Source organism: Rattus norvegicus, chromosome X (assembly GCF_021556685.1).
Source record: "Rattus norvegicus strain SHRSP/BbbUtx chromosome X, alternate assembly SHRSP_T2T, whole genome shotgun sequence".
In the NCBI taxonomy this organism is placed as follows: domain Eukaryota; kingdom Metazoa; phylum Chordata; class Mammalia; order Rodentia; family Muridae; genus Rattus; species Rattus norvegicus.
The window spans coordinates 95,326,322-95,470,500 of NC_141554.1; the positions used below are offsets into that span (position 1 = coordinate 95,326,322).

Sequence of the window (144,179 nt, forward strand, 5' to 3'; positions counted from 1 at the left end):
TCTAGAAGCTTTTTCCGTTTTACATTATCTTTGACAGTTGTGTCGATGATTTCTATGGAATCTTCTGTTCCTGAGATTCTCTCTTCTATCTCTTGTATTCGGTTGGTGATGCTTGTATCTTCAGCTCATTGTCTCTTCCTTTGGCTTTCTATATCCAGAGTTATCGCCCTTTGTGCTTTCTTTATTGTTTCTATTTCCATTTTCAATTCCTTCACCTCTTTGGTTTTGTTTTCCTATAATTCTTTCAGGGATTTTTGTGTTTCCTATCTAAGGGTTTCTACTTGTTTACTTTTCTTTTCTGCATTTCTCTAAGGGAGTTCTTTATGACTTTCTTAAAGTCCTCCATCATCATGATCAAATGGGGTTTTAAATCTAGATCTTGCTTTTCTGGTGTGTTTGTATATTCCGTGTTTGCCTTGGTGAGAGAATTGGGCTCTGATGATGCCATGTAGTCTTGTTTTCTGTTGCTTGAGTTCCTGTGCTTGCCTCTTGCCATCATGCTGTCTCTGGTGTTACCTTGTTTTGCTATTTCTGACAGTGACTTGACCTTCTTATAGGCCCATGTGTCAGGAGTGCTGTAGTCCTGTTTTCCTGTTTTCTTTCAGCCAGTTATGGCCACAGAGTGTTCTGCTCTCAGGCATGTAGTTTTTTCTATCCACTGGCTTTCAGCTGTCCCTGTGGGCAAGAACCATATGGACCTGTCCCTAGTTCTCCTAGATCCCTGTGCGTAGGGTCCCAGACTGTGCTTAGTGTTTTTCTCTAGAGTCAGAAACGCGGGCACAGAGTAGTCTCCTCTGGTTTCCCAGGCATGTCTGCCCTTCTGAAGTTCTAGCTCTCCCTCCCTTGGGATTTGGGGGCAGGGAGCTGTTTGACCAGGTCCTTTCAGATCTGGACACAGTCTGCACAGCAAGGCTCCTGCAACTTGACAGCTTTTATCTTCCTGCTCCCAGAGGCACTATAGAGTTTCCTTTTGGGTCAGGAATGTGGGCAAAGGTGGGCAGAAGTGGCCGTCTTTGCTACCATGCAGTCTCAGGATTGCCCACACTTCTGGGCAATCAGCTCTTTCTCCCTCGGTGTTTAGGATCAGAAAGTTTTGGGTGAGATCAGTGAGGTTCAGGCACCAGTTAGAAACTGGAAGTTTCAGGTCCCAGAGGAATTTTGTCTTTGTGTGTCCTGAGTTCAATAGGCAGGTCACTTGGAGCAGAAAAGTTGGTCTTACCTCTGGTCTCAGGCCTGAAGTTGCGCCTTGGTCTTAACTTTCATCTCTCTGTGAGGGCAGCAACCAGAAGGGCCTGCCCCCACTTCTCCAATTTCTGAGATCTTCTTTGTTTTCTTTCTTCAGAGACTTGAATTTCTTGTCAAACAGATTTTTTACTTGCTTGGATAGAGTCACATCAAAGTGTTTTATATCATTTTTGACTATTGTGAATGGTGCCATTTTTTCTAATTTATTTCTCAGCCCCTTTATACATTGAGTAGAAGAAGTATACTGATTTGTTTGAGGTAATTTTATACCCAGCCACTTTGCTGAAGTTGTTTATCTGCTGTGGGACTTCTTTGGTGGAATTTTTGGGGTCACATAAATATACTATCAAATCTTCTGCAAATAGTGATATTTTGACATTTTCTTTCCAATTTTTATCTCTTAAATATTCTTGTGTTGTCTAATTGCTCTGACTAGGATTTCAAAGTACTATATTTAAGAGGTAGGGAGAAAGTGGGCAGCCTTGTCTAGTTCCTATTTTTAGTGGGATTGTTTCAAGTTTCTCTCCATTTAGTTTGATGTTGGCTACTGGTTTGCTGTATATTGCTTTTAAGATGTTTAGGTCTGGGTATGAATTCTTGATCTTTTCAAGACTTTTATCATGAAGAGGTATTGAATTTTTCAAATGCTTTCTTACCATCTAATGAGATGATCTTGTTTTTTTCCTTCCAGTTTGTTTATTTAGTGGATTATATTGATGGATATCCTTATGTTGAACCATGCCTGCATCCTTGCATCACTGGGTTGAAGCCTGCTTGATAATGACAGATGATCATTTTGATGAGTTCTTGTATTTGGTGAGCAAGAATTTTATTGAATATTTTTGTCTTGATATTCATAAGGGAAATTTTTTCTGAAGTTCTCTTTCTTTGTACGCTCTTTGTATGGTTTAGGGATAAGTGTAAATGCCACTTCATAGAAGGAAAGGGGAAGTTTTCCCTCTGTTTCTATTTTGTGGTATAGTTTGAAAAGTATTGGTATTAGTTCTTTTTTGAAGCTATGATAGATTTCTGCACAAAACCCATCTGGTTCTGGGTTTTGTTTGTTTGTTTGTTTGTTTGTTTGCTTGCTTGCTTCTTTGTTTTATGGTTGGGAGTTTTAATGACTGTTTCTATTTCTTTAGGTGCTACGGGAGTGTTTAAATGGTTTATCTGATCCTAATTTAATGTTGGTACCTGGAATCTGTCGGGAAAACTGTCCATTTAATTTGGATTTTCCTTTTTTTTTTGAGTATAGGCTTTGGTAGTATGATCTGATAATTTTTTAAATTTCCTCAGTTTCTATTGATATATCTCCCTTTTCATTTCAAATTTTGTTAATTTTGATACTCCCTCTGTGCCCTCTGGTTAGTCTGGCTAAGGATTTATCTATCTTGTTGATTTTCTCAAAGAACCGGCAGTTGGTTTTGTTGATTCTTTGTATAGTCTTATTTTGTTCTACTTCATTGAGTTCAGCCCTGAATTTGATTATTTCCTTCTTTCTACTTCTCTTAGGTGTAGTTGTTTCTTTTTGCTCTAGAGCGTTCACATGTTATGTCAAGCTGCTAGTGTATGTTCTCTTCAGTTTCTTTTTGGAGGCACTCAGAACTATGTGTTTTTCTTTCAACACTGCTTACATTGTGTGCCATAAGTTCTGGTATGTTGTGCTTTAATTTGCATTAAATTCTAAAAAGTCTTTAATTTCTTTATTTCTTCCTTGACCAAGTTATCATTGAGTAGTGCATCGTTTAGATTACAAATGTGTGTGGTTTCTGTATTTTTTTTGTTGTCTTTGTTTTTGTTGTTGTTATTGAAGACCAGTCTTATTCAGTGGTGATTTGAGAAAATGCAAGGGATGATTTCAATTTTCTTTTATTTGTTGAGGACTGTTTTGTGACCAGTTATACGGTCAGTTTTGGAGAAAGTACCATGAGGGGCTGAGAAGAAGATATATTCTTTAGTTTTAGAATGAAATGTGCTATAGATATCCATTAAATTAAACTGGTTCATGACATCTGTTATTTTCACTGTGCCTCTATTTAGTTTCTTTTTCCATGGTCTATTCATTGATGATAATGGGGAGTTGAAGTCTCCTCTTATTATTGTGTGAGGTACAATGTGTGCTTTGAACATAAAAGTAAAATTACTTTTATGAATGTGGTTGCCCTGTCCTTGCATTTGAAGCACAGTTGTTCAGAATTGAGTGTTCATTTTTGTAGATTTTTCCTTTGATGAATATAAAGTGTCATTTTTTCTCTTTTTGATAACTGTTGATTGAAAGTCAATTATATTCGATATTAGAATGGATACTTCACCTTATTTCTTGGGACCATTTGCTTGGAAAAATTTTTTTCCAGCATTTTACTCTGAGGTAGCATCTGTCTGTGTCACAGAGGTATAATTAGTGTATGCAGCAAAGTCCTGGGTCCTGTTTGCATGTCAAGTTAGTTAGTTCTTCTATGTCTTTTTATTGGGGAATTAAGTCCATTGATATTAAGAGATATTAAGGAATAGTGATTGTTCTTTCCTGTTATTTTTGTTGTTAGAGGTGGAGTTATGTTTGTGTGGCTCTCTTCTTTTGGGCTTGTTGAAAGAAGATTACTTTCTTTCTTTTTCTAGGGTATAATTTTCTTCCTCGTGTTGGAGTTTTCCATTCAATTATACTTTGTAGGGTGGAATTTGTGTGAAGATATTGTATAAATTTGCTTTTGTCATGGAATATATTGGATTCTCCATCTACGAAAATCGAGAGATTTGCTGGGTATAGTAGCCTGGCTGGCATTTGTGTTTTCTTAGGGTCTGTATGACATCTGCCCAGGATCTTCTGGCTTTCATAGTCTCTGGTGAGAAATCTGGTATAATTCTGAAAGTTCTGCCTTTATATATTACTTGACCTTTTTCCCTTACTGCTTTTAATATTCTTTTTTGTTGTTGTTATTTTATGCATTTGTGTTTTTGATTATTATCTGGCTGGAGGATATTTTTTTCTGGTCACGTCTATATGGTGCTTTGTAGGCTTCATCTATGTTCATGATCATTTCTTTTTTGGTTAGGGAAGTTTTCTTCTATAATTTTCTTGATATTTACTGGATGTTTAAGTTGGGAATCTTCGCTCTCTTCTATATGTATTTTCTGTAGGTTTTGTCTTCTCCTTGTGTCCTGGATTTCCTGGATGTTTTGGGTTAGGGATTTCTGCATTTTGCATTTTCTTTGACTGTTGTGTCACTAATTTCTTTGGTATCTTCTGCACCTGAGATTCTCTTTTCTATCTCTTGTATTCTGTTGGTGTTATTTGCATCTGTGACTCCTGATCTCTTTCCTAAGTTTTGTATCTCCAGGGTTGTCTCTCTTTGTGATTTCTTTATTGTTTCTCTTTCTATTTTGAGATCCTGCATTGTTTTGTTCAATTTCTTTACCTGTTTGGTTGTGTTTTCCTTTAATTCCTTAAGAGATGTTTTTGTTTCCTCTTTAAGGCCTTCTAATTTTTTACCTGTGTTGTCCTATATTTCTTTAAAGGAGTTATATATTTCCTTCCTAATGTCCTCTATTATTATTTGAGATGTGGTTTTAAATCAAAATCTTGCTTTTCCAGTGTTATGGGGTATCCAGGACATGTTGTAGTTGGCGAATTGTGTTCTAATGATGCCAAGTAGCTTTGGTTTCTGTTGCTTATGTTCTGATGCTCGGCTCTTGCCATTTGGTTACCTCTAGTGTTACCTGCCCTTTCTGTCTCTTACTGGAGCCTCTCTGGTGATCCTGGTTGTGTCAGTACTCCTCAAAGTCCAGCTGTCTCTGTGATCCTATGATTCTATGATCCTGTTATTCTGAGATCTTGGGTGTGTCAGAACTCCTGGGAGTCAAGCTTTATCAGCGTGTTGCAGGAGTTGGTGGGCAGCCAGAGCCCTGGGTCTGCTCCAGGCACAGGTTCAAGTTTGAAGGTATGAGAGCCTCTTGTTGGGCAGCGTTTGGTTTCCCTGGTTCCTGTGGGGGTCCCAGTTATGCTGGGTGCTGAGGAAGAAATTGTGGTCTCAAATATGATCTTGGCTGTGTCAGAGATTCAGTGCTTCTGGTTGTGTCTGATCCCCTGGCAATCTAGCTTTCTCTGTGATCCTGTGATTCTGGTTGTCTCAGAGCAACTCTGATCCTGGGCATGTTAAAGTGCCTGGGAGTTGGCTTCCTCTGGGTGTTGTCGGAGTAATTGCAGAGTCAGTGCCCAAGGTCTGCTCAAGACTCTGTCTGAGACCAGAAGAAACCCATTCTCTGGCCGGGATGGGGTTCCTGAGTTCCTGGGGACCCAGTTACACTGAGTGTTGGGTCAGGCGTTGGAGCAGATGCTGTGGCCCCTCCTGTAATCTTGGGTGCCCCAGAGCATCTGAGAGTCGGGTGCCCTTTTGGTGTTGTAGGGGTGGGTGCAGAGACAGTGCCCAATGTCTGTTCAAGGCACTGGTTCCGACCAGAAAGGACTTGTGCCACTTGCTGGATGGGGGTTACTGAGTACCTGGATCTCAGGGGTCCCAGTTACGTCAGGTGTTGGGGCAATTTTTGTGGCCTCCTCTCCTCTGATCCTGGGAGTGTTCGAGCATCTGGGAGTCAGGCTTCATCTGGATGATATGGGAGTAGGTGAGAAGCCAGTGCCCAAGGTCCGGTGAAGGCACTGGTTAAGACTTGAAGGACCACAGTCTCCTTTTCTCTTTGGAAATAAAATTTTGTCCAAATTATGACAAGGCAATTTATAGGCACCAAACTGCTTAAATTAAAATGACATTAGTACATGGATCTAACAGGAATTTTCCTAAACTTGTTTCATTAGGTATACTCGTCCATCTCTCTTCAAAAATGTTTTGCATGTATATATTTTGAAGCCTTCCAGCAATGAAATTAAAGCTCTAAGACTCAAAAAATCTTTTTCAGTTTTTTGTTATTTCATTTCACAAAATTAAAAACAACTGATTGTTTTACTTTAAGTAAAAATAAATCTATACTATGTCATTTTGATAGTAACTATGGATCAGACTCATTTTCAATAAATAATATTATTCAAATTCCTATAACTTTATTTTAATTTTAAGAAAATATTTGTACATTTTAAAGAGGTAAATGAGGGGATAGAATGCCAAATTTCTTTCTTTATTAATCATATTTAACCCTTGTGAATATTCACATAGAAAACAAAGACACTTTTAATTCAAGCATTTTAATATTACTTAAGATTCCCTAAAATGCATTACAGGATTTAATTATTGTTGTAGTTAATGCATGACTTAAAAGAAAAGAGATTTCAAAAACATTTGCTGGATTGAAGAACAAACCTCTAAAATAAACGTTCAAATTTAATTTATATTTACTTAAACCTGAGAAAATAATGGCTTATAATCAAATTAGGAAATGAAAGAGGACTGCCTGACTCAGTTCTTACACATTGTAATAACGAAATCTGGCTCTTTCCTATGTCCTCATATTGTATATGAAATTAATTTATGAGTCTTACAATGTCACATGACTTACAACAACCTGTTTGTACCTACTTTGTATTCTGTTATTTATTTGCATATATATTCCTATTACTTACAGTAGTTTTCAGATCTTTGCTTATTATATTAAATTTCCACTTGCTTTGAAGTTCTGAGTTATATAATAAAAATCATGGTGCTTGTTATTATATGCAGTTGCAAATGTTGCAACAACACATAGAATATTCAAATATTTATTGAATAAATAACCAAGAATGCCAAACTGAACAATTAAAGTTAGCATGCTATTTATAGAACATAGGCACATTTCTTTCAAAGATTGGTATGAACAGTTCAAATACATTAATATTAAAAAGAATTTGCTTATAGCCATGAATTTTACTAATCTTTTGATACATAATTTTGTAATTCTATATATTATTTTTTTATAAATATAACTTTACCTGTGATGAGTAAGTCTGTTTGCTGAGATAATCTAGTTCTCAACAATGCTAAATATTTTAAGTGCATTCTAAACTTTTCATTTCATTCATGTTTATTTTGTTTCTTATTTATAAGTATGAATACTTAAACATTGTTTTATTTCATCTTCTTATAGAATAGAAAGGTTAAAAAATTCTTGATTAGTGTAAAAGCAAATGATCTAGTTTTACTTTCAATCTATTTGATGTCAATTTTTAAACCAGTTATGTATGAAACTATTCTGCATGTCATTCTTAGTCTCTTCAGCATCTTTCCTGAATCTTTCATGAGCTGTGATAAAAAGAGGCTCATCAGTAATGAAAATGTACAATATATATTTGTCCACTAACTCTGTATTAAAGCATTTGATTCTATAGCATAGATCACAAGGTAAGGAATAGAAGTAATTCATTTCTGGTGTTTCAATGTGGAAAACCATTGCAAGCAACAGGAAAAAAATCAAGAATAACAGAAAATAATATATCTGTAATAAATGCATGGGTCTTGTATGTTAACTTTTAAAATTACACACTTGAAAGATGCAATTCAAGGGGCAGGAAGAATACTATTGCTAAAAGGAGGCTAATGTTTGAAATTCCATAATTTACCTCTTGGCATCACACTTTGATTTATATTAACATGCAGAGGCCCCGAGGTTGGTAACACTTCAAGTAGTTATGAATAAATTTGTCTTAGTGTGAGTTAAAAAAAAAACAAAAAAAAAGCATATTTTTCAGGGATAGAAAAATAGGTCAATGTGAGATTTGCATAATAATGACACTGATGAGTAAGACATTTGCAGTAAAAGTACAAAGAAGCCAAATTCACCCTTTAAATGTCTTTTGTAAATTTTCTGTTTCCAGGTACAACAATAAATGTCTTCTTTACACTCTTGAATTATTATTTCTTCATTGATTCCTAAGTAAGACAAAAGACCAATAGTTTAATAACTTAGTTCATATGTGTATATATATATAAATAAGTATAATTGGGATATGGTGGGACCTTCAGGAAGAATATTAGAAGAAACTGTTAGCCAATTAGGCAGAAGCTTAAAGTAGATTTTGGAACCCTGGATAGTTCCTTTTGTTTGTATGTTTGTTTGTTTATTTTGCTTTCTGGATATGTCATGTTCTTCATGTGTTCAAAGTTATTGCAAGCTAATGATTCCTAGATGTAATAGAAAAAATAATATGTGCATATTTAACAATGACATGCTTGTTTCCATTCTTAATTTTGGTACATTAAGCTATTTGATTTGGGTCATGCTTCATAACCTCATTATCTTAATCTCCTTTTCAAAAGACTTCTCTAAGAAATAAATGAAATAATTTGCATATGTACAAATTGTGTCTGTATGTCAGTTAAATTCAATCAATGGTATCAGTAATCATGTCAATTATATCAATGATCATAATAATAAAATGACAATGTAACTTTTTCAGCAAAAGCTTTGGCAAAAATAAGAATTATTGTGAATTAGTATGATATATATCATTAATAATTCCATGGTGATTTTAAAAATTAAAGCATAAAATAAGGCAATAACCAATAAACAATTCCTCCAAGTTTAAGGGCCTTACATATCATATCATTAAGTAAGACTGTTCTCATATAATTTTCCTTATATATAAAAATGTTCTTTCAGCTTGTTTTATTTTGAACATTGATATTTATACATATGTATAAACCTATGAACATATAAAGGCAGATGTTAATCCAGGATAAGAAATAATGAAGACATTTCTCTTAAAATTCAATTAGAAAATCACTAATTAATCCAGTTTCTTCATATGTCTTTAAATAACTACAACTTCAATGAAATGATTCTTTCAACTAAACATAGAGAGCATCCACTTATATGGTTAAATAATCAGTAGTCAGAATCTCTTACTGGACCTTCTTGTTGAAGAGAGTGGCAATTAATGGTGTTTTCTTTTAAATAGACATGAGAAATCTATTATATCAACACCCCTAATCTAAATGGTAATTAGAGTGAACAACTGTTTAAATAACTACTTCTACCAAACATGGTACTTGAAAAGAAAACTAGGCTGCCGCAGAGAGCTCATAGGCAGCACCCTATGCGCAAACTTGAGCCTCGGGACCACAGGTAAGACCAACTTTCTGCTGCAAGAGATCTGGCTGAAGAACTTAGGACACACAGAGACAAAATTCCTCTAGGACCGGGCACTTCCTGTGTTTACGTGGAGTCCCAAACCCGCAGATCCCTGCCCGCAGCAGCTCTCTGCTCCCAGACACTGTGGGAGAGAGATCTCACCGCCTGGTCAGGTGGGCACTCCTGAGGCTGCAGAGCAGAAGAGACCACCAACACTGCCCACCCCTGTCCATATCCCTGGCCCAAGAGGAAATTGTATACGGCCTCTGGGTTCCAGTGGGGGAGGGCCCAGGAGCAGCAGGACCCCTGCGCATGAGACACCGCCGGAACCTGAAAGGACAGACCGGATAAACAGTTCTCTGCACCCAAATCACGTGGGAGGGAGAGCTAAACCTACAGAGAGGCAGACACGCCTGGGAAACCAGAAGAGACTGCACTCTGCACACATCTCTGACGCCAGAGGGAAACACCCCACAAGCAAACTTGAGCCTCAGGACCACAGGTAAGACCAACATTTCTGTTGCAAGTGAGCTGTCTGGTGAACTCCAGACACAGGCACACAGGAACAGCTGAAGTCCTGTAGATAGGAAAAATTACACGCCCGAAAGCAGAACACTCTGTCCCCATAACTGGCTGAAAGAAAACAGGAAAACAGGTCTACAGCACTCCTGACACACAGGCTTATAGGACAGTCTAGCCACTGTCAGAAATAGCAGAACAAAGTAACACTAGAGATAATCTGATGGCGAGAGGCAAGCGCAGGAACCCAAGCAACAGAAACCAAGACTACATGGCATCATCGTAGCCCAATTCTCCCAACAAAGCAAACACGGAATATCCAAACACACCAGAAAAGCAAAATCTAGTTTGAAAATCATATTTGATCATGATGCTAGAAGATTTCAAGAAAGACGTGAAGAACTCCCTTAGAGAAACAAAGGAAAACATTAATAAACAAGTAGAAGCCTACACAGAGGAATCGCAAAAATTCCTGAAAGAATTCCAGGAAAACATAAATAAACAAATAGAAGCCCATAGAGAGGAGTCACAAAAATCCCTGAAAGAATTCCAGGAAAACACAATCAAACAGAAGAAGGAATTAAAAATGGAAATAGAAGCAATCAAGAAAGAACATATGGAAACAACCCTGGATATAGAAAACCCAAAAGAAGAGACAAGGAGCTGTAGATATGAGCTTTACCAACAGAATACAAGAGATGGAAGAGAGAATCTCAGGAGCAGAAGATTCCATAGAAATCATTGACACAACTGTCAAAGATAATGTAAAGCGGAAAAAGCTACTGGTCCAAAACATACAGGAAATCCAGGATTCAATGAGAAGATCAAACCTAAAGATAATAGGTATAGAAGAGAGTGAAGACTCCCAGCTTAAAGGCCAGTAAATATCTTCAAAAAATCATAGAAGAAAACTTCCCTAACCTAAAAAAAGAGATATCTATAGGCATAAAAGAAGCCTACAGAACTCCAAATAGATTGGACCAGAAAAGAAACACCTCCCGTCGCTTCCTGGTTGCTGCCGCTGCAGAGAGCCCCTGGGCAGCACCCCACGAGCGAACATGAGCCTCGGGACCACAGGTAAGACCAAATTTTCTGCTGCAAGAAAGCTGCCTGGTGAGCTTGGGACACACGGAAGCAGAATTTCTCTAGAACCGGGCACGTTCTGTGTTTACCGGAAGTCCCACACCCGCGGATCCCGGCCCGCAGCAGCTCTCTGCTCCCAGACCCGGTGAGAGAGAGACCCAACCGCCTGGTCAGGTGGGCACTCCTGAGGCTGCAGAGCGGAAGAGACCACCAACACTGCTCACCCCTGCCCACATCAATGGCCCAAGAGGAAACTGTATAAGGCCTCTGGGCTCCCGTGAGGGAGGGCCCAGGAGCGGCAGGACCCCTGCCAGAGACACCGCCGGACCCTGAAGGAAACAGACCGGATAAACAGTTCTCTGCACCCAAATCCCGTGGGAGGGAGAGCTAAACCTTCAGAGAGGCAGACAAGCCTGGGAAACCAGAAGAGACTGCTCCCTGCACACACATCTCGGACGCCAGAGGAAAAAGCCAAAGACCATCTGGAACCCTGGTGCACTGAAGCTCCCGGAAGGGGCGGCACAGGTCTTCCTGGTTGCTGCCGCTGCAGAGAGCCCCTGGGCAGCACCCCACGAGCGAACTTGAGCCTCGGGACCACAGGTAAGACCAAATTTTCTGCTGCAAGAAAGCTGCCTGGTGAGCTTGGGACACACGGAAGCAGAATTTCTCTAGAACCGGGCACGTTCTGTGTTTACCGGAAGTCCCACACCCGCGGATCCTGGCCCGCAGCAGCTCTCTGCTCCCAGACCCGGTGAGAGAGAGACCCAACCGCCTGGTCAGGTGGGCACTCCTGAGGCTGCAGAGCGGAAGAGACCACCAACACTGCTCACCCCTGCCCACATCCCTGGCCCAAGAGGAAACTGTATAAGGCCTCTGGGCTCCCGTGGGGGAGGGCCCAGGAGCGGCATGACCCCTGCCAGAGACACCGCCGGACCCTGAAGGAAACAGACCGGATAAACAGTTCTCTGCACCCAAATCCCGTGGGAGGGAGAGCTAAACCTTCAGAGAGGCAGACAAGCCTGGGAAACCAGAAGAGACTGCTCCCTGCACACACATCTCGGACGCCAGAGGAAAAAGCCAAAGACCATCTGGAACCCTGGTGCACTGAAGCTCCCGGAAGGGGCGGCACAGGTCTTCCTGGTTGCTGCAGCTGCAGAGAGCCCCTGGACAGCACCCCACGAGCAAACCTGAGCCTCAGGACCACAGGTAAGACCAAATTTTCTGCTGCAAGAAAGCTGCCTGGTGAACTCAAGACACAGGCCCACAGGAACAGCTGAAGACCTGTAGAGAGGAAAAACTACACGCCCGAAAGCAGAACACTCTGTCCCCATAACTGACTGAAAGAGAGGAAAACAGGTCTACAGCACTCCTGACACACAGGCTTATAGGACAGTCTAGCCACTGTCAGAAATAGCAGAACAAAGTAACACTAGAGATAATCTGATGGCGAGAGGCAAGCGCAGGAAGCCAAGCAACAGAAACCAAGACTACATGCCATCATCGGAGCCCAATTCTCCCACCAAAACAAACATGGAATATCCAAACACACCAGAAAAGCAAGATCTAGTTTCAAAATCATATTTGATCATGATGCTGGAGGACTTCAGGAAAGACCTGAACACACTTAGGGAAGCACAGGAAAACATTAATAAACAAGTAAAAGCCTACAGAGAGGAATCGCAAAAATCCCTGAAAGAATTCCAGGAAAACACAATCAAACAGTTGAAGGAATTAAAAATGGAAATAGAAGCAATCAAGAAAGAACACATGGAAACAACCCTGGATATAGAAAACCAAAAGAAGAGACAAGGAGCTGTAGATACAAGCTTCACTAACAGAATACAAGAGATGGAAGAGAGAATCTCAGGAGCAGAAGATTCCATAGAAATCATTGACTCAACTGTCAAAGATAATGTAAAGCGGAAAAAGCTACTGGTCCAAAACATACAGGAAATCCAGGACTCAATGAGAAGATCAAACCTAAGGATAATAGGTATAGAAGAGAGTGAAGACTCCCAGCTCAAAGGACCAGTAAATATCTTCAACAAAATCATAGAAGAAAACTTCCCTAACCTAAAAACAGAGAAACCCATAGACATACAGGAAGCCTACAGAACTCCAAATAGATTGGACCAGAAAAGAAACACCTCCCGTCACATAATTGTCAAAACACCAAACGCACAAAATAAAGAAAGAATATTAAAAGCAGTAAGGGAAAAAGGTCAAGTAACATATAAAGGGAGACCTATCAGAATCACACCAGACTCTCGCCAGAAACTATGAAGGCCAGAAGATCCTGGACTGATGTTATACAGACCCTAAGAGAACACAAATGCCAGCCCAGATTACTGTATCCAGCAAAACTCTCAATTAACATTGATGGAGAAACCAAGATATTCCATGACAAAACCAAATTTACACAATATCTTTCTACAAATCCAGCACTACAAAGGATAATAAATGGTAAAGCCCAACATAAGGAGGCAAGCTATACCCTAGAAGAAGCAAGAAACTAATCGTCTTGGCAACAAAACAAAGAGAATGAAAGCACACAAACATAACCTCACATCAAATATGAATATAACGGGAAGCAATAATCACTATTCCTTAATATCTCTCAATATCAATGGCCTCAACTCCCCAATAAAAAGACATAGATTAACAAACTGGATACGCAACGAGGACCCTGCATTCTGCTGCCTACAGGAAACACACCTCAGAGACAAAGACAGACACTACCTCAGAGTGAAAGGCTGGAAAACAACTTTCCAAGCAAATGGTCAGAAGAAGCAAGCAGGAGTAGCCATTCTAATATCAAATAAAATCAATTTCCAACTAAAAGTCATCAAAAAAGATAAGGAAGGACACTTCATATTCATCAAAGGAAAAATCAACCAAGATGAACTCTCAATCCTAAATATCTATGCCCCAAATACAAGGGCACCTACATACGTAAAAGAAACCTTACTAAAGCTCAAAACACACATTGCACCTCACACAATAATAGTGGGAGATTTCAACACCCCACTCTCATCAATGGACAGATCATGGAAACAGAAATTAAACAGTGATGTAGACAGACTAAGAGAAGTCATGAGCCAAATGGACTTAACGGATATTTATAGAACATTCTATCCTAAAGCAAAAGGATATACCTTCTTCTCAGCTCCTCATGGTACTTTCTCCAAAATTGACCATATACTTGGTCAAAAAACGGGCCTCAACAGGTACAGAAAGATAGAAATAATCCCATGCGTGCTATCGGACCACCACGGCCTAAAACTGGTCTTCAATAACAATAAGGGAAGAATGCCCACATATACGTGGAAATTGAACAATGCTCTACTCAATGATAACCTGGTCAGGGAAGAAATAAAGAAAGAAATTAAAAACTTTTTAGAATTTAATGAAAATGAAGATACAACATACTCAAACTTATGGGACACAATGAAAGCTGTGCTAAGAGGAAAACTCATAGCGCTGAGTGCCTGCAGAAAGAAACAGGAAAGAGCATATGTCAGCAGCTTGACAGCACACCTAAAAGCTCTAGAACAAAAAGAAGCAAATACACCCAGGAGGAGTAGAAGGCAGGAAATAATCAAACTCAGAGCTGAAATCAACCAAGTAGAAACAAAAAGGACCATAGAAAGAATCAACAGAACCAAAAGTTGGTTCTTTGAGAAAATCAACAAGATAGATAAACCCTTAGCCAGACTAACGAGAGGACACAGAGAGTGTGTCCAAATTAACAAAATCAGAAATGAAAAGGGAGACATAACTACAGATTCGGAGGAAATTCAAAAAATCATCAGATCTTACTATAAAAACCTATATTCAACAAAATTTGAAAATCTTCAGGAAATGGACAATTTCCTAGACAGATACCAGGTATCGAAGTTAAGTCAGGAACAGATAAACCAGTTAAACAACCCCATAACTCCTAAGGAAATAGAAGCAGTCATTAAAGGTCTCCCAACCAAAAAGAGCCCAGGTCCAGACGGGTTTAGTGCAGAATTCTATCAAACCTTCATAGAAGACCTCATACCAATATTATCCAAACTATTCCACAAAATTGAAACAGATGGAGCCCTACCGAATTCCTTCTACGAAGCCACAATTACTCTTATACCTAAACCACACAAAGACACAACAAAGAAAGAGAACTTCAGACCAATTTCCCTTATGAATATCGACGCAAAAATACTCAATAAAATTCTGGCAAACCGAATCCAAGAGCACATCAAAACAATCATCCACCATGATCAAGTAGGCTTCATCCCAGGCATGCAGGGATGGTTTAATATACGGAAAACCATCAACGTGATCCATTATATAAACAAACTGAAAGAACAGAACCACATGATCATTTCATTAGATGCTGAGAAAGCATTTGACAAAATTCAACACCCCTTCATGATAAAAGTCCTGGAAAGAATAGGAATTCAAGGCCCATACCTAAACATAGTAAAAGCCATATACAGCAAACCAGTTGCTAACATTAAACTAAATGGAGAGAAACTTGAAGCAATCCCACTAAAATCAGGGACTAGACAAGGCTGCCCACTCTCTCCCTACTTATTCAATATAGTTCTTGAAGTTCTAGCCAGAGCAATCAGACAACAAAAGGAGATCAAAGGGATACAGATCGGAAAAGAAGAGGTCGAAATATCACTATTTGCAGATGACATGATAGTATATTTAAGTGATCCCAAAAGTTCCACCAGAGAACTACTAAAGCTGACAAACAACTTCAGCAAAGTGGCTGGGTATAAAATTAACTCAAATAAATCAGTTGCCTTCCTCTATACAAAAGAGAAACAAGCCGAGAAAGAAATTAGGGAAACGACACCCTTCATAATAGACCCAAATAATATAAAGTACCTCGGTGTGACTTTAACCAAGCAAGTAAAAGATCTGTACAATAAGAACTTCAAGACACTGAGGAAAGAAATTGAAGAAGACCTCAGAAGATGGAAAGATCTCCCATGCTCATGGATTGGCAGGATTAATATGGTAAAAATGGCCATTTTACCAAAAGCAATCTACAGATTCAATGCAATCCCCATCAAAATACCAATCCAATTCTTCAAAGAGTTAGACAGAACAATTTGCAAATTCATCTGGAATAACAAAAAACCCAGGATAGCTAAAGCTATCCTCAACAATAAAAGGACTTCAGGGGGAATCACTATCCCTGAACTCAAGCAGTATTACAGAGCAATAGTGATAAAAACTGCATGGTATTGGTACAGAGACAGACAGATAGACCAATGGAATAGAATTGAAGACCCAGAAATGAACCCACACACCTATGGTCACTTGATTTTTGACAAAGGAGCCAAAACCATCCAATGGAAAAAAGATAGCATTTTCAGCAAATGGTGCTGGTTCAACTGGAGGGCAACATGTAGAAGAATGCAGATCGATCCATGCTTATCACCCTGTACAAAGCTTAAGTCCAAGTGGATCAAGGACCTCCACATCAAACCAGACACACTCAAACTAATAGAAGAAAAACTAGGGAAGCATCTGGAACACATGGGCACTGGAAAAAATTTCCTGAACAAAACACCAATGGCTTATGCTCTAAGATCAAGAATCGACAAATGGGATCTCATAAAACTGCAAAGCTTCTGTAAGGCAAAGGACACTGTGGTTAGGACAAAACGGCAACCAACAGATTGGGAAAAGATCTTTACCAATCCTACAACAGATAGAGGCCTTATTTCCAAAATATACAAAGAACTCAAGAAGTTAGACCGCAGGGAAACAAATAACCCTATTAAAAAATGGGGTTCAGAGCTAAACAAAGAATTCACAGCTGAGGAATGCCGAATGGCGGAGAAACACCTAAAGAAATGTTCAACATCTTTAGTCATAAGGGAAATGCAAATCAAAACAACCCTGAGATTTCACCTCACACCAGTGCGATTGGCTAAGATCAAAAACTCAGGTGACAGCAGATGCTGGCGAGGATGTGGAGAAAGAGGAACACTCCTCCATTGTTGGTGGGATTGCAGACTGGTAAAACCATTCTGGAAATCAGTCTGGAGGTTCCTCAGAAAATTGGACATTGAACTGCCTGAGGATCCAGCTATACCTCTCTTGGGCATATACCCAAAAGATGCCTCAACATATAAAAGAGACACTTGCTCCACTATGTTCATCGCAGCCTTATTTATAATAGCCAGAAAATGGAAAGAACCCAGATGCCCTTCAACAGAGGAATGGATACAGAAAATGTGGTACATCTACACAATGGAATATTACTCAGCTATCAAAAACAACGAGTTTATGAAATTCGTAGGCAAATGGTTGGAACTGGAAAATATCATCCTGAGTGAGCTAACCCAATCACAGAAAGACATACATGGTATGCACTCATTGATAAGTGGCTATTAGCCCAAATGCTTGAATTACCCTAGATCCCTAGAACAAACGAAACTCAAGACGGATGATCAAAATGTGAATGCTTCACTCCTTCTTTAAATGAGGAAAAAGAATACCCTTGGCAGGGAAGGGAGAGGCAAAGATTAAAACAGAGACTAAAGGAACACCCATTCAGAGCCTGCCCCACATGTGGCCCATACATATACAGCCACCCAATTAGACAAGATGGATGAAGCAAAGAAGTGCAGACCGACAGGAGCGGGATGTAGATCGCTCCTGAGAGACACAGCCAGAATACAGCAAATATAGAGGCGAATGCCAGCAGCAAACCACTGAACTGAGAATAGGTCCCCTATTGAAGGAATCAGAGAAAGAACTGGAAGAGCTTGAAGGGGCTCGAGACCCCAAAAGTACAACAATGCCAAGCAACCAGAGCTTCCAGGGACTAAGCCACTACCTAAAGACTATACATGGACTGACCCTGGACTCTGACCCCATAGGTAGCAATGAATATCCTAGTAAGAGCACCAGTGGAAGGGGAAGCCCTGGGTCCTGCTAAGACTGAACCCCCAGTGAACTAGTCTATGGGGGGAGGGCGGCAATGGGGGGAGGGTTGGGAGGGGAACTCCCATAAGGAAGGGGAGGGGGGAGGGGGATGTTTGCCCGGAAACCGGGAAAGGGAATAACACTCGAAATGTATATAAGAAATACTCAAGTTAATAAAAAAAAAAAAAACAAAAAACAAAAAACAAAAAAAAAAAGAAAATATCTTTTGAAACTGCTACAATGTATAATAAAATTATAGTAAAGCAAAAAAAAAAAAAAAAAAAAAAAAGAAACACCTCCCGTCACATAATAGTCAAAACACCAAATGCACAAAATAAAAAAAGAATATTAAAAGCAGTAAGGGAAAAAGGTCAAGTAACATATGAAGGCAGACCTATCAGAATCACACCAGACTTTTCGCCAGAAACTATGAAAGCCAGGAGATCCTGGACAGATGTCATACAGACCCTAAGAGAACACAAACACCACCCAGGTTACTGTATCCTGCAAAACTCTCAATTAACATAGATGGAGAAACCAAGATATTCCATGACAAAACCAAATTTACACAATATCTTTCTACAAATCCAGCACTACAAAGGATAATAAATGGTAAAGCCCAACATAAGGAGGCAAGCTATACCCTAGAAGAAGCAAGAAACTAATCGTCTTGGCAACAAAACAAAGATAAGAAAAGCACACAAACATAACCTTACATCCAAATATGAATATAACAGGAAGCAATAATCACTATTCCTTAATATCTCTCAACATCAATGACCTCAACTCTCCAATAAAAAGATATAGATTAACAAACAGGATACGCAACAAGGACCCTGAATTCTGCTGCCTACAGGAAACACACCTCAGAGACAAAGACAGAGACTACCTCAGAGTGAAAGGCTGGAAAACAACTTTCCAAGCAAATGGTCAGAAGAAGCAAGCTGGAGTAGCCATTCTAATATCAAATAAAATCAATTTTCAACTAAAATTCATCAAAAAAGATAAGAAGGACACTTCATATTCATCAAAGAAAAAATCCACCAAGATGAACTCTCAATTCTAAATAACTATGCCCCAAATACGAGGGCACCTACATATGTAAAAGAAAACTTACTAATGCTCAAAACACACATTGCACCTCACACAATGATAGTAGGAGACTTCAACACTCCACTCTCATCAATGGACAGATCATGGAAACAGAAATTAAACAAAGACGTAGACAGACTAAGAGAAGTCATGAGCCAAATGGACTTAACAGATATTTATAGAACATTCTACCCTAAAGCAAAAGGATATACCTTCTTCTCAGCTCCTCATTGTACTTTCTCCAAAATTGACCATATAATTGGTCAAAAAACGGGTCTCAACAGGTACAGAAAGATAGAAATAATCCCATGTGTGCTATCGGACCACCACGGCCTAAAACTGGTCTTCAATAACAATAAGGGAAGAATGCCCACATATACGTGGAAATTGAACAATGCTCTACTCAATGATAACCCGGTCAAGGAAGAAATAAAGAAAGAAATTAAAGACTTTTATAATTTAATGAAAATGAAGGTACAACATACCCAAACTTATGGGACACAATGAAAGCTGGGCTAAGAGGAAAACTCATAGCGCTGAGTTCCTGTAGAAAGAAACAGGAAAGAGCATATGTCAGCAGCTTGACAACACACCTAAAATCTCTAGGACAAAAAGAAGCAAACAAACCCAGGAGGAGTAGAAGGCAGAAAATAATCAAACTCAGAGCTGAAATCAACCAAGTAGAAACAAAAAGGACCATAGAAAGAATCAAGAGAACCAAAGGTTGGTTCTTTGAGAAAATCAACAAGATAGATAAACCCTTAGCCAGACTAACAAGAGGACACAGAGAGTGTATCCAAATTAACAAAATCATAAATGAAAAGGGAGACATAATTACAGATTCAGAGTAAATCCAAAAAATCATCAGATCTTACTACAAAAGCCTATATTCAACGAAACTTGAAAATCTCCAGGAAATGGATAATTTCCTAGACAGATACCAGGTATGGAATTTAAATCAGGAACAGATAAAGCAGTTAAACAACCCCATAACTCCTAAGGAAATAGAAGCAGTCATTAAAGTTCTCCCAACCAAAAAGAGCCCAGGCAGGACAGGTTTAGTGCAGAATTCTATCAGACCTTCATAGAAGACCTCATACCAATATTATCCAAACTATTCCACAAAATTGAAACAGATGGAGCACTACCGAATTCCTTCTATGAAGCCACAATTACTCTTATACCTAAACCACACAAAGACCCAATAAAGAAAGAGTACTTCAGACCAATTTCCCTTATGAATATCGACGCAAAATGCTCAATAAAATTCTGGCAAACCGAATCCAAGAGCACATCAAAACAATCATCCACCATGATATAGTAGGCTTCATCCCAGGCATGCAGGGATGGTTTAATGTACGGAAAACCATCAACGTGATCCATTATGTATACAAACTGAAAGCACAACACCACATGATCATTTCATTATATGCTGAGAAAGCATTTGACAAAATTCAACACCCCTTCATGATAAAAGTCATGGAAAGAATAGGAATTCAAGGCCCATACCTAAACATAGTAAAAGCCATATACAGCAAACCAGTTGCTAACATTAAACTAAATGGAGAGAAACTTGAAGCAATCCCACTAAAATCAGGGACTAGACAAGGCTGCCCACTCTCTCCCTACTTATTCAATATATTTCTTGAAGTTCTAGCCAGAGGAATCAGACAACAAAAGGAGGTCAAGGGGATACAATTCGGAAAAGAAGAAGTCAAAATATCACTATTTGCAGATGATATGATAGTATATTTAAGTGATCCCAAAAGTTCCACCAGAGAACTACTAAAGCTGATAAACAACTTCAGCAAAGTGGCTGGGTATAAAATTAACTCAAATAAATCTGTAGCCTTCCTCTACACAAAAGAGAAAGAAGCCGAGAAAGAAATTAGGGAAACAGCACCCTTCATAATAGACCCAAATAATATAAAGTACCTCGGTGTGACTTTAACCAAGCAAGTAAAAGATCTGTACAATAAGAACTTCAAGACTCTGAAGAAAGAAATTGAAGAAGACCTCAGAAGATGGAAAGATCTCCCATGCTCATGGATTGGCAGGATTAATATAGTAAAAATGGACATTTTACCAAAAGCGATCTACAGATTCAATGCAATCCCCATCAAAATACCAATCCAATTCTTCAAAGAGTTAGACAGAACAATTTCCAAATTCATCTGGATTAACAAAATACCCAGGATAGCTAAAAGTATCCTCAACAATAAAAGGACTTCAGGGGAATCACTATTCCTGAACTCAAACAGTATTACAGAGCAATAGTGATAAAAACTGCATGGTATTGGTACAGAGACAGACAGATAGACCAATGGAACAGAATTGAAGACCCAGAAATGAAGCCACACACCTATGGGCATTTGATTTTTGACAAAGGAGCCAAAACCATCAAATGGAAAAAAGATAGCATTTTCAGCAAATAGTGCTGTTTCAACTGGAGGTCAACATGTAGAAGAATGCAGATCAATCCATGCTTATCACCCTGTACAAAGCTTAAGTCCAAATCGATCAAGGACCTCCACATCAAACCAGATACACTCAAACTAATAGAAGGAAAATGTCATAACTTAGATGAGTAGATATGAATTTTTGCCAGAGTCTTAGTGGAAAGTTACAAAAAATAGGTACCTATGAGTCATAGGTCATAGAATTGTATCTTTTACTTACAAAATTACAAAGTTAAAACTATAATTTTTGATATATAAAAGGCAGTATTCCTGAATAGAACACCAATTGTTCAGGTTCTAAGAAAATCAATTGACAAATGAGACCTCATGAAACCAAAAAGCTTCCATAAGGCAAAGGTTATAATCAATAGGACAAATCAGCCACCTAAAAATTGTATAAAGTTTTTCACCAACACTACATCCAATAGCAAACCAATGTGGATTGTTGTCTATATGCAGGTGAGGGAAGGCACAAAGTAAAGCAAGACCTTTAATCGGGGAGTGAAAGAGTAAGCTGGGCACAGAGTTTTGAAGATGAGAGAGAGAGAAAGAGGAGAAGAGGAGAAGAACCAAGATGGAGGCAGAGAAGGGCAACCCAGATCTGCGTAGCCTTAAAGGGCCACAGATAGTTAAGATTTTTTTCATAAGTGATAGATTTTTATAGGACAATTTGTCTTTTCTAGGAGGGCAATTTATATCAATATTAATTGGTCAGAGTTTAGTTTGTGGGCATTTTATGGGGTGAGTATTTACTGATATAAATCTGATTGATAAATTACAAGCTTATTGAGTTTTGATTTTAACTGGTTACTGAGAGTTGTGACTATAACCACAGTGGGACAGATGCAGGGAGTGTGAACAGAGTCTGCAGCAAGAGAGTTGAGAGATAGGTGGTCTCTGTATAGAACTGGCATGTCAGTGACCCACCTTGGAAACTAGACGGATTTACCTAGTGGGGTGGAGATGATTTGAGAGCTCTGGGCCAGAGAGTCTGCCAAATCTGGCTAACTGAGATAAAAATACCCCCACAGATGCCATATGGCCCTACAGTGCCAGTTACAGCATGGGATGATATATCCATTTTTATTTGTATTATTTACTAAAACAGACCTACAACTAAATATTGGGACTTGGAATTGAGCAGGCCAGAGGGGTCAAGAACATGACAAGAAGAACTAGAGTCAACTAAACTAGGCCCATGAGAGTCACAGACCAGGGACCATGTAGTGGCTGGAACTAGGTCTTTATATATTTCCAGAAGATATTCAACTTGGTCTTCTTGTAAAATACATACCAAATGGAACTGGGGCTGCCTTGGTCTCTGGTCCCTGCCATCAGACTCCCTTCCTCCTTTCTGGACTGCCTAGTTGGGTTATAGCCAGAGAGGATGTGCCTAGTCCTGCTGGAACACTATGTCCCAGAGAGTGGTGGTACCTTAGGGGTTCCCCATTCTCTGATGAGAAGATAAGGGGCAATGGGTTGAGGTATTTTTAAGGGGAGGAGGTAGAGGAAAGGAGGAAGAGTGAATGATTGTAATGTAATGTAAATTAAAAGTAAATTATTGGGGAAAATAATCCAGACATAAGTAATATTAACCAGACAAGGGCAATCAGTGTATTTAAAAGCAACTTCAGAATGGAAACACATTAGAACTTGCACTTTGTTAAAAATATGCAGGGCTAACAAAAATAAGGCTTGTCATTTCATGCCTCCTATCATTAAGAATTGTCTGGCTTTTTGATTTTTTTTCATGTTATGAACTTTGGGGTCAGAGTAATATTGGAAGAGTGGCAAAGAGTGCTGTAAAATACTGCCTTCTGTCCATGAAATTATTACTACACTAGTACAGTAAGAGAAGCTGTGATTACCTACTAAATATCAATTGACCCAAAAGTACAGCATGGCATGGGAACAGGTCTCATGAATCTCAACTCCAAAGTAGGGAACAATTTGTAATTGACAGCTGCTGGAGAAAGAATACTAGTTTTCTTCAGTAATGTGATTCTTGGAAGGTTCTCATGCTCTAACATGTGGCACTATATAGTTGTTCTAATTAAATTTAATCCCCAAGGTAACATAAAATATGATACAGGTTATAATGAATATCTTGACCAAATACATGTGTAGAGAAAATATTGTTACCTATGTCTGCTGTGGATGAAACAATTGGAGACAGAGATCTAAACTGACTTTTGCTTTTATAAAGGATGATGGAAATATGAATATTAGTAGTTTTACAAAATCTGACACTACTAAAAGCCATTTAATTATATACTCTAGATAGATAAATTGTATGGCATGCTAATAAAAACATTAAATTTAAGAACACAAAACATGATCTAAAGAACCAAAAAAGAGAAGTACAGTTTTTAGAAGTGAAATATATATATCACCAAATGTTTACTTATTTTCTCAATTAACTAATCAAGAGTATTTAATTTAGGACACAACATATAGGGACAGATTATGAAATTTTAAATAGAAAATGCTACAGAAGAGTTCATAAAATAAAATCTTTAAACAATAAGTTTAACTATAATATCAAATATACTTTATTGAGTAACTACTAAAATTTGTTTTAAACTGCTGTACCAAAAGAGTGTGGTATTTCTGTGAAAATAAGGCCATTTAAAAATCATAAATATATTTGAAGTATAGTCTAAATTTCTGAGAGTGTTAATTTTTTGAAAATGTCTGAATTAAGCAACATAAACATAAGGGAAGTCTACCTTCCCTCATAATTTTTATTTATCTTCATCTTTACCATTTCAGTTCTATTACTCATATCGTAGGTAGGAAGTGGGCAATGTGTTGGGTTGGGGTACAGGATATCAGTATCCCACAAAAAGGTACACTCAGTGACCTCATTTGTTTCCTATAATTTCTCATAAAGGGTCCACAAATTCCCAATTGCATCACACTCTAACAATGCCATATTTTGGAAGGAAATTTAAGATATAAGTAAAAAAAAATGTGATCATTATAATATGTCAGCTGTCCAGTTTCCACTTGTGCCTGGAGCTGACATGGTCTATATCCAGATTCCATGGGGGAGAAAGCTACACTCTCAGAAGTGTGGACAATCATGATAGCAAAGGGGAGACCACCACTAATGCTCACATAGCTGGCTGAAGAGGAACCTACCTGGAGCCTTCTGGACAAAGGAACTGAGAAGAAGCCTGGGACAGGATCCATCTGGATTCTGCCTGAACACGCAACTGAAGTGGTCTCTCGGCTCTCTATACCCAGACTCAGCTGTAAGGAAACAGGTCTAAAGTAGTGCTGACACACAGACTTACAGGAGGGTCAAGCCATTGTCAGAGACAGCAAGACCAGCTAACCAATATAAAGGGGTGGCAAGAGGTAAGAGCAGGAACCTACGCAACACAAACCAAGACTACTTACCAAGTTCTACCACCAAAGCAAATACTGGATATCACAACACACGGAAAGAGCACAAATTATTTTTAAAATCATATCTCATAATGATGATAGAGGACATTACGAAGGACATAAATAACTCCCGTAAAGAAATGCAGAAGAACGCAGGTAAAAAAGTATAAGGCCTTAAAGAGGAAACCAAAAAAAAAATCCCTTAAAGAATTAAAGGAAAACACAACCAAACAGGTAAAGGAATTGAACAAAATAACACACGATATAAAAATGGAAATAGAAACAATAAAGAAATCACAAAGGGAGAAAACCGTCCAGATAGAACACATAGGATAGAAATCAGGAATCTTTGATGGAAGCATCACCAACACAATATGAGATGGAAGAGAGAATCCCAGAGGCAGAAGATACCATACAAAACATTGACATAACCACAAAAGAAATTGTAAAATGCAAAAAATTCCTAACAAAAACATCCAAGAAATCCAGGACAAAATGAAAAGATCAAACCTAAGGATAATAGGTATGGAAGAGAGCCAAGATTCCCAACTTAAAGGACCAGTAAATATCTTTAATGAAATTATACCAGAAAACAGGGATCCCACAGTCCCCTGGACCCAAATCCCATGGGGGAGAAAGCTAAACACCAAGAAGTGTAGAACATCTTGAGACTGCAGGACAAATTGCCACTTCTGCTCCCTTCTGCCCACATCCCTGGTCCAAGAGGAAGATGCATAGTGCCTCTGGACTCAGGAATATAGGAACAGTCAGCTGCATGTACATGCTGTACTGGTCTATGCCCAGAACTGAACTGAATTGAACTGAACTGAATCAGTCAACCAGCTCCCTGCTCCAAAATCCCGTGGGGTAGAGTATTGAACCCTCAGAAGTGCAGACACTCCTGAGAAGTCAGAGGAGACTACCCTCTGCCCACATTCCTGATCCAAGATGGAATCCCTAGTGCCAGCTATGCCCCCTGGGTGCAAGGACCTAAGAGCAGTCAGGGGACCTATCTGATTCCTAACTGTACCAAGAGCTGAAAGACAGTCACCAGGAGTGCCACCACACCTGAGAGCACAGTACCTGTTCCCAGAAACAGCTGAAAGCAAATGGGAAAACAGTTCTACAGAAGTGCTCACCCAGAGGCCTATGGGAGGTAAAAGCCACGGTCAGAAACAGGAAGACAAGATAACACCAGAGACAACCCAATGGCAAGAGGCAAGCACAGGAACCTAAGCAACAGAAACCAAGATAATGTGGCATCATCAGAGACCAAAGAAAATACTGGATATCTAAACACACTGGAAAAGCAAGATTTAGATTTGAAATCAAATTTTATGATAATGATGGAGGACTTGAAGAAGGAGAGAAAACACTCCCTTAAAGAAATGCAGGACAACACAAGTAAACAAGTAGAAACAGTTAAAGAGGAAACACAAAAATCCTCTAAAGAAACACCCAAACAGGTGAAGGAATTGATCAAAACCATCAAAGATTTAAAAATGGAAAGAGAAACAATAAATAAAACAAAGGGAAAAACCGTGAAGAAAGAAAACCTAAGGAAGAGACCAGTAGTCATAGATACAAGGATCACCAACAGAATACAAGAGATAGAAGAGAAAATCTCAGGAGAAGAAGATACCATAGAAAACATTTCCACAGCCATCAAAGATAATGTAAAACATAAAAAGATCCTAGCCCAAAACATCCAAGAAATGCAGGACAAAATGAGAAGATCAAACCTAAGAATAATAGGTATAGAGGAGAGAAAAGACCCACAACTTCCATGGCCAGTAAATGTATTTAACAAAATTATAGAAGAAAACTTCCCTAACCTAAAGAAAGTGATGCCCATAAACACACAAGAGGCATACAGAACTCAAAATAGATGGGAACAGAAAAGAAACTCCTCCCATCACATAATAGTCAAAACACCAAATGCACAAAACAAAGAAAGAATATTAACAAAGAGTAAGGGAAATAGGTCAAATGTCATATAAAGGCAGACCTATAAGAATTTCACCAGACTTCTCACCAGAGAATATGAAAGCCATAAGATCCTGGACAGATGTCATACAGACCCTAAGAGAACACAAATGCCAGCCCAGGCTACTGTATCCAGCAAAACTCTCAATTAACATAGATGAAAAAAACCAAGATATTCCATGACAAAACAAAATTTACACAATGTCTTTCTACAAATCCAGCATTAAAAAGGGTAATACATAGAAAACTCCAATATAACAAAACTATTCTGTACAAAAAGCAAGAATGTAATCTCCTTGTAATGAAACCCAAAGTGAGACACAGAAACATAATTCCACCTCTAAAAAAGAAAATAATGGGAAGCAACAATCACTATTTCTTAATATCTCTCAATGTCAATGGACTCAATTCCCCAATAAAAAAGATATAGATTAATAGACTGGATATTTAAGGAGGACCCAGCATGTTGCTTCATACAGGAAACATACCTCAGAGACAAAGACAGACATTACCTCAGAGTAAAAGGCTGGAAAACAACTTTCCAGGCAACTTATCTGAAGAAACAAACTGGAGTTGCCATTCTAATATCGAATAAAATTGACTTTCAAATAAAAGTCATAAAAGAAGATAAGAAAGGACACTTCATATTCATTAAAGGAAAAAATCCACCAAAATGAACTCTCAATCCTACATATCTATGCTTCAAATGCAAGGGCACCTAAATTCATTAAAGAAACTTTACTAAAACTCAAATCACAGATTGCATTTCACAAAATAATAGTAGGAGTATTCAACACTCCACTCTTATCAGTGGACAGATCATGAAAACAGAAATTAAACAGAGACATAGAGAAATTAGCAGAAGTTATGAAATAAATGGATTTAACAAATGTTTATAGCATATTCCATCCTAAATCAAAAAGATATACTTTTTTTCAGCACCTCATTATACCTTCTCTAAAATTGACCATATATTCGGTCACAAAACAGGCTTCAATGGATACAGGAAGATAGAAATAATCCAATGCATCCTATCAGATCAACATGGAGTAAGCCTGGTCTTCAATAACAGCAATAACGACAGAAAGCTCACATATACATGGAAGTTGAACAAAGTTCTACTGAATGACAACTTGGTAAGGAAGAAATAATAAAAGAAATTAAAGACTTCTTAGAATTTAATGAAAATGAAGATATACCATATCCAAACTTATGGGACACAATGAAAGCAGTTCTAAGAGGAAAACTGATAGCTCTGAGTGCCTGCAAAAAGAAATAGAAGAGATTATATGTCAGCAGATTGATAGCACACCTAAAAGCTGTAAAAGAAAAAGAAACAAATACACCCAAGAGGAGGAAAAAGGAAATAGTCAAACTCAGGGCTGAAATCAACTAAATAGAAACAAAAAGGATTATACAATGGATCAACAAAACCAAAAGCTGGTTCTTTGAGAAAATCAGCAAGATAGATAAACACTTAGCCATACTAACCAGAGGTCACAGAGAGTTTATTCAAAGTAACAAAATCAGAAATGAAAAGAAAGAGATAACAACAAAATCCAAGGAAATTTAAAAAAAATCATTAGATCCTACTTCAAGAGCCTATATTCAACAAAACTGAAAAATCTGGAGGAAATGAACTATTTTTCTAGACAGATACCAGGTACCAAATTAAATCAGGAACAAATAAGCCATCTAAAAAACCCCATAAATCCTAAAGAAATAGAAGCTATCATTAAATGTCTTCCAACCAAACAGAACCCAGGATGAGATGGGTTTAGTGCAGAATTTGATCAGACCTTTATAGAAGACCTCATACCAATACTGTCCAAACTATTCCACAAAATAGAAACATAAGGAGAACTACCAAATTCCTTCTATGAAGCCACAATGACTCTTATACATAAACCACACAAAGACCCAAACAAAGAATGAGTACTTCAGGCCAATTTCCCTTATGAATATTTACTCAAAAATACCCAATAAAATTCTTGCAAACCGAATCCAAGAACACATCAAAACAATCATCCAACACGATCAAGTAGGCTTCATCTCAGGTATGCAGGTATGGTTCAGTATATGGAAATCCATCAACATAATCCTCTATAGAAACAAACCCAAAGATAAAAACCACATAATCATTTCACAAGATGCTTAGAAAGCATTTGACAAAGTTTAACACTTCTTCATAATAAAAGTCCTGGAAAGAATAGGAATTCAAGGTCCATATCTAAACAGTAAAAGCCACATACAGCAAACCAGTAGCTAACCTTAAACTAAATGGAGAGAAAATTGAAGCCATCCCACTAAAATCAGGGACTAGACAAGTCTGCCCACTTTCTCTCTACTTATTCAATGTAGTTCTTGATGTCCTAGCCAGAGCAATCAGACAACAAAAGGAGGTCAAAGGGATACATATTGGAAAGGAAGAAGTCAAAATATCATTATTTGCATGTGATATGATAGTATAGTTTAGTGACCACAAAAGTTCCACCAGACAACTACTCAGGCTGATGAACAACTTCAGCAAAATGTCTGGGTATAAAATTATCTAAATCTAATCAGTAGCCTTCCTATACTCAAAGGATAAACAGGCTGAGAAAGAATTTAGGGAAATGAAACCCTTCATTACTGCCCCAAATAATATAAAATACCTTGGTGTGATTTTAACCAAGCAAGAGAAAGATCTGTATGACAAGAACTTCAAGTCTCTGAAGAAAGAAATTAGAAAAGATCTCAGAAGATGGAAAGATCTTCCATGCTCATGGATTGGCAGGATTAATATAGTAAAAATGGCCATTTTACCAAAAGCAATCTACAGATTCAATGCAATACCCATAAAAATTCCAATTCACTTCTTCATAGAGTTAGAAAGAACAATTTGCAAATTCATTTGGAATAACAAATATCCCAAGATTGCTAAATCTATCCTCTAGAATAAAAGAACTTCTGTGGGAAGTCACAATCCATGACCTTAAGCAGTATTGCAGCGAAATAGAGATAAAAAACGGTATGCTATTGGTACAGAGACGGGAAGATATATCCGTGGAGTAGAATTGAAGACCCAGAAATGAATCCACTCACCTATGGTCACTTGATCTTTTACAATGGAGCCAAAACTTGGCATCCAATGGATAAAAGACAGCATTTTCAACAAGTGGTGCTGGTTCAAATGTTGCTCAGCATTAGAAGAATGCAGATCGATCCATTCTTATCACCTTGTACAAAGTTTAAGTCCAAGTGGATCAAGGACCTCCACATCAAACCAGATACACTCAAAGTAATAGAAGAAAAAGTGTGGCCACTGAACACTGGAGAAAATTTCCTGAACAAAACACCAATGGCTTATGCTCTAAGATCAAGAATCAACAAATGGGACCTCATAAAACTGCAAAGCCTCTGAAAGATAAATGGTACTGTCATTAGGACAAAATAGTAAAAAACAGATTGTGAAAAGATCTTTACCAATCCTACATCTGATAGAGAACTAATATCCAAAATATACAAAGAACTCACAAAGACTCCTGAGAGCCAAATAAACAAATTAAAATTGTGGTACAGAGCTAAACAAGGAATTCTCAACTGAGGAATACTGAATGACTGAAAAACACCTAAAAAAATGTTCAACATCCTTAGTCATCAGGGGGAATGAAAATCAAAACAACCCTGAGATTCCATCTCACACCAGTCAGAATGGCTAAGATAAAAAACTCAGGTGACAGCAGATATGGAGAAAGAGGATCAGTTCTCCATTGTTGGTGGTATTGCAAACTGACACAACCTCTCTTGAAATAAGTCTTGAGTTTCATCAGAAAATGGACATTCCACTACCTGAGGACCCAACAATACCTCTCCTGGGCATATACCCAAAAGATGCTCCAACATGCAACAAAGATACATGTTCCTCTATGTTCTTAGTTGTCTTATTTATATTATCCAGAAGCTGGAAACAACCCATTGGCCTTTCAACAGAGTAATGGATACAGAAAATATGGTACATCTACACAATAGAGTTCTTCTCAGCTATTAAAAACAATGACTTCATGATATTCATAGAAAATTGATGGAACTAGAAAATATCATCTTGAGTGAGGTAACACAATCACAGAAAAACACATATGGTATGCACTCATTGATAAGTGGATATTAGCTCAAATGCTCAAAATATCCAAGATGCAATGCATAGACCACACGAAACTCAAGAAGGAAGACCGAAATGTGGATTCTTCACTCCTTTTTTTAACGGTAAGAAAACTATCCATAAAAGGGTATAAAGAGGCAAAATTTAGAGCAAAGACTGAAGGAATGGCCATTCAGAGCCTACCCTACATGTGGCCCGTACATATACAGCCACCAAACTAGATAAGAAGGATGAATCTAAGAAGTTCATGCTGACTGGAACCGGATATAGATCTCTCTTGAGAGACACAGTCAGAGCATGTCAAATGCAGAGGCAAATGCTAGCACCAAACCACTGATCTGAGAATGGGACCCCCACTGGAGGAATTAGAGAAAGGACTGAAAGAGCTGAAAGGGCTTGCAATCCTGTAAGAACAACAATGCCAACTAACCAGTGTTCCAGGGACTAAACCACTATCCAAAGACTATATATACATGGACTGACCCTGGGTTCCAACTGCATATGTAACAGTGAATAGCATTGTTGGGGCAACAGTGGAAGGAGAAGCACTTGGTCCTGCTAACGTCGGACCCCCAGTCTGAGGAATTAGAGGATTGTTGTGGAGGTGTAGAGGTGGATAGGGAGGGGAAGAACCTTATAGAAGGGGAGGAGGATGAGCTATGGGACAGATGGACAGGAAACTCAGAAAGGGAACAACTTTTGAAATGTAAATAATGATTACTCCATTTAAAAAAATGGAAAAATAAATAAATAAATAAATGCCATAAAGCTTTGACATTTTATTATTATATGCATGCCAATTAAAAATTATAAAAAAGTAAGTTAAACTCTAGTGAATCAAATAACCCTATTAAATAATGTGGTACAGAGCTAAAGAAAGAATTCTCAGCTGAGGAATATCAAATTGCTGAGAAGTATGTAAAGAAATCTTGAACATCCTTAGTCATAAGGGAAATGCAAATCAAAACAACCCTGAGATTCCACCTCGCACAAATCAGAATAGCTAAGATAAAAAACTCAAGTGACGACAGAGTCTGGTGAGGATATGGAGAAAGAGGATCACTCTTCTATTGTTGGTGGGATAACAAGCTAATACAACCACTCTGGAAATCAATCCATAGGTTCCTCAGAAATTTGGACATAGTACTACTTGAGGACCCAGCTATACTACTCCTGGGCACATACCCAAAAGATGCTTCAACATATAACAAGGACACATGCTCCCCTATGCTCATAGCAGCCCTATTTATAATAGCCAAAAGCTGGAAAGATCCCAGATATCTGTCAATGGAGGAATAGATACAGAAATTGTGGAATATTTACACAATGCAGTACTACTTGGCTATTAAAAACAATGACTTTATGGAAATCATAGGTAAATGGATGAACCTACAATATTTCATCTTGAGTAAGTTAACCCAATCACAAAAAAACATACATGGTATACACTCACTGATTTGGGTTAAATCTCGGATTACCCAATGATACAATCCACAGACCACATGAAGCTCAAGAAAAAGGATGTCGAAAGTGAGGATGCTTCAGTCCTTCTTGAAAGGGGGAACAAAAATATTCATAGGAGGAGATACAGAGACAAAGTTGGAGCAGAGAGAGAAGGAATGGCCATTCAAAGACTGCCCCACCTGGGATCTAGCCTATATACATACAGCCACCAAACCCAGACATGATTGCTGATGCCAATAAGTGCATGCTGACAGGAGACTGATATAGCAGTCTCCTGAGGGTATCTGCCAGAGCATTACAAATACAGATGCGAATGCTAGCAGCAAAACCATTGATTTGAGAACAGGGCCCCAATTGGAGGAGGTAAATGAAGGACTGAAGGAACTGAAGGTGTTTGCAAACCCATAAGAACAACAATATCAATCAACCAGAGCTCCCAGGGACTAAACAACCATCAAAAGAGTACACATGGACAGACCCGTGGCTCCAGGTGCATATGTAGTAGAAGATGACCTTATTGGGTACAAATGGGTAGAGAAGTAGTTGGTCTTGCCAATCCTGGAAACCTCCCTCCACCCTCTGCCAACAGTAATAGAATGTCATGGGGCTGAGGCAGGAAGGGGTGCGTGGATATGTGGGGGAACACCCTCATAGACAAAGGAGGAGGGGGGATCAGATAGGTATTTTATGGACTGGAAATCAGGAAAGAGGATAACATTTGAAATGTAAATAAAAAATATCCAAAAACAACAAAAAACATGTCAGCTGTTTATACAATATTTCAAGTTAATATTATTTCCTTTGTGAAGCTATATAAAATATTTTGTATAAATTACATTACTATGTGCAAATCATGAGCTTTTGGGGAATTTTGTAGAAAATATTGTTAGCATAATAGCATATAGCATTGACCCAATTTCCTTAAAACCCAGAGATGACAATTTGGGGATAAAAAGATTTCACTGTGTTTTGAAGCCATTTTTAGAAGTAGTATTAATACTATGACAGAACTCATTCCTGGTAGGATTAATTGCCCCAAACCTGTAACTGGCTGGATGATATGCCATGAGAGAAATTGTAATAATATATTGTGTTGAAAGTAAATAGTAAATTACCCCCTAATTTCTTATCATTATACACATAGTGTAATACTCTTTCAATTCTCATCAAAGAAATTTCAAGTAGAGAGTTAATACAGAGATCAATAATTGGCCAACATGCAGAGAATAAAATACTACAGTTGCTAAGCTACAAATATGACATTGATGTTATACTCCTTTTCCCCAGTGCATAAATAGCATTTTTATTTCTTAAGATAAACGGATGACACATTCAAGCTTTACAAATACGTAGTTTGGGCAGAGCTCAGTGTTTCTCTTAAAAAAAAATCCCTATGCCTATTGCTGAAAAATTCTAACTTCCTTACCATCTAATCTTTTGAGTGTCTGGACCTTGAAGGCTTCAGCTTTCCATGAACTTTTGCTAACATATGTCTAGTATGTTTCAGCCTCCCATAAGTGTATCTGAATAAAGTCACCCTTTCTAGTTCTTTCTGAACTCAGGCTGCCTGATTCAACCCAGGTGTTTTTGCTCAAAACTCCTCTCCAAGATGATGGATTCAAACTGGCTTCTCTTGGCTTCACACTGACTTGCTCTACTTATAAAAAACTGTCTCTGAATTCCATGAGCTGAACTGAAATGAATTCAATTACATTCAACAGAGTTGTACTTAACTACAAAGAATTAAACTAAATGGAACATCACTGCACTGCCTGAATTGAAATGAACTGTTATCATTGAACTCCTTAATCACTCTGTGCTGTTATTCGGTATCATCTATTTCTTTTTTGTTCTCATGAGAGTTAGTCTTATGCAATTTCTGACTAATTCTTTCAAATCCTTCTCTGATTTTTCACTTTGTCTGTCCCTTAATTAGATTTTTCTTTAAAAATGGCTGCTCCTGGGAAGGGAGAGGCAAAGATTAAAACAGAGACTGAAGGAACACCCATTCAGAGCCTGCCCCACATGTGGCCCATACATATACAGCCACCCAATTAGACAAGATGGATGAAGCAAAGAAGTGCAGACTGACAGGAGCCGGATGTAGATCGCTCCTGAGAGACACAGCCAGAATACAGCAAATACAGAGGCGAATGCCAGCAGCAAACCACTGAACTGAGAATAGGACCCCCGTTGAAGGAATCAGAGAAAGAACTGGAAGAGCTTGAAGGGGCTCGAGACCCCATATGTACAACAAAGCCAAGCAACCAGAGCTTCCAGGGACTAAGCCACTACCTAAAGACTATACATGGACTGACCCTGGACTCTGACCTCATAGGTAGCAATGAATATCCTAGTAAGAGCACCAGTGGAAGTGGAAGCCCTGGGTCCTGCTAAGACTGAACCCCCAGTGAACTAGACTGTTGGGGGGAGGGCGGCAATGGGGGGAGGGTTGGGAGGGGAACACCCATAAGAAAGGGGAGGGGGGAGGGGGATGTTTGCCCGGAAACTGGGAAAGGGAATAACACTTGAAATGTATATAAGAAATACTCAAGTTAATAAAAAAAATGGCTGCTCCTTTTACAAACTGACTTTACAATCGTTGTTTGGTATTGACAGTGTTTACTAAGGACATGTCTGTATTCTAGCTACAGAGATTAAATATCTGACAATCTAGACAGCTCACACAGACCTAGAAATTTGTTGGATATGATCTTTTGCAAAAGCAGCCACACTTCTGGGTAAAAATTACACTAATATCAGAGATCCTCATGAATGAATGATGGATTGAATAGGTGGGCCTACTCCCACAGACATACAGGCAGCACTAACTAGACTCAGTATGCTTCTAAAAATTCAGTACATGTGTTTGGAAAGGAAAAGCAATGGGAAAGGGAAATTTTGAAATGAGAGAACGGGGAGTACACAAAATAAGTTGTATGAATCTAGAAAACCCTAGAAACCCTAAGAATAACAATAATAAAGAAATAAATATAACTGCATATAAAATCACTGCATTTTTTACTAAGTTTTAAGTGACTTCAACTCTTCTCTATAACATAAAGTTTAAATTAGAAAGAAAAGCAGTAAAAGAAAGATTATATGCTGAATTCTGGAAGAAAAATATTCTGCCCACATATGAGGAATAGAGAACAGCCTAGTAGTTCCTCCTGCTGAAGATCTAAATTTGTTTCCTAGAACCCATATTAGGTGGCTCACAACTACCTATAGCTCCATTTCCAGAGCATTGAATGCTCTTTTCTTGCTTCACTGGACACTTGCGTATGTGTGGTAAACGTAAACTCATACACACAGACACGTAGATAAATAAAAAAGAATATTTAAAACATTATAATCTATCCATTAAAATGTTGCAATTAATTAAAAATAGAATGCAATATTGAAACAGTGAGGAAGAGTTACCACATGGATTTGGAAGTCATTTCAAAGAGATGACTTACACACTATGGAGATAAATGAAATACCACGATTTTTTGAAAGGAAGAAGAGGAGCTAATGGAAGCTAGCGTGGAAAATTGTAGGTAGTTTACTGTGATTTTTTTTTGTTGGGGAAAGGGAGAGGCATTGTTTAACTTTTATAGTTTTAGTGACAAGGATCAACTTTAGCACTTTTAATTCCCTACATAAATCTTCTACAATTGTGCCACATCTCCAGCAAAAGAACATACCTAAATGCATAAAATAGTAGACAGTCAAAGAAGGACTGGTTGAAAAAGAGGAAAGGAGTAGTAAGAATCTTAAAGGAAATGCTGTGTCTAAGGCTTTAAAATAAGTCTAACATAAGTCTGACAAGAAAGGATTGATCAAAAGCATGAAAGACTGCAAAGACTTGACAGTTTTACTTGCTGTTTTGGAAAACTTGAAATTTTGTTTTTGTTTTTGTTTTTCTTTGTTTTGTTTTTTCCCACGTAGTATAATTTCCTCTGGAGATTTTACTTAACTTAATAATAGAATTTATCAGAATTACCCTTCCATTAAGCCAGTTGTGAAGAAAGAGTTTTCCTTCTACAAAAGATGTGGTAAAACCAGGGGGCCCTTGGACAAATGTAACCAAGATCACTAATCACTTAAAGAAATGAAAAGGAAAACCATTATATTGGATATTAATTGTATTGTGCAAATATGAAGCTATGATTACATTTATTGAAATTGGCTCATATAGTCTAAAAGGTCACTTGATCTTTCTCCTTGATTTTAAAGAATAGACAGGGAAGACATCATACTCACAGAGGTATTCCAAAGAATGACAAGAAAAAAATTATGAATGTTTATGGAAAAGATCAAATTAAAACTTATACCAAAGGTCAAAGTAAAAGCCTGTTTTTCAGTACCACAATTTTTGGTGTCTCCTTAGGAGTTGGGCCTGAGAAGTAAAGAGTATTTTAGAGTAGCCAAATATACCATAGGAAATTCTTAGTATAAACAAGTTCATTAAGATTTCAGGGGGCTTTAACACCTCAATAACAACTTGCCTGAAGGTTAACATTTATTGTTTTGAACTGCCAGCATCTTGTTTTTATGGGACACATTTATATGCTAAATTGCCTATTATGTTAAGATGTACATTTTCATTTAGCAGCATCAGAAATAAGATTTGACTATAAGTGTTTGTATTTTATTAGTGCTATGCCAGACTTCCTAATAGCTCAAGATTCCTAAAGGCTGAAACTCATTGCATCTCCTTCAGAAGGTGCTTGCCTAATATAATTTGTTATAAATAGTGCATTTGCATAGATTTGAAGTTTTCAGACTTGGGTCATCAGGAAAACTGGAAACTTCATTTGATCTTACCCTTAAGCAAATCTTAAGTGACACATTTAAGCAATTATATGGAGAAAATAAAAGTACAATCTAACTAATGACTACTCTTCTCTTAATGATTTCAGAGTAAATCAGTAGAAAACTTCAGGGAAATGGATGTTGAGTGATGATGTGGTGTTATAGCATTCTTACAAGTATATAAATTTCCCTAGCATTTCTATAGTCCATTAGTGAGTTCACAACTTTATTGACTACAGCACAATATTTAAAAAGTGAACAAATACCAAATTTTCCTTTAATGCAGTTAGGTAGAAGAGACATTGGTTAAAGTCACTGATTTATAAAACAAATGGCAAACTTCTGCTCCAAATTTTTCTCATTGCTGGTGGATAGTAGATAAACAGAGAAAAAGACATGTGGCATTTGGGAAATACTAAAGCACCCAGTATATTTTATGCTTCTTTAAACATATTTTATGTTTATTTTTGAGATATACATTATTTTAACATTATTTATATGCATAGCTGCCTCTGTGAGTACATCTGGTCAACTGAATGCTGGTACCTGACGAGGCCAGAAGAGGCTGTCCAATCAACCTATTGGACCTGCAGTTAAAGGAGTTTGTAGACCACCTGGTGTAGGTGAAGGAAACCTAACTCAACCCCCCTGCAACTGCAGTAGAACAGCACCGATTCTAAGCTGCTGAGCCATCTCACCAGCCTTAATCTATTTACCTCATATTGATAATTACATATATGGATGTTTGTGTGATGGTGGATATGAGCATGCTACAGAGATTGTATGGAGGTCAGTTGGTTTGATCTTTCCACTATATGTGTTCTGGAAATGAAAAATCAGGTCCTCAGGTTTGATGTTGACTACCTTTAGGTTATGAAATCCCTCTCTCATCAGCCAAAATCTTTTCCTTCTTCAGTTGGCATATTTTGATTTTATAATGGTACCCCATTATGCTAGATTTGTAAAGTCAAAGATGGTTAAGTAATATTTTGTAAACATAACATTTAAATATTAGATTTTGTTACACTAATGATCATTTTATTCCTGAATCAAAACCCCTATCTAGTATGATTTTGCTTGTGAGTTTTGTTGTTTTTGGTGCATGCCGTGTTTGCCCGTGTATGTGCACCACTTTTTTCAGTAGTTGTGGAGTTGAGAAGAAGTCAGATCTCTTGGAACTAGAATTACAGAACATTGTGAACATTCCTATGAATTTCAGAAATAAAATCAGGGCCCTTTGTAAGAACACCTAGTTCTCCTAAGTACTGAGCCATCTCTCAAGTCATTCCCTTAATATTTAAACCATGAGATACCTGAGACAGATTAAATAAAGCCATTATATGTTGAATATATAATATGTGTCACATACTATACCAGCCTATGTTGGTCAGATTCATGACTGCCATAGTATCTATTGACTCTTTTCAATTTTGTCCCACATAGTTAATTGAAGTGTGCTTTACCTACATTTAGTCCCAACCATAGGATAGGTCCTGATCTTGTCTAAAATAATTTGCTTTGCTATTATGTTTGCAGTATGGACTAACAAGAGAGAAAAATCAAGTAAAGGGAAAATCCTATCTTTGGTAGATAGACACTCATTTCCTATTTCATTTGAATAAGGAAGTACATTGTCTGGGGAAGTACTCAGATACGTAGCTGCAATGAGAACAGCCAGCTTGAGAAGAAAATCTACATAAGAAAAAAATTAACTGACATTGTTTTAAAAAACTAGTTAAAATACGTGGTGGCATCACTAATTTTCATTTAGAAATAATTTTGAAACCCTTGTCCTCTATATGCTATTTGTTTTTATTTAGTTTAAACATAAGTACACTGTTTTATCCTACATCCAATTCCTTCAATGTTTCCTTAAATTCACAGCAACCTTTTCACTGATACATATTTTTAAAAATTAAAATGAAATATAAAATATTGTTTCAGAAACTTATCAAAATGCATGATTTTGTTAATTCGTCCTTTTGTAAGCTGAATACCATGGTAAAACAGGGAGTCTATCTTACTCAGATAGTTCTCGGGTATCTACATTCTCCTTGTAAAGTGCTTTCATTCTTCTAACCATTCAAATCTATGTTCTATGTATACTATCTGGAGGTGCATTATGCTTGATTTTAGAAACATAAAGCAAACTAAGAATGATTTTACTTTAAGAAAGGCATAGCTCAAAGAATTTAAATGATTAAATGATAGAAAAGAAATGATACTAGTATTACTGGAGAAAAGAAGGGAAGAAAAGCTATACATTTTACATATTTGGCTGTGTGTATCTCATTGCATGTGTCTATTCTGGGAGTTTGTTTTAGTGATGGACTTGAAAATGCTGGATACATGTCTTGAATCGATTAAAAAATACCTGAGATATTGTAGTTAATTTACTTCATAATTTTTTTATTTCAGTACGTTTTTTCCCTTCTATTTACTTGCTGCTATCAAATGATCTTCCACAGGACCGAATTTAGGGTCCTGGGAACCACATGGAATCTCAGAACCTTCTGTAATTCCTGTTCTAAGAGATCCAACTACTTTTTCTGGCTTCTACAAATATCAAGGAATATATTAGTGCAGACACACTTCTACACAAAAAATAGAAAGACCTAATATCTCAATAAATAATTTTATTTTAACCACTGAAAGAAAAGTACCTAATAGAAAATTTGAGTTATAAAAGAGATCTTTCATGCAAAATTAAAAAAAAAGGTAATGATAATTTGGAATAAAGAATATATTTGCAGATTTATTTGTTGCATTTTAATTTATCTTTGATAGATAATCAACATTACATTTTGTAATATAGCTTACAATATATGGTACTACAGAAATGTAATGATTACTAGAATAAACATTCTCCTCAAATTAAATGTTACATTTCTAAGATATCTTGTTTTATGATTTAATAGTACTGTGATTTTGGTATGTTTTCTTGTTTAATCTCTATGATTTCTGTCCTTTATTTAGAGAATATACAACTTAAGACAAATAATTTACAAAACAATATTTCTATACTTGAATGTGTAATGATTAATTTCTGTTGAAAATTTAATTACTTTCAATTTTTCCTTATCATGAATCAATCAATCTGATAAACAATCATATCAGATAACATAGTTCAATATTTTGGATTATTTCATGAGGCCAGTGATACTAAAAGTGACATTATATTGAACTTTAAAGCATTTTTACAATTCTCAATATATGTTATTCCAAAATATTCTAGTGGCTTTTGGTGACATTTGGTATATATGAAAATCACTACACTGATGCACAGTCCAGTAAATTAAATTCTCATGTATATATGTAAGCTATGAACAAAATCAGAAAAAGAGATTAGCGTTTTGTTCTTCATTACTTTTTCTCTTATGTAAGGTTATATATTTTCACATACTTTCTCTTTGTTAGAAAATCTTTGTCCTTTGAAATTGGCATTGTTAATGACTTAGTGATTAATTTTTTTAAGAACAGCCTGTGATGCCAAAAGAACTTACCAACAAACATAACAGAAGATTAGCTTAGAAATTTTGAAGCCCAAACTAGCAGAGGTTTATGGGTCCCATACTGATAAAGAATTGCTAGGAGCCATATTAGGACAAGATAATAACTAGAAGGTAATCTTCCTGATATGGTCTACCTTGGATTATAATAAAATCTGTGACAGATTCGCTTTTATGAGTCAAGGACTTAAGAGAATTAATTTTAGGAAAGATTCTGGCTATTATTATGCTTTTCCTGTTATTATTAAACACACATAACAATAGGTAGATTTTAGCCCACCCCTTTGGAGCAGGTCTCTGCAGATCTATGAAGATGTACTGTTTTGTGGTGATGCTATATGGCAAATAGATGACTTCTTTTTTTTTTTTTTTTGTTCTTTTTTTCGGAGCTGGGGACCGAACCCAGGGCCTTGTGCTTCCTAGGTAAGCACTCTACCACTGAGCTAAATCCCCAACCCCAAATAGAAGACTTCTTAAGTCTTAATGATGATCCTATAAGAAATCCTAAAATTATATGAGTGATTATTAAGACCTTTTTGTAGTGGAACTGCTATTAGGTCCTTTTCTGATAGTCAAAACTGCAATGAAAACTCTTGTCAGTCTCCCATGTGTCACCAGTTAATTGCTCTTAGATAGTAACCAGACTTTCTCCTGATACTCAGAGCACATTCCAAGAGGTTTTAAAACAATTAACCAAAGGTCATAAAAAGAAAACTAAAGATTCATTATAGGTACTAGGAGAGAAGATATAATATTGATTGGATTTATCCATACAAAACTTCACTTATAACTTAGTTATGGTTTTCAACTTACAATGAACTTGTGGAGCTGTGACAGGTGATGAATGTTTAGCCAGATAATTACTCCTAATGAATACATATGCATGTAAACATTATCTGTTGTAAACTTCTATTTCAATTTATGATTTCAATTTTTTATGTGAACTTGTGATGAGCTTTTTAACATGTGATTGTGTATTTTGAAAGATGTAGAAGTACAGCGGACAAAGAGATGAGACGAGAGAAAGGTTGTTTCCCCCTTTCCCCACTTAGAAATTTTTCCCCTTTCCCCACTTAGTATCTTTTTTTTCCTTTTAGTTAGCTTTCATAGGAGACTTTTTACAAATTAGTAATATGCTATAATCACTTTTCAAACTGTCCCTTTTCTTCCTGGGACTTCTAAGTCTGAAAGTTAGAGCCCTGCACTTCCTGCTGAGATGGAACAAAGGCCACATTACTTAATTCCCTGCAATTGGCTATTAGGCTACAGGTGTCAATTGCCTAAGCCAGCCTTTTACTCTCAGAAAGAGTAAGAAAATTTTTAGGATTGTTTAGACATTAGCATTAACATTTCAGTACAGTTAGAGAACTAGAACATCTTCAGACCCTCAGAGTATAAAGCCATCACCAGTCCTATTCTGTGTCTCCACCACTATCCTTTCTGAGCAGGGAGGCACCTGGCAAAGAATAACACTAACAGAAGTACCATGTTCCTCTTTTGTTCCTTGAAGTCTACACAACTCTCTCCTAAAATTTGCATTCTAAATTTCCCTGTGAGATTGGAATAAGGTCAAACTCAGTTATGAATTACTTCCTTACAAATTGTTGGCCAAAGAGGGTCAGAAAGACCCTAAATGACATAACCTCTTGGTTTGTATCTTGCTTTTCTAATACAGGCCAAAGATAAGACCCCATTGCTAAAGAAAGAACACACTATTACAACAGAATATGTTGAAATGGTTTAGAAGAAATCCAGAAGATTCCTTCCTTCTGGTTAGCTTTCATAGTGTTAGAAAGTCCTTTCTGACTGGACCGGGGAGAAAAGGCATCAAGGACTTTACCCATTTTTGAACCCAGTGATCTGTAATACTATCTCCTTAAGAAAGGTTTACCTACTACTACAATCATGACCCAAATATTATGGGAGTTACCAAACATTGTTTAGCTATATCCGCAGAACTGAAACATTGTTTCTAGGAAGAAAGCTACTTAAAACTTAGAAAGTTCCAAAGGGAGGCTCACAAGTTTCAGTAAGTATCTAAAACTTCATGGTATTCACAAAGCCACTCTCTCCCTTAGGTTCTAGAAGCAGTTAGGACTAATGAGAAAATAATCTTTTACTTACCACACATCTTGAAAGTCCTTCACAATCCTAATATCCTAGCTTTCTTCATGACTTGTAATGCTTTGAACTTGGTGATGCACATGCTTTTGAGTAACCCATGCTACACGAGACCCTCACTCATACTTCTGTATCTTACCCCGATAGATTGACTAATCTACAAAATTTAACTTTATCTTTTTAAGTGGTCTGTAGTCTATTTGAAGTGAGTATCTCCGAGAATTGGGTCACACAACATTAATCACTCTCTGTTTCGGTTGTGGACTATTTTATAGGATGGAACTCATATTTGGCACAGAAATCCAGTTAACAACTCATAGATTATGATGTCTTTTGAAAATAATACCATCGATTGACTGAGAAGCACCTAAAGAAATGTTCAACATCCTTAGTCATCAGGGAAATGCAAATCAAAACAACCCTGAGATACCACCTCACACCAGTCAGAATGGCTAAGATCAAAAACTCACGTGACAGCAGATGCTGGGGAGAATGCAGAGAAAGAGGAACACTACTCCATTTTTGGTGGGATTGCAAAGTGGTACAAGCTCTCTGAAAATCAGTCTGGAGGTTCCTCAGAAAATTGGACATTGTAGTATTTGAGGACCCAGCTATATCTCTTTTGGGCATATACCCAAAAGATGCCCCAACATATAACAAAGACACATGCTCCACTATGTTCATAGCAGCCTTATTTGTAATAGCCAGAAGCTGGAAGGAACCCAGATGCCCTTCAACAGAGGAATGGATACAGAAAATGTGGTGCATCTACACAATGGAATATTACTCAGCTATCAGAAACAATGACTTCATGATATTCATAGACAAATAGATGGAACTGGAAAATATCATCCTGTGTGAAGTAACCAAATCACAGAAAAACACATGGCATGTGCTCATTAATAAGTGGATATTAGCCCAAATGTTCGAATTACCCAAGATGCACAGAACTCATGAAATTCAAGGATCACCAAAATGTGGATGCTTCACTTCTTCTTTAAAAGGGGAACAAGAATACAATTGGGAGGGGATAGGGAGGCAAAGTTTAGAACAGAGCCTGAAGGAACACCCATTCAGAGCCTGCCCCACATGTGGCCCATACATATACAGCCACCAAACTAGATAAGATGGATGAAGCAAAGAAGTGCAGGCCGACAAGAACCGGATGTAGGTCTCTCCTGAGAGACACAGCCAGAATATAGCAAATTCACAGGCAAATGCTAGAAGCAAACCACTGAACTGAGAACGGGATCCCTTTTGAAGGAATCACAGAAAGGACTGACAGAGGTGAAGAGGCTTGGGACCCCATATGAACAACAATGCCAAGCAACCAGAGCTTCCAGGGACTAAGCCACTACCCAAAGACTATACATGGACTGACCCTGGGCTCCAACTGCATAGGTAGCAGTAGTGAATAGCCTTGCTGGAGCACCAGTTGAAGGGGAAGCCCTTGGTAGGGGATTGTTGGCGGGGGAAAGTAATAGGGGATGGATGGGGAGGGGAACACCCATGTAGTAGGGGAAACGGAGGGAAGAAGACCTTGCAGGAAGTAGGTTAAGTGATAGAGATGGGAGAAAGATTAGAGAACAATTATAATAATCAGAATGCTTGTTAGTCCTATATATGAAAATGTGAAAAATCAATAATATTTGTTTGTTTGTCTTTTAAATTTTGTATGTAGCCATGTCTTCTTTTATTATTTATACCCTTCTTTACCTTTTTACCTCCCTATGAGAGTTTTTAGGATATATTATCCTAATAAAACATAACCAATTTCATGGAGATATATATAATATGTGTGTGTGTGTGTGTGTGTTTAGAGGATTTTTGCATATATTAGTATTGTACCCTTAGTGAACATTCTTTTTTTGCTTTTTAATGTTCATTTTCTTTTTTTTCTAAAGTTTATCTTTCGTTTGACTTTTCATTGCATCATAAAACTTGGTAGAATTATGTTCTTCTACAACATTGCAATAAAAGAAAAGATTCACATGATTCTTTTATGTTCCTTGAATACAAAGTGAAGTATTTTAAAATCCTTTTATTTGTATAAACATAAAGAAAATTAATACTGAAAAAATTTATAAATATTTTTGATGAGTGATATGACTATCCAGTACTATAATACTCTACTCTGAACTAAGATTTAAAACCTTACCTATTTTGACCAATGTTTACCACAGAAAACTGCAGCAAATAAACCATGAGCTAAAGCCAAATTTTACTGCCATTTTTGTACTTTAAAACTGCCCAATCTCTGTCATTCTTTACAATGCACAGTGCATGGTCTTTCATCAATAAACCATTTTTTTCTTTGACAATTTGTCTGCCATATGATCAGCTCTCAATGAATTCTGTTTTCTTATAGAATACATTTTCTTATAGAATAACCTATCTTCTTATATATCACACCCACAATGACTTCTGATTATAAAAGCCAGTGAAATTGCAGTAAACCGTGCTATCCTCTATGTCTAATTGTTCTTCAACGTGTACTGGACTTTATATTTCCCTTTCTACATCCTCAAAATTAAATGATCATGTCAAAAGGAATATCAATTGCAAATTACATACTCTAAAGTGATCAAATAAGTAATAACATAAAAATCTAATGACTGGTATGTGCTTGAAGAATCTTTTTCCCATTGTTATAGGAACTAGTACTGTTCAGTATGTGTATCAATGTAGGAAAATTCTGAGTAGTTCTTAGGAATGCAGATGAACCATGGCTTTAGAAAACAGAGATTGAGTGTTGCAACACTGTAACACATGATTAATTATTACAGTATTTATTTGAAGATGTGATTCAGATCATATCATGATTGAAAAACTTCTTGTATAGATTTGAGGCCATGTTCCTTTCTGAACTTGTCAGTTCCTTCAACTTATTCAAGTTTTCCAAGTGTAAAGCCTTTTGAGCATAATAGGGACACTGCTGCCGTGGCATTTCTAACTTATACTCTTTCTTGCTGAAATTGATTTCCTTTCAGACAGTGCTTCTTTCTTTATAAGGCCTTGCATGATGGGTCTACTTTTTAAATGCATGTTCAGGAACAAATTACCTATTATTTTTCTCATTTATTTTTTTGTATTCATTTTGAAATCACTAATTGAAAAATATAAATTATAAAGTAAATGTATATATGTAATGATTTTGTACAACACATTATATACTTTTTAACATGATCAAATTGAAATACACATAATTACCCTTTGCATATCTTTCCATTAGAGCCGATGTATATACATGTGCATACTGAGAAACCTTGATACTTGTATTCATATAAAATTTGGTAGAGTTGATTACAGCTATGTATTGAGTCCCAATATCATACTCACACTTTAACATACTTTCTTATTTCTCATTTTCCTTCAATGTTCTCCACAAGACAAGGTATTGGGGTAATGAATATGATCACAGAAAATTATTCATCTCTTATGAAAGGACGTAATGACATCCATAATTTTGTACAATGAATATATGTTTACCACAATTTAAAAGATAAGAAGTTTGAAGAGTTTTTATTTTCTTTTTTATTCTTTAATTTTGCTTTACAATCTAGTCTTTATCCCACTCTTGGTCTGCCCTCTGACTGTTTCACATTCCATACCTCCTTCTCCCCATCTCCAAGAGATGTTCCCACCCACCAACCCCCCACCCCCACCACACCAAACCTTTCAACTCTCTGGAGCTTCACTTCTCTTGAGGTTTAGGTGCATCTTTTCTCACTGACTCAAGATCTCAGAAGTCCTCTGCTCTATATGTGTTGAGGGCCTCATATCAGTGGGTGTATGCTGCTTAGTTGGTGTTTCACTGTCTAAGCAATCTCGGGGGTCCTGATTAATTGAGACTGCTGGTTTACCTATAGGGTTGTCCTCCTCCTCAGCTTCCAGCTTTTTGCTAGTTCAAGCACAAGGGTTTACCATCTTCTGTCCTTTGTTTTGGTGTAAATATATGCAACTGACTCTTTCTCTGCTTGTTGGGCCTTTCAAAGGGCAGTCACACTAGGCGCTGCTTTACAAGCACACCATAATATCAGTAATAGTGTCAAGCCTTGAGGCCTTCCCTTGAGCTGGATCCAAATTTGAGCCTGTCACTGGACCTCCTTTCTCTCAGGCTCTTCTCCATTTTTGACCCTGCAATTCTTTCAGAAGGTAACAATTCTGTATCAGTATGTTTGACTGTGGAGTGACAAGCCAATCATTCCATATGGTGCTCTGTCTTTCTACTGGAGGTGGCCTCTACAAGTTCCCTCTTCACACTCTAGGGCATTTTATCTAAGGTTTCGCCCTTTGAGTCCTGTGTCTCTATCTCCTCCCAGGTCTCTTGTACCTTCTAGAGGGTCCCACCACATCTTACCTCCCAGTGTGAATAAAATTAAGGGAATACAAAGAGAAAAAGTAGTCAACATATCCTTTATTTACAGATAGTATAATTTTCTATCAGAAAAGTCCTACCTACATGTAATAAATACATTTATCCCAGTAACAAGATACAAAGTTAATGAACAAAAACAAATGAGAATAATAGTAAAAAATGAAACTGGGACATTTCACAATAGGCTCAAAATATCATACTAGTTTATAAAAATGGTATAAAAATGGTAGTAGTTGATGCACCTCTTGAGTCTAAGATTACGTCTATAATTAGCTAGGATCCCAGTTTCGAACACTAAACTCCACTTACTGAACTGGCTTTAAGTCAAATTAGACAGCTATTGCCTAGCCACAAAACGTAAGTGCTACTCTTTTTTGCACCCTATGAATATCTTACCTTACCAGTGATTGTACTTCACAGGCCTTGCAGCTGATAAAGCCTGTTGTTGGCTCCTCTCCATTGGAAGATTTTATAGAATCATTTTGTGGCACAGGAGATTTAAGGATTTCTCCTAACTTTTGTTTTAAAACTGTGAATATTCAAATTATATTCATATATTTATGTTATTCAGTGGAAGATTAAGTTTGAATTTTAATAAGAAAATGATTTTATTGACTCATTTCTTTATTTTATATATATATATATATATATATATATATGAATAAACTCCATTTGACACATAAAGATTTTGGTATTTGTTAGCTGAATCTTGTAAGTAACCCAGGTGAATGGAAAAAAAACGAGCAACAGAATATATTATTAAACTAGAAATCCCTTTGTATAGTGACAAAGGATTTGATTATATACCTACCTACTTTATGTTAGGAAGTTCACTCTGTTACCACTGAGATCATAGAATAAGGAAGTATAATAAATATTCATGGTGTTTACATATGCTGGCTTCTTTCTTGCTATTTACAACATAGACTTTTGTTGATGTAGATGAACTAAGACTAGAGGTAGCAATCCTGAGTGCTCTGTAAAAAGTGAAGTTCTCTCAAAGGTGTAACTATTGCTGAAGTATGTGATGTAAGTTGAAAAAGACTCTCATCATTTGAAAGAATACAAAATTACATTTCCTGCTTGTGCTTATGCCACAACCAAAAAGGCTTCAAAATAATGATTGCCAAAGAGCAACATTAGCACTAGATATTAAATTGATTTTGTCCATCACTGAAACACCATTTCCTCAGGCTCTTCTCCATTTTGACCCTGAAGTTGTTTCAGTTGGGTGAGAGTTTTTGACTGCGGAATGGCAACCTCATTCTTCCACTTGATGCCCTGTCTTTCTACTGGAGTTGGTCTCTACAAGTTCCCTCTCCACATTGTAGGACATTTCATCTGAGGTCCCTCCCTTTGAGTCCTGAAAGTCTCTCATGACTCAGTCTCTGGTAAACTCTAGAGGGTCAACCCACCTCCTAGCTCCTGAGGTTGCCTGTTTCTATTTTTCTGTTGGCCCTCAGGTTTTCTGTTCTGTTTTCCCTCAACCCCCAATGCCTGATCATGTTCTCCTCTTCTCCTCTCTCTTCCCTTTCTTACCCAGGTCCCAACCAACTCCCATGATTGATTTCTTCTTCCTCCCAAGTGTGTTTGAGGCAACCTCATTTGGGCCCTTCAACTTTTTTACCTTTTTGAATACTGTGGATTGTATCCTGGGTATTCTGTATTTTTTTGACTAATGTCCACTTATTAGTGAGAATATACCATGCATGTCCTTTTGGATCTGAGTTACCACACTTAGGATGATATTTTCTAGTTCTATCCATTTGCCTGCAAAAGACATAAGATCCTCATTCTTTTTTTTTTTTTTTTTTTTTTTTTTTTTTTTTTTTGATTTTTTTTTTTTATTAACTTGAGTATTTCTTATATACATTTCGAGTGTTATTCCCTTTCCCGGTTTCCGGGCAAACATCCCCCTCCCCCCCCTTCCTTATGGGTGTTCCCCTCCCAACCCTCCCCCCATTGCCGCCCTCCCCCCATAGACTAGTTCACTGGGGGTTCAGTCTTAGCAGGACCCAGGGCTTCCCCTTCCACTGGTGCTCTTACTAGGATATTCATTGCTACCTATGGGGTCAGAGTCCAGGGTCAGTCCATGTATAGTCTTTAGGTAGTGGCTTAGTCCCTGGAAGCTCTGGTTGCTTGGCATTGTTGTACTTTTGGGGTCTCGAGCCCCTTCAAGCTCTTCCAGTTCTTTCTCTGATTCCTTCAATAGGGGACCTATTCTCAGTTCAGTGGTTTGCTGCTGGCATTCGCCTCTATATTTGCTGTATTCTGGCTGTGTCTCTCAGGAGCGATCTACATCCGGCTCCTGTCGGTCTGCACTTCTTTGCTTCATCCATCTTGTGTAATTGGGTGGCTGTATATGTATGGGCCACATGTGGGGCAGGCTCTGAATGGGTGTTCCTTCAGTCTCTGTTTTAATCTTTGCCTCTCCCTTCCCTGCCAAGAGTATTCTTTTTCCTCATTTAAAGAAGGAGTGAAGCATTCACATTTTGATCATCCGTCTTGAGTTTCGTTTGTTCTAGGGATCTAGGGTAATTCAAGCATTTGGGCTAATAGCCACTTATCAATGAGTGCATACCATGTATGTCTTTCTGTGATTGGGTTAGCTCACTCAGGATGATATTTTCCAGTTCCAACCATTTGCCTACGAATTTCATAAACTCGTTGTTTTTGATAGCTGAGTAATATTCCATTGTGTAGATGTACCACATTTTCTGTATCCATTCCTCTGTTGAAGGGCATCTGGGTTCTTTCCATTTTCTGGCTATTATAAATAAGGCTGCGATGAACATAGTGGAGCACGTGTCTCTTTTATATGTTGAGGCATCTTTTGGGTATATGCCCAAGAGAGGTATAGCTGGATCCTCAGGCAGTTCAATGTCCAATTTTCTGAGGAACCTCCAGACTGATTTCCAGAATGGTTTTACCAGTCTGCAATCCCACCAACAATGGAGGAGTGTTCCTCTTTCTCCACATCCTCGCCAGCATCTGCTGTCACCTGAGTTTTTGATCTTAGCCAATCGCACTGGTGTGAGGTGAAATCTCAGGGTTGTTTTGATTTGCATTTCCCTTATGACTAAAGATGTTGAACATTTCTTTAGGTGTTTCTCCGCCATTCGGCATTCCTCAGCTGTGAATTCTTTGTTTAGCTCTGAACCCCATTTTTTAATAGGGTTATTTGTTTCCCTGCGGTCTAACTTCTTGAGTTCTTTGTATATTTTGGAAATAAGGCCTCTATCTGTTGTAGGATTGGTAAAGATCTTTTCCCAATCTGTTGGTTGCCGTTTTGTCCTAACCACAGTGTCCTTTGCCTTACAGAAGCTTTGCAGTTTTATGAGATCCCATTTGTCGATTCTTGATCTTAGAGCATAAGCCATTGGTGTTTTGTTCAGGAAATTTTTTCCAGTGCCCATGTGTTCCAGATGCTTCCCTAGTTTTTCTTCTATTAGTTTGAGTGTGTCTGGTTTGATGTGGAGGTCCTTGATCCACTTGGACTTAAGCTTTGTACAGGGTGATAAGCATGGATCGATCTGCATTCTTCTACATGTTGCCCTCCAGTTGAACCAGCACCATTTGCTGAAAATGCTATCTTTTTTCCATTGGATGGTTTTGGCTCCTTTGTCAAAAATCAAGTGACCATAGGTGTGTGGGTTCATTTCTGGGTCTTCAATTCTATTCCATTGGTCTATCTGTCTGTCTCTGTACCAATACCATGCAGTTTTTATCACTATTGCTCTGTAATACTGCTTGAGTTCAGGGATAGTGATTCCCCCTGAAGTCCTTTTATTGTTGAGGATAGCTTTAGCTATCCTGGGTTTTTTGTTATTCCAGATGAATTTGCAAATTGTTCTGTCTAACTCTTTGAAGAATTGGATTGGTATTTTGATGGGGATTCCATTGAATCTGTAGATTGCTTTTGGTAAAATGGCCATTTTTACCATATTAATCCTGCCAATCCATGAGCATGGGAGATCTTTCCATCTTCTGAGGTCTTCTTCAATTTCTTTCCTCAGTGTCTTGAAGTTCTTATTGTACAGATCTTTTACTTGCTTGGTTAAAGTCACACCGAGGTACTTTATATTATTTGGGTCTATTATGAAGGGTGTCGTTTCCCTAATTTCTTTCTCGGCTTGTTTCTCTTTTGTATAGAGGAAGGCAACTGATTTATTTGAGTTAATTTTATACCCAGCCACTTTGCTGAAGTTGTTTATCAGCTTTAGTAGTTCTCTGGTGGAACTTTTGGGATCACTTAAATATACTATCATGTCATCTGCAAATAGTGATATTTTGACCTCTTCTTTTCCGATCTGTATCCCTTTGATCTCCTTTTGTTGTCTGATTGCTCTGGCTAGAACTTCAAGAACTATATTGAATAAGTAGGGAGAGAGTGGGCAGCCTTGTCTAGTCCCTGATTTTAGTGGGATTGCTTCAAGTTTCTCTCCATTTAGTTTAATGTTAGCAACTGGTTTGCTGTATATGGCTTTTACTATGTTTAGGTATGGGCCTTGAATTCCTATTCTTTCCAGGACTTTTATCATGAAGGGGTGTTGAATTATGTCAAATGCTTTCTCAGCATCTAATGAAATGATCATGTGGTTCTGTTCTTTCAGTTTGTTTATATAATGGATCACGTTGATGGTTTTCCGTATATTAAACCATCCCTGCATGCCTGGGATGAAGCCTACTTGATCATGGTGGATGATTGTTTTGATGTGCTCTTGAATTCGGTTTGCCAGAATTTTATTGAGTATTTTTGCGTCGATATTCATAAGGGAAATTGGTCTGAAGTTCTCTTTCTTTGTTGGGTCTTTGTGTGGTTTAGGTATAAGAGTAATTGTGGCTTCGTAGAAGGAATTCGGTAGGGCTCCATCTGTTTCAATTTTGTGGAATAGTTTGGATAATATTGGTATGAGGTCTTCTATGAAGGTTTGATAGAATTCTGCACTAAACCCGTCTGGACCTGGGCTCTTTTTGGTTGGGAGACCTTTAATGACTGCTTCTATTTCCTTAGGAGTTATGGGGTTGTTTAACTGGTTTATCTGTTCCTGATTTAACTTCGATACCTGGTATCTGTCTAGGAAATTGTCCATTTCCTGAAGATTTTCAAATTTTGTTGAATATAGGTTTTTATAGTAAGATCTGATGATTTTTTGAATTTCCTCCGAATCTGTAGTTATGTCTCCCTTTTCATTTCTGATTTTGTTAATTTGGACACACTCTCTGTGTCCTCTCGTTAGTCTGGCTAAGGGTTTATCTATCTTGTTGATTTTCTCAAAGAACCAACTTTTGGTTCTGTTGATTCTTTCTATGGTCCTTTTTGTTTCTACTTGGTTGATTTCAGCTCTGAGTTTGATTATTTCCTGCCTTCTACTCCTCCTGGGTGTATTTGCTTCTTTTTGTTCTAGAGCTTTTAGGTGTGCTGTCAAGCTGCTGACATATGCTCTTTCCTGTTTCTTTCTGCAGGCACTCAGCGCTATGAGTTTTCCTCTTAGCACAGCTTTCATTGTGTCCCATAAGTTTGAGTATGTTGTATCTTCATTTTCATTAAATTCTAAAAAGTTTTTAATTTCTTTCTTTATTTCTTCCTTGACCAGGTTATCATTGAGTAGAGCATTGTTCAATTTCCACGTATATGTGGGCATTCTTACCTTATTGTTATTGAAGACCAGTTTTAGGCCGTGGTGGTCCGATAGCACGCATGGGATTATTTCTATCTTTCTGTACCTGTTGAGGCCCGTTTTTTGACCAATTATATGGTCAATTTTGGAGAAAGTACCATGAGGAGCTGAGAAGAAGGTATATCCTTTTGCTTTAGGATAGAATGTTCTATAAATATCCGTTAAGTCCATTTGGCTCATGACTTCTCTTAGTCTGTCTACATCACTGTTTAATTTCTGTTTCCATGATCTGTCCATTGATGAGAGTGGGGTGTTGAAATCTCCCACTATTATTGTGTGAGGTGCAATGTGTGTTTTGAGCTTTAGTAAGGTTTCTTTTACGTATGTAGGTGCCCTTTTATTTGGGGCATAGATATTTAGGATTGAGAGTTCATCTTGGTTGATTTTTCCTTTGATGAATATGAAGTGTCCTTCCTTATCTTTTTTGATGACTTTTAGTTGGAAATTGATTTTATTTGATATTAGAATGGCTACTCCAGCTTGCTTCTTCTGACCATTTGCTTGGAAAGTTGTTTTCCAGCCTTTCACTCTGAGGTAGTGTCTGTCTTTGTCTCTGAGGTGTGTTTCCTGTAGGCAGCAGAATGCAGGGTCCTCGTTGCGTATCCAGTTTGTTAATCTATGTCTTTTTATTGGGGAGTTGAGGCCATTGATATTGAGAGATATTAAGGAATAGTGATTATTGCTTCCCGTTATATTCATATTTGGATGTGAGGTTATGTTTGTGTGCTTTCATTCCCTTTGTTTTGTTGCCAAGACGATTAGTTTCTTGCTTTTTCTAGGGTATAGCTTGCCTCCTTATGTTGGGCTTTACCATTTATTATCCTTTGTAGTGCTGGATTTGTAGAAAGATATTGTGTAAATTTGGTTTTGTCATGGAATATCTTGGTTTCTCCATCAATGTTAATTGAGAGTTTTGCTGGATACAGTAATCTGGGCTGGCATTTGTGTTCTCTTAGGGTCTGTATAACATCAGTCCAGGATCTTCTGGCCTTCATAGTTTCTGGCGAGAAGTCTGGTGTGATTCTGATAGGTCTCCCTTTATATGTTACTTGACCTTTTTCCCTTACTGCTTTTAATATTCTTTCTTTATTTTGTGCGTTTGGTGTTTTGACAATTATGTGACGGGAGGTGTTTCTTTTCTGGTCCAATCTATTTGGAGTTCTGTAGGCTTCTTGTATGTCTATGGGTATCTCTTTTTTTAGGTTAGGGAAGTTTTCTTCTATGATTTTGTTGAAGATATTTACTGGTCCTTTGAGCTGGGAGTCTTCACTCTCTTCTATACCTATTATCCTTAGGTTTGATCTTCTCATTGAGTCCTGGATTTCCTGTATGTTTTGGACCAGTAGCTTTTTCCGCTTTACATTATCTTTGACAGTTGAGTCAATGATTTCTATGGAATCTTCTGCTCCTGAGATTCTCTCTTCCATCTCTTGTATTCTGTTGGTGAAGCTTGTATCTACAGCTCCTTGTCTCTTCTTTTGGTTTTCTATATCCAGGGTTGTTTCCATGTGTTCTTTCTTGATTGCTTCTATTTCCATTTTTAATTCCTTCAACTGTTTGATTGTGTTTTCCTGGAATTCTTTCAGGGATTTTTGCGATTCCTCTCTGTAGGCTTTTACTTGTTTATTAATGTTTTCCTGTGCTTCCCTAAGTGTGTTCAAGTCTTTCTTGAAGTCCTCCAGCATCATGATCAAATATGATTTTGAAACTAGATCTTGCTTTTCTGGTGTGTTTGGATATTCCATGTTTGTTTTGGTGGGAGAATTGGGCTCCGATGATGGCATGTAGTCTTGGTTTCTGTTGCTTGGGTTCCTGCGCTTGCCTCTCGCCATCAGATTATCTTTAGTGTTACTTTGTTTTGCTATTTCTGACAGTGGCTAGACTGTCCTATAAGCCTGTGTGTCAGGAGTGCTGTAGACCTGTTTTCCTCTCTTTCAGTCAGTTATGGGGACAGAGTGTTCTGCTTTCGGGCGTGTAGTTTTTCCTCTCTACAGGTCTTCAGCTGTTCCTGTGGGCCTGTGTCTTGAGTTCACCAGGCAGCTTTCTTGCAGCAGAAAATTTGGTCTTACCTGTGGTCCCGAGGCTCAGGTTTGCTCGTGGGGTGCTGTCCAGGGGCTCTCTGCAGCGGCAGCAACCAGGAAGACCTGTGCCGCCCCTTCCGGGAGCTTCAGTGCACCAGGGTTCCAGATGGTCTTTGGCTTTTTCCTCTGGCGTCCGAGATGTGTGTGCAGGGAGCAGTCTCTTCTGGTTTCCCAGGCCTGTCTGCCTCTCTGAAGGTTTAGCTCTCCCTCCCACGGGATTTGGGTGCAGAGAACTGTTTATCCGGTCTGTTTCCTTCAGGGTCCGGCGGTGTCTCTGGCAGGGGTCCTGCCGCTCCTGGGCCCTCCCCTACGGGAGCCCAGAGGCCTTATACAGTTTCCTCTTGGGCCAGGGATGTGGGCAGGGGTGAGCAGTGTTGGTGGTCTCGTCTGCTCTGCAGCCTCAGGAGTGCCCACCTGACCAGGCGGTTGGGTCTCTCTCTCCAAGATCCTCATTCTTAACAGCTGAGTAGTATTCCATTGTGTAAATGAATCACACCTTCTATATCCATTCTTCTGTTGTGGGACATCTAGGTTGTTTCTAGATTATGTCTATGAAAAATAAGTTCACTATGAACATAGTGGAACAAGTGCCCTTGTGGAATGGTAGGGCATTTTTTGGTTATATGACAAAGAGTGGTTGTGATGGTTTGTATATATTCGGTCTAGGGAATGGTACTATTACAAGGTGTGACCCTGTTAGAATAGCTGTGTCATTGTTGGTATGTGCTATAAGATCCTTACCCTAGCTGGATGGAAATCAGTCTTACACTAGCAGCCTTCAAATGAAGACATAGAACTCTCAGCTCAGCATTTACCATGCCTGCCTACATGCTGCCATGTTCCTGCCTTGATGATAATGGACTGAACTTCTGAAACTGTAAACCAACCCCAATTAAATGTTTTCTGTTAGAAGAGACATTCTGTTGTCCTGGTTTCTGTTCACATCAGGAAAACCCTAAAAGACAGAAGTTGGTACCAGGGAGTGGAGTACTAATGTGATAGGTCTGACCATGCTTTTGTTTGGATAAATGTGGGTTTTAGAACTTTGGATTTGGACATCAGTACAATGGTTAAAATCTGGCTTAATAAGCCATCCTAGTAAAACTATGGAAAACTTTGTTGATGTGAACAATTTGAACCGTCCAGATCTCACTCAAGAGGATTCAATGGAGAAGAATTTCAGTATGTGACCTAGAGACTGGTTTTGTGGTATTTTGATCAAGAATATGGCTGCTTTTTTTTTTACCTTGTCCAAAGAGTCAACCTAAAGCTAAGGCAAAGAAATTTATACTAATTTCATTAACAAAAGAAATCTCAAAAAAGCTCAGCAGAGGCTTTCTTCTCTGGGTAAGTCTCATGAAGAGGTTTTTGAACAAGCATACAAGCTTAAAAAGGAAAAATCTAAAACATGTGTTTCAAGTATTAAAGAGGCACCTGGAAGTGAAGTGGTACCAAATCCTGTGTTCTATGTGGTAACAGATTAAAAGAATTAGACTTTGGGGGCAAGATACTACCCAGCTAAGGCCCAGGGATTGTGATACATACCTTTTTTTTTTTTGCCTCAGGAGATAAAGTCAAACAGATCTCTGAGTTTAAGGCCAGCCTGACACAGAGACTAAATTCTAGGTGAAGAAAAGATTAAATCCAGGCATGTTGGTGTACACTTTTAATCCCAGGAGGCAGGCATGAAGATCTGTGAGTTCAAGGTCAGTCTCAGTCTATGGAGCTAATTCTAGGACAAACACTCCTAGGCAGTGAAGTTGGAAAACAGAAAGCTGGTGATAATATAATAAAACAAGGGGTTCATTTTCCAGCCCCATGAGCAGCAGAACTTAGCAGCTCTGGCCATGGGGCTCTGGCCTTAGAGTGAAAAATATAAGGGACTACTGGTACAATTGATGCTGGTTAGCTGGAGCTAAGAAATTACAAGTGATTAAAAAGAGAACAGCATCACTGAGATGAAATCTTCTAGGAAGTGTTTTCTGAGAGCACAATGAAGCTGTGTTACAGAGACAGTCAAGGTTGTACCTTATAATGCAGCTGTACTTGGTAATATGGAAGAGACACCCTGGTGGTACTGGTTTTGAAGGTATGAAAGGGTCATGAAGAGCAGACGAGGCTTGGTACTGTGAGAGGCCATGAAAGGCCACTGGTTAAGGTACAGTCTCAGGTGCAATTGAGGGCCCAGGACTGAAGAGGTCATGCAAAGGATTTGAGGTTCAGCTTATGAGAGGGTATTAGTGAAGGTAGTTGCAGCAAAAGACCCCTGTGTATTACAGGTGCTATTACCATAGGATGATCACCAAGAACAGCAGAGTCAGTGAGGTAGATCAACCTGAATTCTGAGTGCTACAGAGTGTTGAAGTGACAACAGCTTTTGGAAAAGCCCAGGAGATCATGTGTGGATACAACACATTGAAACAAGAGGCATGGCAACATTGAAGTTGCCATGGAGTCTCCAAGATGTTCAAGATGACAGAGCCATGGTCTATCTGCTGAGGAAAGTTGCTAACAGGAAGTGGAAACAGCCCAGGAGAAAGAAGTCTGTTACCATCAACAAAGATGAAAAAGGAGTTGGAGATTTGAAGACTGCTTTGACATTGGAAATGGAGATGCAGAGTTTTGGAGTTTGTCCAGCTGGTTTCCTATCTTGCTTTTGGATTATAGTTAAGTCTCAGAAGAGACTTTGAACTTTAGATTTTTAACATTGTTGATACTGCTATAAACTATGGAGACTTTTGAAGTTGGACTAAATTTATTATTTTTTTTAATTTAATGTTTGCATTATCTCTGGTATGACCCCATAAACTCATGTGTTTGGACAAGCATATGGGGGCCAGGGAGTGGAATGTGATGGCTTGTATATGCTCGGCCCAGGGAATGGCACTATTAGAACATGTGGCCCTGTTGGAATAGGTGTGTCACTGTGGATGTGGGCTATAAGACCTTCACCATTGCCTGGAAGTCATTCTTCCGCTAACAGCCTTCAAATGAACACGTAGAACTCTCAGCTCTATATGCATCATGCCTGTCTACATACTGTCATGCTTCTACCTTGATGATCATGGACTGAACCTCTGAACCTGTAAGAGAGCTCCAGTTAAATATTGTGCTCATGGTCATATGTTGCCCTGGTCATGGTATCTGTTCACAGTAGTTAAACCCTAACTAAGACAGGGGTATAACTGGGTATTCAGGTAGATCTATTTCCAATTTTCTGAGGAAACTTCAGATTGATTTTCAGAGTGGTTGTACCAGCTTTTAATCCCACCAGAAGTGGAACTTTTCAGTTTTCTCTACATCCTTCTCAATGTGGGCTGTCTTCTGAGATTTTTATTTTAACCATACTGATTAGTATAACATGGAATCTCAATCTTTTGATTTGCTTTTCCCTGATCACTAGGGACTTTGAAGATTTCTTTAACTGATTCTCAGGCATTCAAGATTCCTGTGCTATGAATTATCTGTTTAGTTCTATACACCATTTCTCGATTGGGTTGTTTGGTTTCTTGGTGGTTAGTTTCTTGAGCTTTTAAAATATATTTTGAATATTTGCCCCCTATTGGATATAGGTTTAGTCAAGATTTTTTCCAAATATTTAGTTTCCAATTTGTCCTATTGACTATGTCCTTTGCTTTACAGAAGCTTTCCAATTTCATGAGGTTCCATTTATCAATTCTTGCTCTTAGACTCTGAGCCATTACAATCCTGTTTAGGAAATTTCCCCCTGTGCCAATGAGTTCAAGGCTCTTGCTACTTTCTCTTCTATTAGACTGAGTGTATCTGGTTTTATGTTGAGGTTCTTGATCCACTTAGACTTGAGCCTTGTGAAGGTGACAAATATGGGTCTATTTTCCTTTCTGTGCATACAGACTGCCAGTTAGACCAGCATCATTTGTTGAAGATGCTTTCTTTTTCCATTGTATATATTTGGCTTCTTTGTCAAAGATCAAGTGTCCATAAGTGTGTGGTTTTATTTCTGGGTCTTCAATTCTATTCCATTGGTCAATCTGTCTGTCTCTGTATCAATACCATGCAGTTTTTTTTTTTTTAATCACTATTACTCTGTAGTATACCTTGATGTCAGGGATAGTGATGATAGTGATACCCACAGTATTTTTTTATTGTTAAGAATTGTTTTCATTATTCTGAATTTTTCTTTTTCCAGATGAATTTGAGAATTGTACTTTCCATTTTATTTTGAGGAATTGTGTTGGGATTTTGATAATGATTACATTGAATCTGTAGATTGCTTTTGTTAGGATGGAGATTCTTAATTAAAGTGGAACATAAAACTAGTTAGATAAATTAACAGTCTTCTCCTAGTATGGGACAGTGAAAGACACCCTGGTTCCCAGTTGAAGTTTGAAACCCGGAGACCCTGAAAGGGATGGTAGGAGCTTTGCCTGACTCCCAGGAAGGCAGGCCAGTGACTGGCCTGCACCCCTCCATATGCTTGTGATCATCTGTCACATACCGGCAATGCCCCTTAGCAGATAGAGTAGGCAACCACAGGTCACCTAGGCTCAATTCAGATCTCTGTTATAATGAGGTGTCTAACAGCCTGGAGGCTTAGCCAATGAAACTTCCCTTCCCAGACACTTCTCCATGCAAATGTATTTAGTCTCAGGCTGAGTCTGAGAAATGGGGGCGGTTTTACTCATCTGCTTGCCGCCATGACAATAAATGCCTTAAAATTGTTTATGGGGATTTGCCCTTCGACTAAAGAGCCCTCACCTAATCTCTCGCAGAAGGCTGTCACCAAGCCTGCAGCTCTCTGCAGTCAAGCCAAAGACTCTTCCCCAGTGGGACCAGCTGGAGCTCCCCTCTCCCTTTGCCCCTTGGCCCTGGGCTAGATCCAGGTCCTCAGAGCTCCATTCCGTTCTCAGCTCTTCCACAGCATCCCAGTGATACCTGGATGCCCAAAAGCCTGAGAACCGATGGCCCTAGCCTCCTTGCAGGCCCGGGGATCCCAAGTCAGCTCTGGCTGTGTCTTGTGCTCAGTCTGTGCTTCCCCACCCCCGGAGTTGTGTCCCAGCTTTTCACAGTAGGACACTTGCCTAGCGGCCCTGTGGGGTAAGTGTGCCCAAACTTCCAACATTCTGCCTTCCCGAGTGGCCCAAGCCTTGTGTCAGAGCGGGAGACCCCCACTTGTTCATGATGCCTGTTCACAGATGTAAAACCCTAAATTTTTCTGCTTTTTTTGTTTTTTATTTTTGTTTTGTGTTTTTATTAATCATTCCTTTATTTATATCTCAAATGATATCCCAGTTCTTTATTACCCCTCCATTATTCCCCATACCACATTTGCCCTCCCTGCTTTCTCCTCTCTCCCCTTTGCCCTACTACTCCAACATCTCATTACACTGGGTCATCATACCTCCACAGGACTGAAGGCCTCCTCTCCCATTGATGTCAGAGAAGGCCATCCTCTGCTACATATGTATCTGGAGTCATAGGTTCCTCCTGGACACCCCTTCGTTGGTGGTCTAGTACCTAGGAGCACTGCATGATCTGGCCAGCTCATGTTGTTCTTCCTATTAGGTTGCAACTCTACTCTACTCCCGTAATCCTTCTGCCATCTCTACCACTGAGCTCAGTTGGATGGTCGGCTACAAGCATCCACATCTGCATTGTTCAGTTGTTTGCCAAACCACTGAAGGAACTGCCACACCAGATTCATGTCAGCAAGTACCTGTTGGCAATAGCAACAGTGTGGGGTTTGGTATCGGTGGACAGGATGGATCCCCTGGTGGCATAGTCTCTGAATGGCCTTTCTTTCAGTCTCTGTTCCATTTTTTGTCCCACTCTTTCTTTGAACAGGAACATTTCTAGTTTGAAAACTTTGAGAGAGGTTGCTAGTAGACCCATTCCTTCTTTGATGTGTATCCAGTGTTCTTCCCCAACTCTTTCGATAACTTTTGATTGAAAATCTATCTTATTAGATATTAGAATGGGTATTCTAGCTTGTTTAATGGAACTGTTTCCTTGGAAAATAATTTTCAGTCCTTTACTCTGAGGTAGTATGTATCTTTTTTGTAGAGGTGTATTCCTTGAATGCAGTAAAGGGATGGATCCTGACTATAGATCAAGTGTGTTAGTCTCTGTCCTTTTATTAGTTAATTGAGTCCATTTACATTGAGAGATATTAATGAACCATGATTGCTAGTCATTTTGGTTTTGAAGGTGATTCTTTCCCCCCTACCCCAGTATGTGTGTGTGTGTGTGTGTGTGTGTGTGTGTGTGTGTGTGTGTGTATTCTTTTTGTTTTGATGTGATTAATTTCTTGTTTTCTTGGATATAGTTTCCCTCCTTCTGTTGGAGTTTTCATTCTAGTATCCTCTGTAGGGAAAGTTTAGTAGAAAGATAATGTGTAAATTTGATTTTGTCATGTGATTTCTTGGTTTCTCCATCTATAGTGATTGAGAATTTTAGTGGTTATAGTAGTCTAGGCTGGCAGTTGTTTTCCCTTGGATCCTGTAAGGCATCTGTCCAGGATCTTCAAGCATTTATAATTTCTGTTGAAAAGTCAAGTCTAATTCTTGTAGGTCTGCCTTTATACATTATTTGGCTTTTTCATCTTACATCTTTTAATATTCTTTCCTTGTCCCGATATCTAGTGTTTTGATTATTATGTCGAAGGGAATTGACATTTCTGATCCAATATATTTGTTCTTCTTATTTATGGCCATATTTTTTCTTTAGTTTAGGAAAATTTTCTTCTACGATTATGTGGAATATATTTTCTGGCCCTTATTTTTTCTAGATTTTATGGTATTTTATTTTATTCTTCCAATTTCCATTAACTGTTTCATAGAATTATTGATCATTGCATGTCTGTATCAAATAATCTTTTAATATTAGTAATCATAGTAGTGAGAGATAAACATAACGCCACACTCATGTCCTTTACAATATACTAAATTATACTAATATGCTCCTCTTCATCCAGCTGCTATCTTAGTCCAAATCACAAAGATCATCTATGTTCTTAAAACAAAACAAAGTTAAAATTTATGATAATGTGTCACAATAATATCTCAACCCTGGTACCAACTTCTGTCTTTGATTCTTTCTATTTCTGTGACAAAACATCCTGAGAAAGGAAACAAATACAACCAGCATTTAGTTGGACTTAGACTTTCAGGGTATAATGTCCATAATATTGGAGAAAAGGAATGGTGGAGCACAGGTTCCTGGCTTTCACAGATAAGAGCTTACATCTTCAAACACAACTAAGGGGCAGAGGAAGGCATTCTGAGAAAGCCACAGGTAAAACCTTAAAGCCTGCCCTTACTGACATCCCACATTTAAGGAGGTCTCATTTCTTTTTCTTTTTTTTTCTTTTTTTCTCCTGTTGTTTCATCTTTAATAAATTGGGTGTTTCTTATTTACATGTCAAATGTTATTCCCTTTCCTGGTTTCCATGCCAACATCCACCTAACCCCTCCCCCTTCCCTCCTATATGGGTGTTCCCATACCAATACTCCCCCTATTGCCACACTCCCCCAAGAATCCTGATCACTGAGAGTCCAGCCTTGACAGGCCCAAGGGCTTCCACTTCCATTGGTGCCCTTACTAGGCTATTCATTGCTACCTATGCAGTTGGAGCCCAGGGTCAGTCCACGGATAGTTTTGGGTAGTGGCTTAGTCCCTGGAAACTCTGGTTGGTTGGCACTGTTGTTCATATGGGGTTTCAAGCCCCTTCAGCTCTTTCAGTCCTTTCTCTGATTCCTTCAATGGAGGTCCCGTTCTCAGTTCAGTGGTTTGCTGCTGGCATTCACCTATGTATTTGCCTTATTCTGCCTGAGTCTCTCTGGAGAGATCTACATCCTGTCCCTGTCAGCCTGCACTTCTTTGCTTCATCCATCTTATCTAGTTTGGTGGCTGTATATGTATGGGCCACATGTGGGGCAGGCGGTGAATGGGCGTTCCTTCAGGCTCTGTTTTAAACTTTGTATCCCTATTCCCTCCCAAGGGTATTCTTGCTCCCCTTTTAAGGAAGGAGTGAAGCATTCACATTTTAGTCATCCTTCTTGAGTTTCATGTGTTCTGTGGGTCTAGGGTAATTCGAACATTTGGGCTAATATCCACTTATCAATGAGTGCATACCATGTTTTGTTTTGTTTTGTTTTGTTTTGTTTTGTTTTGTTTTTTTTTCTGTGATACGGTTACCTCACTCAGGATTATATTTTCCAGTTCCATCCATTTGTCTATGAACTTCTTAAAGCTATTTTTTTTGAGAGCTGAGTAGTATTCCATTGTGTAGATTTACCACATTTTCTGTATCCATTCCTCTGTTGAAGGACATCTGGGTTCCTTCCAGCTTTTGGCTATTCTAAATAAGGCTTCTATGAACATAGTGGAGGTTGTGTCTTTGTTATATATTGGGGCATCTTTGGGGTATATGCCCAAGAGTGGTATTGCTGAGTCCTTAGGTAGTACAATGTCCAATTTTCTGAGGAAACTCCAAAATGATTTCCAAAAATGTACAAGTTTGGAACTCTTTCTCCACATCCTCACCAGCATCTGCTGTCCTTGGAGTTTTTGATCTTAGCCATTCTGACTGTGGTGATGTGGAATCTCAGGGTTGTTTTGATTTGCATTTCCCTTATGACTAAAGATGTTGAACATTTCTTTAGGTGCTTCTCACCCATTCAGCATTCCTCAGCATCTGAATTCTTTGTTTAGCCCTGAACCCCATTTTTTTTCAGAGCTGGGGACCGAACCCAGGGCCTTGCGTTTGCTAGGTAAGCGCTCTACCACTGAGCTAAATCCCCAGCCCCCCTGAACCCCATTTTTCAATAGGGTTATTTGTCTCCATGCAGTCTAACTTCACGTGTTCTTTGTATATTTTGTAAATAAGCCCTGTATCAGTTGTAGGATTGGTAAATATCTTTTCCGAAACTCTTGGTTGTCGCTTTCTCCTAACAACAGTTTCCTTTGCCTTACAGAAGCTTTGCAGTTTTATGAGATCCCATTTGTCAATTCTTGATATTAGAGCATAAGCCATTGGTGTTTTTTTTTCAGGAAATTTTCTCCAGTGCTCATGTGTTCGAGATTCTGCCCCACTTTTTCTGCTATTAGTTTGACTGTATTTGGTTTGATGTGGAGGTCCTTGATCCACTTGCACTTGAGCTTTGTACAGGGTGATAAGAATGGATCGATCTGCATTCTTCTACCTGCTGACCTACAGTTGAACCAGCACCATTTGCTGAAAATGCTATCTTTTTTCCATTGGATGATTTTGACTCCTTTGTCCAAAATCAAGAGACCATAGGTGTGTGGGCTCATTTCTGGGTCTTCAATTCTATTCCACTGGTCTATCTGCCTGTCTCTGTACCAATACCATGCAGTTTTTATCACTATTGCTCTGTAATATTGCTTGAGTCCAGGGATAGTGATTCCCCAGATGTCTTTTTATTGTCGAGGATGGTATTAGCTATCCTGGGTTTTTTGTTATTCCAGATGAATATGCAAATTCTTCTGTCTAACTTTATGAAGAATGGGATTGAAATTTTGATGGGGATTGCATTGAATCTGTAGATTGCTTTTGGTAAAATGACCATTTTTACTGTATTGTTTGTGCCAATCCATGAGCATGGGAGATATTTCCTTCTTCTGAGATTTTCATCAATTTCTTTCTTCAGAGGCTTGAAGTTCTTATCATACAGATCTTTCACTTGCTTGGTTAAAGTCACACCGAAGTATTTTATAACATTTGGGACTACTAGAAGGGTGTCATTTCCCTAATTTCTTTCTCAGCTGGTTTCTCTTTTGTGTAGAGGAAGGCTATTGATTTATTTGAGATAATTTTATACCCAGCCACTTTGCTGAAGGTGTTTATCAGGTTTAGTAGTTCTCCGGTAGAACTTTTGGGATCACTTATATATACTATCATATCATTTGCAAATAATGACAATCTGTATCCCTTTGATCTCCTTTCACAGTCTCCTGTGGCTAGGACTTTGAGAACTATATTGAGTAAGTAAGGAGACTAGGCACCCTTGTCTAGTCCCTGATTATACTGGGATTGCTTCAAGTTTTTCTCCATTTTGTTTTTGTTTTTTTTTGGGGGGGGCGGTTCTTTTTTTTTTTTTTTTTTTGGAGCTGGGGACCGAACCCCGGGCCTTGCGCTTCCTAGGTAAGCGCTCTACCACTGAGCTAAATCCCCAGCCCCTCCATTTGTTTAATGTTACCTACTGGTTTGCTGCTTATGGCTTTTACTAAGTTTAGGTATAGGCCTTGAATTCCTATTCTTTCCAGGACTTTTTATCATGAAGGTATGTTGAATTTTGTCAAATGCTTTCTTTGCATTTAAAGAAATGATCATGTGGTTTTTATCTTTCAGTTTGTCTACATAGTCGATAACGTTGATTGTTTCTATATATTAAAACATCACTGCATACCTGGGATGAAGCCTACTTGATCATGATGGATGATTGTTTTGATGTGCTCTTGAATTCAGTTTGCAAGAATTTTAATGAGTATTTTTGCATCGATATTCATAAGGGAAATTGGTCTGAAGTTCTTTTTCTCTGTTGGGTCTTTTTGTGGTTTAGGTATAAGATTAGTTGTGTCTTCACAGAAGGAATTCGCTAGCGCTCAATCTATTTCGATTTTGTGGAACAGTTTGTATAGTATTGGTATGAGGGCTTCTATGAAGTTCTGATAGAATTCTGCAGTGAACCCATCTGGACCTGAGCTCCTTTTGGTTGGGAGACCTTTAATGACTGGTCTATTTCTTTAGGAGTTAGGGGGTTGTTTAAATGCTTTATCTGTTCCTGATTTAACTTTGGTACATAGTATCTGTGTAGGAAGTTGTCCATTTCCTCCAGATTTTCAAGTTTGGTTGAATATAGGCTTTTGTAGTAGGATCTGATGATTTATTGAATTTCCTCTGATTTTGTTGTTATGTCTTCCTTTTTTATTTCTGATTTTGTTAATTTGGACATACTATCTGTGTCCTCTGGTTAGTCTGGCTAAGGGTTTATCTATCTTGTTGATTTTCTCAATGAACCAGCTTTTGGTTCTGTTGATTCTTTGTATAGTCCTTTTTCTTTCTACTTGGTTGATTTCAGTTCTAGAGTTTGATTATTTCCTGCCTTCCACTCCTCCTGGGTGTATTTGCTTCTTTTTGTTCTAGAGGTTCTAGGTGTGCTGTCAAGCTGCTGATATATGCTCTCTCTTGTTTCTTTCTGCAGGCACTCAGAGCTATGAGTTTTACCCTTAGCACAGCTTTCATTGTGTCCATAAGTTTGGGTATGTTGTACCTTCATTTTTATTAAATTCTAAGAACTCTTTAATTTGTTTCTTTATTTCTTTCTTGATCAGGTTATCATTGAGTAGAGAAGAGTTCAACTTCCACGTGTATGTGGACCTTCTTTCCTTATTGTTATCGAAGACCAGCTTTAGCACAGGGTGTTCTGATAGGATGCATGTGATTATTATTTCTATCTTACTGTATCTGTTGAGGCCTGTTTTATGACCAATTATAGTGGCAATTTTGGAGACAGTACCATGAGGTGGTGAGAAGAATGTATATCCTTTTGCTTTAGGATAGAATGTTCTATAAATATTTGTTTATCCATTTGGTTCATGACTTCTCTTAGTATGACTATGTCTCTGTTTAATTTATGTTTCTATGATCTTTCCATTGATGAGAGTGGGGTGTTAAAATCTTCTAGTCTTATTGTGTGAGGTGCAATGTGTGCTTTGAGCTTTAGTAAGGTTTCTTTTATGTATGTAGGTGCCCTTGTATTTGTGGCATAGATATTTAGGATTGAGAGTTCATCTTGGTCGATTTTTTTTAATGAATATGAAGTGTCCTTCCTTATCTTTTTGATGACTTTTGGTTGAAAATCATTTTTATTCGATATTAGAATGGCTACTCCAGCTTGCTTCTTCAGATCATTTGCTTGGAAATTTATTTTCCAGCCTTTTACTCTGAGGTAGTGCCTACCTTGTGTCTGAGGTGTGTTTCCTCTAGGCTGCAAAATGCTGGGTCCTCATTGTTTATCCAGTTTCTTAATCTGTGTCTTTTTATTGGGGAATTGAGTCCACTGAAGTTGAGAGATATTAAGGAACAGTCATCGTTGTTTCCTGTTATCTTCATATTTGGAGTTGAGGTTATATTTGTGTGCTTTTCTTCTCTTTGTTTTGTTGCAAAATGATTAGTTTCTTGCTTTCTCTAGGGCGCAGCTTGACTCCTTGTGTTGGGCTTTACCATTTTTTATCCTTTGTAGGGCTGGATTTGTAGAAAGATATTGTGTAAATTTGTTTTTTTTTAATGGAATATCTTGGTTTCTCCATCTATGTTAATTGAGAGTTTTGCTGGACACAGTAACCTGGGCTGGCATTTGTGTTCTGTTAGGGTCTGTTTGACATATGTCTAGAATCTTCTGGCTTTTATATTCTCTGGTGAGAAGTCTAGTATAATTCTAATATGTCTGCCTTCATATGTTACTTGACCTTTTTCCCTTACTTCTTTTAATATTTTTTCTTTTTCTTTTTTTTTTTTTTTGCATTTGGTGTTTTGAGTATTATGTGTAGGGTGGAGTTTCTTTTCATGTCCAATCTTTTGGAGTTCTGTAGGCTTCTTTTATATTTATGGGATCTCTTTCCTTAGGTTAGAGAAATTTTTTTCTGTCATTTTGTTGAAGATATTTCCTGGTCCTTTGAGTTGTGAGTTTTTACTCTCTTCTATATCTATTATCCTTAGGTTTGATCTTCTCATTGTGTCTTGGATTTCCTGTATATTTTAGGCCAGTAGCTTTTTCCGTTTTACATTATCTTTGACCGTTGTGTAAATGATTTCTATGGAATCTTCTGCTCCTGAGATTCTCTCTTCTAACTCTTGTATTCTGTTGGTGATGCTTGTATCTTCAGCTCCTTGTCTCTTCCTTTGGTTTTCTATATCCAGGGTTGTCTCCCTTTGTGCTTTCTTCTTTGCTTCTATTTTCACTTTTAATTCCTTCACCTGTTTGATTGTGTTTTCCTGGAATTCTTTCTGGTTTTTTTTTTTTTTTTTTTTTTTTTTTTTTTTTTTTTGGTTCCCTCTCTATAGGCTTCTACTTGTTATTTGTGTTTTCCTGTATTTCTCTAAGGCAGTTCTTTATGTCTTTCTTGACGTTCTCCATCATCATAATCAAATGAGATTTTAAATATAGATCTTGCTTTTCTGGTGTGTTTGGATAGTCAGTGTTTGCTTTTGTGGGAGAATTGGGTTCCAATGATGCCATGTAATCTTGGTTTCTGTTGCTTGGGTTCCTGCACTTGCCTCTTGCCATCAGGTTATCTGTGGTGTTACCTAGTTCTGCTATTTCTGACAGTGGCTAGACCATCCTACAGGCCTGGTTTTTGGGAGTGCTGTAGACCTGTTTTCCTGTTTTCTTTCAGTCAGTTATGGGAACAGATTGTTCTGCTTTCAGACATGTAGTTGTTCCTGTCTACTGCTTTTGAGCTGTTCCTGTGGGCCTGTGTCCTGAGTCCACCAGGCAGTTCACTTGGAGCAGAAAAGTTGGTCTTACCTCTGGTTTCGGGCCTGAAGTTGCTCCTCCATTTTGGGTTTTAGCTGTCTGTGAGGGCAACACCAGAAGGCCCTGCCCCGCCTTCTCCCTGATCTCTGTGCACAGGGGCCCCATATAGTGCCAGGCATTTTCCTCTAGAGTCAGAAAGGTGAGCAGAGAATAGTCTCCTCTGACTTCCCAGGCATGTCTGCCCCTCTGAAGGTATAGTTCTCCTTCCAACAGGATCATTGTGCAGGGAGCTGTTTGTCTGGGTCCGTTCAGATCAGGGTGCAGTCTACACCGCATGGCTCCTGTAGCTTGAGTGCCCCTATCTTCCTTTTCCCAAGGGCCTTATACATTTTCCTCTTGCGCCAGGGATGTGGGCAAAGATTTGCAGTATTCGTGGTCTCTCCTTACCTGCAATCTCAGCAGTGCCCACCTGTTTGGGTGATGAGCTCTCTCTCCCATGGGGTTTGGGAACAGGGAGCTGTGGACCGGGATCAGTGAGTTTCCCCTATATTTCTTTACATGAGTTATTTATCTCCTTCTTAAAGTCTTCTATCATCATCATGAGATGTGATTTTTTTAAAAAAATATTTTATTAGATATATTTCTTTACTTACATTTCAAATGGTATTTGCTTTCCCAATTTCCTGTCCATAAGTCTGCATCCCCACCCCTTCCCCTATATGTGTGTTCCCCCCATCCACTTCCCTTACCACTCCCCTGACATTATTTTTAATTCTAAATCTTCATTTCCTGGTGTGTTGTCAAACCCATTATTTGCTTTGGTGGGAGAACTGGGCTCTGATAATTGCAAGTTGTCTTGGTTTCTGTTGTTTAGGTTCATGCACTTGCCTCTCACCATCTGTTTGTCTCTGGTGTTATCTCATATTGTTATCTCTGACAGTGGCTTGACCCTCCTGTAAATGTATATCTTAACACTCCTGGGAACTGGACTTATCCAAGTGGAATCTGGGTACTGAGAGTTGTGTCAAAGGGTCAGCTCTAGTCACAGGCAGAAACTGGAAGGATCCTGTCCCAGTCTGCTCCTTGGTTTCTGTGACATGATGGCTCCTAGTTTGTCCATCTGAGCAGAATTAGTGGTCTTACCTCTACTCTCAGTTGTGTCAGTGCTCCTGGAGACCACCTTTCAGCTAAGAGTGCAGGTGGAAACTGGTCCATTTCCACTTTTGATTTTGGATGTGTTTTATTGTTTTGCTTTACCTTATTTAGTGTATTTCCCTTTAGTTTTCTAAGAGGTTTGTTTCTTCCTTAAGGGTTTCTACCAATTTGTGTTTTCCTGTATTTCTTCAAGGCAATTATTTATATCTCATTGAAAGAGTTCTAACATCTTGTTGAAATGGGATTTATACTAACTATCTTGTTCTTTAGATGTGTTAGGATATCCAGGACTTGTGGTAGTAGGAGAGTTGAGTTCTGATTGTGCCACATTATAATGACTTGTATTGATTATGATCTTGTACTTACTTTTGTTGTACGGTTGTCTCTGATTTGACTGGCCTGCATTCCCTGAGTTAGATCAGGCCTCCTCACAATAATATGGAGCATTGTTTGTAGGGCTGAGTAGTCCTCATGGCACCAGTTTCAATTCTAAAACACAAAAATTTAGATAAATTAATCTGGTGATATGCATTTTTGTTTTCTTAATTTATTTTGCTGGATTATATAATTTATTTCATTTTTCATAGACTTCAATTTTCCTCTGTCTCCTTGACCTAGATAATAAGGTCAGCCATTTTCAATTTTTCTTCCTTGTTAAAATAAAAATATTTAAAACTATAAATTATTCCATATGATACTTTTGCTATTTTCCATCAGAAGGAAGATGTGCTAATATTATATTTTATATATACAAATATATATTGCATTCAATGTCTTTATAATTTATTTTGTGATACCATTTGTGATTTAGGGGTTAGTAAAATTTATATTTTCTTAAATTGAGTCATGTAAGAGTGTTTTAAAAATATTTTACTTGATTTCTCTACTACTTCTTTGAAGTTAGAGAGCAAAATTTGTATATTAGGGGCTGGGGATTTAGCTCAGTGGTAGAGCGCTTACCTAGGAAGGGCAAGGCCCTGGGTTCGGTCCCCAGCTCCGAAAAAGAAAAAAAAAGAACAAAAAAAAATTTATATATTAGTATGTCTATTTATCCTCTTGTTTTAGGTCAGTTATTTTAATTGTACATAATTGCTTGAAACCAATTTTAAATGATTCTTTATATTAGTGGTATCTTGAAAAAGCCATATAAAACCTGTATTTTGTAAAAGACGAGGAGAAAAATCAGGTATTATTAAATATAGCTTTTCTTAGTGGTCTTATGTGATATTGAAAAAAATTAAAACTTGGAAAATGAAGCTGCTACAGCTAACACAGAAACATGGGTTCACTGATTAAGTTTCAAACAATATTAGATGACACCGAATTCTACCCCATTTGAGTTGGGTAAAAAGTTTGTTCCTTCTGAGATTATACTGGGAAACCAAAGGCAAATAATGAATTGGATTATTCTTACATAGTCCATTTTATGAAATTAATAATAGTTGTCAATTGTTCATACATTCTCAAATATATTAAAAGGGGCATATTTATAAAAGGTTCATTCCATCAATCAAATAATTATTCTTATTATATTTATTCTTACATCAAGCACAATTGTGTTCAAGTCTAAATTCATATAATTATCAATTTCATATGCTTCTAACTTTGCAAAGCTTACCAAAAGTACCTATTATCAATGAGTCATTTTCTTTCTTGTGTAGATGTATTTTATTTTATTTTATTTTTTGCTTTATGAAAAGGAGTGATGTATAATGTGTTTTTTGTCATATTACTATTTGTTACTGTGCACCCTATTCATGAACAGTTGCATATAATATCAAATATTGGAGTTCAGTATGGTGGAACATGACTTTAATCTCAGTATTCAGCAGGCAAACAGACAGGTAGATTTCTGTGAGTTTGAGGCCAGTCTAGACTATATAACAAGTGCAGGGCCAGCCAGGTCTACATCATGAGAGAAACCCTGTCTTGACAAAGAAAACAAATAAACAAAGAAAAAATTGACCAAATAACTAAAATTGGGCTGTAATTTTACTGACTTAAAAATTTATTTTTCTGGCTGTGCCAAGATTTCAATTTATAACATCAGACTTGACTATTCTGTCCTCTATTACGGAGCTCTACATTTAGCTCTCTTTCTTAAATGTTTTCTAAAGGCTTTTGATATTAACTTTGATAGCAACAGGTTTAAGTAAATTAGTTTCTGATACATCTGGTCCCTTTTTTCTTAGATTTAATTAAGGTGGATTTTATTTCCTCTTTAGATAGTGTATATGGTTCATAAATAGGATCATTGCTGTTGGGAATTTTCTTTGTTACAGTGATTTTAATTAATGTTTCAATATACCTAGTTCTTGGATTTTTTTTTTCTGTTTAGGTTTTTTGGTATACAGCAACACAGCAAAAACATTATTTTATTTGCATTTTATTTTTTATAGTGTACTATTATTTTATGTGTAGGGGTATTTTGTCTGTGTACCATAACTTAGAAGTGTTTGTGGAGGCCAGAAACAGACATTAGACATTCTGGAACTGGAGTTACAGACAGATATGATTCAATCTGTTGGTGATGGGAATCAAACTCTTGTCTTTTGTAAGAGCAGCTATGGCAGTTAACCACTAAGCATGTCTCCATTCCCTAATTAAATTTAAAATTAATTAACAATATATTCACAACAATTAAGTTCTACAGTTATATAATTTTTTATTTGTTATTATAGATTTGAGATTTTTCTGTCTGTACTTTTAGGCATCTTAATTCTGTCTAAAACATTAAATATTTCTCTTTAAAGATACAAATTTCAGCGAGGATTTTCATTTATTTTTTGCATATTTTCTTTATTTAGTCTCTTTAAGTTTCTAATAGTTCAATTCATCTACTTTTACTATTTCTCTAGATACATATGCAAGTAATTTTTAGCTTTACCCATTAATATTTAAGTGAGGTTGTTTTTGTTCCTACTTATACATTTATCTCATCTAACAATGATATGACAGAATTGGATTCTTTATTTCCCAACCAGATTAATATTTTCTTGTAAATTGATATCTATAAACAGGTGAGGGCAGTCACAAGATAAGACAAAGCTTATAATTGGGCAGTGAAAAAGTAAGATGGGCGAGGAGAGAGAGAGGAAAAAGGGAGAGGAACCAAGATAAAGAAAGAGAAGGACAACCCAGATTCATGTATCCTTAAATGGCCACAGGTAGTTATGAATATTGTATAAGGGATGGATTACTACAGGATAATTTGTCTTATCTAGCTGGACAGTTTATAGCAATATCAATTGGCTCTGAGTTTATTGCATAGATGTTTTGTGGGGTGAGAATTTACTGATAAAAAGTGCATGTTGACAGGAGCCTGATATAGCTGTCTCTGGAGAGGCTCTACCAAAGTATGACAAATGCAGAGGTGAATGCTCACAAGCAACCATTGAACTGACAGCAGGGTCCGCACTGGAGGAGTCAGAGAAAGGATTGAAGGAGTTAAAGGAGTTTGCAACACCATAAGAACAATACCAGCTAAGTAGAACTCCCAGGGACTAAACCACCATGCACAGACTATGCATGGACAGAATCATGGCTCCATCTGCACATGTAGCAGAAGATAGCCTTGTTGGGCATCAATGGGAGGAGAAGCCCTTGGTCCTGCCAAGGCTGGAACCCCCAGTGTAGGAGAATGTCATGGTGCATAGGTGGAAAGGAGTGGGTAGGTAGAGGTGAGTGGGTAGGTAGGGGTGGGTAGAGGAACACCCTCATAGAAGCAGGCATAAGGGAGATTGGATAGTGGGTTTATGGATGAGAAACTGGAAAGGGAAATAACATTTGAAATATAAATTTAAAAATATACAATAAATAAAAATTCTAATTGATGAATTATAATCATCTAGAGTTTTGCTTTTGTCAGGTTACTGGGAATTGTGACAATGTGTACAGGGGGTGGATGTTGGGATTATGAATGGAGTTCACAGCAGAGAGCAGTGAGATAGAAAGCTGCTGATATGGCTAGTCATGGGGGCTGGAGGCAGAGAGATTGCCACAGTGCCCAGAGAGTAGCCAGTCTGTAGCATGGGATGAAAATTGGGAACTTAGTGAGGTGGGTGAAGATGATATAAGAGCCTGGGCTAGAGAGTCTTCCAAGTCTTGTTAACTGAGATGAAAATTCCCAGCAGATGCCCTTTGGCATGCCGGTGCCGACAATAGCCTGGGTTGGTATTTTGTTTCTTTCATTTTTATTATTTATCACTACATTTTCTATGTACTCCCTTGCTATATATTTACAGATTAAATTTAAATTTGTAAAATGATACAGTTCTATCAGACAATTGTTCAAACTTAATTTATGATCCATAACATGGAAATTGTTTTTGTCATTTGAAAAGATACACTTAAAAACTGATATTATCAACAGTCTTCTTTTTACCTTTTAAATTATATGCTAATTTTATAACTACTATTCTCTGATATCATTATTATAATTTTATCAGAATATAGAACTTGAGTGTGGAAAAATAAATGAGTTTGTCAGAAAATGGAGTAGGGAGGGACATGGCACAGGAAGACCCACGAACACGAACCAGCAAATGATTTAGAGGTTTCTGCGGTTACGGAGGGGAGGGGGGTTTTCTCCCCCTACACCTACATGTCTGCCCCAAGAGACCAGGGCTCTAGGCAGGCACAAGGGCACGGCAATGGGAGTTGAGGCACTCAGCCTCTCCCCTATCCCCATATGTCACTTATTCTCATAAATACCGTAAAAGTCAAATGGCATTGACAGTAAAATGGGTGGAAACTTTTGCACAGCTCTTTTCAGTTCTTGTAATGCTGAGCATCAAGTAATGTGAACGTTGGTGTTAGCACATTGTGACTTGCAGAGCCACAGTGTTTGCCAGTTTCCTATTGGAATCTTTGCCCTTCTTCATTCATGTGGGACTCATATATGTGTTCTTTATTCATACACACCATATTCCCTACCAAAGGACTGTTCTCACCTGAGCTGTGTTTTAATGTGTTGTGCCTTCATTTTTAATTGGAAATATTCTCTTACTGGTGGAACTTTAAATGGCCAGGAATCTTTATCAGAAGATGTTTCTGTTGTATGAAAACATAGGAAATTAAAATAAATAAATGATTTCAACTAACTCCACCAGTGGAAGCGTATATTTTTGTAGAAACTATTTAAGCTTTGTGTTTTACTTTTAATATTGTGAAATGGAAATGAAAGTAATGACAATTTTATAAGGTTTTAATATATTGACTAAAATTGCTTATAGAAGTAAATGTAGTCCCACATGAAACTAAAAAGCATCTCTAAGGCAAAGGACACCATCACTAGTACAAGGAGACAGCTTTGAGAATGGAAAAATAGGTTTTGCCATTTTCATGTTTGACAAAATTCTAGTATTCAAAATATATAACTCGAGAAATCAGATATCAGTAAACCAAATAACCCAATTAAAAATGGTGTACAGATATAAACAAAAATTTTGAGAAAAAGAAACTCATATTGTTGAGAAACACTTAAATGAATGTTCCCATGTAGTCATTAAGGAATTGCAAGTCAAAATGATTTTGATATTTCATCTTACACCTGTCAGAATGGCTAAGATAAAAAAAGAATCCACAACTGACAATTCAGGCTTATGAGTATGTGGAGCAAGTAGAGCAGTCCTTCACTGAGGGAGGAAGTGTGAATATGTATAGTGACTACAGAAATCAGTGTAGCAGTTTCTCAGAAAATTGGGAATCAATCTTACTCAAGTCCTAGCTATATCGCTCTTATGCATATATCCAAAGGATCCCAGATCCTGCCAGAAATATGGTTGCTGAACTATCCATATTGTGGTTTTATTTATAGTAGCAAAAAATTGGAAATGATCAAGATGTACCTTAACTGAAGAATGAATAAACAAAATAAAATATGAGGTACATCTACACAGTGGAGTACTACTCGGATGTTAAAAAATGAAATAATCGGCGGATCCCGGCACGCAGCAGCTCTCTGCTCCCAGACTCCGTGAGAGAGAGAGACCTCACCGCCTGGTCAGGTGGGCACTCCTGAGGCTGCAGAGCAGAAGAGACCACCAACACTGCTCACCCCTGCCCACATCCCTGGCCCAAGAGGAAACTGTATAAGGCCTCTGGGCTCCCGTGGGGGAGGGCCCAGGAGTGGCAGGACCCCTGCCTGAGACACCGCCAGAACCTGAAGGAAACAGACCTGATAAACAGCTCTCTGCACCCAAATCCCGTGGGAGGGAGAGCTAAACCTTCAGAGAGGCAGACAAGCCTGGGAAACCAGAAGAGACTGCTCTCTGCACACACATCTCAGACGCCAGAGGAAAAAGCCAAAGACCATCTGGAACCCTGGTGCACTGAAGCTCCCTGAAATGGCGGCACAGGTCTTCCTGGTTGCTACCGCTGCAGAGAGCCCGTGGGCAGCACCCCACTAGCGAACTTGAGCCTCGGGACCACAGGTAAGACCAAATTTTCTGCTGCAAGAAAGCTGCCTGGTGAACTCAAGACACAGGCCCACAGGAACAGCTGAAGACCTGTAGAGAGGAAAAACTACACGCCCGAAAGCAGAACACTCTGTCGCCATAACAGGCTGAAAGAAAACAGGAAAACAGGTCTACAGCACTTCTGACACACAGGCTTATAGGACAGTCTAGCCACTGTCAGAAATAGCAGAACAAAGTAACCCTAGAGATAATCTGATGGCGAGAGGCAAGCGCAGGAACCCAAGCAACAGAAACCAAGACTACATGGCACCATCGGAGCCCAATTCTCCCATCAAAACAAACATGGAATATCCAAACGCACCAGAAAAGCAAGATCTAGTTCCAAAATCATTTTTGATCATGATGCTTGAGGACTTCAAGAAAGACGTGAAGAACTCCCTTAGAGAACTAGTAGAAGCCTAAAGAGAGGAATCGCAAAAATGCCTGAAAGAATTCCAGGAAAACATAAATAAACAAGTAGAAGCCCATAGAGAGGAGACACAAAAATCCCTGAAAGAATTCCAGGAAAACATAAATAAACAAGTAGAAGCCCATAGAGAGGAGACACAAAAATCCCTGAAAGAATTCCAGGCAAACACAATCAAACAGTTGAAGGAATTAACAATGGAAATAGAAGCAATCAAGAAAGAACACATGGAAACAACCCTGGGTATAGAAAACCAAAAGAAGAGACAAGGAGCTGTAGATACAAGCATCACCAACAGAATACAAGAGATGGAAGAGAGAATCTCAGGAGCAGAAGATTCCATAGAAATCATTGACTCAACGGTCAAAGATAATGTAAAGCAGAAAAAGCTACTGGTCCATATCATACAGGAAATCCAGGACTCAATGAGAAGATCAAACCTAAGGATAATAGGTATAGAAGAGAGTGAAGACTCCCAGCTCAAAGGACCAGTAAATATCTTCAACAAAATCATAGAAGAAAACTTCCCTAACCTAAAGAAAGAGATACCCATAGGCATACAAGAAGCCTACAGAACTCCAAATAGATTGGACCAGAAAAGAAACACCTCCCGTCACATAATTGTCAAAACATCAAATGCACAAAATAAAGAAAGATATTAAAAGCAGTAAGGGAAAAAGGTCAAGTAACATTTAAAGGCAGACCTAACAGAATCACACCAGACTTCTCGCCAGAAACTATGAAGGCCAGAAGATCCTGGACTGATGTCATACAGACCCTAAGAGAACACAAATGCCAACCCAGGTCACTGTATCCAGCAAATCTCTCAATTAACATTGATGGAGAAACCAAGATATTCCATGACAAAACCAAATTTACACAATATCTTTCTACAAATCCAGCACTACAAAGGATAATAAATGGTAAAGCCCAACATAAGGAGGCAAGCTATACCCTAGAAGAAGCAAGAAACTAATCGTCTTGGCAACAAAACAAAGAGAAGGAAAGCACACAAACATAACCTCACATCCAAATATGAATATAACGGGAAGCAATAATCACTATTCCTTAATATCTCTCAATATCAATGGCCTCAACTCCCCAATAAAAAGACATAGATTAACAAACTGGATACGCAACGAGGACCCTGCATTCTGCTGCCTACAGGAAACACACCTCAGGGACAAAGACAGACACTACCTCAGAGTGAAAGGCTGGAAAACAACTTTCCAAGCAAATGGTCAGAAGAAGCAAGCTGGAGTAGCCATTCTAATATCAAATAAAATCAATTTCCAACTAAAAGTCATCAAAAAAGATAAGGAAGGACACTTCATATTCATCAAAGGAAAACTCCACCAAGATGAACTCTCAATCCTAAATATCTATGCCCCAAATACAAGGACACCTACATACGTAAAAGAAACCTTACTAAAGCTCAAAACACACATTGCACCTCACACAATAATAGTGGGAGATTTCAACACCCCACTCTCTTCAATGGACAGATCATGGAAACAGAAATTAAACAGTGATGTCGACAGACTAAGAGAAGTCATGAGCCAAATAGACTTAACAGATATTTATAGAACATTCTACCCTAAAGCAAAAGGATATACCTTCTTCTCAGCTCCTCATGGTACTTTCTCCAAAATTGACCATAGAATTGGACAAAAAAAGGGCCTCAACAGGTACAGAAAGATAGAAATAATCCCATGCGTGCTATCGGACCACCACGGCCTAAAACTGGTCTTCAATAACAAAAAGGGAAGAATGCCCACATATATGTGGAAATTGAACAATGCTCTCCTCAATGATAACCTGGTCAAGGAAGAAATAAAGAAAGGAATTAAAAACTTTTTAGAATTTAATGAAAATGAAGGTACAACATACCCAAACTTATGGGACACAATGAAAGCTGTGCTAAGAAGAAAACTCATAGCGCTGAGTGCCTGCAGAAAGAAACAGGAAAGAGCATATGTCAGCAGCTTGACAGCACACCTAAAAGCTCTAGAACAAAAAGAAGCAAATACACCCAGGAGGAGTAGAAGGCAGGAAATAATCAAACTCAGAGCTGAAATCAACCAAGTAGAAACAAAAAGGACCATAGAATGAATCAACAGAACCAAAAGTTGGTTCTTTGAGAAAATCAACAAGATAGATAAACCCTTAGCCAGACTAACGAGAGGACACAGAGAGTGCGTCCAAATTAACAAAATCAGAAATGAAAAGGGAGACATAACTACAGATTCAGAGGAAATTCAAAAAATCATCAGATCTTACTATAAAAACCTATATTCAACAAAACTTGAAAATCTTCAGGAAATGGACAATTTCCTAGACAGATACCAGGTATCGAAGTTAAATCAGGAACACATAAACCAGTTAAACAACCCCATAACTCCTAAGGAAATAGAAGCAGTCATTAAAGGTCTCCCAACCAAAAGGAGCCCAGGTCCAGATGGGTTTAGTGCAGAATTCTATCAAACCTTCATAGAAGACCTCATACCAATATTATCCAAACTATTCCACAAAATTGAAACAGATGGATCACTACCGAATTCCTTCTACGAAGCCACAATTTCTCTTATACCTAAACCACACAAAGACACAACAAAGAAAGAGAACTTCAGACCAATTTCCCTTATGAATATCGACGCAAAAATACTCAATAAAATTCTGGCAAACCGAATTCAAGAGCACATCAAAACAATCATCCACCATGATCAAGTAGGCTTCATCCCAGGCATGCAGGGATGGTATAATATACGGAAAACCATCAAGGTGATCCATTATATAAACAAACTGAAAGAACAGAACCACATGGTCATTTCATTAGATGCTGAGAAAGCATTTGACAAAATTCAACACCCCTTCATGATAAAAGTCCTGGAAAGAATAGGAATTCAAGGCCCATACATGAACATAGTAAAAGCCATGTACAGCAAACCAGTTGCTAACATTAAACTAAATGGAGAGAAACTTGAAGCAATCCCACTAAAATCAGGGACTAGACAAGGCTGCCCACTCTCTCCCTACTTATTCAATATAGTTCTTGAAGTTCTAGCCAGAGCAATCAGACAACAAAAGGAGAACAAGTGGATACAGATCGGAAAAGAAGAAGTCAAAATAACACTATTCGCAGATGATATGATAGTATATTTAAGTGATCCCAAAAGTTCCACCAGTGAACTACTAAAGCTGATAAACAACTTCAGCAAAGTGGCTGGGTATAAAATTAACTCAAATAAATCAGTTGCCTTCCTCTATACAGAAGGCAAACAAGCCGAGAAAGAAATTAGGGAAACGACACCCTTCATAATAGACCCAAATAATATAAAGTACCTCGGTGTGACTTTAACCAAGCAAGTAAAAGATCTGTACAATAAGAACTTCAAGACACTGAGGAAAGAAATTGAAGAAGACCTCAGAAGATGGAAAGATCTCCCATGCTCATGGATTGGCAGGATTAATATAGTAAAAATGGCCATTTTACCAAAAGCAATCTACAGATTCAATGAAATCCCCATCAAAATACCAATCCAATTCTTCAAAGAGTTAGACAGAACAATTTGCAAATTCATCTGGAATAACAAAAAACCCAGGATAGCTAAAGCTATCCTCAACAATAAAAGGACTTCAGGGGGAATCACTATCCCTGAACTCAAGCAGTATTACAGAGCAATAGTGATAAAAACTGCATGGTATTGGTACAGAGACAGACAGACAGACCAATGGAATAGAATTGAAGACCCAGAAATGAACCCACACACCTATGGGCACTTGATTTTTGACAAAGGAGCCAAAACCATCCAATGGAAAAAAGATAGCATTTTCAGCAAATGGTGCTGGTTCAACTGGAGGGCAACATGTAGAAGAATGCAGATCGATCCATCCTTATCACCCTGTACAAAGCTTAAGTCCAAGTGGATCAAGGACCTCCACATCAAACCAGACACACTCAAACTAATAGAAGAAAAACTAGGGAAGCATCTGGAACACATGGGCACTGGAAAAAATTTCCTGAACAAAACACCAATGGCTTATGCTCTAAGATCAAGAATCGACAAATGGGATCTCATAAAACTGCAAAGCTTCTGTAAGGCAAAGGACACTGTGGTTAGGACAAAACGGCAACCAACAGATTGGGAAAATATCTTTACCAATCCTACAACAGATATAGGCCTTATATCCAAAATATACAAAGAACTCAAGAAGTTAGACTGCAGGGAAACAAATAACCCTATTAAAAAATGGGGTTCAGAGCTAAACACAGAATTCACCGCTGAGGAATGCCGAATGGCTGAGAAACACCTAAAGAAATGTTCAACATCTTTAGTCATAAGGGAAATGCAAATCAAAACAACCCTGAGATTTCACCTCACACCAGTGAGAATGGCTAAGATCAAAAACTCAGGTGACAGCAGATGCTGGCGAGGATGTGGAGAAAGAGGAACACTCCTCCATTGATGGTGGGATTGCAGACTGGTACAACCATTCTGGAAATCAGTCTGGAGGTTCCTCAGAAAATTGGACCTTGAACTGCCTGAGGATCCAGCTATACCTCTCTTGGGCATATACCCAAAAGATGCCTCAACATATAAAAGAGACACGTGCTCCACTATGTTCATCGCAGCTTTATTTATAATAGTCAGAAACTGGAAATAACCCAGATGCCCTTCAACAGAGGAATGGATACAGAAAATGTGGTACATCTACACAATGGAATATTACTCAGCTATCAAAAACAACGAGTTTATGAAATTCGTAGGCAAATGGTTGGAACTGGAAAATATCATCCTGAGTGAGCTAACCCAATCACAGAAAGACATACATGGTATGCACTCATTGATAAGTGGCTATTAGCCCAAATGCTTGAATTACCCTAGATCCCTAGAACAAACGAAACTCAAGACAGATGATCAAAATGTGAATGCTTCACTCCTTTTTTAAATGAGGAAAAAGAATACCCTTGGCAGGGAAGGGAGAGGCAAAGATTAAAACAGAGACTGACGGAACACCCATTCAGAGCCTGCCCCACATGTGGTCCATACATATACAGCCACCCAATTAGACAAGATGGATGAAGCAAAGAAGTGCAGACCGACATGAGCCGGATGTAGATCGCTCCTGAGAGACACAGCCAGAATTCAGCAAATACAGAGGCGAATGCCAGCAGCAAACCACTGAACTGAGAATAGGTCCCCCGTTGAAGGAATCACAGAAAGAACTGGAAGAGCTTGAAGGGGCTCGAGACCCCAAAAGTACAACAATGCCAAGCAACCAGAGCTTCCAGGGACTAAGCCACTACCTAAATACTATACATGGACTGACCCTGGACTCTGACCCCATAGGTAGAAATGAATATCCTAGTAAGAGCACCAGTGAAGGGGAAGCCCTGGGTCCTGCTAAGACTGAACCCCCAGTGAACTAGACTATGGGGGGAGGGCGGAAATGCGGGGAGGGTTGGGAGGGGAACACCCATAAGGAAGGGGAGGGGGGAGGGGGATGTTTGCCCGGAAACCGGGAAAGGGAATAACACTTGAAATGTATATAAGAAATACTCAAGTTAATAAAAAAATAAATAAATTAAAAAAATGAAATAATCGAATTTTCAGGCAAATGGATGGAACTAGAAAACAAACAAGAAAATGGAAACAAAACAAAAATTCATCCTGAAGGAGGTAACCCAGACTCAGAAAGAAAAACATAGTATGTACTCATTTATAAATGGATTAGCTGTTAAGTAAAATCTACAAATTCCAAGAGACTATGTAACAAGGAAGATTCTAGGAGAGATACAGGGCTCCTCCTGGGAAGGGGAAATAGAACAGATTTTTTGGTGTGGATTGGGGATGGGTGGAGATGGGAATAGGAAACATCACACTGGAAGGAGGAATGGAGGGAGAGAGCATTAGGAGACTTGACTGAGATTGGGGGTCATAATTGGGGCGATGTGGAAACGGCCTGTAATCTACAAGGGTGATCCTAGGGAGGAAACCTAGTGTTTTATGGAGGAATGCTGTGGAAACTTCCTGGATTCTACAAGGGAAGACTCCTTGTAGTAGAGGATATAGAGCCTGAATCAAATATGTTTGGTAATCAAGTAAGGTTTTCAGTGATGGGAATTAGACACCAACTTGCCACATATCCTTAGACCTATGGCACAGAATATTCGGGAGTGGTTCACAAATGACTGGTCTCATTTGAGGCACAAATTATAAAAAGGAACCCATTTCTGACACTGCCTGCATGTCCAGGAACTGAATACTGTATAGACCTGAGTGTTAGAGTAGAACTGAATACTACTGAGCAAACAAACCAAACTAAACCAAACACACAACAAACAACAGAAAACCCAACCAAATAAACAGAAGAAAGCAACAACAAAAATCAATGAAATGATTATTTATATATTGCTATACTCACAGATACCTGCCTATTCAAGTTATCACCAGAGAGATTTCCTCCAGCACCGAATGGGAGCAGATGCAGTAACCCAACCCCAAACATTAGTTGGAGAGAGAGCTCTGATTTGAAATCTCAGTAGTTCTTCCTTAGAGTTCAAGGAACCTTGCAGAAAAGGGGGAGATGGAATTATGGAGACCAGAGGGTTTGAAGACACTGGGGGAACACTGTCAATGGAAGTAGAGTCAACTAAACAGGGCTTAAGAGACCCAGAGAGAAAGAGACAGCAGAGGCTGCATGGGTCTGGGCAAGGTCTTTTGCATATATTATTGTTTTTTGCTTGGTGTTTTTGTGGTACTCTTTATAGTGGTGGTGGGGTATCTGTGACATTTTTCCTGCTCTTGGGATTCCTTTTCTCCCATGGAGTAGACAGAGGGGAAGCTGCAGTGGGGATGAATTTTATGAGAGAGGAATATAAAAAAGTCACATAAATATGGTCTCTAGAGTAGGATACAACTCTTAGTTGCTATATGAACAGTTTAACTGAGAATATAAATGTCAACTAGTCAAATAGACAAATGATTCAATGTGGAGATATATGTGAATTATATGTCTTGTAAATGAACAAAGACTTTAAAGCCTTTCTAACATTAAACATATTCTCTTCAATGGCGGAAATAGCTCTTATTATCATTTCATACTGATTGTGTTTCAGGAGTTCATACATTGCTATATAATTGGCAATAACTCAAGGGTTCTTTGTATGGAACCTTTATGAGGTAGAGTCTAGTCCCTAGGTGGCAGGAAGAATTGTAGTCAGAAGAGATTAACAGCTCTCTACAGAACTCTTAACTTTTATCAAAATGATATGCTAGGAGAGATAGGGAATGATTGAATTCTAATGTTGCTTTTGCTTTTATGATTTGCTACCTACCCCTGACATATACTCATAATTTTGACCTATCATGATATACTTCTACGATTGGGTTTATGCCAGTGCCATATTCTTCAGTTAGCAGAAGCTTAAGGAAAATTAGAATTTTGTTTCAATAGTTTATCTAATAGAAACAGCACATTATTGAATCAAAACAGACTTTTCATTGGTTATTTTATTTATTTACATTTCAAATGTTATCCCCCTTCCTAGTTTTAAGTCAATGGAATAGAGAATTTTAACAAAGGACCCAGAAATAAGCCCACACAGATACCATAGTCAGAATGATTATCAGAAAAAGTAAATAAATCATGGAAGAGAATAAAGTCTTATGAACTGCTGATAGAAATACAAGTTAATGCACATATTCTGAAAATCAGTATGAAAAAGAAATGTCATATAATGCAGCTATACTTCTGGGCACACAAAGAAAAATATTTCTTATTACCACAGATATATCTGATATCCATATTTTAGACACTATTCATAATAACTAAGTTATGCAATTAGTCTTTATTTCATCAGCAAATAAAAATACAAAGCAAATATTGATCTTGTAAAAATGAGTCTGATTTGACTGTTAATGAGATCAAAACCAACTACTTTTCAATAATATGATGAAAACAAGAGAATGGATTATTTACATTAATGAGTTAAAGCGAGGAGAAGAGGGAGAGAAGAAGAGAGGGAAACACAGAGAGAGAGAGAGAGAGAGAGAGAGAGAGAGAGAGAGAGAGAGAGGAAGGAGGAGGAGGGAGGGAGCGGGAGAGGGAGAGAGAGAGGGAGAGGGAGAGGGAGACAGGGAGGGAGAGGGAGAATAGCTACTGGGAAACAGAAAGTATAGCAGCAGATGGGAGTAATTTAAGAGAAGTCAGAGTAATAGGTATATAGATAGTATAGTATAAATCTTACAAAAATATCTTACATACATGTATGAAATGATAAATGAGACCCAGAACTTTATATAATCAATATACATTAAAAATACTGCCTATCGCAACAAGTTTTCTATAGTAATGTTGTATGGAAAAATACTATCATAAAACAAACTTTACATAAATTTCAACATAAAATGCCAAGTTATAAAATTTCTAGGTAAAAATACAGGGGAAAACCTACATACAGGTTTTTTTTCCAAAAGGCTTCCAAGCAATGATCTTCCAGTAATAACAGCCACCATTGCCAAAGCAATGTTCTTAAATTTTATTCTTCAATAAAAGGACTCGGGAAGGCTAATTAGGAAATCCTGGAGCTTAAAATATATAGTGAGCCTTAGCCTTTTAGTGGTGTCAGAAAAATAAGTATGTTATAATGAACACAATAGTAATAATTGATTACCAACTCCACAAACAAAACAAAACATATAAGCACATGGATATTTCAAAAGGATAAATGAACTAAGATATCTCCCAGTGGCCAAATTTGGAGTAATTAAAGTATATTTAAGGGGTTTTTTGCAGAGTGTATGTTAAAAACATGTGTCTTTGTATTTAAGCCGATATATCTGTAAGTAGTAACCAGAAAAGAAAATAGTATCTCTCACAATAATTCAGATTAGGCTATATAGATACTGCTCCTGTAAAAAGATAAGTAAATTTCACATCTAATAGCACAGACTTGATTTCCTCTGAAGACAAGGAACTATTCTTTATAATAGAGTAAAATAATAAAAATTACACCAGCCAGTTGACCAAAATTTGTAAAGTATAAGTCATATTTATAGTTAATACTCTTGATATGTTATTTAAATATACCATGCCTTATGAAATTAACACCACAGCATGACTAGATAATAAACAGATTCACCACTGAAAAATCATTTTATAAAATACATATATTGTAAAAGAATCATGATTTTTAAAACCAAAGAAAATCTGTAAAGCTGTTTTAGGCTAGAAGGATCTGAGAAAAAAAGAAAACAAAGTAAAGCTACTATCCAGGTTTATAATCCAGGAAATAAGGAACAAAAGCATCAAGGGAAAAAAATTAAGGAAAACTTTATATAGGCTTATGTTTGTACCGTGGTCTGCCTCTGCCAGGAGTAACTGGATTTCGCCTCTAGAACAGGAAGTCTGTAACCCATTTTTCCCACTGGAGGGTCAGATACCACTTCATTACATACCAGAGTGGAAAATAACAAGATCTGGGACAAAGGCTGTTGTTCCCTGTTTCCTCTCTGGTGCCCAGGTACTTGTATACCGCCAGGAAAGGAAATGAGAAACGGGGTTCAGCATTCCACCTTTCTCCTCTGGCCATCTGCTTGACAGGCAGAAAAGGAGTAATGGAGCGTGGGATGAGTGGGATTCAATCTGATTGGGAGCAAGTGCCAAGTACCAGAGGGACTGGAGGAATGAAAACCTTCTTCAGGAGTCTCAGGTACCACTCTCTAAAGGCACCTTCCCCATGCCCTTTGTTTTTAAAGCAGCTCTCTGAGATGATCCTTGCTTGTTCCAATTGCTTTATTTGGTGGTGCATGTGACTGCATACACTTTATTCGGGGTGAACTAGGGATCCTATCTGTTGGCATTCCTTCTTTAGTCTGCCCAACAGTTACTAACACCAGCCAAGTATCCCTGCCTTGCTCTAAAAGGCGCTCTCTCTCTCTCTCTCTCTCTCTCTCTCTCTCTCTCTCTCTCTCTCTCTCTCTCTCTCTCTCTCCTTCCCATCTCTTTCATATGCCTCTTCTTAGACACCATGATTAGTGCTATGTTACACATTATTCCTATTACCATGATGCACTGAAACCTATGTTATTTATAGGAGGACTGTTATAGACGGAAGAAAGGAAGATAGCATGCAGGCTTAAAGCATGTTTTAAAACAGTGTAAAATACAGAAATTTAAATAAGCATATGCATTTTGATCAGAAAAATTATGATTAATATAATAAGATATTACAAAACATTTTTGGTGTTATATCTTTAGATGCTTTATTGGGTTATTTAACTCTCCTTCCTTCCGAATCTTATTCCACCCTAATCCCTTCCAACCTCTCCAACACTAAGTATGAGAAAGGACAGAGAAAACAATGGGAGATAGACTTCTTTAGGCTACTTCATGCTGACTTGGGAATTTGAACTCCTTGGGGAAAGTCCAATCTTCATTTTCAGGATATCTCCAACTTCTTCTAGTATCTGTGCTCATTTTCAGGATATCTCCAACTTCTTCTAGTATCTGTGCTCACTTCACAAACTTCAACAACAACAACCAGGAGCATCAGGGAAAGCAGCAGCCTTCTCAGGTCCTCTGACGGCTCTCTATTTTATACTTTCTACAGAATTCCCAGAATTAAACTATCTGCAGCTGGCAAAGATCACATCCCCAGCTCATGCACAGCCAAATCATAATCACCTGCTGTGAAGTGCCTCTTATACCACATCTGGGATTAAATAAAAAACATATTCACTTAACATAAATGGGTTTTTGAGGAAATGAAAATTATCACTACAAAATATTCATGAAAATCAGAGATATTGTATGGTTTTCTTAACTTTATGGCTTATAAGAAAGCATCTTAAAATATGAATAATAGATATCAACAGGCATTTGAAGACCATTAAGAACTCCTTTCTTTAATGTTCTTATCCAAGAGTATCTGAAAGATAAAAAGCCAGCATTGTTCCAAGTTAGGCATTTTTATTTCCACTGGCAACAAAATTATAATTTAGAGACAGTTGTATAGAATTAAAAAAGAGGGGAAAAGGGAGTGATAGGTGAGTATATTTAAATCAGTAGCGTTCAATAACCACATATGAAGTATATAATAGATGTGTCTGTGTGTGTGTGTTTGTGTGTGTTTCTGTTTCTGTGTGTCCACTCCTTATTAATAATAATGCTATCGTGTCCTGTGATTTTCTTTTAGTCATTTAAAACACAGGCAATTCGTTTAAGTACAAAATGTATGGTTCTTAGCAGTAATGTTTGTGAGGTATGGATTCCAATGTGTATGATTTTTCAGTGTAAGTGGACTTCTGCAAATGAGAAAAAACTGCCATTATTAATGAAAATATCTTCCTATCTAACAGGACTCACTGCATGCCTATTTGTCCCATTAATCACAAGATGTTATGACCATTGGTAAGTGTATGATTCCCTCTCAGCCTTTGTAGGATGCACAGGAATTCTCTAGCCATTTCCTTGTAAAATTATTTGTCTATTAAAAACCCTAATTTTATTACTACTACTCAATCACAATATAAAACAAAATCACTTATTCTGTCTTAATGCAAGCTATTTAGGACCACTTTTAATGCCTTCCCATTTTTTTTACAGGAATCTTCATTCCATTAATAGTATATTTTTAATGGACCTTTTGATGGTCCAATATTTGAACAATATATTTAGTTCAACATTTCAAATAAAGTTGAGAACTAGTTAATAATTTATACTTGCAGAAACACAAAATATCTACATAACTTCAGGATTTCACAATAATTCATATATTTTTACTGTCATTAATTATTTCCAAATAACTATGTTCTACATAATTGAATGATGCCATAATAGTATATAATTCACACCTCTCACATTTCTCTGCTTCCTGAAACAAAGTAACTTCAGTTAATGCATGTAGAATAACAAAAAGCCTTGAACTAAAAACTGTCTTTCAATCCCTGTCCAGTGCCTTTTCATTTATACCATGAGCATTTTGTGAGCAATAGAAAAATCTCTTTTGCAAAAAACATGCCATCTGTTCATCTGAAATAATGTGTACAAGAAAAGAACATCATTCTGATGCTCATATCCCATGTACCAATTCTAAATTAATATTGTTTTCATGTTTAGATTGGAGTGAGTTTTCAATGGCTTAAAATATTATAGTTAAGTTTACTAAGATAATCTAAGTCTCTGAAAAGGACACTGAGTAGCTATTTTTCAACTCACTGGATTTAACAATAGCCACTTTGTATGCCACAGACTAAAATATTGACAGGAGCTTGCATACTGATTTTTCCTTTTGTTCTGCTGTCCATGCTATTTTGGAATTGTTAAGCTGTCCTCAAAGATGGGGTTCTGATATTTCAAATATTAAATGGTAATTCACATTGAAGTAGACTTTGCATACAAAATCAGCATTTAAAATTATAAGTTAATTGAGAAAAATAAATAGTAATTATGAGTATATTTGTTTTCTAAAATTTAATTCACTTTAAAATATAATGAACACATGGAGATAGATAATTTTAACTTTAAAAAGGCCTTCACTTCTATTATAAGATTAATTTAGAAAATATTTTCTTATTTTAAAGAACCATTTGAATTTATTACATGAACTAAATCTCATTCAAACAAAGATGACACATCTAATTAAAAGAATTAAATTAAGAAATATGATGAAGGTTATAGCCTAAGTATATGTGCTTTAGGTATGGCCAATAAATGCTTTACTATATCAAGAGAGAACACATACTCAAGATAAAGTTATAGGATTAAAAATTCAAAGATGAAAAATTGTGCTTGTAACATGTGAGAGTGAAATTAGGTGTAGAACAAAGGATTGAATCAATTTCTTTAGGAGATTTGGGTTATCATTAACAGTAATGGAAAGTTTTGTGATATTTTATATGGATAAAATCCCTATGTGAATCTGAATCCCTTAGTCTTCTATGTCATTTCCTACCAATAGAAACCCAAAGTCTTGAGAATTGAATTCATATTACATCTATAGGTAACTGAATTCACAGCATCACTTTTCTTCTCTGGACATTATAAATAGAATGCAACTGACAGAGAATTATTAATATTTAATCAAATGTAAATACATTTTGTAGAATCCAGATTGACAGTTTATGAAAATTAATTCAATTTCACTTATTATGTTTTTTCCAGACCAAGTGTTCAAAATTAATAATTGCAGGAAATATAATTTTTGGAAAACCAAGAAATATTTACATCAAAATGACTTCCTTTACCTCTTCTATGACATTAGTCACATCTATGCTGGTGAGCAAGAAACAACCAAAGCTATTAGAAATTCTGTTATTTGAGAGACCATACATTATCGTTATTGATTTTTTTCAGTTACAAATTGCCAACATTTGAAAAGACAACTTTTTAGAAACACCAATTTGCAAGTTCATTTGGAATAACAAAAAACCCAGGATAGTGAAAACTATCTTCAACAATAAAAGAACTTCTGGGGGAATCACGAGCCCTGACTTCAAGCAGTATTACAGAGCAATAATGATAAAAATAAATGTATGATACTGGTACAGTGACAGGCAGGTAGATCAGTGGAATAGAAGGCAAAGGACACTGTCAATAGGAAAGAAAATGGCAATCCACAGATTGGGAAAAGATCTTTACCAATCCTACATTTGATAGAGGACTAATATCCAAAATATAAAAAGAACTCAAGAAGTTAGACTCCAAAAAGCCAAATAACCCTAATAAAAATGGGGTACAGAGCTAAACAAAGAATTCTCAGATGAAGAATATAGAATGGCTGAGGAGTACATAAAGAAATGCTCAACATCATTGGTCACCAGGAAAATGCAAATCAAAACAACCCTGAGATTCCACGTCACACCAATCAGAATGGCTAAGATAAAAAACTCAGGTGACAACAGATGGTGGCAAGGATTTGAAGAAAGAGGAACACTCCTCCACTGTTGGTAAGATTGCAAACTAGTACAACCATTCTGGAAATCAGTTTGGAGGTCCCTCAGAAAATTGGACATTTGACTACCTGAGGACTCAGCTATACCTCTCCTGGGCATATACCCAAATGATGCCCTAACATATAACAAAGACACATGCTCCACTATGTTCATAGCAGGCTTATTTATAATAGCCAGAAGCTGGAAAGAACCCAGATGTCCTTCAACAGGGAAATGGATACAGAAAATGTGGTACATCTACACAATGGAGTACTACTCAGCTATTAAAACAATGACTTCAAGAAATTCATAGGCAAATGGATGGAACTGGAAAATATCATCCTGAGTGATGTAACGCAATCACAGAAAAACACACTTGGTATGCACTCACTGATAAGTAGATATTAGCCCCAAAGCTCGAATTACCCAAGATGCAATCTACAGACCACATGAAGCTCAAGAAGAAGGATGACCAACATGTGGATGCTTCACTCCTTATTAAAAGAGGGAACAAATATATTCATGGGAGGGGATACGGAGGCCAAGTTTGGAGCAGAGACTGAAGGAATGGCCATTCAGAGTTACCCCACATGTGATATATATATATATATATATATATATATATATATATATATATATATGAATGACTAGGTAAGATTGATGAAGCTAAAAGACTAGGTAATATTGATGAAGCTAAGAAGCACATGCTGACAAGAACTGGATATAGATATCTCCTGAGAGACACAACCAAAGCATGCCAAATACAGAGGTGAATGCTAACAGCTAACCACTGAACTGAGAATAGTGTGGGACCCTCATTGGAGGAATTATAGGACTGAAAGAGCTGATAGGGCTTACAATCCCGTAAGAACAACTATGCCAACCAACCAGAGCTCCCAGGGAATAAATCACTACCCAAAGACTATACATGCATTGACCCATGGCTCCAGCTGCTTATGTAGCAGAGGGTGGACATTTTGGGCACCAATGGAAGGAGAAGTCCTTGGTCCCGCCATGGTTGGGCCCTCAGTGTAGGAGAATGTCGGGGAGTCATGAAAGGGGGTGGATGGGGAGGGGAACACTCTTATAGAAGAAGCAGAGGGGGAGGGGATAGCAGGCTTATGTAGGGGAAACTGGGAAAGGTTATAACATTTGAAATGTAAATTAAAAAATTATCCAATAAAGAAATAAGAAAAGACAACCTTTTTAGAAAGTAAAACCAGTTCTTTATGTCAGATGAAAATTAGCTTATATATTTTTCACAAATGGATAAGCACACCGTATATTAAAATCACATATATTGCCCTAGTTTTGTGTGTTTATTGTTCTGCTATTAATTTTTCTTCTTCTTTTGTTTTTCACTTTAATTGGATTTTGAGTGTATTCTACTGATCAATAAGTGAAGAGAAAATATTACAATATATCAGTTTGATTATCTTAATCTTATTTTTCTTTCTGCGTTGTAAAAGTTACTCCTTTCTATTAGAGAAAGGGAGAAATCAATACTCAGGTTAAAAAGAAAGTTCAGTATTTGGCTTTGTAAATGAAGTTACTTTCTAACACCTGGAATAGAAATTTTAATAGAAACCATTTGAATGCCTGGTCACAATTATTGGAAAACATACAAAGCAATATTGGCTTGCCAACTCCTAAAAAACTGAATACCAAATGTTTTTTGTTTCAGTATAAAATTATTCTAGGAGGGAAGTAAAGAGGTATAATAGTTTACATTAACATTTTAGCTCCTTTTTATACATTCTGTGAAGAAAGTTTTATTACCTTTAACAAATTCTTCTCAATTTTGATTTCTGGGCTGACTAGAGAATGTTAAACAAAAATGATTTTTTTTAGCTTAAATGTTGTGAGACAGGCATGTTTTTAAGAAACTTGGCAAGATGAGTGCATTATTGTTTAATATTTTTGTTTCTATTCCCTGAATATTTCAACGTATTCACATAGCAATTCCATAGATGAAAAATTTGAATAATTTATGGTTTACTCATGAAACAATGATAAATTTGAATTTATCTGCACTTTTTCCCCTCAGATAATAGAAATAAGCTCTATAAAAGATGTCAAATGCATCTTTTTTTAGTTGCTTCATTTTTTTAATGGAAATTAACTCCGAGTACATTTTCGATAATCGTACATTGCTTCCATTGAACTAAATAATACCTTATCTTCAATCACATTAACTTACTGAGAACATTTCTTGAGTATTTTATCTTGTATTATGGTCACATTAAGAATCTTATTTGATTAATACATAATTTTCATGTGCTCTTTAAATATATGCTAATAGGTTTTTACATCTCCACTAAAGAAAACATGGTTGGTAACCATATTGAAAAGGGACTGCCTATGAAATACAGAATGGATTAGAACTCATTTTCATCTTTATTTCACTTCAGAAATAGAATTAAAATAGGAGCCCTTCCTGCTAGATAGAATATGGTGAATCATAAATAATAGGAAATTAATTTCATCTGTTTTCAAATGGTAGAATCTAGATCTAAATTTGCAGATGGGGGTGCATTATGGCTTGTTTTGACACACTGAATTAATGATCATTCAAATGATATGCATTCTAAATTTAGAATTCAGAAAATTTTCTGATTTCCTCTCTTTTCTTCTAGAGTGCTCATCATTTCATCAAAATCAGACTGATCTTTTCTATTAGAGGTTGATATTTCATGCGGTTGCAGATTAATGGGATTTATAGCCACTCAGCTATACCAACTGAGATCATGCACTCAATATTAAGCTCCATAACTTATAAAAAAATAGATTAACTTTACTTCCTCTGCATAGCCTAACATGATGACATAGAATCCTGAGTAAACTAGTTAGTGTTTAAGCCACTATGTAATTGTTGTGGTAAATCTCAAACCAAAATGAACCCATGCAAGGAAAACACAACTCAGTGATATATTTATAAACTGCACCCTTATATTGGGCAGATATTCCTATACACCACTTTCTTCCCCTGCTTTGAAATCCCTGTTAATTGCAGTTTCTCCAGGCCATGTGTTTTTGCTCCATCTTCTAACAAATCTCCCTCTGTCTTCTTCCCATGCTCTTCTTCTCTTGCCCTGAAAAATCTGTCTCCTCATTTTCACCCAATGATTGGATATTCATCATTTTTATTAGCCATTCAGATAATAGAGGGAAATTCATCCACACCTTACCTTTTCTGCCCAATAAAAACTCTTCGCCAAGATATAATTGAAAAAAATATGACAAGTAAATTACACAGTTTGAGGTATAAATGACAGTCCAACAATTTGTCAATAAGCTACAGCATTATGCCATCCATCTAACTTAAATTAATTCTATACCTGAATTATGCCATGGTTTCAGATTTTATACCATCTGAAAACTATACTCTCCAATCTATGTCATCTCTCTCAATGCTAAATAACTTGGGTTGGACTACGAGACTACACCAAGTTTTCAACCCTGTCACAAACCCGAGAACAAAAGTATTACATGAACATATAAGGAGCACAAAACCTAACATCCAAAACTTAAAGAATTTATAGTGACAGCTGATCACCTGGACAGTCCCTCAGTCCACAATACATTGGAGCATCAATCTGTAACCTTCAGGCCCACAACAAACTGATAGACCTTGTGAAACAAGAATTATGAAGGACTATCTTATTCTGTCTTGACAGAACTAAGAAGTCAACGCTTCTTTATCTTGTGTCTTCTCATGGACAGTATAGATCTGTGGAAGAAATAGACAATTTCTTCCCAGTGACTTCATTGCCATAATAAACAACCTTGCATGGAGATGCTCAGGATCTTCTTTGAACCCTCTTCTTGAAAGGGGGTGATGTCAGGAGAAGATATGTCTCAGCATCAAATGATCAAATAACATTACACATCACATTCTGTGGATCTCTGACATTTTTGAAATCATCTATCTATCCAAATTATGCCTAAACTGTTAAGCCTTAACTGCACTCAGTCCTCTCTAATTGAAATATTTTGGAAACAGTCTTTCAATTAATTCAGACCTATGAGTTTGCTATGCCACTTTTAACTACTATTGCTTAATCACTTAAAAAGTTTGTAATAGTAACTATAGGAGGACTGGCTCTATGTTTCATATTCTTAACTCTTTGTAGCAATAAAAGAAATTTATACCAATGAAAACCTTACATCTATCTGTATCACAATCAAAAGTAAATTCTGTACCAATATCAGAAATTAACTTTGTAACAATTATAAATGTTTCTATCAATGTAAGATACAGCTATGAAATGTTTTGTTCAAGAGAAAATTTGATAACCTCTTCCTACTTGCCTGTTTCTCTCATTTCTATATTACTATATCCTCCTTCACTCTTCCACCCATCCCTGCCTTACTTAAAAAGGAAGGATAAAGAAGAGGAAAGAAAAGGGAGAAATCCCTGAGTTTAAGCTCTCTTTTTTTCTCCCTGTTCAAAGCTACATTTTTAAAGAATGCTTTAAAATGACAACTTATCTTTAATTCATAAAATAACCAAAACCATCCATCTCAACATAAGTGATGGGGACTATGATCTTGTTTTGTCTACTTTGAGCTGAATTGGAGCAAAGAATTCCCTTCTGGGGGACCAAAGAGAAATAGGAAAATAAGCTTTGTCAAAGTTGAGCTAGTTGGCATTATTTGCCTTCCATTTATTTTGTGATGAAAAAGTTCATTGCTTAGCTGACATCTTGTCTATGACATTCTAAATGGCTGCATAGGTGAGCTAGCTATTCTGGAATAGTTCAGAAAGCAAGTCCTAATAAGAAGCAGAATTTATGTAGTTATGGTAGAATAAAACAAGGAACAGGAATGGAAAGTCCCAGAATCTCAATACCCCAGCGTGTGAGTCTTGTCAGGGCTGGATTTTGCTTTTTTCATCCTATAGTAAACAAAAATTACAAGTAACATATAGCTCTGACATTCATAAAGAGCATGCGGGGTTCATAGATTGGTTAATGAAGATCAATAAAGAAAAATGACTGCCTTTTTTCAGAGGTTAGTTTTATCACACAATCAGAGTGCAATATAAAATCCTATATATACTATATTAAATGATGGCATATCATAACTAATTATGAGAACTTTGTACCCAATAAATCTTATTGGCTGTGAATAGGCACATTAGTCTCAGCCTGTTCAAGAGCTGTCTCCATAGACAGAGACATACACATCACCTTAATATATCACCTATTTTGTTGATCGTTATAGTCTCCCTTTTCTTCTCCATCACCATGGTCTTCAGGAGGTCTCCCTTTGTCATGTCTGATTTTAGTCAACATGTAAGGAATCCAGCGCTATTCTTTTCATGTGGAAATATAAGCATAACCCCTCTCCTAGCATAACATATTTCCTATTTTCCATTCTGATGTCAGAATATCTTTAATATGAACAGACTGGTTTAGTTCAGTAGTTTTTTTTCCTACAATCCTATGTCTTTAAGCAGCTGTAGTGCTTTGTTCATTAACATTTAAAATTTTATGGTTAATATAGCACTATATAATCTATCTTTGGGGTTTTTTGTTGCCCCCTTTTGTCTGTTAAGCATCTCCTTGAGAGTTCAATTAGGTCTCTCCACAATCACTTGTACTGTAGGATTATGTGATATTGATATGCCTTCAACATATATATGTTTAAAAAAACTGCTTCATCTTATTAGAGATATATGCCAGACCATTGTCTATTTTAGTTTGTAGGGGTATTCCCATAATGACCACAACTTCTAACAAATATGTAATTACAGAATCAGCATTTTATTACACTAAGGAAGTTACACATTGAAATACTGAATATCTGCCTATAGTATGATGCACATATTTTAGTTTACCAAACTCTGTAAAATGGAAGACACCCATTTGCCAAATGGCACGTCTTTGAGTACCGTTAGAATTAGTTCTTGTTAGTTCTTGGGGTTTGGTTATATAATGAACAAGTAGGACATTGCCTCACAATTGTCTTGGCTTGTTGCCAAGTGATAGAGAATTCTTTTTTTTTTTTTTGACACAATTGTAAAGATATAATTGCCCACTTAAACATACAAAGCCCAGTACCATCCATTCCTTGAGAATATTAATAACAACCTGTAAATACACAGAGCAGAATCTTAACATCATCTGCCATCTTGTCCTGCCACGGCTTCTCTGCCCCTCTCTCTCTCCTGTCTCTTCTTCTCTCCCTTAGTCTCCTCCTCTTCCTTCAAATTTCTCTCCCGCCCATCCTTCCTTCTCCTCCAATGACAGACCTCCTTCTATCCTGTACCTGCCATTCACCAGTACTTTACAAATTCAATGGAGAGGTGGTTCTGGTGAAGTCACCTGAGTTCTGAGTCCTGGACTAGGCAGCTTTCCTTGGGGCAGTGGAATTAGCATCAAAATACAGTAACTTCAGGGCAAACCACAACATCCCCCCCTTTTTGTCCAGTTAAAAAGCCTTTTCACTTATATATTGAGTACAATTACCATTCTACAATTTATAAAGCATATGATATACTCAACACCCAGTCCATCACTATATCAGTTAAACAGAACATTTAGTTATCCATTACAGCGTAAGGAAGGCTTACAATCTGTATTATATCTTGACTAGCTTGTATACTATCTGATAACTATCCAATAAAATATGTATATTTAGAGTTAAACAGCCTGATAGGCTATGAGACTATAATGTCTTCAACCCCGTCAGAAATCTGGGAATGACCAAATATCTATACACATAGGAAGCATAACACAGCTTCCAGAACTGAGAGGTTGTAGAGACAAATCTCCACTAGTGCAGTCCCCTGTTAGCAACATGTGAGCGCAAGTCTTCAGCTGTCCAGCCTAAAATCAACTGACAGACTCTTGAAATGAAGATTTTGAAGGGCTGATCACCCAGTCATGGCAGGGTTTATCAGTCAACTATACTGTATAATTTGTCCTTTTCTGGACAGTATTAGTCTGCAGATGAAACAGGTAGTTTGGCCAGTGGCTGCCTAGCCACGAAGTATTGCCTCACCAGGAGGTAGAGATGTTCACATTCTTCATTAAATCCACCAAAGGGTAACTGTTATGAGCAGATATGTCTCAACAAAAGATAAATAACTTTAAATCTCAAATTTTGTGGATTTCTGATGTTTTTGAAAACCATCTACCTATATAAGACAATCTGTACTGTTGTCTTTATATCTTAATAATATCTTGAAAGCACTTTCACAACGTCAGTATTATGTTTGCTATTTGGCCCTAAACTCACACGTGTAATCAACTCAGAAATTTGTAATGACATCAATAGAAGGACTGGCTCTAAACCTTGTACCTTTAAACTTTTAACAAATAAATTCTACATCAAAGCAAAGATATGATTTTAGCTTAGTTAACAAATGAGATTACGACTGTACAACTCAATCTACCTAATTCCTCCCTGTTAAATTACAACCAATTTTAAGTACCTCATAAAAAAATAAAAAAAAAAAAAACTTTAGAGTAACTACTTTCAGCCCCCCCCCAAAAAATCCAGAGAATTGGGGCAACGACTCCTCTATAACTTCTTCAAGCTATACATAGGCGTTGAGATGTCCTTGGGGGTAGGGGGTAGGAAGAATGAAAGAAATGCTGTAGCTGATGTGTCCTGATTGGTCCCAGCTGAAAGACCTTGAGACCAGGAATCCAATTAGGCACACTCTGTAAAATACAACTCTCAAGACAAAAGTTTAGAATCCAGATATCTTTTTGTTTGATTCTCCTAAATAAATTTTTCAGGCAGTCTACCTCTATCAAATCTGATCAGTATGACTTTGTAAGGTTTCCAAAGCCTAATCACACTTTCTGAAAACACAAAGACAAAATCTTTTCCCCAGAATACTGTGTTCCTTAGTCTGAAACCAGAAAAGCTTGTATCTTGAACTCTCTCCCAGAGTAATAATATAACCATAAAACTCAAAGTCACACCCATCATGAAGATTAAACAATTTTTAAAAAGGAAGTAAGCTAAACAATGAGTCTGATAGGCTTTTGTACTCTGTGATATCAGGAAACTAACCCAAAATTCCCGTGGAACCCACATTAAGAGAATACGAGCTCCCTGTTGTGGTAGATATCAAAAGTAACCAAACCCTCGCTAGCCAGCATCAACGAGCCATATGGCCTTCAGCGGGGTAATTCATAAAACAAACCAAATACCTTTTATCAATTCCAGTATCAATAAGCAACACATCAAACCAGGACTTTAGCCCAAAATATCTCAATCTGTCAAACTCTCTACCCGGAGTCACAGATTTTTATTTAACCTTAATAACTTCTATAATATATGCCTGCATTCACTCTCCCTGGTGTTACAGACATTTATCACAACTCTCTACTTGGAGTTAGTGACCAATTTTTCCCTATCTAAGTTCCGAACCATAGATGAAATTCCCAAATGATTCCACCACATTATTCGGGTAATCTCTGTACTCTCCTTAAAACAAACTTAAACACCTTCTATCAATTCTAAAACCAACAAGAAACTTAAAACTCAGGACTTTAGCCCAAAATGTATCCATCTGTTAAGCTCTCTACCCAGAGCCAAAGATTTTTCTTTAACCTTAATAACTTCTACAATATATGCCTGCATTCACTCTCCTTGGAGTTACAGACATTTATCACAACTCTCTACTTGGAGTTAGTGACTAATTTTTCCCTATCTAAGTTCTGAACCGTGGATGAAAATCCCCACCTGATTCAGGTAATCTCTTTACTCTCCTTTTTCTAAAAACTAACTCAATCACCTTTTAGTAATACCTGTAATTAAGAAGTAGCTTGTCTAACTAGGATTTCAATCCAAAATTCCCATGGAGCCCACATTAAAAAGAATATGAGTATCCTGAAAGACTTTCTAAACAACTTTCTTTAAAAAGCAGTTTTTAATCTCTAACTCTCTGATCTGCCATTACTTCTCACACAGCACGGGACCTACAGCCTGCCAGCCCAGGTGGCTTCTTCCCCATTTCATTGTTTGAATTCCCTTGCTTAAGATATCACATGACTTAACATGGCACTGGTCTCCTCTTACTTAGAAAATAAAAACGTTCTCTCAACTCTCAGGATTACTAGTGGATTCTTGCCCATCATTTTGGATTGCCATCTGTTGTTGTAAAAATATAAAAATAAAAAAGTCTGGTTGTCTTTTACCCGCTAGGTCTGCACCGCGGTGCCCAAGGTATCTGCTAGATATCTTGGCGGACACACATCTCAGCTGCACACTTTCTTACACTCAAACCCTCACATAAAAGAACACACAACACAATAATCTTTGACCCAATTGGTAAGATATAATTGCCCACTTAAACATACAAAGCCCGGTACCATCCATCCCTTGAGAATATTAATAACAACCTGTAAATACACAGAGCAGAATCTTAACATCATCTGCCATCTTGTCCTGCCACGGCTTCTCTTGAAAATTCTATTTTCAAACTTTTGCTTTTATCATGTAGTTTTTTTATGGAATTCTGAAGATTCCAGTACACTTCTTATCAATAGTTAGTCAATTTCATTATTAACTTGCCCCAGAGAGCCAGGTACACCTGTATGTGATCTTATGTATGTTATATGTAGTGGATAACTCATATTTCTAAGCATTTGTTGTAGCTGAATAGTGACATTGAAAGACCACCCCCCCCCCATGAGTCTTAACTCAGAGCTGCAACAGGCTTGAACGAGCCCAGGCATGCCCAGATACCTAGGGCCGAGTCACCATTAAAACTAACAGACCATAAAAGGAAAGGAATACAGAACAGACTAGGAGTACAGGATCTGACTCACAGGCCACCTGGCAGGAAGGGATAAGCCCCTAGCCCCCAACATTCAGGACGTCCCAGCCCGCACGTACTCTCTTACCATGTTACAGCCTCATTTGAATATGATTCAAACCTGCCAATGTGTGTAGCTATACCTTATTACCTCATCATGTGAGATAACCAATCATATGTGAACATGTCTATATGCCTCGTTTAAATCCACCAATCCCCGTAACTATGCATCTGCTTCTGTACGCCTGCTTCTGCTTCCCCAAACCCTATAAAAGCCCCATGCTGGAGCTGCTGGGCGCACAAGTCCTCCGAAGAGACTGTGTGCCCGCAGGTACCTGTGTTTTCCAATAAACCCTCTTGCTGATTGCATCCCAGTGGCCTCAGCTTGGTCATTGGGCGCTTGGGGTCTCCTCCTGAGGGAAAGGTCCTCTCCGGAGGTCTTTCAACATCAATTTAGAATCATCTTTAATAAGTTTAGCAGTCTCTTTGTGTAACACAAGCCCTTCTGCATATTGAGTCAGTTAATAAGAGACTCTTGAATATATGATGACACCATGCATATTGCCTACAATTCAGATACTTGAACTGACGTACAAGGATTCTCAGCCACCTTACTTACATCTTCTGAGTTGTATCCTACTTTTCCTGATATATTGGCATCAGTGTAAAATGTAGGACCTCCAGATAATGGAATTCCTTTTATTATATGAGAGAATCTAATTAGTTATTTTATGAAATGAAATAGCTTGCATTTAGGATATCTGTTATTAATCTGTCCTGCCCCCGCCAGCAGGGACCCAGTTATTTGTGGGGGTCGAGGGGTACCCATACCTGTGGGAGAAAGGCGAGAAAGAGGAGCAAGACCAAGCAGTGTCCTTGTCAAGGTCTGTTTATTGGGAGGAATGTCCAGCATTTAAAGCTCTGAAGCAGGAATTGAAGCAGGAACTGAAGCTTAGGGCGGGGGGAAGTGCCCAAGGACATAAGGTGAATCATTAAACTGCAAGATATTCTCCTTAGACAAGGAGGAAATAGTCTTCCGGGGACGTGTTCTTTCTTTGAAAAGGTCAAGCCCTTCTCAGGAATCTGACTAATCCGGAGGTCTGGTTCTCAACACTGTCCCAAGAAATTACTGAATATTCTTTGCCAATGTTCATATGGTGCCCATAACGTGGCCATATCTGCATTAGGAAAAGGTACCAAAATTTCAGCTGGATCCATTCCAATTATTGTTGATGTTTCATTTTTCCATTTAATATCAATTCAGAGATCTTCTCAATGTAGTGTTTTAGCTTTTATTCTGTTTATGTGATAAAATATCTATTCTAAGATATAATCTTCCCTCTGCATGAGAACTCCTGTAGTTGAAAGCGTAGAAGGCAAGATGACTAAGATGCAAGTCATCTTGGGATCAATATGATCTAGACTTGTATCCTCCAATTTCTTTTCTACATGAGCTCGCTCCTTCTCTGCCTCTGGTGATAATTTTCTGTGGCTATATAAATCTTTATCACGTAATAAGGTTTGAAATAAATTGCTTAGCTCTTCAATGGCCAAGTCAATCACAGGCCACAACCAGTTAATAATTCACAATAGGTTTTGAAAATCATTTTGGGTCATTAATTTGTTTCTTCTGATTTGCACCTATTGTGCCCTAACCTTTTGCAGACCTATTCTATAACCTAGATAATTAATAGGTCCCGTCTTTTTATTTTTTGGAGATTGTATTTTACAATCTCCAGCAAGACTGTTTTTATTTGTTTGTTTTGTTTTACTTCATCAAATATTCTTCCTTTCCAGGATATTTATATCTGGATCAACCAACAGGATGTCATTTCCTGCAACTCCTCCTCCACCCCTTCTCTTCCTGTCTTGCCCAGAAAAACCTGCCTTCTCATTTTTTTGCCCAGAGATTGGCTATGTGTCATCTTTCCTAGCCAATTAGACAATTAAGGGAAAATTTTCTACATGTTTGTTTGTATTTAAGAGAGGGTGTTGTGTAATCCAAACTGGCCTCAAACAATCTAAGAAAGTTAATGTGGTTTTGGTCCTAATTCTTTCTCTTCCACCTCCCAAATTCTAGGTTAACAGACATTTATAACCATACCTGATTTAAGTTAGTAAGTTTTGATGAAGTTTGTTAAATAATTGTTAATTGATATATAGAACATGTAAAAGAATATAAAAGCTCAGACAAAATGCACAGGTTCACTAAGGTGTAGGTTTTCAAGTATTTTGCAACAATTTGAGAAAAATGAACTTCAAATTGCAGTTATATTTTTCTTTTAAAAATTGATTTTACTTTTTTTTTAGATCTATTTCTTTACTTACATTTCAAACGTTATTCCCCTTCCCGGTTTCCCGTCCATAAGCCCCCATTCCCTCCCCTCCACTTCCCCAATCCAGGTACTCTGCCTATACATCCCCCTTATTGCCCCCCACATATATATCAAAAATCAGAAAAGAGTATGCCATGAATGCATAAAATATGTGCAGATAGGATATCTTACCACTTACTATAATAGAATAAGTACAAATCCAGTTTTCAAAATTTATACATATTAACATATATAAACCTAGTGAGGGACTAGTTGTATTGGTATCTGAAACACTTAAATATAAAAGATGCAGAATTTTAAAAAATGATAAAATATAGCACAGAATTTATTGCACGTTTATAATAATAACATAGTTGATTCCAATTTCTATTTCTGTGAATGAACTAAAATGTGAAAACTATCTGCTAAAAATATGTCTCATATGACCCAAACTTTCTCTTTGTGTAGTTTGTCTCTGTAGGATAAAGTGTATCACAGTAAAAAAAAAAATGACTTCTCTGTTTTGCATAGTTTTCTCCATGTGTATTTAATATCTAATGCACAAGATGTGTTAATCAACTGGGTATAATTGGTGATATTGAGTATATAAACTGCAGTATAGGGAAGGCCCAATGCACAGTGACAGATGGGCAATAAAAATGTATTCAATGATATATGTTGTAGATTTTTCTTGTCTCACATTGTTTTGTTTGGGAATTCTTTTCTTACTGGATTATTCACTTGTATGTTTCTGGTCCTGTTTTTATGCTTCTTGTTTTTCCATGTCTTGATTATATATAGGTGCACATATTTCCTTTGCCTTTTCATGTTTGTTTTTCTTTTATTATTAGTCTGGGATATTTTATTGTTTTCTAAAAAGGAAAGAAGGCAGTGTAGAGTCACATAGGTGGGGAGAATCTGACAGGAATTAATACACAGACAATCACAATTAGAAAGCAGTATACAGTAGATCAATTTTCAACAAAAAGAAAATAAATTAGAAGTGAAATTTTGTATAGAGAATTGTTTAGAAAATGAAAGTATTGAAAGTATATGCCAGAAAGCTATGTAGTTCCACTTCCAAGGGTACCCTATTTACTATCCCACTGTTGGCACTGATACTTCAGCACATGGTAGGCACTACCATGGCAATTATGGGCAGTCAATAGAGAAGTAGAAGTGCCCTGCCATTACATCTACCTAACTCCTTAATATTGCCTATACTAGAGCTGACATTATTGACGGAAGTAATGGAGGGAAAGCCGATATGAAGAGCTGAGAAAATGACACACTGAATGATGCATACTGTTCAAAAATGAGTACATGAATTGGAATCGTAAGCATTCATATGAAAATGTGGACATGTTGTGATGCACCTGTAACCCACATGCTAGTAACAAAGTAGAGATAGGAAGAATTTGGTTTCTAGATGTACACGAAGATTACCTGTACATACAGTGGCAGACCCTGTTTCAAAAATCAGGGTGAACAGCAGTAGAGGAAATATTTCATATCTTGAAAATATAAATAACTCTAAATTACACACACACACACACACGCGCGCGCGCGCGTGTGTGTGTGTGTGTGTGTGTGTGTGTGTGTGTAGGGGGGAGCCTATTCTATCACAAAAAGTCTGATATGACTTATTAACATGATTCACAAGGGAAGATTATTTGTATTCCAGAATACTGTAAAAAGAGTTATACTAGAAGCTTCCTTTTCAGTTTAAAAGATAAAGAGACTATATTTTTTGAGGTTGTTGAAGAATAAGAGAGTAGAGGAAACAAGTATAGAATTCTAATTGGGCTCACTAAATATGCAGAATAATCAACCTACAGACATTTTCCTCCTCATAGAAGTACTTTATTACAAGAGCCAGAATTACTACCATACAAACACAATCAAACAAGTGAAGGCATTGAACAATAACATATAGGATCTAAACATGAAAATAGAAGAATTAAAGAAAACACAAAAGGAGACAAAAATGGAGATGAAAAACCTAAGAATAAAAGCAGGAGTCTCCGTTGGGGATTTAGCTCAGTGGTAGAGCGCTTGCCTAGCAAGTGCAAGGTCCTGGGTTCGGTCCCCAGCTCCGAAAAAAAGAAAAGAAAAAAAAAAAACAAAAAAAACAAAACAAAAAAACAAACAAACAAAAAAAAGCAGGAGTCTCAGATGCAAACATTACCATAAGAAAAGTTAAGAGAGGAATCTCACTGATCCTAGCCCACAGCACCCTGCTCCCAAACCCCATGGGAAAGAGAGCTCATCGCCCAGACAGGGATGCACTCCTGAGACTACAGGGCAGGAGAGACCAATAATACTGCCCACCTTTGCCCACATCCCTGGCCCAAGAGGAAACTGTACAGGGCCTCTGAGAACAGGAAGATAGGGGCACTCAAGCTGCAGGAGTTCTTGCAGAACTGCGATCAGATCTGAAGGGACCAGGTCAAAGAGTTCCCCGGATCCAAATCCCGTGAGAGGGAGAGCTAGACATTCAGAGGGGCAGACATGCCTGGGAAGCCAGAAGAGACTACTCTCTGCCCACATTTCTGACTCTAGAGGAAAACACCTAGTACCATCTGGGCCCCCTGTGCACAGGAACCCGGGAAAAGGAGGGGCATGCCCTTCTGGTTACTGCCCGCAAGGAGAGCTGAAACCTATCCCTGAGGAGTGACTTCAGGCCAGAGACCAGAGGTAAGACCAACTTTTCTTTTATATAGAAATCATCGACACAACAGTCAAAGATAATATAAAACGGAAAAAGGTACTGGTCCAAAACATACAGGAAATCCAGGACTCAATGAGAAGATCAAACCTAAGGATAATAGATATAGAAGAAAGTGGAGACTCCTAGCTCAAAGGACCAGTAAATATCTTCAACATAATCATAGAAGAAAACTTCCCTAACCCAAAGAAAGAGATGCCCATAAACGTACAAAAGCCTACAGAACTCCAAATAGATTGGACCAGAAAAGAAACAGCTCCTGTCACATAATAGTCAAAACATCAAATGCACAAAATAAAGAAAGAATATTAAAAGCAATAAGGGAAAAAGGTCAAGGAATATATAAAAGCAGACCTATCAGAATCACGCCGGACTTCTCACTAGAGACTATGAATTCGAGAAGATCCTGGACAGATGTCATACAAACACTAAGAGAACAAAAAATGCCAGCCCAGATTACTGTATCCTGCAAAACTCTCAATTAACATAGATGGAGAAACCAAGATATTCCATGACAAAACCAAATTTACACAATATCTTTCTACAATTCCAGCCCTACAAAGGATAATAAATGGCAAAGCCCAACATAAGGAGGCAAGTTACACCCTAGAAAAAGCAAGAAACTCATCGTCTTGGCAAAAAAAAAAAAAAAAAAAAAAAAAAAGAAGAAAAGCACACAAATATAATCTCACATCCAAATACGAATATAACAGGAAGCAACAATTACTATTCCTTAATATCTCTCAACATCAATGGACTCAACTCCCCCCAAAAAACATAGATTAACAAAATGGATATGCAATGAGGACCCTGCATTCTGCTGCCTACAGAAAACACACCTCAGAGACAATGAAAGACACTACCTCAGCATGAAAGGCTGGAAAACAACATCCCAAGCAAATGATCTGAAGAAGCAAGCTGGAGTAGCCATTCTAATATCTAATAAAATCAATTTTCAACTAAAAGTCATCAAAATAGATAAGGAAGGACACTTCATATTCCTCTAAGAAAATATCCACCAAGATGAACTCTCAATCCTAAATATCTATGCTCCAAATACAAGGGCACCTATATACATAAGAGAAACATTATTAAAGCTCAAAGCACACATTGCACCTTACAAAATAATAGTAGCAGATTTCAACATCCCACTCTCATCAATGGAAAGATCATGGAAACAGAAATTAAACAGAGACATAAACACACTAAAAGAAGTCATGAACCAAATGGACTTATCTGATATTTATAGAACATTCTATACTAAAACAAAAGGATATACCTTCTTCTCACCACCTCATGGTACTTTCTCCAAAATTGACCTTATAATTGGTCATAAAACAGGCCTCAATAGATACAGAAAGATAGAAATAATCCCATGAGACCTATCAGACCTCCATGGGCTAAAGCTGGCCTTCAACAACAATAAGGCAGGAACGCCCACATATACATGGAAGTTGAACAATGCTCTACTCAATGATAACCTGGTCAAGGAAGAAATAAGGAAATAAAGACTTCTTAGAATTTAATGAAAATGAAGGTACACTATACCCAAAATTATGGGACACAATGAAAGCTGTGCTAAGGGGAAAGCTCATAGCTCTGAGTGCCTGCAGAAAGAAACAGGAGAGAGCATATATCAGCAGCTTGACCGAACACCTAAATGCTCTAGAACAAAAGAAGCAAATAAACCAAGGAGGAGTAGAAGTCAGGCAATAATCAAACTCAGAGCTGAAATCAACCAAGTAGAAAGAAAAAAAAAAGGACTATACAAAGAATCAACAGAACCACAACACAAGGTGGTTCTTTGAGAAAATCAACAAGATAGATAAACCCTTAGCCAGACTAATGAGAGGACGCAGAGAGTATGTCCAAATTAAGAAAATGAGAAATGAATAGGGAGACATAACTATAGAAGCAGAGGAAATTAAAAAAAATCATCAGATCCTATTACAAAAGCCTATATTCAACAAAACTTGAAAATCTGCAGGAAATGGACAATTTCCTAGATATATACAAGGTACTGAAGTTAAATCAGGAACAGATAAACCACTTAAACAACCCTATAACTCTTAAGGAAATAGAAGCAGTCATAAAAGTTTTCCCAACCAAAAAGAGCCCAGGTCCAGATGGGTTCAGTGCAGAATTCTATCAGAACTTCATAGAAGACCCCATACCAATACTATTCAAACTATTCCTCAAAATTGAAACTGATCGAGCGTTACGGAATTCCTTCTATGAAGCCACAATTATACTTATACCTAAACGACACAAAGACCCAACAAAGAAAGAGAACTTCAGACCAATTTCCCTTAAGAATATCGACGCAAAAATACACAAGAAAAATTCTGGCAAATCGAATCCAAGAGCACATCAAAACAATCATCCACCATGATCAAGTAGGCTTCATCCCAGGCATGCAGGGATGGTTTAATATACAGAAAGCCATCAATGTAATCCATATTATAAACAAATTGAACGATAAAAACCACATGACCATTTCATTAGATGCTGAGAAAGCATTTGACAAAATTCAATACCCTTTCATGATAAAAGTCCTGGAAAGAATAGGAATTCAAGGCCCATACCTAAACATAATAAAAGCCATATACAGCAAACCAGTAGCTTACACTAAACTAAGTGGAGAGAAACTTGAAGCAATCCTACTAAAATCAGGGAGTAGACAAGGCTGCCCACACTCTCCCTACTTATTCAATATAGTTCTTGAAATTCTAGCCAGAGCAATCAGATAACACAAGGAGATCAAAGTGATACAGATTGGAAAAAAGAAGTCAAAATATCACCATTTGCAGATGATATGATAGTATATTTAAGTGATCCCAAAAGTTCCACCAGGGAACTCCTAAACCTGATAAACGCCTTCAGCAAAGTGGCTGGGTGTTAAATTAACTCAAATAACTTGGTAGCCTTACTCTACACAAAAGAGAAACAAGCCGAGAAAGAAATTAGAGAAAGGACACCCTTCATAATAGTCCCAAATAATACAAAATACCTCAGTGTGACTTTAACCAAGCAAGTGAAAGATCTGTGTGATTAGAGCTTCAAGCCTTTGAAGAAAGAAATTGAGAAAGTTCTCAGAAGATGGAAAGATCACTCATGTTCATGGATTGAAAGGATTAATATAGTAAAAATTGTCATTTTACCAAAAGCGATCTACAGATTTGATGCAATCCCCATTAAAATACCAATCCAATTCTTCAGAGAGTTAGACCGAAAAATTTGCACATTCATCTGGAATAACAAAAAACCCAGGATAGCTAAAACTATCTTCAACAATAAAAGGACATCCAGGGGAATCACTATACCTGAACTCAAGCAGTATTACAGAGCAATAGTGATAAATCTGCATGGTATTGGTACCGAGACAAACAGAAAGACCAGTGGAATAGAATTGAAGACCCAGAAATGAGCCCACACACCTATGGTCACTTGATTTTTGACAAAGGTGCCAAAAGCATCCAATGGAAAAAAGATAGCCTTTTCAGCAAATGGTGCTGGTTCAACTAGAGGTCAGAATGTAGAAGAATTCAGATTGATCCATGTTTATCACCCTGTACAAAGTTTAAGTCCAAGTGGATCAATGATCTCCACATAAAACCAGATACACTCAAACTAGTAGAAGAAAAAGTGGTGAAGCATCTCGAACACATGGGTACTGGAGAAAACTTCCCTAACGAAACACCAATGGCTTATGCTCTAAGATCAAGAATCGATAAATGGGATCTAATAAAACTGCCTCCAACACATACACACTGGGGTAAATTTCTTGAATAGAACACCAATGGCTTATGCTTTTAGATCAATAACTATTCCCCTTAGCTGTGGAGTGTAACAATAGTAGAGAGTTCAGAAATCATTCCCATTCCCACACATCTGCCTGTTGTAATCAATGCTGCAGGTGATGATTACTGTGATCAGTTTTCTGCTGAGGGTGATGAAAACAAATCACCTGCTCTGCTATCAGCTTTTGACACTCAATGTAAATTCTGAGTGACTTCTGCCAGCTCATGTGGAGTCAGTTTAAAGCAAGGTGAATATGTGAATTTTGGAATAAAAACTATTGAGGAAATTAAATCAAAGAAAGTGAAGGGAAAATCCAAGAATCAAAGTGTAGGCTCCACAGGAGTTTCCAGTGTTTTACATCAGCCTCAGCCCAACCCAGGCATTAAGAAAGAGAATATTCAGACTGTTGTGAGGACTGTAACTCTATCAAGCAAACAAGAAGAGCCCTTGGTTAGACTAAGTCTAACTGAGAGACTGGGGAAACAAAAAACAAATTCAGTAGGTGGTGACAGTGATCCCCTATTAAAGCAAAGTGTTGCACAGAGGCTGGGGGAAAAAGTGGAAGCACCAGAAACTAACATTGATGAAGCACCAAAGAAAGAGACAGTTATTGAAGCTGGTGAGATCCACAGGAAGTCATGGGAAGAAATTCTTCTTGAAAGAGCCAGTCAGTAACCTGGTGAATTGCAACCTAAATGGAAGATTCAGGAGATGACGATTTTCCATCAAGAACAAAGAGTTCCTCTTCTGTACAGATCAAAACCTTCTCTGAGGTTCAGGCTGAAAAGAAACATTGGCAGCAGGAAATTGAAAGACAGAAATCCCCCCCCCAAAAAAAATAAAAACAAAAACAAAAACAATGATACAAGTTGTCTCATGCTAATGGAAGATACTGAAATGAAAAAGACAGTGAGTCTGTAGACTGTTGCTATTAGCAAAGGACAACCCGAAGAAGAACCTGCAGGCAGAGCCAGGCCTATGCAGGAAGTGCATATTAAGACACTAGAGGAAATTAAGCTGGAAAGGGCCCTGAGGGTGCAGCAAAGCTCTAAGAGGAGTGGCAACCACTTCAAACAGAGGGTGCCCCAGGGGCAAAGAGGTTGCTCTGCATCACCAAAAGAGCAGGTGCAAGAGAAGAGAAAATACTTGGAACTTGAAGACAGTGGTGACACTCTTATTCATCCCGCTCTGAGAAGGAGTGTGTGACGTCTCATTAATGAGACTTCAGATGATACCATGAGTGATTCTACAAAACTTCCAGTTGACAGATGTGACATGTTCAAAGTAAAACACACACAGAGACAACAAGATAGAGGTGTATCACGAAAAGAAAAGCCAGCCTTGTCATCTATGAGGGAAGATGAGGCTTCTTACTATACCTGAGTGGTGGGGAAGCTGGTGTTCTCTGTTGTATCAGGCATCACTTAGCACCTGGTAAAATGGCTCCCCATGGAGTCATCCCAGAAAGGGGAGATAGTGACCTCTGGGATTGGAGATTCAATACTACATGTGAAGTGTGCAGCACAGACATTGGAAAAAAGGAGTAAAGCCAAACCCAAAGTAAATGTGAAGCCATCTGTGATCAAAGTTGTCTCTACCCCCAAATTGGCTCCCAAAAGCAAGGCTATGGAGATTCAGTCTGCTGTTATGGCAGCTAGGAAGCAGCGGCTCAGCTCCAGCAGTGTCCAGCAGGAAAGCCTCACCAAGAAAGCAGCTGTGGCTGTTGTTCCACTCCTCTTCAAGGACAATTCTGTCACCATGTCTGAGACAGAGAAACCAAAAGACAGTTCTGTGCTGTCTTCAGCCCAAGCTTCATCGGAATCCTTGCTCCCCGTCGGATCTGGCCCTTGCTCATCCCAGATGGCAACAAAACCTCACCAACTGAGCTCTTCCTCATAGGAAAAGCCTCCACTCTCTGTGGAAGATGATTTTGAGAAACTAATATGGGAAATTTAAGGATTTAGAAGCTGAAATCGACTTGGATTCTGGGAAAGATGAAGGTGACCTTCTGCTTGAGCTCTCAGAGATGATTTACAGCTGAAGGTGAAGGGGGATAATGAGGATACTTGAAAAAATAAAACTCACCAGAAACTGGACTTATTTTCATCTATTTACCTGAGACGATAATTTCGTTAAGTCTCAAATTCTACCCAAATCAAAAGTTCACCTATGAAATACCTGTGTGTGTCCTAGATTCCCTGGGGTCAGATCTTTTATATCCCTTGATAACCATTTTGTCCATTTTATGCCATTGTTCAGCATCCTTGAGAAGAAAGTTCTGTAGTCCTCTTCCCTCCACATGAGACTGAGCTCCAAATGAAACAGTGCATGAGAACTCAGTGGTCCTTGAGGTATTTGTCATTGTGGGCTAGCTTCCCCTTCTGTATTTATTTATGTATTGTCTTAATTTTATCAGAGTATAAAATGAAGACAGCTGCTAACCATTGTGGATCAAATGTCATGCTACAACTAAACAAAAGATTCACTCAGGCTATGTTAAATTGTATATCTTTTAAAAGATATTTGGAGATTCATCTAAGCTGTAAAGAGAAGGCTGCTGGGGAACTTGAGATATGGACATAACTCTGGACCTGGTCTTGTTGTGTTAACTGCTCCATACGTGTCTCAGGAGCAATAGCTAATTTATTGTTACTGTAATTTTTAAAGGCTTCAAAGTGCCTCTGGGGTCCCCTGAAAGTAAGTTTCTATTTGTGGGATTACATGTATTCTTTATAAGAGATGGTGACATGACTAGAAATTCTTTTTTTAGTTTGAAAAATTTCCCTTCAATACCTTTATCTTACTGGCATTGAATTATTACACAGACAGAAAATTGGTAATTTTTAAAAAATTTCTACCTCTCCCAGGAAACTCCTCTTCCTTGGTATTTATTTGATGTGCTTTAGTCATGGGAGGAGGGAGAAAACCTCAAGCTGCCAGTATTGATCAACAGACTATAGCAGTACATTGGACTGTACTGTCATAGGGACAGCAAGATGCTCTGTGGTGTATTGTACACCTCCAGTTTCTTCATTTTTGGATTGAATTTTCTTCTCTTAATCTTGGTCTTCATATCACCTCAAGGTTTGGACTTGTGAAAGAACAAGTCTGATGAGAAAAATAGTCTTGAAATGAGACACTGTACAGAATTGGTGGAAGGAAACAAAGGACTTGTTCATTGTGATATTTGCTGTAGGTGATCAGTTTGTTTCACATAGGGAAATCCTGCATCACCTGTCATGTTAACTCTTAAGGACCTGCTGTTGTAAGCAGCTTACCAAGAGTTGAAGTTCATCTTGCCTTGTTAGGAATATGGAAAAGGACAAAAGTCACAGGACTGCCAGTTCAGTTGGGAAGTTCTGGATGATTCTGGACATACAAAAATGATTTGCCGTTTCTGTATAGACACTTTTAGCAATCCACCTTCAGCATACTGAACGTTGTATGATAGTCCTTCTCCACAGCATAGGTGGAAGGTTCTGGTTTCACCACACATTTTATAAACACATTTCCTTTTTTGAATTGACCGATAGATTATAGTTCTCTTTTGTGTATAACCTCTATTCTTTGCTATGAAAAGTCTGTTCATATTTAGTGCCCTATATTAGGCATTGATTTGTGTTCAGCATTATTTGAACTATTTGTCATTAGTAAAAGAGAAATACTTATCTGTGTTTTAAATAAAACTGATATAGGAAATACTTAGTTCTTATCATTATAACTCAATAAAGCAAAATAAAATAAAATAAAGTTGGAAAGTTTTTGTAAGACAAAGGATTCTATCATTAGGACAAAATGGCAACCAACAGATTGGGAAGAGATCTTTACCAATCCTACATACAATAGAGAGATAATAGCCAATATATACAAAGAACTCAAGAAGTTAGACTCCAGAGATTCAAATAACCATGTTAAAAATGGGGTACAGAGCTACAGAAAGAATTCTCAGCTGAGGAATATTGAATGACTGAGAAGAACCTAAAGAAATGTTCAACATTTTAGTCATCAGGGAAATTCAAATCAAAACAACCCCGAGATTCCACTTCAGACCAGTCAGAATGGCTAAAACCAAAACTCAGGTGACAACAGATGCTGGTGAGGATGTGAATAAGGAGGAACTCTCCTCCATTGTTGGTGGGATGGCAAGCCGGTACAACTACTCTGGAAATCAGTATGGCGGTTCCTCAGAAAATTTGACATTGCACTAACTGAGGACCCAGCTATACCTCTCCTGGCCATATATCCAGATGTTTCTGCAAAATAGATAAAAGAAACATGCTCCACTATGTTCATAACATCCCTATTTATAATAGCCAGAAGCTAGAAAGAACCAAGATGTCATTCAGCAGCAGAGGAATGGATACAGAAAATATGTTCAATCTATACAATGGAGTACTACATAGCTGTTAAAAACAATGACTTCATGAAATTCATAGGCAAATGGATGGAACTAGAAAATACCATCTTCAGTGAGGTAACCAAATCTCTCTCTCTCTCTCTCTCTCTCTCTCTCTCTCTCTCTCTCTCTCTCTCACACACACACACACACACACACACACACACACATGGTATGCACTCACCGATAGCCCCAAAGCTCGAATTACCCAATGATACATTCTACAGACCACATGAAGCTCAAGAAGGATGAGCAAAGTGTGGATGCTTCAGTCCTTAGAAGTGGGAACAAAAGTATTCATGGGAGGAGATATGGAGACTAAGTTTGGAACAGAGAATAAAGGAATGGCCATTCAAAGCCTGCCCCATCTGTGGATCCAGCCCATATACATACAGCCATCAAACCCAGACTATATTGCTAATCCCAAAAAGTGCATTCTGTCAGGAGCCTGATATAGCTTTCTCCTGAGAGGCTCTGCCAGAACATTAAAACACAGAGGCAAATGTTCTCAGCCAACCATTGAACCGGAACAGGGTCCCCTTTGGAGGAGTTAGAGAAAGGATTGAAGGAGCTGAAGGAGTTTGTAACCCCATAAGAACAATAATGCCAACCAACCAGAGTTCCCAGGGACTAAACCATCATCCAAAGAGTACACATGGACAGAACCATGCCTCCAGCTGCATATGGAGCAGAGGATGGTCTTGCTGGGCACCAAAAGGAGGAAAATCTCTTGGTCCTGCCAAGGCTGGACTCCCCAAACAGTGGAGGGGAATATCAGGGTGGGTAGGTGGGAAGGGGTGTGTGGGTAGGGGTTGGTAGATGGATGGGGAAAAGGGATCACATTTGAAATGTAAAAAAGAAAGTTTAATGAAAAAAGAAAAGAAAATATCATCCTGAGTGAGGTAACCCAGACACAAAAGAATGCCCACAATAAACTCCACAGACCATAAGGTGCTTAGGAGGTAGGAAGGTCTGTGTGTGGATGCTTCATTCTTGCACAGAGGGGGAAAAAGGATCATCATAGGAGGTGGATTGTGAGAGGTACCTGGTAGGTAGAGAGGAGGGGAAGAGAAAATTGGGGACATGATTGGGTATTGGAGGGGATGGGAGAGAGTTACAGAGGGTCAGAAATTTGGATAAAAATATGTAGCAGTAGGGGATGAGGAACTGGAGGTAGCCACTGGAGTATCCAAGATGCCAGGGAAGTAAGAATCTTCCATGACCAAATGGGGATGACTTTAGATGAAATGCCCTGTGAAGGGGTGATAGAACCTGTAGAGACCACCTTGTAGATTAGCATGGCCCCCAGTCGAGGGATGGTGCCACCCACCCATCTCAAAAGTTTTTAACCCAGAAATGTTCTCATCCTAAGGAAAGATGGGGGGGAATGGAAGAGAAACAGAAGAAAGGACCATCAGGGAACTGCCCTTCTTGGGGATCCAATTCCTCTTCCGACACAAAACCCTGACTCTTGCTGTTGCCAAGAAGTATTTGCTGACAGGGACCTGGTGTGGCTATTCCCTGGGAGCTTCAGCCAGCAGCTGACCAATGCATATGTAGTAGCCAACCATTATATTGAACTCAGGGACCCCTGTGGGAGAGCTGGGGGAAGGACTGGAGGCATGGAGGGGAATTGCAACCCCATAGGAAAAAAATTTAGGGTGGTCTGACTGACTAGAGCTCCCAGGGACAAGACCACCAGGCAAGAAGATTATATGGAAGCATCCATGGCTCCAGATACATATGTAACAGAAAATTGCCTTATCTGACATCAATGCGAGGGTAGACTTAGTCCTGTGGAGGTTTGATGCCCTAGCATCATTTCATAGGGAAATGGTCAAGCGGTGGGCCGGGAGTGGTTGGGTGAGTGGAGAAGACCCCGCATATAGGCAAAGGGGAGGGAAGATTGGGCAGATGGGATGGGCAAGTTGTGGAGGGGTAACCAGGAAAGGGGTAAACTTTTGAGATGTAAACGAATGAAATAATTAAAAGTGTGATATGAAAAATAACCAGAGATTTTTTTTAATAATACATGATACATAATGACCAGAAAATTACAAACCGATACATTTTATTAATACAGATGCAAACTCTTTAAAAGTAATTCATCAATTCTGATCATCAATGCATACAAACATTATAAACTATGACTAATAAAATTTAATCTAGGTATATGACTATCTATGCATATCAGTAACAGAAAATATCAAGATAATATTAATATATGCAATAAATATTTTTACAAAGCATAACATCCAATATACTTTTAGATTAGAATTCTTCAAAACTAGGACTACAGAGGAATCTTTTTAAAGTTGTTAGCACTCACTTTAAAAATACTTATAGCTAACTATACATTAATAAGCTATACATATATAAAAACTGTTTCTTCCTAAGATGAGAAAGAACAGAAAAACTTTTTCTTTCATCACTTTTAGGTAACATAGTACTGGAAGTTCCAGACACCACAATAGTAAACAATCAAAATGAAGAACACATACATGCTCACACACATGTACGCATATATATATTTGCATGCATATAATGTGTACACATCTATGCATAGAAAATCTATGATGTTTTAAGCAGTTTCTTATAATAAACTTGTGGATTGCTGTCTATACGCAGGTGAGGGCAGGCTCATGATAATGTGAGAGCCTGTGATTGAGCAGTGGAAAAGGAAGGTGGAATGAGAATTTTAGAGGAATACAGAGAGAGGGAGGAAGGAGAAGAAAGAAGGAGACAAGATGGAATCTATAGGAGAGAAAGAGGGGCCAAAATCACAAGGTCCTGGGAGTCACAAGTTTTGGGGATTCTTAGATTGATGATTAAATAATAAGTAAGGTACTTTTGCCACATCTAGATATGTAGCTTGTGTTTATATCAATTGAGTTTTGAGTTCATTGTGGGGGCATTTTTTGGGTTGAGAATTTACAAATATAAATCTGACTGATAAATTACAAGCCTATAGAGTTTTGATTTCACTGTTTTACAGGAATTCGTGACAGCTAACCACATTGGGTGGATGCCTGAGGATGTGAGCAGAGTCTGCCGGGATGGGAACAGGTCAGCCTTTCTACCAGGCTGAGAATGGGCTGGTCTGTCCGCTGGTGCCTTGCTGACAGTAGTATGGATTCTTATTTATATTTCAACCAATATATACCAATTAAACTCTCTCAGTTCTAATAAAATCAACCCTTACTTGAATATCATTGTGTACATAGAAAGCCTAACTAAATTTAAGAAATCTCTCTTATTTTCTTTAATAGCAAAACATAGGATCAAAACTCAAAATGTACTTGGGGTGGCAAGGTGGTTCAGTGTGTAAGAATAGTTCCAATAAAGCCTGATAACTGAGTTCCCTGGGAGTTTTTGAATTCCTGTGATTCATACAAAACCTCTTGTTCCTTAGTTGTTCTCTGACCTTCACTTATGCATACATACACAAATAAATAATGTAATTAAAACACTACTTTAAACGTTCATGAGATTTTTATGTTAATATTTTTTGTGCTTACATTTTTATTTTGTAAAAGCAAAGGTTGAAAGTACAAATGAAATACCTGTAGGAAATATTTAAAACACACACACACACACACACACACACATACACACACACACAATATATATACATACATATATATATATGGATGTGTATGTATATAGTGTATGTGTGTGTATGTGTATATATATGGTGTATGTGTGTATATGTGTATGGTGTTTGTATGTGTTTGTATATGTATATATATATTATATATGTATATATATGTATATGATGCATGTGTATGATGTATATGTATATGATGATGTATGTGTGTGTCTGTATGTGTATATGTATTTGACAAAGGACTAGTATCTATGTTAAAATTCATTCTCCTCTGTAGTAAAGAGAATATTTGTTCAAAAATTGAATGTCGTATTGTTTATACAGAAAAAAATAGTCAAGCCAATAAAGGGTTTCTTTCACCGTAATAGCTGTGCTTTCTTTTATCTGGTCTTTGTTAACTCTGGAAAATGTAGCTCCTGATAAATCTGTGGAACTGAAAACTCAAGGAGACACACTTGGTTGGAAGCTCAGATAGCAAGTTAAACTTATTAATCCCCTGAGGATGATTGCCAAAAACATCTCGTATTACTCCACTTAACAATCTCATCTAAAACTGTTTGCAGCAATCATTTTGATTTATACATCATCATCTAAGTATATGGACTAAAGGCTTCATTTTGTACTGTCTTCCTAAACCTTCTGAGTAAGATATTTTGAGGTTATTGTTGCCATCACCTTTGGTTGTACAGTACTTCTCTTCATCTGACTCAGATTTCTGTGGGAAACCTGGATGTTCACAACTTTTTCATTATGTGCCTCTAAGGGTTTTCTTGAATTCATTTTTGAATCAAGGAAAGAATAACATTGGAATTCATTTCTTGTCTCTTCAACAGCAGACTAAAATTTTGCTTCATAGTCTTCTTTCAACCTGTGAATTATGGTTGTATGTGAAATTACTATTGTGGATGTTGTACACCTGAAATCCTCATAACCATTCTGATGAATCAAAAGTGACTTTTGTTCCTCCAAGTACTGGAACACGTACTTCCAACACATACTGTTCACAAACATGTAGAATCATGGTAAGGAGGCATGCTGAAGTAAGCATCCTCTTTGTAATGTGATGTCACAAAGGTAACTCACAACCAATCAGAAGCAGGATACCTGGCTGAGGTTGGTTGTCTGTGGGGAGGGATGATAACAGGATGTCAAATTTCCTTTCCTCCCTTAAAATGTATAAAAGTGAATGGTTCAAATTCCAAGAAGATTCCTGTTTTTTCTCAAGTACATTTTGTCAATGTTTGTTTCTTGAACTAGGAAATAAATTCCATGGAACTCTTTGTAAGATTGAGATAACTGTTGCCAACTTCTCCACATTGCTCCATGTCTATTTTCCAGAGGTTAAGTATTAAGACCAATTTAGTTACACAGGCTCTGGATGACTGCATCTATAATTCAAAGGCACAGGGGCTTAGGCATTTTTGGTATCTCAGTCACTTTACCTTCTTTGATATCTACCAACTCTTTTTCTTGGTTGTTTTGATCTGTTCAGGTGAGACCAAATAGCTAATATATTTCACTGCCCTTGTGTTAGCCTGTTGTCCAGCAGTAAGGCTTTGCTCAGTTAAAGCAAGGCAGGAACAGTCCACTTATTTCTTGAGGGGAAGTCTACTCTAAGCACTTTTGGATAATTGAATGACCACTTGTTTACCCATGCTTTGAATTTTCACATGGAGTTTTACTTATCATGAATAAAAATACAGTGTTAAAATTTAGGCTGTAGTCAGGCCTATTCTCTCTGAGATTGAGAGGAAAGTTAATGGGATATTTTCTGTGAGTTCCAAGATAATTGAAAAAGAATGAGTTAATATCAAAAGTGGTCAAAAGTGGTATCCCTACTTCTTTGGCTAGACATGGATAAAGTAATTCAAAATTGATAAAGAACTAATATGTTCCAATGACTTGTTATATATGGAGTGGCTAGAATACTTGTCATTTCCTAAAGAAATCAAAGACATGGCAGAAAATTAGGCAAGATATATTCTTCAGCCATTCTGACCATAGCATTCCTGAAGTTTATATCACATAGGTCCACCCATGACTGAATGGGTCTTGGATTTCTTTTCTTTTTAGCAATTTTATTTTCCTTGGATATTTTATGTATTTACATTTAAAATGTAAATCAATAAAGTAAAAGCAATAAGAATCATTGGCCCACTGATATCTCTAAATAAAAATGGACTTGATTCCTCAAAAAAGACACAGACTAACAGGATGGATATAAAAAGATAATCTCTCATTCTGCATAAAAAGAATAAATCTCAGCAACAAGGAGAGACATTAACTCAGAGTAAATAGTTAGAAAAAGATATTCCAAGCAAATGGACCAAAGAAGCTTATGCAGCTATATTAATATCTAACAAAATAGATTTCAAACTAAAATTAATCAAAATAGATAGGGGAGGACACTACTCATTATCAAAAGGAAAATCCAAAGATGACACTTCAATTCTAAACATTTATGCTCCAAACACAAGGCTACCCAAATTTATTAAAAAAAAAAACACTGAAACCATTTCTGCAGCTTAAATCATGTATGACCTTCACACTGAGAGTAGAAACTGTAATACCCCATTCGTCACAATAGACAGATCATCTAGCCAAAAACTAAACAGAGAATTACTACAACTTAAAGATTTTATAAACCAAATAAACCTAAGAGATATTCACAGAATATTTTACCTAAACACAAAAGAATATACCACCTTTTGCAAAATTTGCCACATAATCAAACACAAAGCAAGTCTCAACAGATGCATGAAATTAAAATAACTACCTACATCCTATCAGACCAACATTGACTAAAGCTGTATGTTCAAAGTAACAGAAAACACAAAAAGCCTACAAGTCATGGAAAATGAACTGCTCTCTTCTGAAGGAAAAATGGGTCAAGACAGAAATGAAGAAAGACATCAAAGACTTTCTAGAATTCAATGAAAATAAATAGACAGCATACTTATACTTAAGTGACACAATGAAAGTGTTGCCTAGAGGAAAGATCGTAATAATAATTTTCATCATAAAAATTGGAAATATTTTATTCTAGCATCTTAACATGTGAAAGTTCCCAAAGGAAAAGAAGTAATCATATCCAAGAGGAGTAGATGGCAAGAAATACTCAAACTATAGCTAAAATCATTAAAATAGTAACACATAGACCAATACAAAAAAGTCAGTGAAACAAAGAGTTGTGTTGTGTGTGTGTGTGTGTATGTGTGTGTTAAAAAGTCAACAAAATAAACAAACCCTTATTCAAACTAAGTAAAAGATAGAGATAGTATCTCCTAATTAACAAAAGCAGATACAAAATTAGGACAAAACAAATGACATTCAGGAAGTTTTGAGAATAATAAGATATATTCTTTTAAATGTATATTCCTTTAAACTGGAAGATCTAAGTGAAATTTTTTAACATGCAGCTGGAAAGGAAAGATAGTTATAATGACATTATTTTATCTTAATGATTGGCTAAAATCAATTGCTATAAAAGTGAAACACCATAGACTACTGAAATAAAACCTCTTCAAGAAGCCAGCAGAAAGCCATCTGCTTCACTCAATAATCCCAGTTTTTATATTGGTCTCTAAGTACACAGTCTGACAGAGGAAAAAAATATTTCAAGGAAGGCATTCTAAACATGTTCAAAATCATTATAATGTGTCAAGGCTAAGCCTATATGTTGGCCATGATCATGGAGCCCTCAAAATATAAAACATCTAAGAAAGACTTTGAAGCTTCTTTGCATTTTAAAGCACAGAGCACAAATAAAAGTCTGTATATTTAATTTTTAAAAGGTAATGAATAGCCTTCCAGTCTCCTTCTGCACCCAGAGCTGGGGCTTTCCCACAGCCCTTGAACACAAAATCTACCCTCAGAGAGCTGGTCTGCCAGGAGCTCTCTCCCTCCTAAGCCTGCAGCCCACAGGTGGGATTGAACCAACTTTCTCTAATTGGCTGCCCAAAATGAGAAACAACTGGAGTGCACGGGGCATGAAAGCCACAGGGTGGCCTAAGGCAGGACCCTTCAGGTCTCCATCTGTGCCTATAGATGGGACTATCCCACAGCTCTCAGACAAAAAATACTTCCTTGAGGTAGCTGGTCTCCCAGGAGCTCTCAAACTCCCAAGATTACAGTCTTGCAGACCCACAGTAGGGTCAAGCTCTAGTCAGAGACAGCTAGACCAACTAACATCAGAGATACACAGGTGGCGAGAGGCAAGCACAAGAACCTAAGCAACAGAATCCAAGACTACTTGGCATAATCAGAACCCAGTCCTCCCACCACAGCAAATATTGGATATACAAACAATAAAGAAATCACAAAGGCAGAAGACCCTGGAGATAGAAAACCTAGGAAGAGATCAGGAGTAAACGATGCAGGCATCATCAACAGAATACAAGAGTATTTCTGAAAAGAGAATCACATGGGCTTAACATACCATTGAAAACATTGACACAATAGTCAAAGTAAATGCAAAAAGCAAAAAGCTCATAACCCAAAACATCCAGGAATCCCAAGACACAATGAAAAGACCAAATGTGAGAATAATAGGTATAGAAGAGAACTAAGATTCCCAACATAAAGGACCAGTAAATATCTTCAAAAAAAAAAAAAAAAAAAACTACAGAAGAAAACTTCCCTGAACTAAAGAAAGAGATGCCTACGAGCATACAAGAAACCTAAAGAACTCCAAATAGATTGGACCAGAAAAGAAATTCCTCCTGTCACATAACAGTCAAAACACCAAAGACACAAAACAAAGAAAGAATATTAAAAGCAGTAAGGGAAAATGTTCAAATAACATATGAAGGCAGACCTAAGAGATATACACTAGACTTCTCACCAGAGACTATGAAAGCCAGAAGATCCTTGGCAGATATCATACAGAACACAAATGCCAGCCCAGGCTACTATATCCAGCAAAACTCTCAATTAACTTAGATGGAGAAACCAAGATATTCCATGACAAAAACAAATTTACGCAATATCTTTCCACAAATCCAGGACTACAAAGAATAATTGATGTAAAACTCCAAAACAAGGAGAGAAACTATACCATAGAAAAAGCAAGAAAGTAATTACTTGCAAGAAACCCAAAAGAAAATAGCCACACAAACATAATTCCACCTCTAACAATAAAAATAACACAAAACAATCACTATTACTTAATATTTCTTAACATCAATTGACTCAATTCCCCAACAAAAGGACATAGACTAACAGACTGGATACATAAACAGGACCCAGCATTTTTGCTGCATATAGAAAATGTGTCTCAGTGACAATGACAGGCACAACCTAAGATTAAAAGGTTATGAAAAAAAATTCCAGGTGGCACAGTTATGTGTACACAGATCCTGTTGGGAGAGAGCGTGATTCTGGGAGTGCAGACAATCCTGAGATCACAGGTAAAACCAACACTTCTGCTCATATCCGTGGTGCAAGAGAAACCCTCCTGCAATTCTCTGGACATGGGAACCAAGGAACCTTCCAGTTCCCTTCTGTACCCTGAGCTGACTCTGGGACATAGCTCTCTGTACCAGGATCCTGCTGGGAGAAAGCCAGTCTCCTAGACTGCTAACAAACAGCATTATAGGAGGGTCAAGCTACTGTCAGACACAGCAAGACCAGCTAAGACCACAGATAAGCAGATATCTAGAGGCAAGGGGAAGAACCTAAGCACCACAAAACAAACCCACTTGTCATCATGAGAACCCAGTTCCCGCAACACAGCAGGCCCTGGATACCCAAACACACCAGAAAAGCAGAATTTGGATTTAAAACCACAACTCATGATGATGATAAAGGACTTAAAGAAGGACATAAATAACTCCCTTAAAATAATACAGCAGAATACAGGTAAACAGGTAGAAGCCCTTAACGAGCAAACACAAAAATCCCTTAAAGAATTATAGGAAAACACAACCAAAGAGGTGAAGGAATTGAACAAAACCATTCAGGATCTAAAAATGGAAATAGAAACAATAACGAAATCACAAAGGGAGGCAACCCTGGAGATAGAAAACCTAAGAAAGAGATCAGGAATCATAGACGCAAGGATCACCAATAGAATATAAGAGATTGAAGAGAGAATTTTAGGGCAAAGATTCCATAGAAAACATTGAAACAATAGTCAAAGAAAATGCAAAAAGCAAAACACTCCTACCCCAAAACATCCAGGAAATCCAGGACAGAATGAGAAGACCAAACCTAAGAATAATAGGTATAGCAAATAACAATGATTCCCAACTTAAAGGATTAGTAAATATCTTCAACAAAACTATAGAAGAAAACTTCCCTAAGCTAAAGAAAGAGATGACCATAAACATATAAAACAATAACAGAACTCCAAATAGTTTGCACCAGAAAAGAAATTCCTCCTGTCACAAAACAGCATATGCACAAAGCAAATAAAGAATATTAAAGTAATTAAGAAAAAAAATTCATGTAACATATGAAGTCAGACATATCTAAGTTACATCAGATTTCACACCAGAGACTATGGAAGCCAGAAGATCCTGGCAGATTTCATATAGATGCTAAGAGATCACAAATGCCAGACCAGGCTACTTAATGCAGCAAAACTCTCAATCAATATTGATAGAGAAACCAATATATTCCATGTTGAAATCAAATTTACATAGTATCATTTGACAAATCTAGCCCTACAACGGGTAATAGTTGGAAAACTCCAACAGAAGGAAGGAAACTACACCCTAACAAAAGCAAGAAAGTAGTCTTCTTTCCAAAAAAAAAAAAAAAAAAGACAAAAGAAGAGAGCCACAAAATCATAATTCCACCTCCAAGTCCTTAATCTCTCCCAACATCAGTGGACTCAATTCCCCAATAAAAATACTTAGACTAATAGACTGGATACCTAAAGAGGACTGAGAATTTTGCTGCATACAGGAAATACTCCTCAGATAAAAAGACAGACATTCACTTAGAGTAAAAGGTTGGAAAACCGTTTTCTGTGCCAATGGTCCCAAGAAACAAGCTGGAGAAGCCATTCTAATATCAAATAAAACTGACATTAAACCAAAAGTTATCAAAAAAAGATACAGAAGGACACTTCACATTCATTACAGGAAAAATCCACTAGGATGAATGCTCATTGCTGAATATCTATGCTCCAAATGCAAGGGAACCTACCTTCATAAAAGAAACCTTTCTAAAGCTCAAAGCACACATTGCAGCTCACACAATTATAGTGGGAGATTTCAACACCTGACTAATCAATGGACAGATTAGGGAAACAGAAATTAAACTGAGACACAGAGAAACTATCAGAAGTCATGACCCAAGTGGATTTAACAGATACCTATGGAACATTTCATCATAAAACAAAAGAATTTATTTTCTTCTCAGCACCTCATGGTAGATTCTCCAAAATTGACCAGAAAATAGGTAACAAAACAGGCCTCAACAAGTAGAAGAAGATTGAAATTATCCCATGCACTAAGGCTGATCTTCAATAACAACAAAAAAGGCAGAAAGCCCACATAATCATGGAATCTGAACAATGCTCTAGTCAATGGTAATTTGGTCAAGGAAGACATTAAGAAAGAATTTAAAGACTTTTTAGAATTTAATGAAAATGAAGGTACAACATACCCAAACTTATGCTACACAATGAAAACAGTGTTAAGAGGAAAACTCATAGATTTGCATGTCTCAAAAGAAAAAATACAGCAACCAAAACAAAATAAAACAACAAAAGAACAAACAAACAAACAAAAAAACCCAGGAAAGAGCATATACTAAAAGCTTGAAAATACTCCTCAAAGATTCAAAACTCAGAGAAGCAAATACAACCAAAGGGAATTGCTGGCAGGAAATGATCAAACTCAGGACTGAAAACGACCAAGTAGAAAGAAAAAGAACTATGGCAAGAATCAACAAAAGCAGGAGCTGTTTCTTTCAGAAAATTAACAAGATAGATAAACCCTTAGCTAGACTAATCAGAGGGTATAGAGACAGTATCCAAATTAACAAAATCAGAAATGAAAAAGTAGATATAACAACAGAAACTGAGGAAATTCAAAAATTATCAGATCCTACTAGAAATCTCTATACTCAATAAAACTGGAAATCTGGATGAAATGGACAATTTTGTAGATAGATACCAGGTACCAAAGTTAAATCATGATCAGATAAACCATCTAATCATCTGAATAACCCCTAAAGAAATAGAAGCAGTCAATAAATATTTCCCAACCACAGAAAGCTCAGGACCAGATGGGTTTAGTGAGGAATTCTATCAGACCTTCTTCGAAGACCTAATATCAATACTGTTCAAAACTCTTCCACAAAATAGAAAGGGAAGGTACATTACCCAATTCATTCTTATAAGCCATAATATTCTTATACCTAAACCACACAAAGATACTACAATGAAAGAGAACTTCAGACCAATTTCCTTTTTCAATATCCATGCAAAAATACTCAATAAAATTCTTGCAAACTGAATCCAAGAGCACATCACAAACATCATTCATCATGATCAAGTATGCTTCATCCCAGGCATACAAGAATGATTCAACACAGGGAAATCTATCAATGTAATACACTATATAAACAAACTCGGGGGGGGGTGCGGAGAAACACACATGATCATTTCATTAGATGCTGAGAAAGCATTTGACGAAATTCAGCACCCTATTATGATAGTTGTCTTGGAAAGATCAGGAATTCAAGTCCCATAATTAAACATAGTAAAAGAAATATACACCAAACTAGTAACCAACATCAATCTAAATGGAGAGAAACTTGAAGCAATCCCACTAGTATCAGGGACTAGACAGGATGCCCACTCTTTACCTACCTATTCAACATAGTACTTGAAATCCTAGCCAGAGAAATTTGACGACAAAGAATCAAAGGGATACAAATTGGAAAGGAAGAAGTCAAAACATCAGTATTTGCAGATGATATGATAATATACTTAGATGACCCCCAAATTTTTTCCAGAGAACTCGTAGCCTTGTCAGCCATCAATGGGAAGAGAGGGCCTTGGTTCTGTGAATGCTAGCTACCCCAGCAAAGGGGAATACCAGGGCTGGGAGGAGGGAGGTAGTTGCTGGGTGGGAGAGCACCCTCATGGAGGCAGAGTTTGGGGGGCATGGTATAGAAGAAACAGGGAAGGAGTATAACATATGAAATGTAGATAAAGGAAATACACTATAAAAATGAAAAGGAAGAAATTAGAAATTTCATAATTATGTCTCTAATTCCAGTTCTAGGAAATCCAATGCTTTTTTTTTCTTTCTTTTGTTTGTTTTATTTTTTGTTTGTTAGTTTTTTTGTTTTGCTTTGTTTTTGTTTTGTTTTATTCCATGGCCAATAAGCATTAATTTAATATACCTACAAGCATGATGTATGTAAAATATCTAAACACATGAAAAAATAATTATTCTAAAATATTACTTTGAATTATGTGTATATTGTCTCGTTTGGTTTTGTATCTATACTCACGTTTACAGACACAGAAACCAGAGGGAATATTGGATGTCTTGGTCTACCACTCCCTGTTTTATTCCATGAAATAAGATCTCTCAACAAAAATGGGGATTGATTGGTGGTCAAGAAGCAAAAGTGTACTTCCATTTCTTTCAGCTCTGGTTTACATGGATGCTAGAGATCCAACTTCAGGTATTTTTTATTGTACAGAAATATCTCAGAGACAAAGAAAAATTTTATTAATTTAAGTCTGAGCAACAGAACTATGTCTTTAATTATATGCTTTCTTATAGAAAAATTAAAGAAGAAAAATTATAATTAGATTATGAAAATTGTAAATAGTAGAAATATATATTGTATTTTATGTGTATATATATACATACATATATATATATATATATATATATATATATATATTCCATAAAAGTTAAGTTTAAAAACTCTAATCATTAAATACTGAAGCAATGTGCATCAAACTACTTTTAGAGTTTTGGGTTCAGAAATATAAGCAAACACATTTTGGTAAATTCAAAACATACCGTTTGTATTTTATAACTTTTAACTAAAAACTAACCAATGAAAACTGGTTTAGCCTTGTCAATCACATCGTACTGACTGATATTATTATTGTTAAACACTTGTTTAATACCAGTATGGTTTTGTTTTAGAAAAAAGTTAACACTATAGTTTAGGAAAACATGGGTAAAAACCAAAATATTTTATTCCAAAATTGAACTTATTGTCAATCTATTCATTTTGTATTCTATAAAATATTTCCATAAATATTTTATACACTTTAGTTATACCCACTGAAAAAATCCAGAAACATTAATTACCCAGTATTAGTTATGTTCTCCTAAGCTTTTAAATTCCATACTCTGTGTAATGGAAGAAATGGTGATAAGAAAATAGGGAAATACAAACATCTGCTCTCAAAAATGAGAAAAATGCATTTATTATATCTCCTTAATATATAAAAATGAAAAAAAAAACTATTCAGCACTGCTAAGATTACACCAAAATTTCTCAGCAGTCTGAAGTCTGAAGTCTATAGTGTGAAGAAGCTATAATTAAGTTGATATGATAAAATTTGACTGATAAAGTTTAAAGTGTATGTAAGATATAAAAATATTGAAAAAATATGTGTTCCTAGTCTCAGGGTAGGTGTACCATTGTTCACTGTAAGAACATGTTAACAAACTTTATTCTGAAGCTTGATAAGGTTAAAATTTGTTATTTATATATATATATCAATTGTTTTTCAACTTTAACAAAAATAGTATGAGCTTTTCTTTGTAGAAATTTTCTTCTGAATACTGGGATGAATTAGAAAATAGTCATTTTATGTTGAAATATGATTAGGTAATTATGAATAGTGACTGGCAAAAGAAAGTGATCAGGCATCTCTTTTTGTTGTAGTTGTTGTCTTTGTTCATCTAAGTATTAGTCAGTTAAAACTTCTCATGATAGTTAGAATTGGAGAAAGTGAAAAAGGTCTCAGCCTAACACAAGGAACTATAAGGAACTAAGAAATGCTGATGGGAGAAACAGTCTTTCCTTGGGGATAGGACATTGAGTGTTTATCCAATACCAAATCATCAGTTCTTACAACATAATAAATAGTAGCATACAAACTGAGCATATCATAATTAGAATATATAATATAGATATGGGTGCATGTAAAACAGTAGTAACTGTAAAAAAAAAGGCTGAGTATTTGAAGGATAGCAAGGAAGGATATATAGGAAGGTTTAGAAAGAAGAATGGGAAGAAAGAAATGATGAGATAATGCCATGATCTTAAAAAGAAATGAAAAAGTGCATTGATAAATTTCATATTGGACAGATTGGGTCAGTATTTTAACTTAAACAACAATATTCCAATATCATCCATGTGTAACTCTTCTAGACAAAACCAATGAACTAAATAATAAATAAATAAATAAATAAATAAATAAATAAATAAATAAAACCTAAGACTATAAATGTAGTTAATTGCCCATATGAAAAGGAAATACAGAACTTTTTAACTGTTAGAATAATTCACTGTTGAATGCAAGAATATTGTTTATGATAAATTGCCCAATTGCTTCAATATATGATTTCCAAAGAACAACTAGTGAGGAGGAACTTGAAAAATAAAATAACATTTTTGGATCTTCATATAAAGAAATGAAGTATTAAACAGAGTAATATAGACTTGAAGAGATAGCTCAGTATTTAAAAGCACTTGTTCTTGCTGAGGACCGACAATGAATTTACAGAAATCTAAAGGCTGCTCACAAGCATCTACATATAACTCCAATTCCAGAGAATCTAATTTCATCTTCTGCCTTCTAAAAGCACCAGACACACATATAATACATAGACATACATGCAGGGACAGCACTCAAACATATAATATTTTATAATAACATGAAATAAAATAAATAAATCTATTTTTATTGATAAAGTAAAAAATGAAACCATGAAGGGAACACAATAATGATACATTTCTGTTTAGATGTGATGTTTGAAAATTCATGTTTTGAAACTAATTTTACATATGTATACTGACATTCAGAATAAATTACATGGTTTCTGAATTTGATAATATTTTCCATGTGGGTAGAAACTGTTAGAGTTAAAAGTTGACAAATGTATCTGAAATAAGATTGACTCAAAGTTGTAAATTTACATAAAGGTGTAGTTTGTTTTATTGATCTATTCTCAATGTGAAAATACTTTTAAAAGAAAAACACTTCCAATATGAGGCATTTTTTCCTTCTATTTGTTTGCTACTTGCAATTTTTTACTTATTTATATTTAAATTTCAACCCATCTGGAATGTATTTTTGTGTAAGAACTGTGGTGGGATACAATTTAATTATTTACAGATGGCAACTCACTTGTCACAACATCATTTTTTGTAGAAATCATATTTCAAATCCCTTTTTTAAAATTACCACAATAATACCACAATTTAAACACTAGTTTTGAAGTATGTATCAAACTTCTGTGCCTAGATATGACAAAGTAACTAGTTCTGTAATGTGCTTTTACCAAAGAATATTTTAATGCTGATAGCGATAGGTGAGATAACTAATTTTTATGTGGTAGCTGAGAGTGACATGGAGCAGAGGGTAGAAAAAGAAAGAAAATGCACTAAGGGCATTATGCAGGATCTCTGCTTTAAGGCATTTTTTTAGGTGTCAGAACCAGAGTCAGAAAGCACAAAGAGCACTGTGCTCTTAATTTACAGTCCCAATGCACAGGAGCTGGAACTTGGCATTGCTGGCATTGCTGGCTTATTTCCAAAATAGAATGTCAGTAACAAGAGAACTATGCACAGGAAGTACATGTATGTATTACACGAGCACACATTTTTCATTTTCCTTTATATTGACAAAATAGTAATTCATACATACACATTCTGAGCACTCTCACAAATGACAATTCTAGTGGAGGCTCTGGAAAGTGTGCACCCAAGAATGGGAGTCCTATGTAACTACCTCAAAGGTTCTGTGATGGAAAAATCAGAGTAGAAAGAATATAAGATCTGGAAATAATTGGAGAAGTGAGAAACCAGGATCAAAATATATTTTAATATATTTCAAGAAAAATGAAAATATACAAACTATTACTAACAATAAAGTGTACAATCTCAAAATATATTAAGATCTGAGGTTGGAAAAGAGTTCAAAAACAATGTCTTCTGGATATGACACTGTCTTTGTAGTCAGGAGCTTCTGGCAAGTGTAATTACTAAATGGGGCTGGATATGTTATAACTTTATTTTAAATGTGGGAGGCTCTCAGTTTTCTTCAGTTGTGTAACCACTGATAAGTTTCCAATATTCCAGTAAATACTCTCCAAGTCACCTTCAAGCAAATAACCATAATTAAATTTAAAAAAATATATCAAAGCAGGAGGAGGCTTCTTTGGGAAAAGAGCTTCAGCTAGAGAAATGGAGGATAAGAGAAAAAATACTGGGGAAAATGCCCAAAACTCAGTATAGAAATGTAAGATATTGTTAAATAATTATTAAAAACAGAATGCCAACTGAGTAATAAAGAAATACCTCAAAAGATATATCCTTTGGAAACGGCTAGAAGCAAGTAATTTCTGATGATTAATGGTGTATGTTAATACTCCAGGAATTTTGAACAGACATCAAAAGGCAAGAAGTTATGAATAGATCTATCATAATATCTATTGAAGACTTACATTAACCCATCTTATAAATTAGCCTCAGAAGCAAAGTGCTGATTTATAAGCTATTTTTCCAATGATAAAATGTAAGTCTATCACTTAGAAAATAAAACCCACATGTTAAATGGCATAAAAACAAATTTTTTCACTTATAACAAAATGTGCTAAAAAGAAAATGTGTATCAAAGATAAAATAATTTCAAAACAAGCACAACGAGGAGAGATTATGAATTTAGCAAATAAGGACTTAAAAGTAGCCACTTTGAATCTGTTAAAGCTGTAAAAGAGAATTAAACATAATGAGCAAACAACAAAGAGATCTTAATAATGAAATTAAGAATTAAAAGAAAATATTAAGTGGAACTTCTAGAACTCAAGTAGCCAATATCCGACTGGCAGTATTTAAAAACAAACACCAAATGGATGGGATTATTAAAGTAATTTTATGTAAGAGACAATACCAAAACAGGGAGTGGCAACATTTCAAGCTTATGCATAGCACTAGTCTGTAATCTAGTATGGCAGTGACTGATTATAGTCCTTTCACTGAGCAGATTGAGGCAGGGAGATTGGTCATTCAAGACACGGCTGAGCAAAATAACAAAATCTTTTTTTCCTCATTTTCATTTTTGTTTTTCTCTTCTCTTCTCTTCTCTTCTCTTATCTTATCTTATCTTATCTTCCCTCCTCCTTCCCCTCCTCCTCCTCCTCCTCCTCTTCCTCTTCCTCCTCCTCCTCCTCCTCCTCCTCCTCCTCCTCCTCCTCCTCCTCCTCCTCTCTTCTTCTTCTTCTTCTTCTTCTTCTTCTTCTTCTTCTTCTTCTTCTTCTTCTTCTTCTTCTTCTTCTTCTTCTTCTTCTTCTTTCTCTCTGTCTCTGTCTCTGTCTCTCTGTCTCTCTCTCTGTCTGTCTCTCTCTCTTTCTCTCTCTCCTTTTTGCAAAAAAACAAGAAATCAGTGGGTAAGGAAAGGGAAAGGCTATGAGGAAATTTGGGGAAGGGGAAGGGTTATGATAAAAACTTGTTATACAATTTTAAAAGGACAAAGAAAATAACATACCCTCAAAACCAAAATTCCAAACAATAAACTAAATGTAAAGAAAGCCTCAACTTCAAATGGTTGGAACCAGAAAATATCATCCTGAGTGAGGTAACCCAATCACAGAAAAACACACATGGTATGCACTCATTGATAAGTGGCTATTAGCCCAAATGCTTGAATTACCCTAGATGCCTAGAACAAATGAAACTGAAGACGGATGATCAAAATGTGAATGCTTCACTCCTTCTTTAAAAGGGGAACAAGAAAATCCTTGGCAAGGAATACAGAGGCAAAGATTAAAACAGACAGAGAAGGAACACCCATTCAGAGCCTGCCCCACATGTGGCCCATACATATACAGCCATCCAATTAGACAAGATGGATGAAGCAAAGAAATGCAGGCTGACAGGAGCCTGATGTAGATCGCTCCTGAGAGACACAGCCAGAATACAGCAAATACAGAGGCGAATGCCAGCAGCAAACCACTGAACTGAGAACGGGACCCCCGTTGAAGGAATCAGAGAAAGAACTCGAAGAGCTCGAAGGAGCTTGAGACCCCTTATGAACAACAATTCTCAGCAACCAGAGCTTCCAGGGACTAAGCCACTACCTAAGGACTATGCATGAACTGACCCTGGATTCTGACCTCATAGGTAGCAATGAATATTCTAGTAAGATCACCAGTAGAAGGGGAAGCCCTTGGTCCTGCTAAGACTGAACCCCCAGTGAACTAGATTGTTGGGGGGAGGGCGGCAATGGGGGGAGGATGGGGAGGGGAACACCCATAAAGAAGTTGAGGGGGAGGGATTAGGGGGATGTTTGCCCAGAAACCAGGAAAGGGAATAACACTTGAAATGTAAATAAGAAACACTCAAGTTAATAAAAAAAAAAAAAAAGAAAGAAAGAAAGAAAGCCTCAACTTATCTAGAAAAGCTTCAAGTTTTACATAATAGGTAATTGACCATTAAATAGCCTTTCATTGACAAAGAAATTACAGACAAAGTAGAAGAAAGAGAACCAAAGAATAGCTTCTGTACAACTCAACAATTCCTGCTTAATCATTGTAACTAAAGTGCATTGTTTACATCCAGTACTCTTCCACTTACATTTATTAATTTGCATGTTCATTCAGAAGGTAAAGCATTAAAAAGAGCTTATCCTCTGTGCCAAGTGCTTTCATTCTCACAAGTGACAGAACGGGTTTCTTCACTTATTTAAATACACTTGAGAAGCAGTTATTTTCAGAATTCTAGGGAAAAAATTAACAGTTTTTTTTACTATAATTAAGATAAGTGACATTGACTACAAAGCTTCTAGTAAGACTTAGTTTATAAGGACCTCTCTTTTTTCTCTCCACGGATTTCCAACCATGTCTGTTCAATATCATTTCTGCTATTCGCCTCCACCCCCTTTTTCTATAATAGTAGCAAAATAATGCAAACAAGACCAATGTATTATGTCCAACTCCTTGTTTTGATTGGTTTCCATGGGGGAAGCTTGTCATTGTATAAATAGTGCATATTCCTAATCGAACTCATGTATTTTGTTCAGATTCCAGGTGATGATGTACAAATCTTTTATTTATCTTTTAACATATATTTGAGGGCATTTTACTGATTTTTCTATTGTAAAATGTGTCTTGCTTGTATTTCTAATAATGCATTAAGATTGCATCTTGGTCTAATTTATATCACCTGCAAAGAAACTCTAATTTCTAAAGCTTGTCTCAGTACCAACACTTTGTGGGAGTAATCCAGGTTGGTGGTATTAATTTTATTTTGTAGTTTATGTAATTACAATTTAATATTTACATACTTCTCATATAAATCCTCTCAGAAAACTTGCCACTGAGCTATTGTTATACCTTTCTCCTCATAGTTTAGCAAACAGTGCCCATGGAATTCTAAATTACTTCCCCCAGTATTGTTGGTATCAACTGCTAGATCCTGGTCCTAAGCCAAAGTCAGCTGAGATCATTTGCTGCTCTTTCCTTCTGGATTCTGCATGGTTTATTTCCTGTCTCTCTGAAAGGACGACACTCATTTCTATTTTGAGATGCTTGCTTTATATTCCAGGAAAACGTCAATCAAAAATATAAATTTATCTAGACAATATTCAACATTCAAATATGTTTTACAGATTTCTGAAACTTAAATTCAAGTTTAAAAGGTTCCTTCATCTAAATTCTCTACTTATATGTAGAGACAAAACGCAAAAAAAGGAAAAAATACGTATAAATAGAAATTTACATACTTCAGTACCAAGAAACTCACTGTTTAAGAGCTTCAATGCAGTGAGTTGTAATATTTCCTTAATAAACCATAGCACCTTACCTTAAATGGCCAAACGTAAGAGAAGTGATCCTATAAAATTTACCAATTAAAAAGATAGATGTTTTCTTAACTATTCAGACATTAATTGGATAATATCTGCAAGTGAGAAAGTATAAAGGAATTTCCCACAAATATTCGCTCTGAGGGGCAGGGGTTGATTTTCTCTGAGAATTTATCAGTTTCATCTCTATCTCTTACATGACATTTTATTTAAAATAAATCTTTTTTATTAATAACTCTTATTGTATAAATTCTTTTGCCTCTTCTTTTTTTTTTTTATTAACTTGAGTGTTTCTTATTTACATTTCAAGTGTTATTCCCTTTCCCGGTTTCCGGGCAAACATCCCCCTAATCCCTCCCCCTCCCCTTCTTTATGGATGTTCCCCTCCCCATCCTCCCCCCATTGCCGCCCTCCCCCCAACAATCTAGTTCACTGGGGGTTCAGTCTTAGCAGGACCCAGGGCTTCCCCTTCCACTGGTGCTCTTACTAGGATATTCTTTGCTACCTATGAGGTCAGAGTCCAGGGTCAGTCCATGTATAGTCCTTAGGTAGTGGCTTAGTCCCTGGAAGCTCTGATTGCTTGGCATTGTTGTTCATAAGGGGTCTCAAGCTCCTTCGAGCTCTTCGAGTTCTTTCTCTGATTCCTTCAATGGGGGTCTTATTCTCAGTTCAGTGGTTTGCTACTGGCATTCGCCTCTGTATTTGCTGTATTCTGGCTGTGTCTCTCAGGAGAGATCTACATCTGGTTCCTGTCAGCCTGCCCTTCTTTGCTTCATCCATCTTGTCTAATTGGATGGCTGTATATGTATGGGCCACATGTGGGGCAGGCTCTGAATGGGTGTTCCTTCTCTGTCTGTTTTAATCTTTGCCTCTGTATTCCTTGCCAAGGATTTTCTTGTTCCCCTTTTAAAGAAGGAGTGAAGCATTCACATTTTGATCATCCGTCTTCAGTTTCATTTGTTCTAGGCATCTAGGGTAATTCAAACATTTGGGCTAATAGCCACTTATCAATGAGTGCATACCCTGTGTGTTTTTCTGTGATTGGGTTACCTCACTCAGGATGATATTTTCCGGTTCCAACCATTTGCCTACGAATTTCATAAAGTCATTGTTGTTAATAGCTGAGTAATATTCCGTTGTGTAGATGTACCACATTTTCTGTATCCATTCCTCTGTTGATTGCCTCTTCTTTTTTAACCTGTCACTATTTTCATAGCACGATATTTTCAGTGACCAGAATGGAGAACTTTTCTTGTGTTCCATATTTCATTCTCAGATGGATCCTATTATAGAATGGTCCCAAGTACGATGGTCATTAATATGGCTGTTGTATCAGTATGCTGCACTGTTCCAAATTCTTACACGCTTGTGACAGAAACCTTCAAAAGTTTTCTGATTCATGATGTTAGAGATAAGAATTATTTTATTTATATTCCCACCCGTCCAGACTCAGTTCCTATTTACCTTAGAATGGTTATAAACTTTCAACAAACTCATTCACTCCGGAATGTAACTGGACTGGCTTACCTTAGGTATTTTGGAATTTTCCTCCATTTTCAGACAGACCGTTGCAGAAGATGTGTCCTCCACTAAATCCCCTCCACACTCATAAGTATTCTCCTCTATTATACAGACTTACTGATCAGTAGCTCAAACAAAACAGTACATTATACTGACACTTCAATGTTGTCCTCATGAAATATAAATTTACCTGTTGAAGGCTCAAATCTCTCTAAAGGTACACTTCCTGAAACTTCTCATAACCCCAAGCACAAAAAACATTTCAAACACAATAAAATCTCATTTTAACTATAGATATCACAGTCACAAAAAACCCAAGGATCTCTATAAGTAAATGAGCAATTTGTGGAATCTGTATTCCCAGGAACCAGACAAAGGGTATTAAATTAGACTTCTCAATTAAGGCCCTCCCCTTTTTGGATATTTTTTAAATTACATTTCATACGTTATCCCCTTTCCCAGTTTCCCATCCATGAATCCCCTATTCCATGCCCCTCCGCCTTCTTCTATGAGGGTGTTCCCTCACCAAACCACTGACCCCTTCCTGCCTGATTGCCCTGACATTCCCCTACACAGGGGAAACCAGTTTCTCCAGTCCCATTGGTGCCCAACAAGGCCATCCTCTGCTACTTATGCAGCTGGAGTCATGAATCTGTCCATGTACTCTTTGGATGGTGCTTTAGTTCCTGGGACCTCTGGTTGCATGGTATTGTTGTTCTTACGGAGTTACAAACCCCTTCAGCTCCTTCAAACCTTTCTTTAACTTCTCCAACGGGGAACCCATTCTCTGTTCAATGGTTGGCTGTGAGCATTGAGCATGACAAATACAAAATAAGCCCCATTTAAAGGAGTCCTCCCAAGCCAGGAACTTTTTCCTGTCCCAGAATTAAATTGAGTATCACTGAGTTGCACGCTCAACCATGGTGTTCTGCCAATATCCAGCTACTTATTTTTCTACATCGTTAGATGTGCTGGTTAAGGACTGTCTTACTTTACCTTAGAATAGTGGCACCTTTGCAATCTTAGTTGGAGATACCTTTAAATTTACCCTAGGAGAGAATATGGTAGTTGACAAATCGTAACAAGTCATTGAAATACTAAATTCAAGGGACTTGCACTGTAGTTCATCTACATAAAAAAAATCAACAATTATGAGACCTTTCTCTGGAAAACCCCAGCACTTACTATTTAATTTTGAAAGAATTTAACTTATTTCTTATGTTTTTCTTGAGGTTTGCCTATGACTTCTCTGCATAAGACATTCCCTGTAGTACTAGTCCAGACCTTAACTATCTCTAGCTTAGGCTCCTAAAGTCATAAATAGTAATACCTTTTTGGTGATATCACATAGGCTTTGAGGATATGAAATAGTGAGCCACAAAGATGTCATAAAATGTGTCACCCTGCCAGGAAATTTCATGTCAACACAAAACACCAGACTAATTGTTCTCAAGAGAGACAGCCAGCTGGATCTAGAAATGAAATACATTTACACAGATCCAATCTATGCTTTCTATACGACCTCTGCTCCTAGGGCCTTCTAGACAGGAAAAAAAATGCACCCTCACTGCTCATAATACCATGATTAATTATGCCCCTGAGAATTTATCTGTTTGAGATAAATCACCATGCATCATTACTATTGAGACCTAAAGGTATTCAGATATGAAATCATAAGTCACTGGGTCAACTCTCAATAGTCAGTCTTACTGTTAAAGTGTGAAAACTGCTTCTCTTAATTTTTTGCTTTATTTTTCCTGTACATTTTCTTACTTTCTTTCCTTCCTTCCTTCTTTCCTTCCTTCCTTCTTCCCTTCCTTCTTCCCTTCCTTCCTCCCTCCCTCCTTCCTTTCTCTCTCTCTCTCTCTCTCTCTCTCTCTCTCTCTCTCTCTCTCTCTCTCTCTCTGTTTCTTTCTTTCTTATTGGAAATATTTTTTTAATTTATATTTCAAATGTTAGTCCCTTTCTGGTTTCCAGTTCATAAGGCCCCTATCCCCTCACCCTCCCTCATAAGGGTGTTCCCCCCCTTCCTCTCCCTTAACGAGACCTCCCCTACATTCCCCTGCACTGGAGTTCCAACCTTGGCAGGACCAAGGGCTTCCCCTTCGACTGGTGCCAAATAAGGCCATCCTCTGCTACATATACAGTTGGAGCCCTGGGTTAGTCCAAGTATAGACTTTGGGTAGCGGTTTAGTCCCTGGAAGCTCTGGTTGGTTGGCATTGTTGTTCTTGTGGTGTTGCAAGCACCTACAGCTCCTTTAATCCTTTCTCTAATTCCTCCAACTGGGGTCCCGTTCTCAGTTCAGTGGTTTGCTGCTAGCGTTCATCTCTGTATTTGACATGCTCTGGTTGTGTCTCTCAGGAGAGATCTGTATCTGCTTCCTGTCAGCATGCACTTCTTAGCTTCATCCATCTTACCTAATTTTGGTGGCTGTATATATATATATATATGATAAGAAAAAATAGTTGAAATATCAAAAAATAAATAAATAAAACGGAAAAGAAACAGTAACACCAACAGAAAAGACAAGGGTAATAAGAAGCTAAATTGGGTTTTATATATATATATATATATATATATATATATATATATATATATATATATATATATATGCCACATGTGAGGCAGACTCTCAATGGCCTTTCCTTCAGTCTCTGCTCAGAACATTGCCTCCATATACACTCCTATGGATATTTTTGTTACCCCTTTTAAGAAGGAATAAAGCATTCGAGTTTTGGTTATATTTCTTGAGCTTCAGGTGGTCTGTGGATTGCTTCGTGGGTAATTGGAACTTTTGGGCTAATATCCACTTATCAATGAGTGCATACTATGTGTGTTTTTCTGTGATTGGGTTACCTCACACAGGATGATATTTTCCAGATACATCCATTTGCCTATGGATTTCATAAAGTCATTGTTTCTGATAGCGGAGTAGTATTCCATTGTGAAGATGTACCACATTTTTCTGTATCCATTCCTCTGATGAAGGGCATCTGGGTTCTTTCCATTCTTTCCAGCTTCTGGCTATTATAAATAAGACTGCTCTGAACATAGTGGAGCATGTGTCTTTGTTGTATGTTGGAGCATCTTTTGGGTATATTCCCAGAAGAGGTCTTGCTGGGTTCTTAGGTAGTGAAATGGCCAATTTTCATCTACAGATCATCAACATCAAATGACTGAAAAGGAAGAAAAGTTTTCTTGTTTGTTTGCTTGTTTGTTTTCCTTTAGGAGCCATCTCATCTCAAATTTGAATAGGGGAGATAAGGGATATAAGAAGCCTTCTTTAGTTAGCTATTTTTGTTTGACACAGGGCCAGAGTACCATGAAATGTATAAGGCTTGAGTGGAATTTTCAAGTACACAGTTATAAAACTTTGAAGGCTAGATTGTGATATCTCTTGAAAGTAGAAATGCATTCCATGATGGTGATAGAGGAATATGCTAATAGCAGTGCTTGATATCAGGATCAGAAGAAACTCAGTTATATATTCAGATATGGATACTCATAAAATTGTCATTTAAAATAAGGCCAAGTAGCCTTTCTTAGCATTTTAAAAAAACTACAAGGTCTTACTGGCAAAGTGTTATTTATGTAGAAATTCCCCAATACAACTCTATCTCTATTGAGAGCATGTTTTTGAAATATTTTTATTTCATAAAACTTTTCTCCATTTTGGGGGGATCTGGCCAATACTTTTAACCTTATGTTTTTGACTTTCTAACTATCAGTCCTATCCATATCCAATTTATATTATTATCTCTTTCAAAATATTCATTATTTTAGTCTAAATTAATGAACAACTCAAATGAATAATCCTTTGTATATCATCCAAAAGCCAAAGTGCTCACAACTTGATCTTTGGGTTTTTTGGTTATTAGGAAGCAATTTAATTTAAGGAGTGAGAGTATTAGAAGGAAGTTAAATCATTGGCTACATGTATTTGAAGAGAAAATTGAAGATACATTTCTGTTTCTGTTGGTTTCTTGAAACAAACAGGCTAATTTTGCTATGTATTTTCATATTATATATCATATAATGATATTTCCCAACCAACATAATAAGTGAATATGGACAGAAATCCTTTTGTTGTGCCAAAACAAATTTTTCCTCCCTTTAAGTTGATTACTTCAGGGATTGTGTCACAGCTATAGAAAAACTGAAAATATATATTCCAATCAATAACCCAGTTAACAATAATTAAAATAAAAATATAATTAATATTTTAATTCTTTTCTTCTTACTGAATTCTTATTTTTTCTTTAATCTGTAATGCTTTTGGCAACTTGCTTCATATCTTAGTTATTGAAGGTTGTTCAAGTGAAAATAATGATGAACAGATGACATTATTTTATTTTGCACTCATCATTGCTAACATTATTTTAGGTAACATCTCTTGCACATAATTTCTATATCATATAATCTGATTTTAAAACCCAAGTTAGCTTCTTATTACACTTGTCTTTTCTGTTGGTGTTACTGTTTCTTTTCCGTTTTATTTATTTATTTTTTGATATTTCAACTATTTTTTCTTATCATCATTTTATTATGTGTTTATTATGTGTTCTTTGGTCTTTGCAGTACACAATGATAATTGCATATCATTTAAATTGCTCTGTTAATCGAAAATTTTAATAATATCTAATTCAAGAAATTTTGCTTAATCTACATTTTCCTTCACTTATAAGTACACTGGAAGCACTAATGTTCTTAGTTTGATAATGAAAACAAAAACATTCAAAAGTAGTGATACATATATATATATATATATATATGTCTATGCATTTATATATGTTACATATCATGTTAAGTATCATTATATATAATGTTATATAGGATATAATGTTATAAATACATATATAAACTACATATAGAGTAGCTATCTATAATATATGTATATATATGTATATGTATATATTTGGAAGCTTGTTAAAAATATTTCTTGATACTATATTTAGTGATGATACTTGAAGTCTAATGAAAAGGCCTTTCTGAAGAGGAAATCCACGAAGTAGGAAAGAACAAGGGCAGAGTAGAAGGACCAAAAGTCTGACTGTATTTCCTATCACCTCCAAGTTCTATGGTGAAGGTGAAATATAGAAGCTATTGCCCTTCACCAAGGAACTAACTCTCAGCTGTCTCTGGAGTCAAAGAAACTTTAGGACCTAGGAAGCTGTTGAACAGCTGTAGTCCCAATTTTATTCAATGCCAAAACGATTAGTCAGGAGATAAGACACAGCATGTATAAACTGCAACAGCACCTGGTACTTCTGTATCACCTTTCCAAGAAGAAAGGTAATTTGGCTACTTATTCATTTCTGCCTTCCAAATCTCACAGATAATGACTCTTTTGACCCTAGCTAAGTATTTGTGAAATAAACTTGGGGGAAATCATTCAATCTTACCTAAGCTGACCCAAAGAAAATACACTAAAATTGTTGGCCATGACACAACAACCAAAGAGAATCCGGACCTCAGTGCCTGAAAACACTGGTCAACAAACACTTCCTTGAACCTCTGATAAGGAGGTCACAATTACTATGTTGCCTATTTACATGTGTTTTTCTGTTATTATTATTATTGAAGCCTCTTTGATATACAAGTCATAATGCTGGCAAGGATTAATATTTGTTTTGACGTAAGGTGAAGATAAGAGAATGAAAATTAAGTTCCTATGGAGAGAGTGTTTCATCTTTGCTTCAGTTTATGGCTGCTTTTCTAGTTAATAGGAAATGATAGAAGAAAATAAGACAAATAAGAGGAGAGTGTGCAATGTAGAGCCTTGCTTAAAAGCTTTGAAATATTAGAAGTAATTTATGTAGGGATTCATGCAAAGTAAGTCATCTAGTTCTTCTTCTGGCAGGAGATTAGCACAGAGGTCAGGGAAATAAAATGTTTGTTGTCTCTTTCAAATAAATTTGTTTCATAGTACATATCATTTGTAGTATTTTAATTTTCATTTTAAAAATGTACTTTACAAGCTCATTTGTGTAACTGTGGGAAAAGTCAAAATGTATTTCATGGGTAGATTCCTGTGAGAGAATGCACATCCACATTGGAATAAACTTTATTTTTGTCACATTAAAAAAGCAACTGAATTAAAAGAAAACTAACCTAAATGTATCACAGCTCAAGACTTTTTCCTTTTCTATGTAATTTCAAATCTAATTTCTGCCCTCCCTTCAGACTTTCAGGGATCTAATTACTCAATCACAACCAATAAATTGTACATGCTAGGAAATGAGTTGAGAAAATAGCAAGGAAAATACATGTAACAAATTATATTTGGGAACAGTAAGCCTAGGGAAGTGTTGGAATAATTTAAATGTGTCGTTAGAAAGCATATTCAAATTTGCACCTTATTTTGTATTATCTAACTCTATAATTACAACATGTTCTCACTAGATATATGGGTATATTTTTTTCTTTTTTCTTTTTTCTTTTTTTTTTTCTTTTCGGAGCTGGGGACCGAACCCAGGGCCTTGCACTCGCTAGGCAAGTGCTCTATCACTGAGCTAAATCCCCAACCCCTATTTTTTTTAAAGTACACAGATAAATACTAATCCCAATAAAACATAGTTCCTAAGAGTTTCAATCGTCATAAGGGCTGATTTAAGCTCTTTTTCATAAACCATATAAATTCTGTATAAATGGCCTTTTGTTGCTAAAGTACTTATAATCATAGTGCTTGTATTCTCAGGCATAATTATTATTCAGTAAAGCAAAAAATAAATCTGAGTCTGAAATACATTCTTTTTCATTCATTCTTTTGAAATCATTTAAAACTTTTATGACATTACTAGAAAATATATTATAAATTCACATTCAGCTCACTATTATCAGCATTTTTTAGGTGTCATATGACAAAGCATTGCTAGAGTGGAGGAGAATTTTTGAAGGAAAATGAGGGGGTGTTTAATAAAAGGAGAAAATAGGACTATATGATAGAGAGAGAAGGGCACATATGATTTCTCAAAGTTTCTATGGAATTTCTCAAGAAATGTTTATCATCCAAAGGGAAGTTAAATAATAAAAAATAAATATCTAAGTATATCCTGGTTAAAAAAATGTAAAAAAAGGGATATTCAGGATTGCATATGAAGCAAAGTGGTAGATACTGTGCCTAGTATGTATGAGGCCTTCAGTTTATTCTCCTCTATTGAAAAAAAAAAGAATGTAAAACCAGACAAGAGAAGAAATTGAGAAAAATCTGAACAGGCTAGATACAAATAAAACAAGAAAGAGTTTTAGCTTTACATGAAATCATCAATTAAAGAATTCATGGTTCAACAAGTTTACATTAACATGGGAATTGAACCTTACTTTTGTATTTACTGCTGTACATACTATTCACTTGCCCTCAGAAAACTCCAAATTAAGATATTGATTAGAAAGTTTACAATTAGGTGTGGATAGTAATTTCTAATTTATTCTACAACATAGCAGAATAAACATAACTCTAGCCAATGTATTATGTTGTATACAATACTGAAATAGAAAAATTTTGCAGGAAATTACATGCTTAAGATGAGAAAACGTCTAATTACCCAAGTCTATCACTGCATATTATATATAGTTAACAATTACCACACTATTTCATAAATATGTATTACTCAAGAAAATGTCAAAACGTGATATAAATTTTAAGAGAGGAAGAAGACATCGTGGTCTTCTGGTTTTTACAATATTTCCACCCCTTCTTCCTTAAGGTTATCGAAGCTTTCAATGTAGGTCTTCTGTTGTAGCTATTTTAACTGAGGTTAGACACCTCACTGTCACCTATTGTCTGCAATTTAGCAAATGGTGATTTTCTGTAATGGTTTAGGTATGCTGGAAAAAAAATCTTCTTACAAGTTGAGAATTTTCCAGGTGCCCATACTTCTTTTACATAGGTTTGAAGCCCATTGAGATTTACCTGTCCCAAGTCACCATGCTCATTAATATCATCATTGTACTGGTCGTGATTATGCAGTCATGTTGATGATCCTTCATGTTTCCAGCCTCTTTGACATTTTAGGAAGACATAATCTCATGCAAACTTACCATTCCTCTGCTTCTTACAATCTTGTTGCCCCCTCTCTATTATGTACCCTTCTATTTAGTAGGTATATAAACAGAAACAGGAAACAGAAACAGGATATTATATTTATATGCTCATTAATTCATATGTTGTTTGTGTTAATATAATACAGAAAAATATACCTTAATTTTAAGAGAGATGGGGTATTGGGGAAATTAAAGGGAGGCAAGTTGGAGGGAAATAAATTGTATAATGATTTGAAAGTATTTTAAATAAATTAAATTATGCATATTTTGTATAATGATTGGAAAATACTTTAAATGAATTAAATTATGCATATTTTGTATAATGATGTGAAAATATTTTTAATACATTAAAATGAGAAAGTATAATGAAATGAAGGCCTGTTATCGGATTTTCATGAACAGAATCAGTTTGATACCTTGTGGTAATGCTGCTTTTTTGCAGCAATTATTTTGAAACTTTTTTGGTTGTAGCACAAGTACAATCTGCCAATGTAATTCTGTAAAATTTCAAATGATGAGAGTCTTTCTCAATTAACATTACATACATCAGCAATATTTACTTCTTGACGAGAAC

General features: G+C 37.2%; 1 pseudogene; it reads left to right on the forward strand.

Moving 5' to 3' along the window:
* The first annotated feature begins 5,669 nt into the window (after positions 1-5,669).
* On the forward strand, positions 5,670-111,058 carry Zc3h11a-ps1 (zinc finger CCCH-type containing 11A, pseudogene 1; annotated as a pseudogene).
* Positions 111,059-144,179: the final 33,121 nt, after the last annotated feature.